This window comes from Ornithodoros turicata, chromosome 2, assembly GCF_037126465.1.
Source record: "Ornithodoros turicata isolate Travis chromosome 2, ASM3712646v1, whole genome shotgun sequence".
NCBI lineage: Eukaryota > Metazoa > Arthropoda > Arachnida > Ixodida > Argasidae > Ornithodoros > Ornithodoros turicata.
This window is the reverse complement of record NC_088202.1, coordinates 96,079,666-96,191,261: the sequence shown is the minus strand read 5'-3', so window position 1 is coordinate 96,191,261 and position 111,596 is coordinate 96,079,666. Positions and strand designations below refer to the sequence as shown.

General features: G+C 45.4%; 1 protein-coding gene and 1 non-coding gene across 3 annotated transcripts; both read left to right on the top strand.

Moving 5' to 3' along the window:
• Nucleotides 1-16,114: 16,114 nt before the first annotated feature.
• On the top strand, nucleotides 16,115-102,004 carry LOC135383859 (alpha-(1,6)-fucosyltransferase-like). Of its 2 annotated transcripts, none has more exons than XM_064613164.1 (7): nucleotides 16,115-16,278; nucleotides 36,760-36,819; nucleotides 63,899-64,012; nucleotides 64,396-65,003; nucleotides 75,854-76,043; nucleotides 76,448-76,612; nucleotides 101,484-102,004. In XM_064613164.1, exons 2-7 carry the CDS (start codon nucleotides 36,779-36,781, stop codon nucleotides 101,992-101,994), a joined length of 1,629 nt encoding a protein of 542 aa, XP_064469234.1. In that variant the 5' UTR covers nucleotides 16,115-16,278; nucleotides 36,760-36,778; the 3' UTR covers nucleotides 101,995-102,004. The 2 variants fall into 2 exon arrangements, with proteins under 2 accessions (XP_064469234.1, XP_064469233.1); XM_064613163.1 differs by lacking the exon at nucleotides 16,115-16,278 and adding an exon at nucleotides 19,774-19,909.
• On the top strand, nucleotides 61,142-61,214 carry Trnat-ggu (transfer RNA threonine (anticodon GGU)). Its single transcript has one exon. It is a non-coding gene; the product is annotated as a tRNA-Thr (tRNA).
• Nucleotides 102,005-111,596: the final 9,592 nt, after the last annotated feature.

The window sequence follows — 111,596 nt, the reverse complement described above, 5'->3', positions numbered from 1 at the left end:
CTATTTCGACAATCAGCGAACATAACCTTCCTGGGCGGAGTTATCTGGTTCTATTATTAACTTTGAATTCCAGCGTGAAACCGTGTGCTATTGATACATTCGGGTTTGTCGGATTACTTTTTTCATCCTGACTTTAGCTGATTTTGAAATTAGAGTATTATTTGAAATTAAACTGTCTGAGGTGCCTTGCATGACCGAAACCAGAAGCTGCCGGTATTGAGAATCAGAAGAAAACATGTGACAGCGTTTAGGAAGCTTTGGATCCGGAATGCAACTTTGAATAGAGGATATTGTGTGCTGAGATGTGGTTAAAGGACCGCTGTGGCGTCGCTAAAGCGTCCGCCAGTACAATTATCTGAGGGGTTACGAATGTCCTGAAAACCGTAGTTCACAGAAAACAGACGCTAATTTATTTATCTGCGCTCTCTATTTCTCTGTTGGAAGGATCGGCATCAGAGCAAGTTTGTTGGAATCATAAAAGTTTAAATCCGATCGTCTTCTAGTCGCACAGCCAGGAAAAGGGCTGTCTATATAGGCTCACCACCATAAGTAGGTTCCCTACTTGATGACAGCACACAATACGAAATTTCAAAGCAGATCTTTTCTTGGATAATTGTGAAAAACGCAGCGAAATCCCTTCGTGTTTACTGCAAAATGTAGCGAAGGGAATATAACGATTGCTTGTACTGCTCCGATATTGACTAAGCAAAAGGTTGAAGAGGAATATTCTGACTACCTTTGTTCAGCGTTCTGCACCCGCGCATGCTGATACGTGCTTGAAAGACGGATTTTTTCAGATCCAACATTTGTAGCGGCTTTTCAACTGGTAGCGGCTTTTCGTATTAAATTCGTATTAAATCCGTACAAACTGTTTTCACACGCGAAAGGGAAACGAAATGATAAATTATAAAAGTGGAAGTGTCAATTGGTGCACAGTCGTCAAAAATTCCTCCTGCACCTGCTAACTTAAAGATGAACGACCCTTATCCACCTCGGATCATGCGGCATAAAGGCTGCCGTTTTCGAATTCCTGTGACCCGCCCTACCCCCTGGCAAAGGTTCGGAGCGTATTCCACCCGTGACGGTACATGGGTTCGGATGGTATTCACGCTGAGAAGCCGATCTCTCGTGTTTCAGCGTTGTAGAACGAAATTGTTTTCGAAACTGTTTTATTGTTCCCCACATCATTGCCGCCATAATTTTCAACGTAGAAAGCACTAGTGAGCAAGACATTTCTGGGACTAACTTGGAAGCAACTCTTGTTTAACGTTTTGTGGCATCGGAAGCGCACCATATGCTTGCTCACACTCAGCTTTTGTTTATTTTGCGCATGAACAAACTAAAATATGACGTTGTAACATGCATGCCTGTCTCCAACTGCAGTCTTCGTGTCATCATGTTCGATTTTTTTCGCCTTGCTTCAACGTTAGCTTCTCCATTTTAATATGTAATATCAGGACAGAAGAGCTGTTATCGAAGCCACAGTCTCAGTACACGCAGTGTGTTTTTCTGCCTGCACGATGCCCTTTATTACAACGGCCAAATGAGACGTGGGATCAAGAACGCATAATGAGGAACCGACCACAAGTACAAAGAAAAGAGTTCCCTTCCCATATAGACTGAGTAAAGACGAAAACAAAAAGAAACAGTATGCTTTGGATGAAGGTATGGCTGGACTCACTGCTCTTACGCCAGCACTATTGTCAGCCACTTCTGTAATGGGCTTCCCCAATATCACTGTGGCTGGAGTGTGCGTAAAACTGAGCTGGTTCCGCTCAGCCGAGGTCATGTGAACGGAAACACCCAGTGCGTGTTAGACGTAACAAATGTTAAGCTCACAAAGACAATTAAATGCACGGTGACCTGGCAGTCGTTCTGTTTTTATACGTGCAGTCGTGGTGCGAATTCTTCCTACTTTGTACAAGGAAGAGAAATGTACGAGTCACTGCAAAACGTATTACGCAGTACGTAACTATTGAAGGCGGTACCTAATACGCTCAGACTAAAATGGACCTCGTACAAACTACAGTTTAGTACGTGCGCAGGTTCTAATGCACATCTCTTATAATTTATTCTCGAATTTTGCGGCATGTCGATGAGGATCCGCTTTTTGGAAACCTAAATGGTGAACTTCCTTTAAAGGAGTACAGAGGGCCATCCACAAAAATTCCAGATTAAGACGTCTGATGAAAGTGTGTGTGTCATTATACCGAATAGCGCGAAAGGTTTTGATGCGTGCAATTTGTTTCCCAGAAAAAAACTCACATAAACATGGCTCCGCGCGTTTACCCTTAACTCGCCACTCCAGGTATAACGAGGATGAGGAGGTATGATGCCACGTCACCGATGACGTTATAAGGAGAACTCGTTCTGGCTCGCCGGTCAGTGGGGGTCAGCGCCTTGTTCCTTTTGCCGCCGTAAACCAGTTTTGCCAGTTCTCCAGGAGAATTGGGGATAGAAGGAGCGGCCGAATCATTACCGAGCCAGAAGAAAGGCTTTTTCAGAACCCCGAACAGCCGAGTAGCAGACGACAGCGGAGTAGCAGACAACATTTGTCTAGGCCAATCAGCGAGCGTTCTCTTTATAGCGTCAGCGCGAGGTTCCAGGCAGATCACAGGCTAGTACTGTACAGGCTAGTACTACACAGTTGCGCACGGTCGCTTTTTGCCGCGTATTTTAAATTCAATTTCTGCGATAATTATGACTCTGTGGTGTAAATTACTTCGCATGGTGCATCTTACGATAAGCCGTTTCGATACAGAACCAAAAAGCGTGAAAACTGAGAAATTTCTCTCAGCTAAGCAAGAAAGAAACGAGGACGTGCGATCGTTCGCAAATCGCGTGCGTTTGCTGGGGAAGGGCACGTTGTGTGATCTTACAGGAGGGACAGAAAAAGCAGAACTTGCAAAAGAACTCCTCTATGACCAAGTGCTGTCTGTATTTTTGAGCGGTATGCGCGATCCTGTTAGGAGATTTGTCTTAACCCGTGAACCAAAAAATATGAAGGACGCAGTCGATGCCGCTGTAAAAGAGGAACGGAATGAAAAGCTAGTGTCAGAACGTGATGTCGTTCGCGCAATTTCGACCGACTGCTTAGGAGAGGTTGACGATATGAAGCGAAGGCTCGACCGTCTTGAAGCTCTGTTAGAACAAAGCATCCGGCTGTCGGAAGAACGCATCACAGCAAACGCACCCAGACGCGCAGACCGCCCTCGCGTGGAGTGTTACAATTGCGGGAGGCTCGAGCATTACGCTAGAGAGTGCCGCGCTCCGCGTTCCACATCGAGGCGAAACAACAGCAGCGAAGGTGGCAACCGCACAAAACCCGCAAATGCTGAGCTGGACCAGGGAAACTAGAGATTCCCTCCTCTGTAAAAGTCACGGAGGAGGGGACAGAACTTCTCGTTGTTAGGTTTTGTGGAGAGACCAGTCCCATCGTTCAATGCAAAATTGATGAAAATGAGAAAGAAAAACAGTACAATTTTCTTATCGACACCCGATCCAAAGTTAGCCTCATTAAGGAGAACGTCTTAGAAGATCTGTGTCCGAATTGGACCGAGCTCTTTGAGATTGCGGGTGGTAAGCATACGCAGCTAGTAGGTATAACAAGTAGCCCGTTGCCCACCAGAGGGAAATATAAAATACCGCTTAAACTAGGAGACTCGAGGTTTGGAACATCCGTGTTTCGTTATTACGGAGGACGTGACGTTGTCGGTCGCCGGTATTATTGGGCAAGACATGATCTTGGCCCATGATATAGACATTCTGTCAAGTAAAGGGGTTGTCGTAATAAACAATAAGTCCGTCCCCGTGGTAAACTCGAAAAATTCGGTGTCCGAACACCGTAACATGTCGAGAGAAAAACAGCCCCCGAGGCATGCAACAGCAGTGCGCCTCGTCGACGAGTGCAAGATTCCGCCGGCGTCTGAGGTGGTTGTGACTGGCAGGCTAGACAGTTCTGGGCAACCCGGTGAGATGGGCGTTGTTGAAGGACGAATAGAAGTTAACGGACTCGCTAGCGCGAATTTACTAGTCCGCGTTGGTAGCGAAGGCAAAGTTCCGGTCAGGACAGCTAACTATAGTTTAGCTGAAGTCCGACTGCCGAAGAATAAAATTGTTGCTTCCTTTGCCGATGCTGAATACGCCGACCGCACAGAGATTCTGAGCTGTAATCAGGCAGATGCGCTCAGCACGACAGACTTTATCGAGGAATTCGAGCTCAGTCACATTTGTCCGGAGGAGCGCCCGAAGGTAGCCGAGTTAATTAACAACTACAGTACCACGTTCGCTTTCGACAGACTCGATCTTGGCCGCTGTGATGTAATCAAACACCGTGTACCTACGATGGATGCCCACCCCGTGTACCGCAGAGCGTATCGTGTCCCTTATTCCAAACGCGAAGAGCTTGACAAGCAAGTAGACGAGCTCGTTGAAAAGGGAATAGTGGAACATTCCACTTCACCCTGGGGAGCGCCGGCCCTGTTGGTAGAAAAGCACGACGGATCCTTCCGTATAGTCGTCGACTACCGGGTCCTTAACAAAGTAACGCGCACTGACCCATACCCGCTACCTAACATCCAAGAGATGCTCTCAACGCTCGGCGCCGCGAAGTATTTCACAGTGGTCAACATGGCCTCTGGGTACTGGCAAAGTGAAATGGACCCGAACGACAAAGAAAAAACGGCTTTCAATACGCCGTCTGGTCATTTTCAGTGGTGCAGGATGCCCATGGGACTAAAAAACAATGCTGCAGTCTGGCAGAGAACCGCGGATGTTATTTTAGCAGGCCTACTCGGCAAGTCGTGTCATGTTTACTTAGATGACATCATTATATTTAGTAGCAGCTTCGAACAGCACCTTGAGGACATCGAACGGGTACTCAAACGCTTGAAAGCGGCTGGCTTAAAGCTTAAACCATCGAAATGTCAGTTCCTGAAATCCGAGGTGAAATATCTGGGTCATATTGTTTCTGCCGAAGGGGTCCGGCCCGACCCAGGAAAGGTCGCCTGCATAAAGAGCTTCCCGGTACCAAAAACCATCAAAGAGGTTAGACAGTTCCTCGGGTTGGTGGGATACTACAGGCGTCACATGGAGAATTTTGCGCAGGCAGCCAAAGCATTAACTCAGCTCACCTCCAAAAAGGTATTCTTTCGTTGGAGTAAGGAAGCCGATGAGTCCTTCCAGAGTTTGAAAGAGAACCTGACTAAGTCACCCGTCTTACGTTTTCCCGACTTTTCGAGACCATTTATTTTGACGTCGGACGCGTCTAAGATCGCGCTCGGAGCCATCCTATCGCAGGATTTTGATGGGCAAGAGCACCCTGTGGCATTTGCAAGCCGGCAGCTGGACAAGGCGGAGTCCAACTATGCCGCGACCGTGTCGGAATGCCTCGCGGTAGTCTGGGCAGTCAGACATTTTCGCTGCTACCTATACGGGAGGCCATTCACAATTATCACGGATTGCCAAGCGCTTAAATGGCTCATGAACGCGAGAGACCCAAATTCTCGGTTGTCTCGCTGGAACCTCTTGCTCCAAGAGCATGATTTCGAGACAGTGCATAGAGCGGGTGTAAAGAATCAGAATGCAGACGCTCTGAGTCGGGCAGCGGTACGTGAGTCAGAAGTTTTCTCCCCTTCCCGTGAGGAGGCTAGGTACAGGGAAGAACAGCGACGAGATACCGAGCTGAAGCCCATAATCGAAGCTTGCGAAAAACAGTCATCTCGGACATCTGGCAACTGGACGACGTGGGCCTGCTGCGGTACAAGCATAATGGTGAAACAGAGCGAATAAGAAGCAACGACAGAATAGTGGTACCGCGTGCCCTCGTCAGGGAGATAGTAACTCTATACCATGATACTCCATATTCAGGACATGTCGGGGCAAGGAAGACTAGGATAAGGATAAGCAAAGGCTATTTCTGGAAGGGCATGCGTAAGAGCATCCTGAGTTATTGCGCGGCGTGCGAGTCGTGCATGGTCCGAAAATCCCGAAAAAATCGTAGGCCAGCGCCGATGCAGATCTTTCAGGAAGTTGGGGCAGCCCTTCGAGCGCACCGGCATGGATATTGTCGGACCATTGCCAGTAACAACATCCGGGAACCGGTACATATTGGTCTTTGTGGATCATCTCACGAAATATGCGGAGGCATACCCGATGGCCGACCAGAAAGCGGACACAGTCGCGAGGATATTCACCGAGCGCATCGTACTGAGACACAGCGTTCCCAAACAGTTACTTACGGACCAAGGAACAAACTTCACATCTTATGTAATGAAAGAGGTGTATCGTCTGTTAGGCATAAAGAAACTGCAAACAACGGCTTGCCACCCTCAATCTAGCGGTGCAGTTGAGAGACTTAACCAAACAATAGTGCAAATGCTCTCTCATTTCGTGGCGCGAGATCAGAGAGATTGGGACCTCTGGCTCCCATACGCCGTGTTTGCCTATAATACAGCGGAGCATGAGAGCTCAGGTGAGAAGCCGTTTTTCCTTTTGTACGGCCGTGACCCCGTTCTTCCGGACGTCATGCACGAGTCTCCCTCGGTGAACTACGGAACACTAGAGAGTTACCGCGCGGAACTAGTACAGTGCCTTGCGATAGCTCACGACATTGCTAAAACTCAACTTAAGTCGGCTTCGGAAGTCCGGAAGAAAAAGCACGACGCTAAATCTGAAGAGGTAGCCCACGAACTGGGAGATAAAGTATACGCGCAGAATATCACAGTAACATACGGCATGGCGAAAAAGCTCTCGCCGAAGTGGAAGGGGCCTTTCCGCGTCATAGAGAAATTATCCGACGTGACCGTGCGCATTAAAGACATGCAAAAAGGGAATGAAAAGACTATCCATGTCAGCCTCCTAAAGGGGGCAGGAGAGCTCAATGATACCGCTTTAGATACTGCGGAGAACTTCCCTAGCAGCTCACCTACCAACCGCGTCATCGACGACACACAGGCGAGTCACACCGTTCATCAGTATAATGCAGACAGCAATGTCAATGATCTTTTGCTGGCCGAAGTGGCCGCCAACCAGCCTGCTCTGTCCCTCTCGGGGCACGTCCCGTCCGCGTCCTCTCTTGCACACGCTGCGATGCCGCAACATTCCTACAACCTCAGAAGCAGGGGCTCAATGTTGAAGTAACTAATGCCAAGCAGGGCTACGGTCTTTCCTCACATCAAACAAAAAGGGAAAAATCATGCGCGGGCTAAATTCGCGCAGCCGCTGCGCACTCGTCTTTGTTTACTGTGTTCAACCTCGACTTACCTGAGCCATATTTCCCATTGTTAAAATAGTTAACGGCAGTTGTTCGCCGCAAAACCTCAAGCGCTATGGAGTGTGGACCCAAAGCTCTGCAGGGAGCAAACTGTGTATTGTCATGTGAATAGCTGTATGTCAGGCTATACATTGACGCTATTGTGTGACGTCGAGAATTTTTATGTGCATAGAAAATTCTCCTTCTGGTGGGGGCGAATGGGCGGATGTGACGGTCAGATAAGTATATTTCGGACTCACCATTTTTTTTGAGTGCGCGGGAACTCAAGAACGTGCCGGGCTATTTTGGGGAAGCTTCCCTCTCCTACACCTCTGGATGAAAGCAAGAGTGAAGGCCGCTTTCCCGGAGTCCTGAAGGTCATAGGCGAAAGTGGACCATGAACGAGGTCACCGACGGCTACATAAGCCGACTCCCAACAAAGGACTGAAAAGAGAGGAATTTGGCCAGTCAGTCTGTCAGGCTCGGCGCCGGAAGACTGCTACTGTCCGCTACTGCTACTGTCCACTACTGCTTCTGTCGTGATCGGCTCGTCGTTCCCCAAGGCGTCTACGGGATTCGAGACTTCAACGTTCCACTGGTGCACCGTCGACTCTATCACTGTTAGAAGAAAATGTATATAAAAGGTATAAAAAAGGTAAAAATAAGGTCTAGAGTACGACATTTATACCTCATCACCATTGTCTATACCCTGTTTAAACCATGTGTAAGGTATAGATCACTGATTCTATACCTTCCACGGCAGCTGAGGGTATAAAAAAGTACTTCTATTTTACGTTTATACCTTCAGCGTTTTGTATACCTTATCTCCCGCAACATCCTGGATCACATTAATTTGGGACGGCGACTATATCATCTCAGTTAAATAATAAGTTAATTTAAAAACATAGTCAGTAATACAGTAGAATTCTAATTGTATTGGGTAGTGACATCTGGAAGCCAATTATTTGATCCCAAAATAAATAAATTTACACACCCTCACTTCTTAAGTTGCTTCCCGCGCGAAGGATGGTCTCCACAATGTGTAGCCGCGGTGTGTTGTATATGGGAACCGGAAAAAATGTTCCCGGAAAAAATGTCCCCGGAAAAAATGTTCCCGGAAGAAATGCCCCCTGGAAAAAATGTTCCCCGGAAAAAATGTCCCCTCGAGAAACATCCACTTTTGCTACGCGTGGAATTTTTGCGAAATCCCCGGTTGCGATATTGCAGGTCTTGAAGTCCTCGGGCTAAAAATAAATACTAAAATTCCTAACCACTTACTAAGTGTTTTTACTTGGAAAGCTTGACCTACTTTCACTTACGATTTCTAGTAGCGAATACAGTGCAATCAATTGTCACGTTCGTTGATACAATGTGCACACTTGGCTGGGATATTCTTATTTTGTTTCTTTCTTCTTATACTGAGAGGTATATACTGCGTGACGTCGTACTGACTGATGTGCAATCAGAACGCCGGGATTTTGAGACTAGATTTTAGGCCTGATGACACAGCTATCCTTTCAGGTTTGAGGGAATTAACGTCTCCCTAGTATTTTCTCCATCAACATCAACATAAGAGCGGGACGTACTTTTTTCTGTACCAGCTCGCGTGGAGTAGTGGTTTGGATGATCGCCTTTCACGTCGAGACTGGGAGGTGACACGGGTTCGAATCCTGTCACCAGGTGTGCCCTCTGAGGTTTTCCCTGGGTTTTCCGTCGGACTTTCCTGACGAATATCGGCACACTTAGCCCTGAAGTCTGCCCAGGACGCATACTAACCCCATGTCATCCTCCCTCCTGCTGTCCTCTGTCCACGCCTGTACACCGCGTACAGCAACAGTTGCTTCGCGGCGCTAACACGGAAAAACATTTTCTCTGCTAATTAGCACAAATGTGAAGTGTCACACAAAGTAGTACGCCGTCCAGTTTCAACAAATCAGCAGAGAATATGTCATTTGGAATGGGCAGGAGCATGTCAAGTTCTGTTTTAGGAGAGCGCAGATCGACGTGCATGGTGACGTGTAAAAAGGAAAATAGAATGCGGGGGGACAACAAGATTGACAAGCAAAAATGTATTTCAATATGTCTAGCGGTGTCACATCTCCGGAGCCCCATGACTGTACAGGCCGCTTTGTTGCAAGATACAACGAAGTAAATTCACCAAAACTGACCAACAGCCACTCCCTAGGCAAAGAAATGCTATGTGTGAGTAGTCATTTTAAAATGAAATTTAATACGAATAAATTAAGCGACTCGTTGCACAACCGTAATTAGATACGTATGCAACATATATTGGAATACAAACATGTACGGTATATGTATGCTTAAGTATAGCGCTTACTCATTTTTCCCTACATGTGCCGGGGGGGGGGGGTATATGTTTATTCACACAAAAAGGAGATGCCGGCCTTACACGTGCAGCTTCGGGACTATTCAAATATATTCGCTTTAGTAGAAGCATCAATTCGATTTGGAACTAGAACATTGAATTCCATATTTGATTTGGAAATGGAATAGGATATACGATTACTCGCTTTGGTGCTGAAAAATCCAAACGTTCACACTGTCCTAGTAAAAAACAACGTCCGAAGTCAACCAGTCCACGCGTACCAAAAATGGATTTTCCTCAGGGGACATTTTTTCCGGGGACATTTCTTCCAGGGAACATTTTTTCCGGGAACAATTTTTCCGGATGCATTTCTTCCGGGGACATTTTTTCCGGGGACATTTCTTCCTGGACCCGTTGTATATGTATCTGTTCTCCAGCAAATCCCAACTGCTCCTGGAAATATTTTTCCTGATATTTGTTGGTGTTGCTTCTTGGTTTCCAATTTAATGCAAGTTGTTGCTTAATTCCTTTCCTCTCCAATTCACATCCATGCTTTGTGAGTTCGTGCGCGAGTGTCTCCAGGTATTTTCTTTTTTGTTATCGTTCCTTTGGTCCTGTTTTTTTTTTCTTTTTTTCGATATTTGTGGAAAGCTGCGCTGGGAAGCCGCCACTCGGATATGACGCTGAAACAAATCGAATATTACCGTTTTCTTCAATTGTACCACAAAGCCCTTAAAATATACCCTCTAAAAGGTATATGTTTATACCCTGAGGTGCAAATAATATGCCTTCAGGGAGGTATAAAGATAGTATACCTTGAGGAAGGTATAGCGTTTATACCTCAAAAGGTACACGCCCTGGGACAAGCCGTTTATACCCCAAAAGGTATAAATTTTTCTAACAGTGTACGACAGCTTCTGCACGGGTACTCCGGCCCAACCTGCCATCCCGCCTCAGATCTCAAAAGAAGACTACAAGACGGTGAGCTTCCCCGAGCGGCGTGTTCTCACTCCATAGACTGTCGCGTGTGTAGCCTTATTGTCCCATCCAATTTGTATATACCGTCTGTAAATAGCCAGGGTCATTAAACCCTTATTTATTTGTGGTTTTGTGGTCCGGAGTCTTCCTTTGCCTTGTGCTAGGTCCCGCCATTCTCTATATTGTGCTCCGTCAACCCCGTTATCCGGTGACGTCACATCACCACGGCTGTAAAGAACATTGCAAGATGGACAAATCCTGAGTGTAGATTAGGTGTTCTCTGGTCAGTCTTTGTGGCGGAGGAGGAGGAGGAGTGTCGTTTTGGGAGGAACCCGAGAGGTCTGCCTGCCTGATTAAGCGGCATGTTTCTCGGGAAGGGAAAGGTGGTGGAGAGGAGGAGAGGAAAGGGTGAAGTGGAATCCGCTCGGGGGGAGGATAGCTGCGTCCATGGGCCGACTTCAGGGGAACTGTGCCGGCATACGCCTATTACACATCTGAGGGAAACCCAGGAAAAACCCCAGACGGCACAGCCGGCCCGCGGATTCGAACCGCGGACCTCCCAGTCTCCAAGCGCACGCGTTACCGCTGCGCCACCGGAGCTGGTGTCTTTGTGGCGATTAGATAGCGCCGCGCATTACGGCGACAGAGGGCAGCCGTGCTCCGGGGGGCGTGTGCCTGTAACAGGAGATAAAAGTGGGGACGGGCTGGGAAAGAGTCAGTTGGTTTGCTGGATGCAAGCCGAAGTTCTGCTTCTGTCGAAGGTACAATAAACCATGTTGTTTGTTTGAACCTGCTGTGCTGCTTGTTCCTCTGTGTGCGGAACGGACGGGCTGACGCCCCGCACTCTTAAAAATGAACTTCACCGCATAGCACGCTCCTAGCCAACCATCATCTCGAATGACAACGTTTTCTCCCCCTGAATTGTTGGAAACGGGAGGCGTACGCCATTTTTGTGACAGTTATGAACTGCATAAGTGTCACAAAAAAGGCGTACGCCTCCCGTTTTCAGCAAATTAGGGGAAAGAAAGCTGTCATTCGAGATGATGGTTGGCTAGGAGCGTGCTATGCGGTGAAGTTCGTTTTTAAGAGTGCGGGGTTGTAGGAACTTAGGCTTCCACATCTTAGAGCCAAAATGAGGTCATACCTCACTAATCACTGATAGGGGTTGCAACACCATCATCACACGTAAACGTAAGAGGAGCCTCTTCGTACCAATGTGTATTTTATAACAAAGATGGGAATAGAACTGTATAACATAGGCACCGTGAATACCGACACTCCTGTAGCTCTAATGTCACAGCCTTCACGGCTACCAATGGGATTGGTTGTAGGTCTGATGTCTTTGGCCTCTGTTTGAGGGTTTTTATCTCGCGAAGTGTTACACGTAACAAAAGTAATTAATTTTTTATCAGTATTATGGTGGGGAAAGCATGCACCCATGATGTAACAAACCACACCGTGAAAGCGTCCCAACTCCTTTAATCTCTTCGTGACACTTCATATAGTTCAAATGGCTAAAGAACCTGGAGTACCGTTCACCGTGTGCACAGAGAACTCGTGTTTGTTTCCCATCCCTACGGTTCTGCAGAAGCCACCGATGAGGTGCCGAAAACCAAAAATACTAGGTATGAGACTGCTTGTACACGTTCAGTGCAGCCGTTCTGTTGTCAACTTGCACTTAATGCTTTGCAGAGTTGACAGTGTCTTAGTGACTTATTCACTGTATCTTTTTGCTGAGCTTGTGTAGCCTCTTGCTTCTGGTCAGGGTCTCATGAACAGCCACCGCACACAGAGATTGAGCACAGCTCCAGTAAGCTCCTGGACGTAGCCTAACATGAAAATTCGCATTATTAGATTGCCTAAAACAGACAGAACCGGCCTGCACACTAAAGGAACAATGCAATTTCATATTTCAGTAGTTTTCCCGCACGCATTCCTCATGTGTAGGTACAACATGTGGCACACGGATAAGGTAGAAGTGGTGCTCCGATATCTTAGATACATGACCGAGAAACAGCATTGAGGCAAGGAAACATGTAGTGCACACAATGACGGGATGTACTTCAGGAGAGGAGGTACATCCACTATCCCCTCCAATTTTTCGAATGTTTCAGTCCCTGTAAGTGAGGAATGCAGGACAATTGCTTAGTAATCCCTGCAAATCCCACACGTAACATGAAAACGGTTAGGAGCAACTGAGGTTTATTTGAACAAGAACTTTCGTGCAAGAGGCTGCACTTCTTCAGGTTACACAACTAACTGCGACGCAAGTATATATAACCAAAGAAACAGATACAATAAAACAGGTTTCCAGAACCAAGTAAATAGAACAACCAGACAGTTGGTAATCCCTGCTAGTTTGAGATATTGTAAATCACCTTCATGGAGACAAAGCTGCTCCCCAATGTCTCGATGTGGATATCTTGCATGAAGACCTTGATTCTCATGAATATGTGAAGCAACACCATGATCCAAATAGCCATGATAATATCGTGAGCCACCCTACCAGGGACATCTTCCCATAATCATTGCTTGTGCATGCGCGCCAGTAGAGGTGGTTTACAATGCTGTGGCAGCATTTTTGTAGCCCCGGATGCTGCTTCACCAGTGCTGCTGCATATTTATTTATTTATATTATTTTATTTATTATTCCGAAAGCCAAGAGACCAGTAGGGGTCATTACATGGGAAATGATACAGCAAAACCTAACAACAGCCTTTGCACACTATTAGTTTAGAAGGAGAACGAACAAGAATAATAATAATAATAACAATAGTAATTCAAAGCAATAACGATGATACACTGGCCACAGTAGACTAGCAAGGAAATCTATGTGACAACAAGTTATTAATGAAACAAATAGGGAAGTAAATGTCTGAAGGTTACGGGATCTGCGATGTCAACAATGTTCTGTGGGAGTGAGTTCCACTCGGTTTCGGCAAGCGGCAGTCTGAAGGACTCGGTGCGAGAAATAGTATGTGATACTTCCTCACTGTGATCGGTGCGATGAGAAATATACCTGGCCCGAATGATGTATAGCTGACTCAGGGATGTAGTGTAGAAGAACTTATGGAATAGGCAGATCCGAAAATACTTCCTCCTTAACGTCAAAGTGGGAAGACTTAGACAAGTTTCATTAAGGACACGATTGAATGGAATAGTCCGATAAGATGAAACGGACGCACCAGTTCTGGACTGACTCAACAAGTTTTTCCAAGTATGACTGATGGGGATCCCATATCGAGGCTGCGTACTCCAACTGAGGTCGGACCAGAGTGTTATATGCAATTATTTTAACATTTGTGGGCGCTTGTCTTATGTTGCGTCGAACGAAAGCAAGCGAGCAATTGGCCCTCTTACAGATGGCTAGGATATGATCGTTCCATGAAAGGTTAGATGAAAAGGTGAGGTCCAGGTATTTCCATGATGCGGAAGGGAAGAGAAAATGATTGGAGATAGAGTAGGTAACAGTTACAGGTTGTGGGGAACCGGTGAAACAAACAAATACGCACTTCGTGTTCTAGTTTCGACGAAACTGGATGAGGACCAGCAAAATGATGAAGGATTTACAGTCGCCACTATATTTCGTGACTTTGAAACGCCGCTGGATAAGAACACGCTGACGTTCCTCACTCATCCTGAGGGTGTCACTGTGGTACAGAAATGACATCCTGGGAATATCCTCACCGGATCCTCAATTTGTTAGAAAAGTGTTAGAATGAGACTCTAGATATGATCCTAGGGACAATCATCTGGGGACAAAAATGGGATAGCCTCAGCAGCACTATAGGATCATGTTCTTCGGCATGTTGCTAGAGCGAATCTTCTTTCATTTCTCTCTTTTAGAAGTAAGCAGACGTTTACAGTGGAAACCAACTCTCTTTTTTGTAGTTTTTCAACCTCGGCCACGAACTTGTCATTTTCCGTACATCCTCTTCGATTGTTTTTCGATGGTCAAGAATGGGTGCCGCGGTATAAACAGCAAAAATAGAAAAGGTCCTGTGCCAATAAGTTTGAGGCAACCACTTTGAAAGTAATATGCGGCAGTAGCTGTTGTAAAAAGGACGAAGATCATCGGACATCGTTCACGCGCGCATCTACCATTCAGTCCTGTATCGTTCTATGGTCGGTCCATTAAATCCTGCACCTTTCAGACTCCGGTTTGCCATAGTTCTCAACATTTGGTGCCGAATCCTGGGAGAAGACTTTGCGAAGAAATATGGCAGCTGGACCGTGCTTTTTGAATGGACCGCGACAACTTCGGGAGCCTGTCCGAGACAGGGTCAGGATGCTCTGTTCAGAAATATCCGGACTGCTCAACAACGCTTCCTCGACAAGTCTCTTGGAATTCAAGCTAGCCCTTCTCATGCGTAACGCCAATGTTTTGCAAGGACTGGACAGGGAGATTTACGAAACCATCGACCTGAACGACCTCGAAAGCGACGTGGAGGCCTGCGAGGAGATCACATATCTGGTTATCCTCACTCTACTACGTGCTAACAGGTTCCTTGGGCGTCCAACGGATACTTCGATGTTCAGCACCTCGTTCGCTCCTAATCCTCCGAGCTATCCGTTTGCGAAATCTGGACAAGCGACTGCCGACAACAGAGAGGAACAACTTCCACAATCGAGCCTCGCGCCTCAGTCCACGAGCAACGAAGCGGATTTCGGGAATCGAAGCCGAGGAGTTTTTGAGCAGGCTAGTCCTGGAGAAGGGACCTCGGATTTGCTAGGATCGGTCGCACTCTCATCAGTTCACGTTTCCACGGTTCACCACCAATGTGAAGTCGCAGAAAACCATACGGTCGAACTTCCTGCAGCCACACCGAGTCACCGTCCTCACGGGGAACCCAAACAACGTCGTCTCGATATCTTTGCTGACGGCCCTTCGAGTGGCAAGGTGTGCCCCGAGGAAGGGTTAGAACACCAGACATGTGAAGACGACCTTCAGGTTTCATGCATCTACACGCAATGTTTTCGATGCTGCCTCTGGTTGGGAACGTGATGCTCAGAACTGCAGCCCTGGAGGACAGCAAGATTCAGAAATGACCAGACCCAGAGAAGTTTCAGGCTCAACAAGTCACATCTATGTGGTTCGTGATCTAATAACTATACCCGATGAACCCAATGCGGCGCTTCTTTGTGGCATCCCAAGCCACCTTTATCACCGGGACACAACTTTGAATACTGTCGAGTTCCCTGCAGATGAACCTTCGACTGGGAGGGTCGACGTAACGTCTGTCTCGGATGAAATCACAATGTCTGCCTATGTTCGTGCCAGCGCACATCATGTTGCCAGGCATAGCCTATCAACATCGCGCTTTATTTCGACACATCTTCACCGAAAGTTTAATGCGGCGACACCCGTCAACTTGGGCCCATGTAATTGCCACCGTTGTGAGAACTGGTCGCCAAGCATGTTTTCCTACCTCGAGGAATTCTCCTGGGACACCGGGCCTCCTTCGTAATCCTGCGTGTTTTGTTCTTTGTCTGTTTGTTTGTGTTTTGTTCCTGTGTGTTCCTTCGGCTATTCATTCGATCGCTTGTCATGCTTCGCATCATGTGCGGGCGGGGAGTGTGTTGTAAAAAGGACGAAGATCATCGGACATAGTTCACGCGCGCATCTACCATTCAGTCCTGTATCGTTCTACGGTCGGTCCATTAAATCCTGCACCTTTCAGACTCCGGTTTGCCATAGTTCTCAACAGTAGCCTCATATCAGGTAATAGGGCGGCTAAGCCACTAGGAGCTCATAGTGCCCGTTCACATCATTTATGGGTCTCCCGGAGGAAAGGGCGTTCGGGTTTTCTTTTTGCTGTTTTTTTTACTTCTGTTGTGCTTTCTTGATATGACCACCTTCCTTCAAGCAAGTGGAAATATTAAAATCACATTTACACTTGTCACTGGTGACTTGTAAGCAACTACGCCGCGACGGAGGTCCCTAAATCACCTCTCCACTTTGGCAACAGCGTTACGGTAGCCGCATGGTCCAAATTAAGAACAAAAAAAGGAAAACGAATGCGTTTGCAGAGGATAAGCTCACGCCAGTGATACTGGCTCAATTGCTACCTTGAGGGCATTACTGCCACATCAGAGGGCCAAATCTTAAAGAAATGGCGGCACTTTACGGTCCTGAGGATCGCCAGTGTTCTTGGGGTATCACCGTCAAACATACCGACCAAAGAACTTCAACTCATTATTATTACTTAAGATAATGATTGAGGTGTTTCATCGCCAGTGCCGATATTGCTCCCGGGAAATTGGTTGACGAGTCTCTCAGCGAGAACGGAAGTTCTACGTTGTCCAAAAAGTTAAGTATTTGCGCACCGACCATTTCACGCAACTGTCGTGCCGCAAGCCCTCGGCGGTAGCCGAGGTGAAGACTCATATATACAGTAATGGCCAGTAGTTAACTACATGTAGTTAAACTACTAGTTAAACTACCTGATTGCAGTTAAAAAGTAGTTATCAACTATTTGCAGAAATGTAGTGTGCAACTACTAGTTAAACTACTATTTCGAGCAGTTAACTACAGTAGTTAGGTTACTGCAGGCGCCAACTACTTCCGATTTTGCCGCAAGTTTTACGGCACAATTGTGCTTCCGACTTCTACCTTGAGCTACTTGTTTGGTGAGAACGGAGGTGCAGAGCAATTGTGCCGTGCACGTGTACTAAATCTTCACTTTTATCACTGCTTATGATTCATATTTAGGTGTCCAAGAACACTATAGTATGGGATTGATGTTGATGGACAACGTTAAGTAGTTGGAAATGTAGTTAAAATACATTGCAGTAGTTAAAGAAGTAGTTTTAACTACCTCCCCTGAAAAGTAGTAGAACCACTAGTTAAACTACTCCATGTGGAAGTAGTTAGTGGACATCACTGCATATATAGATATATACAACTTCTTCTCTGAGGATCTCTTTGGCGTTATTGTATCTGAAAATACTGGAAAAACTGCAGTACAAGTTCAGACAACATATTGTAACCACACGTGTTTATTTGGAGGTATAAAACGGACGCAGTATGTAGACTTCCACAATGAAGCTATGTGCGTAGTGATGTGCCAAAAGGACGAAAGGAATACGAGCATGATGTTACAAGTGGCTGGAGTCGGAGAAATACACCTATATTGTCTTCGCTAGCAAGCCAGTATTGCTAGCAAGCCAGTAGCTAACCGTATCACTCCAACAGACGCGAGTGGCTGCATCACCTGCCGCAATGTTAGATACGTACTTATTATGGGCACGGTTAGCTAAAATCGTATTTCAAGATAGACCACGTGCTGAACGTGTTTACTATTCGAAAGGAATAGTTTTGCAACGCCTGGGGATATGAGATGAGATAAACCACGAAATGCTGATTTTAGACAACCGTATCCCCTACAGTACATTACAAATATGGTGGTTGCTTCTGTGCAGTTTGCCTCCATTCTCTTCGTTCGCGCCCTAGAAATGTTCCACATTATTTCCACTTCGATAAGCAGCCGCGATAAGCCTTCGATAATCAGTCGCCACGCAAGCTGCGATTCCGCTCGAGAACGCATAGAACGGGCGGCGTCGTGTCACGTCGGACACTTCCAAGACTGCCAGTGGCGGCGCTGTCGCGACAGAACAGCGCGCCGCCTTTAGGTGTCGCAAGGTGCCTATAGCACCGTGGCAGACGCCGCGATAGTGTGTGGCAGAGATAAAGGGGATTGAGGACTGTAAGGTGTTATTACAACCGATCAGCAAATGTTGTTTCCAATCGGTGCCTTGACTGTTGCGTGACAGAAACCAGAAGTTGCCGACAGTGATGTCGCGGCAACGAATATGATCACGATAATATTCAGTCATAAATAGCTGATTGATAATCAGAAGAAAACATGTGGCAGCGTTTATTTAGATTTGCATCCGGAATGCCGCTTTAAATAGAGGACATTGTGTGCGGTGATTTCGTTGAGGACCGCTGTGCGCCGTAAAGCGTCCGCCAGAACAAATTATCTCAGAGATTACGAATGTCTCTGAAAACCGCCGTAGTCCACAGAAACGAAACGCTAATTGCTTTCTCGCTGCTCTCTATTTCTCTGTTGAAAGGATCGGAATATGAACAAGTGTGCTGCAATTATAAGTATTACATTTTTCGTGTTGCTATGTTTCTTTTCCCATACCGTGTTTAACAACAGGTTTAATCGCTCTTACCTCTGTTGGCAGAATGGCGTAAATGCAGGCTAGCTGGTGGATAAATTCCATGATAGGCAAGCCCGAGCGATGGGCAAGACACGTAAACAAACACAAACACGAAGGCTCAAAACCAGCAAGACGTTTAACTGATAACAACGAACTTCATGAACATGTAGACGGTGCGAGGAAAGACAGAGAGAGGGGAATAGGGAAATGAGGACAAAATGAGTCGAAGGAGGTCAAAGGAGGCGCTTGAAGGCCGTCTGTATGTATCCACCCGACCTTCAAGCGCCTCCTTTGACCTCCTTCAACTCATTTTGTCCTCAATTCCCTATTCCCCTCTCTCTGTCTTTCCTCGCACCGTCTACATGTTCATGAGTTCAAAATGAGTTGAAGGAGGTCAAATGAGGCGCTTGAAGGCCGTCTGTATGTATCCACCCGGCCTTCAAGCGCCTCCTTTGACCTCCTTCAGCTCATTTTGTCCTCAATTCCCTATTCCCCTCTCTCTGTCTTCCCTCGCACCGTCTACATATTCATGAAGTTCGTTGTTATCAATTAAACGTCTTGCTGGTTTTGAGCCTTCGTGTTTGTGTTTGTTTACGTGTCTTGCCCATCGCTCAGGCTTGCCTATCATGGAATTTATCTCTGTTGTTTCGTTTTATTTCTGTTGACAGCCCGAAAGCCCTTGGGTTGTATGTCCTTGGATGTTCGAGTTCTTGCACTATTACGGATAGGTGGCGGTGCAGAGAAGTGTAAACTTTGACACCTCTTGGTTTTTGATTTAACTGTTTACAGTTCAGTGTACGTGGTGCCCTCCCCCATTATTCCTTTCCTTACCAGTGGTTTTTATTTTATTTATCCGTAGGTAGATTCCCTACTGGATGACAAAACACGCATACAAAATTTGAAAATCAGATTTGTTTCCGATAATTGTGAAAAACGCAGCGAAATTCGTTCGTCTTCACCGTAAAATGTAGCGAAGGCAATGTAGCGCTTGCTTGTACAACCGCAGAGGGATGAAGAGGAAGCTACTGACTACTTATATTCAGCGTACTGCACCCGCACATGCTGGCACGTGCTTCATTTCAAACATTTCTAGCGTAGCATAACCAGCATTTATTCGAATAATAGATCCGTTGTGGTCATTTGCTTCAGGAAGCTGTGCTTGAGTCTGCCTATTGAATCGTGAGGTAAGGCAAATTACCTCACTTTGATGGCACCTGCATTGCCCTAAGGATGATAAGGAGGGTGTTTGGTAAACAGCCGTATCAAATCGGAAATGTTGTCTATGAATTAACGTACGTACCGTGCGACTGAATAACGCTTGAAGCGTTTCATCAGGTAAACGTACACTGTAAAAAGAAAAAGAAAAAAGAACCCGTAATTACTAATTTTACTCAAAAGTGACTGCTGACTCTGTTGCCAGCATATGTACCGTCAAGTAGTTATTGCAAAAAATTTCCCTTGGAGTGCACACTGCACATCTCCCTTAAGCGAAACCAATGACACTTCCGTTAAAGGGATACTAAACTGCGAAAGCCCAGTTCGGAACTGTGGTGGTTGCACTCCAAACGGATTTTTGCAGCATATTGGTTACGGCATATATGCCGGTAACAGAGTTAGCAATTCACTTGTACAGTAAAATTACGGAAAGTTTTCTTACAGTGTGAAATACTATGCATGTTTTGTGATGCGAGGCTGTTTGCAATGTGTCGCCAGTTAGAGCTGCCTCAAACAATTTTTCCGCTATGTCATTTTCACATGCAAAGGGCAAACGAAGGGATACATAATAAAGTTGAAGGTGTCAATGGGTACACAGTCTTCAGAAATTTATCTGACGCCTGCTAGCCTGCACTTGCAGATGAACCGCCCTTACCCACCACGGATGTTGCGGCAAAAAGGCTTGCATCCCTCTTTAGGTAGCTTACGATTTCTTCTCTATTGTACTACCCTTTTCAAGATCCTGTGATCCGCCTTACTTCCTTCGGAAAGGTTCGTGCCGTAATCCACCCGTGACGGTATGTTGCTTCGGATGGCATTCCACGCTGATAAGCAGAATCTTCGCATTTAAGCGTAGTAGTAGGAAATTGTTTTCGAAACTGTTTTATTGTGCCCCACGCCATTGCCGCCATAATTTGCACAGTAGAAAGCACAAAGTAAGCATGGGATTTCTGGAACTAACGTGGAAGTGACTCCCGTTTAAAGTGACAGTCTCACCCGGAAACGGGTCTATCAAATTGATACCATAATGTTCGGTATCGCTCATTGGTCTATTTGACCAATTTTCATGACTGGGAACTGCTTAGATATTAAATTAACGAATTTTAAAGATCAGAACCGCCTCCGCAGCCGCGGAGGCTCCAGCGCGACCGCCATCAACGGGACGTGTTTATCTAAGCGAACCAGAGGGCTGCGCTGGCTGGGAGCAGTCGACCGTGTTGTTATTGTCTCCAAGTTCGTCTGCTCAGCTTTCGACACTTGTGAATAATGGGAAATTCGCTGACATTTCTTTCACTGCTGGAAGCTCCGAAGTGATCATGTCAGGCGGTGCACGTTGTTACGGTCCTGGTTGTATGAAGGCGCCCACAGCTAACCCAGAGGTGTTTCACGAGAGGGACCGCGAAACGAAGCGAAAGTGGGAAGCTGCAATTTCCTGTGCAAACCCTGACCTACGAGAAAAAATTCGCGTCTGTTCTTCGCATTTTTTGGACGACGTCTACAGGTCCACTGACATCAAGCGAATGCGCGTAGGGATTCCAGTAAAAAACAAAGCGTTTCAGTTGACGCCGTGCCGATGTCCACTGAACAAAGGCAACTACTCAGCATACCATTGCACGAGGTAAGTGACATTTCTTTCGCAGCCTCAATGCGCTACAATGATTTGAAGATATGCTGCTACGACGACGCTTTCGCGGAATTCGTGTGTGCCAGCTAGGATGTACTGCCCGCTGTAAAACAATAAAATGAGCAGGGGCTCAGCCACACACCATGGGAGAAAGATAGATAGCTGTTCCAACCTGCGCACTCAGTAGTACTGCATGGCGCTTTTGCAGTTAAGATTTGCGTGAAATGTAAAATGTTGTATGCGCACACTTGGAACACACCAGCTGGTACAAATCGGTGCAGAATAAGTTGATTAATTTCAGCTGGGGGCATTTCATCTTATTTATCGAATAAAATCAGTTGATCAGATTAGACGTAACTTTTATCCACAATAAAAAGTGCTTCAAATTGAATGTATGTTTATAAGTCCCAAACGTCGCCACACCAGCATTGGACAGCTGTTTCGGCCTTATTGGGCCTTCATCAGCAATGCGTAGGTGGGCGACGTTTGAGCGAGTGGCGTCGGAAGGTCACGTGGAACGTGATGTCGTCTCGTCAGGGTGAGTGACTCACCTCTGAAAGCCCAGTGTGAAGCCAGTAAAGTATTAAATGAAGAAAAATAGCATACGCTCTTTGGCTGCACGTTGAACATATGCACGCACATATGCATGCTGCACGTTGAACATATTTTTCTTCAAATTGAATGGGGTTTCATGTATGGCACAAAGCATAAATAGTACCTTATTAGCATGAAATAATATTTCTTGTTTAGAACAATATTCGATTATCGCTGCCTAAAACAGTAGACTGCATAAGGCAACATCTCCGCTGTAGAATGTGACTCATCCAAATATTATTATAGTGTCATTTTATCATGAATTGATGCAACATTCCGATACATGAGAGAACTCATGTATGCATCTTCCATCTTTCATCATTACGATACAGTTACGCCTTGCAGGTACTCAGACCCACTTCCTGATGCCAAGTAGGGCAAGCCTCTAACCTTCTAGCACCCTCCCTCTAACATAGTGTCCGTCGTTCTTGGGGTATGCAGAGACGAGCACAGCTGAAAGTGTGCAACTGGCATTCTATGGCGATATCAGCTGTTCCACACCAGCACCTCGAGAAGTATGGTGAAGCATTATGTTGTAGAAGCATAATTATTTGGCGATACTACCGCTGATGTTTGAAGGGAATTGCCTCAGGACGAGAGCCGCTGATATTTCAAACAGAGACTGTTCTTCTTCTGGGCACCATCCTCATCATTGGCATGGTATTTAAAGGGCTACGTAACCGTTCAAATACTATGCCACTGATCCGGATTGTGCCTAAGAGAAATGCGGCTCTCGTCTTGAGGCAATTCCCTTTTCATACTTCTTTATACTGGTTCGCTGGATTTCTACCAGTCTACGTACTGCTGATGTTGTGTTATTTCGGAAAGGTGAAGCTCAGATCCTGAGGGTCAGTCGGGCTGCACCAAGGGACATTAATTTGCTTTTCTCATGCTATACATGTCACAACGCTGTGGCATGTATAGCATGGCAAAAGCGAATTAATCTCCCTTAGTGCAGCCCGACTGACCCTCAGGATCTGAGCTCCCCCCTTTCCGAAATAACAGGGAGCTCAGATTCTGAAAAGCAAGTTTAAATCCTGTGCTGGCAGATCTCATATCTGAATACACCTTTTCTAGTGAACGTAGATGTGTAGAAATCCAGCGAACCGGTAGAATGTAGGAAGGGAGTTTCCTCAGGACAGAAGCCGCCGATATTTCGAACAGAGACTGTTCTTCTTCTGGGCACCGTCCTCATCATTGGCATGGTATTTAAAGGGTTAGGTGTGACGTGTTTAAAGGTTCATGCGAATTGTGGGTCAACAGCCCGGAGGGAAGAAAGGTTCCGTACGGGCTTTTAGGGCCGGAGTGAATGGCTGCTTTGTTAGAGTGTGGAGGGGATTATGTGAACGTAGTGATCTAGGCTACAGACCGGTTACAGAAAAATGGAAGGTTCACGAACACGTGTTCGTGAACCTTCCATTTTTCTGTAACCGGTCTGTAGCCTAGATCACTACGTTCACATAATCCCCTCCACACTCTAACAAAGCAGCCATTCACTCCGGCCGTAAAAGCCCGTACGGAACCTGTCTTCCCTCCGGGCTGTTGACCCACAATTCGCATGAACCTTTAAACACGTCACACCTAACCCTTTAAATACCATGCCAATGATGAGGACGGTGCCCAGAAGAATAACAGTCTCTGTTCGAAATATCGGCGGCTTCTGTCCTGAGGCAACTCCCTTCCTACCTTTTCTAGTGAGGAGTACAAAAAACAGTTACACTCACAGCCTCGTCTCATCTCGTGTGCATGTGACGTAGGACATACTTTCCACAGTATGCCCATAAGCTATACAGATACTCATCTACATTTTGGATTAGATCCAGAAGAATGCTTGTACCTCATGCCTGAGTTGAGACATGTGCCGGTGGAGATAACGAGGTGTAATAGTAAAATTTGGAGATTTCCCACATAAGAATAAGATGCAATTGGCAATAGTGAAATAGATACAATTACATTATCTGGCGCAGCGGTTCAGCGTAACCTCTATGCATCCAACCATCCTATCTGCCATGCAGTAATATTTTGAGAGCTGACGAAATAGATTTTGTTTCCTTCTTAAGTCGAACAAGCCTATAGAACCCTTCTCGAATGTCCCATCTTGCGCCAACAGGAATACTCACGTCCTAATAATAACAAGAGGCACATGGCTGAAAGCAGCAACTGCCTGTAGTTGCGGCATCCAGAGCACATGGTCAAGCCAGCCCTGGGTAGAAAATAGGTCACTGGGAAGCACCCTCTTGTGCTCAGCCATTCTCTTTTAGGGCATGAATGTTGCAAAGGCGCTTCGCATGTTTGACATCATGGAAGTGTCTACCCTGACAAAATCACAGTATTTAAAGGCACAAAGCAGCATTTCTTATTTCTTTCTGTGAATGACATCAGTGCATTAATGGGGTACAACTTTGGACAGTACAAGTCTCCATGCTCGTAGCTGTTTCTATTCCCTACATGTAATTAAGACTTAAGCACACTGAGAGGCGAAGCTTTGATGCTGTCTTATGTGTCTTTTGTTGAGATGTTGTCATATTCTGCACAGGGCTTGTAATTCTAATTCTGCCATTATATTTGTTCTCAAGTCCTTCCATGCCCTTTAAATACCGTGGTAATGATGAGGACAGTGCACAGAAGAACAACAGTCAAAATATTGGTAGCTGTCCTCCACAGGCACTTTCCTTCACATTTCCTAACAAATTCGCTAGATTTTTTACCAGTTTACATTTATGGACAAAGATGTCCAAAGTGGCATCAGGGAGAAATTGTTTCATAAACTACTTGTTATTGCGGACATATTTTGTGTGGGTTAGTTGCTGTTTCATTTGCCTCTTACTTGTATTGCTGTTGCATATCAGGGATGCATTAGGTTACTCTCCCCTGTGCACATCTGATGCGCATGCACCTTGGACCTCCTGGCTAGGCTGCTAGCTCTTGATACATTAACTCATCCCACAAGCAAATGGGAAAACAGGGCTCTGCACCTGAATGCATCACTGTGAAGTTGAACATGATGGAGAACTCACAGGGAAAAGTACAACAAACACACACAGCGTTCAACTAGGATCTGGTTTATTTGGACAAACACCCCTAGTCCAAGTAAATCTGTTACTAGTTGAACACTCTCTGTGTTTGTTGTCCCTGTCCATTCTGCAATATGCTAAGTCCAAACAGACATGCTCTATTGTTGCACTGTAACGTTCTCAAGATAAAGCAAAATTTCAGTCATGCCTTGCTTATCCTTTTATTGTGCAGTTCAATGTACATCTACAACTCATTACAGAGCTGAAAAAAGACATGGACAGCAGGAATGAGACAGGTCTCAATGGGTACGGGGCCATTACATCCAACGAGCTGTTACATCCATCGTGTCGTTACATCCATCGATGGACGTAATGGCACGATGGACGTAACAGCTCGTTGGATGTAATAGCACGGTATGGATGTAACGACGCGTTGGACGTAACAGCATGATGGATGTAATGACACGATGGATGTAACAACACGATGGACGTAACGGCCAAAAAATCTGAGTCGCCATGGGGGCGATGGGAGGTAAGAAGGTCGACGGGAGGAGAAACCCGGATTAGGAATGACAGGAGTGAACAGGTAACCTGCCTGTGTTCAAGACGACTACAACCCGCAGGCGGTTGCTGTGTGTGTGTTTCCTTTCTTTCTTTTCTTTTCGTTTTCTTTTTATGGAAGGAATAGCAAGTCGGCCTATGACTGACTAACCTTTTCCCGCTTTTTTTTTCAATAAACATACGCTGGCATGGGACGCGCGGACGTCTGCATCCAAATTCGATGCGAAAACTTTATCAAATTGTGGCTTTCATTTTCACCTCATTCTTTCCCGGACGATCTTGAAACGTGTACCAGTACATACTAACCGCAGACAGTCTCAAAAAAAAAAGAAAGAAAAGAAACACGCACACACAATAAAGCTTTTACAAGCATAAGATGGCCCGTCACGACGGGAAGCTGCTCAAGCGCTAACTTGACCTGCCAGCCTCACGTCCACAACGTGTGGCAGACATTGAAAATAAAATACATCAAATGAATTAAGCATGAACGTGTCTTTAATGATCTTATCTGTGTGCTGCTCTCGCTATATAGTTGCGCAACGCTACCATTACCAAAGGTATAGCAGTGACTTAACAGCAAAAGATCACAGTTTCTTGAGCAGCGCGGCCATAATTGATAATAGCAAAGTGCATATTATATTTTAGTAGGTACATCAGGTACAAACAGCGCTTCATTCACGGACTGTAACATTATGTACATGACAAAACCCCAACATCTATCACGCGTTTCAGATACGTTGCGACGTCTTTATATTGAACGGGGGCACACAAAAAATAGTGGCGAAATAGTTCCATCTCTTCGGCATGCCGGGCGTTCCTCTCTCGGATTCGTGACGTTTGTGGCTTGGGCAGCGCTGCAGGGTCGCACAGCAGAAGCCACAGCTGGTACTTTGCGGCGTGCTGCACCTTCTGGAAAAATACAAAAAGTTCAGCGAGACTCGGGTGCTGGTTCGGGAGTTGGTCATGGAGTCCATTGTGCCATCCCTCAACCACATTCGCGGTGCGTGCTCCGGGGTTGCCAAAGTGGTCCTATACGTCACGGACGGGAACGTATGTCTGCCATAATTGTGGAAGTAGGATATGAAGTGCCGCAGCAGAGCGCTCAGAAGAGGTGATACTTGCTGAGGTGGATTGGAAATAAAATCGTCGCTGAACGGGAGACGGAAATGTTCGGGGAGGAAGGGCAGGTGCCTTACCGTCCTGAACCACTCTCGTACTTCTTCATTGTCCTGCAGACGGTTCTCAAGCAAAGGTAGTCCCGCTTTTCATTTATCGCCGTCGCATAATGAAAGGCGCAGGCACTTATTTTTATCGGCTGATTCACATGTACAGCGCTGAACACTATCACTGCTGCATTCATAGCTGCAACTTCGAAGTGAAACATCCAGTAACCTGAGCTCTGTAGTGTTCCCAAGTGGCTGAAACGGTGTAGGAGTGTGTCACGAATTGCACCATGGGTTTATTCATGGGCGGCTGTGTCACGTCGTCTGGTGAGAGCAAACACCACAGGGTGACACTCTCCTCGTATCGATACATGGAGGGTGTACAACGGGATTCATGAATTCTGGTGAGTTATGCTTAAAGTTTCCGTCCCAAAACACTTACTCGGCCGACAAAAGCGCTTCCAAGTCGCTATCTCCGCACCAGACGATCATTTCGCTGTCCGGTGTGGAGTCTCTGTGTCAGGGGAATTCTCCGTGGAATCGTCCAGGCAGCAACAATAACCCGTTTCTGGGTCAACCCGTGTTTTTTCCCGGATTCAGGTGACCAGGTGTGTGCACCTTCCCAACCCTATCTGGTATTCACACCACGTGATTCACACCCAGGACGCTATCTCATAGGTGAAGGAGATCATTGGCAATAAAGCGCTGAACCGCGACATTCGCACGGGGAGCACTCAGTTTCAAAGCAACTAAGTTTCCTAAGTTTCAAAAACAACTAAGGAATTAACGACCTCAAGACTTCCTGGCCACTGACGTAGGTGCGACAAAAAAGTACAGAACAGCGATGTTGGAATGAACCGCATTTGAGATGGTCGATGGAAGGCGCTGCGTAACAAGCACAGAACAGCGACGAAAACATTGACCGAGTATCCTGTGTCCGTGGATGTAATGGCTCGTTGGACGTACTGGCCCGATGGACGTGATGACTCGTTGGATGTACTGGATCGTTGGATGTAATGACCCGTGGATGTAGTGGCCAAAAATGGATGTAACGTCTCGTTGGATGTAACGGCACAATGGATGTAACAGCATGTTGGACGTAACGGCTCGTTTTTGGATGTGCCGGCGCGTTGGATGTAATGGCACGTTGGATGTAGTGGCACGGAATCGTCTCAATGCTATGCTACATGACATGAGTTACAACTGGACTGATCAGGAAGATTTACCAGCAGCTTGTTAGTTTACAACACGGGATTGCTGTGGAGCAAAAGGATGCAAAGAGCAGAAATTTATATGAAAGAAACCAGCATAAAATGGAATAAGTGTGCGAACACATGTACGCTCACATAATTTCCATGTCCTACGAATACAGGCAATCATCTTCAAGCAGCAAGAGACAGGGACACAAACATGCACAACAACACTATTTACTGGCTAGGCTACTCGCCCTTGATACAATAACCCATCCCACAAGCAAATGGGAACACAGGGCCCAGCACATGAATGCATCACTGTGAAGTTGAACATGATGGAGACTATAGCAACTGCGTGACAGAATACAACAAAGGCATTTCGTTTATTTGAAGAACAATTTAAGAACACATGCACGAGACCTGCACACTCTTCTGGAAAAACTGTGAGCAACTTCTTCTAGTAATGTTTTACTTAGTTGCTAGTAAAGCAGATTGTCTTGTTGAGCGTGTTCATGTCTCTGTCTCTTCCTGTTGGAGGGTGCTGGCTCAGTACAAACTACCCCACTTCGGAAGTTTGCTCCGAATACAGGCAAGTAGTAAAACTCATAGTGTTAACAATATACTGCACCAATATACCAATATGCAGTATATACCAATATACTGCATTGTAAAAATTGGTATAACCATAGTAAGGTAAGTTATCACATGTAAATGGAATATGTTATCCTTCTGAATATGTTAGTACCCTCATATGGGGATGGGACAAGCAACAGCACATCCAGGTAGCCCCAGATCCAGCTAGTGAACCTTATAGACACCTGTGAGAAAAAACAATCCTTAAATCTGCTGTGTCAACTAAAAAGGGTAAAAGCACAAAAATATACCTTGTGTTATGAAAAACAACCAAGCTAAACTATACACAGGAAATAAGCATGAAGCAACATATATACACAGTATGCCACCAAAGTGTGTTTGGTATGTGTGTGCGTGTGTCAGTGATGGGCAGAATTTAAATACAATGTAATTAAAATACAATTTAAAATATAAATACATGTATTTATATTTCGTATTTAAATACAGACTTGAAAAATGTATTTATAATTATATTTAAATACCAATTTTCAGGTATTTATTGTTGTAAATACTTTATAAATACTCTTAAATACAGAATATACTGACTCATATCTTAAAGTTGCCCTGCATTTGACCTTTCGGGAAGAAGCGCGAGTTTGGGGCGCAATTATGCCGGGTTTGCGCTAGCATGCGCATGCGACAAACCATTTCAGATGGCGAGTTTTTCACTGTTGTTGCGGACAACTGTCGTGACTACCCGATGACATTGTTCTACGAAGCATCTTCGTCAAATTTAATACAAGCATTTGTTCATCGGCATCTGTGGAGATGCTGTTCTCCTTTGAGAATCTGATTGTACGTCTGAACGGAAGATGCCTAAAAGAAGCAGTCTTCGAGAAATTTCTAATATTAAAATCGCCATGATAATCTAACAAATAAATGCTATTCTTTCTTGCTGATTTGTCCTTATGATCGTAATTATTTCTGTAATTCCAGATGACATCTTCCTCACAGTATTTATGGTAGTAGTTACGGTATTTAAATACCGTATTTATATTTTGTATTTAAATAGTCATGTCGAAAACTATTTATGAAGAGTATTGAAATACCCCTGTCAACAAACTATTTTGTATTTATATTTAAATACTCAAAAAATGTATTTGTGGCGTGTGTGTGTGTGTGTTCTGTTAGCACTCTTACCCGTTTTAATATCGTAGTCCTACATGCCCAACATCATGTTTCACGTAATATAATAAGCAGGGTGGGACTTGTTCAGATGAGATGCTATTCGGAATTCAGGCGATAAAAGGTGGGGTGCTAGTTCTGCAGAAACATATGCATTTCATGTGAAATACAGCGCAAAAGGAAGAGACAGACGCAATATTTGGTACGGAATTTCTAGTTTCCTTAACTTTTCGACGCCACTTTAACGCGGTATACTGGTATAACTGTACGATTACATCAGCGATGGCTGCGTGATTTCTAGCTATCTAGCATCGTTTGATAGTGATAACTAGTGCATGACCTACTACTATACTAGAGACCTGGACATCCGCAATGCTCCCAGCACCGGGGTAGTAGTTCTGGCAATCGCCGCTTGGCTATGGGATTTGGCGCTAGCTCGCACTATTCGTTACCACGTGACTTGTCGAAACCGCGGCGATGTATGGTAGGCTGTGTTGACAACGACGAAGCAGTACAAGAGAGATAATAGCGCGTGCTTAGCAACAGCCTGTGTATCCCTGCGTAGCAGACTAAAGGCGGTGGCAAGGGTGATTCCCTCTCCCCAATAATGCTATGTGGCGCTTGCAACGGTCACTAACGTAACTAACCCGTGACCCATCTCTCCCATAGGGGATCGCCAGCTGTCCAGGTCTCTAGTATAGAGTAGGTCGTGAACTAGTGCTCCTCAAAGAAATTGAAAAAAACACTTTACTGTACCTGTTGTCTGTTGGAGCAGGAAGTTGCAGCCGGTAGCATAGGTCGGGGGAAAAAGAGGATGCTCCGTAATGCACTAGAACAATGTGCTAGTGCAGAGCGTCGCTACCGGGCCCACTGCATGGCAACACAATACACCGTCCGGGTACTCTTGACTGCAAAACCCGCAGAGGCAGCTGTTGGGCTGTTGTTTTTGAAGTGGGCGTCTGTCGAGAAGCTGCTGGTAACTGACGAACGGCGTGATCGTCGCGACCAGTTTCGTCGCCGTATCTCTAGCATGCAGTGTCGTTGCAACGGATCCGTTGAATAAGGATCATTGTCCTTTAATGCTGCATCACTGCTGTCCTCGGGGAAATCTCTGGTCGACGACAGGTAACATTCGCTGGCGTCGGACAATTTGACATCCAAATGCCTTGCAGAGCTTGCAGATGACGGCGGATCAAAAGCTTCCCGGTCCAGATTCTGGAGGCCGCGCCCTGATTGGATTTTAGATAAATACATTCCCACGCTTTTTGAGAGACGGATTAGGGGAATACACACAACATCCGGAGTCTGCTCTTGTCATGTATTCCATCGAATAACAGCCGAACAACGCCACTACTTGATGTGGGGTTTTCGATGGCGTGTTCAGCAGTCCACAAGGAATAAAATGACACTAAAGTTTCAAAATCCCTCGAAACGGATGCGACTGTCACTTTAAGCGCATATGATCTAACGACAACGATTTTCTTGAACGCGCTAGGGAGACAACAACAAAAGGTTGAACGACACCAGATCCATTTTTGAACGTCATCTGAACATACTGCAAAGCGATGAAAGATATTTTCCCAACTGCTCCAGTTGTAACTTTTTGCACGTCTCGCAGTATTCGTAACATCCTCACCTCCTCGCGGTTAATGCGGTGTTAATAAAACACGCTGTCAAACATGTCAACCCGTGCACATCTATCTCTAGTAACGCTATTTCCTTTACATTCAAGATCCGACACTCTTTACAGTGCAATTCATTTAGTTTATTCTCTTTGATTATGTGCAAAAAATGCAACATCCAATATATTGGTGAAACATCAAATTCCATGCGAAAAAGATTTTATCGCCACAAATCCGGCATAGTCAATAATGCACCCCCCCCCCCCCGTCTGTATACATCTTAATGCATCGGGGCAAGATTTTCATAGTCATCTATCAATTGCACTGCTTGAATCCGGATATACAAATGACATAAAACGAAAAAATCTCGAAGCCTACCTGATCTGTAAGTTTTGCTCCCTTCAGCCACATGGGTTAAATATATATACTCTGTCTGCCCCATTACAGTTGTTCAACTTTTAATTATGTTGGCTTCTAGTGGGTCGTCCTGGGTTATCCAGTATGGACGTTGGGGGTAAATGGGCTTGGAGGCCGGGCCGGGCTTGGGTGGGGGGCGTCATGCAACGCTGCCAGCTAGGGACCGCCGAGCGACCTTGAGCCTTCCCCGAAACTCCCGACTAGAGGGAGCATCGGAAGGGTCACCTTGCGTTTTTCGGCTGTCCGCGCTGTGCACTTTCCCCTATTATGTGTCTGTGACACATGGCCCTTGGTTGTAGTTTTTGGTCTTGTCCGGTCTGCTTCGTTTTTTACTCGTTTTACTTATTGTCTTTTCAACTTCCTAGATAAGTCACTAGTCGCCTTTCACTAGATAAGTGTCTCGCAAAGTCGTACGATATGTTAACCCGTACGTTTCTATGCCGTGTGTAATGTGAAAAGTAGCTAGTGCATGATACACCATTATCAACGTCTGAACAGGAAAAAGTGTCCTAGTTGGACTAGAGCATATTCCAGAGCATATTTTTCTCCTCACATGGGCGATTTGACTATGCCAATATAAGTGTTCTAAAATGACGTAAAGAAACTTCGAAGAAAAAGATGTTCTGCAGATAATAGTAATATGAAGTAGCTTGCGTCTACCCGTTTTTGATGTGGGTGAAATATGACAAAAAATTGATTTTGAAGTATTTGGAACAAGGCGGTTAAAAGACAACCGGACGAAAATTTCAGCAGTGCGGCACTCATTTAATGAAACATATCGACAAGGAAACAAGAGAACAGGAAAAGAACAAGGAAAAAAACCTCTGTGGCACAAAGATGTTCGTGTCATCTGCATATAATACTGACCTGACTCTAGAACTATAGTGTGTCTTATGTGTACTTATAGTGTATTTATATGAAAAATAAGAATGACCTTAAAAAGGATCCGTGGGGTATACCAAAACTTGTTGAAAAATAAGTAGAGCTCGCTTACCTATGGCTACGTATTGTGCTCTACCACTTAAATAGCTTGGAAACCAATGGTGTACCATCGTACATTTCTAACGTCATGAGCAGCATATTGTACCGTCTAAAAGAGTTCCCATGGTTACTTAAAGGAGCATGGAAATCATTTGGAACATATAGTTTTTCACCGCTTGATATGAACATACTACCTTCATAAACTGTTACGGAAAATATTTCCTTCGAAAAGCGCGAATTTCCTGAGAAAATTAGTTTGGAAGAATGCGCTCCGCGGCGACAGTCTCCCCCAAGCCGAGTCTGGCGTGTGGTGACATCAGGCGTCCGAGCACTTCATTGGCTGCCGGAAGCGTCCGCTCCCCGCCAGAATCGTCTGCTAGCTCAGGCAAGGGGATGAAACTCGCGAGTTCCTTTGCGGACTAAAGTGAGGCGCTGCGAGCCTTTCGCGTCATCAAACGTCATGAAACGTCAAAATTTTTACGTCGAAGCACGAGTTCTCTACCGAGAGCATCCCATTGGCTCCTGCGGCCGCTCCTCTGGTATGCGAGCGCTCATTGGTCGGTTTGAAATTGTAACCTCTTCGTGGCGCGGGAAAGCCTGCACCGCCGTGTCTGGGGTGCCGGAGCAGGTCGCCGTAAAGTTTCGAAATATATGGTGCAGCAGGGACGCACGCAAAGCATCTTTGCCGGTGCCGCTTTAGATGGTTTTTAGTGCCCGTCGATACCGACTCTGCAAAAGTCGAATCCTCTTGGATACTTCTACAAGTAAATTCAGTGATAGATAAGTGGAAGGCAGGACTGCTTCGCTTGCTTGGCGCGACAACGATTCAAGAAGCATCTGTGCTTTTCCTCTCGATGGCAGGTAAGTCAGTTCCTATTCCATTCTGCCGCTTAGAGTAACATAGCATAGCACCGCACCTGTGGCATATACGCAACATTTCGGCCGGTAGAATTTTTAGTTTTCACGTTTTCTGATCCCTGTTCTGGCCTTTCTTGCTCAGGTGTATCAACTAGGTACTGCTCAACTCATATCTGCTTCAGAAAAGCATCTGCATGGATGCAATAGAATGGATATGCCACTCTGAGTGGTTGGAACATCATCTTTTGGTTTAGCAGCAGCACAGGTTCCTTTGTGACGGGTCAGCCTTGACATGTGCCACTACACAAGCAGCAAAGGAATATGGACATGTTTTCTGTCATGCTGGATTTGTGAATGTGTGTGCCTGTGCAGTGAATTTACTGATCTACTGTGAAATCTTCCACGTGAGACATATCAGCTAACAGTGAAGGCGAAGTTGCTTCGGCATATATTACTCGAACTTCAGAAACAATGTTCATGTGAAGTTTGTGTTTCGCGCAGATACAGAAGACTGCATATGTATGATTTGGAAATACCAATCCCGAAAAATAAAGCACCTTGTGCAACAGAAAGAGCCAACGCTTCCGCGTTTTATTTATTTCACTGGATGCGAACGAAAATGCAGAACCGCCACAGCGGGGAGAGAACAGAGGGGAAAGGGAAAAAGAACGCCTCGGTAGCGTCGCTTTACGTCACCCGTCACCCAGGGAGACAAAATAAAAGAAAGCAAAAAACTTCTCTACCGAGGCCCAACGATTGGCCCGACGTCAGAGGTCACGTGAGGTTTTCCCGACAATAGAAATATACTACACGTTCATTCCCCTGGCTCAGGGATCGTGGCAACTTACCGACTGAGACGCTGTTGCTATTTATTTGCGTTTGACATTCACTTGCGTTCTTACATGATTTGCCTCGTAAGTTTTGCATAAAACAAGACTGCGGGCAGTGTAAAAGGTGTAGCCAGGCCTCTGTGTTGCAGTGACGGCCCGGGTTGAGGTGGATCGTACGCGGTTGTGATTTCTGTTCCGATTGTGCTGAGGTGTCGTTCATTAGTGAACAGTATTGTGCCTGTGTGTGCAGCATATATATATGTGATACGACTAAATACGTTCCTGTCAGTTGGAGATTTATTTCATGTGCCAGTGTTGTATTCTGCGTATGGCCATTCAAAAAAGAAAATGGTTATTTGACCATGTATTTTGGGGTTTCCCACAGACCGCTAGCAGATGAACTTTACTAACTTTATTTTGGTATTCAAGTTGTAGTGTTTGTGGAGACGTTACGCTCCTGGTATCACTAACATATGGTAAGCGCAATGTTACACAGCTATGCGTTCATCGGTCCGCTCTTTCGCCTCAGAGATGCCAGTGTCCATGCGGTTCAGAGCCCATAGTGTTGACCACAACACGGAGAAGTCATGATGGTCGGCAACATCTTCAAGTGAAAACACTGGTCACTGCGCCGCGTCTTCCATGACTATGCATTTGTAAACAAGAAGAAGCACTATATTTCAATCCGAATGTTCGTTCACACTTAGCAGCATCACTTACCAGCCTCCGGTACATTCGTGTGGCGAAATCGAAGCTCGAGGAACTTAGCCTCCAACTCCACAAAACGTTTCGTCGAGAAGAGCAGACGTGTCGCCTAAAGAGTGTTCAATTCATCACCTGTCCTTCGCACGGCGTCCGATGAGCAACAACGCTTCCTTCCCGGTCGGCTTGCCAGCGCGCGCCGGAGAAATCGCAAAAAATAAAGAAAAAGACGGCGCGGTCACATGACGTCAGCGGCTGACAGCCGAGTGAGGGGGCATTTCTGCCGCGAGATTCAAAGCTCCCTCGCGCTCCAGGATTGCGCGCTACGCTCAAACTTTTTGTGCGAATATGTATCACAGGGCTCAGAATCATAATTTCTACTTCTCCCGTCATATTTTATTCCGATCATTTCCATGCTCCTTTAAAAGCTTAAAATCGACGATATGTTTGATTTCCTCTGCTATTGTAATCACGGTCATTGTAGTTGATTTTCGCTTCTGAAAACCGAATTGGGAATCAGTCAGTAACTGGTGTTGTATAAAAAATTTCTCGAGGCGGACAAAGATAACTTCAAAAAACCATTCGTTGTCGTCTTCGCATGACTTATTTCAACAAATAACCGGCGAAACAGCTGACGGCATGACCTCATCTCCGTGTCCTGAGCCGTCGACGAGGACTGTTCCGCTGAGTGGATGTTGGACACGAGTCTGAGGGCGGCGCTAGTGTTGAGCGCGTTTGGTCTAACGCTCGGGAACCGGAACCGAGCTCTACTAGCTCCGCGAACTCGGTTCTGCGTTGAGCGTCGTTGGTGCAACCGTAGGTCAGGTATTTCCTTTGTGAAACAGCCATTTCTGCTCGTCTTGCACTACGGTGCCGAATGGAGGTGAGAATGCGGTCTCGATTTGCCATCGGAGCATACCCAAAAGGAAAAAAAGAAAGAGAGAGAGAGAGAGGCGTAGGCCGTAGGCATTCATAGAAATTCATGGGAACTAGCATGCCTTTCGTGAATCGAAACGCTCTCATTCGTTCGAGCGCGTCGCTGGCACATTTTTATCTTTCCGAACAAGGAGAAGACTCTGCTCTATCACTCTGCGATAGATTAACAGACTATGATAAGCGCGGACGCGCGACCAAAAGCGGGCCGAGACAGCGCGCTCATTTCCTTGTTATTTTGGTTTCGTCAGTGATCATCCTCTCCCATTTCGGAGCCAATCAAGTCTTCCTTATATCCTGAAGAGAAAAATCGGACCTGAGGATTTAACGAACGCTTCTCTATTTTACCGCTTCGTCCCTAACAAATGCTTAAATTTTGTTAATGTGCACATTAACAAAATTTAAGCATGCATTCGGCGCATTGCTTTCATAGTATAAGGCCATGGAAAACATTGCATGTAATGAGATTTTTACTGCATATTTCGAAGAGTTTTAGTACACGCTTGCATGCACATTTCGAGGTGTTTAGCGTATATTTATCCGCTCTCTATATCCATCCCTATCTATAGGAGTAAAGAAAAACGAGACATGGTGAAACGAAGGCAAAGAAGGCACTTCACTACCAGGAGGTAAGCACGAAATATAATCAGTTACTTTCGCAAAATAGATTTCTCAATGCATTCTGGACTGGTCCTGGTAACACGTTACAGCAAATATATGACACATGACCTCAAACACGACCGCGCCCGTAATCGGCGCCCAAACCGTTTCAACGCGTTTGCAGTTTGTGAGCGCCTTTTTGGACGCCCCTCAAATCCGGTAATTATTAATGCGTTAGCATTACGAGCGTCAAATGGAAAAAGCTGTTTGTATGTGTGCGAGACGGTGAAGCTTCACCGAGGCAGAGGTGTAAGTGGAGATGCAAAGGGTATATTAGAGGGTAAATGTAGATGAAGATAAATGACATGAAATTGAAGTGGTTGAAGGTAATTTAGAGTAAGAGGTTAGAGTAATTAAAGGTAATGGATGTAAGATACATGAAATTAAGATAAATATTAAAATAAATTAAAGATTGCCCAAGGTAACCTCAGGTTACCGTAGTTAATTAAAGTAATCGAAGGCAAGTTGAGAGTAACTGAAGCGAATACACGTAACTAAAGGGAATTAAATGAAAATAAAGATTAAAGGGTAATTGACAGTAGTCGAGGCTAGTTAAAGGATTAATGGTTAATTAAATTGACTTACATACCGTAATGGACTTACAGCAGTAATTGAAAGTTGTCGAACCGGAAGTCAAGTATGCACCGGAAGTGGACCACCGGAAGTCAGGTTAGACCAGGTTAGACTCGAGTTGGACCGGAAGTGGGTACCGGGAGTCAAGTATAGACTGGGAGTGAAGTCCACTATAGACCGGAAAAGGCGCTAAATGCTAACTCATTTCTCTCGTATTTACCGCTAAATTGCCACCGACTTTTCTTTTTTTCATCCTATAATCTCGCAGTACAACGCGCAGTTTAGTACATAAGGTCTCCTACTGTTGACCACTTCCCAATATTTATTTATTTATTGGTATTTTTATGGTGCCCATGAACAGCAGTTGTCTAGGTGATGGTGCACCCCAAATTCAAACATAAACAACGACATAATAGAAACTAGTAAAGGTAATAGTGGCACATCTACAACATGGGAGATACTCAAGTGCAGAAATACAGAGTCTGAAACAGTGGTAAGTTAGCAGTCACAACACATTAAAGTCAAGAGAAAATCACACTAGAGTTGCAATTGTAGGGATAAAAGATTTAAAGTTCGCAAAAATGTCCAAATCGCACACACGAGAGATATTATTAAAATTAGCCATGACACGTGATAAAGGACAGCTACCACAATGCCTATTGACATGAAATCCGTGTGAAAATCTAAGCATCTTAGCTGGGGCGTTAAAAGGGACGAGGTAAATATGTGATGACCGCCTCGAGTCCAGACGGACTGAGCCGATGCAATGGACTTCAACTGAGGAGACATGGACTACCATGTTGCCGAAGAAGCACCGTATAGTTAACGCTGGCAAACTACGTTCATCTCTGTATCGGAGTGTTGGCGTGAGACTAAAAACGAAGTTTCTGTCTTGCTCGTGACCCTACAGACATGTTCCTGCTGAGCTCTGACGGTTAGGGTTAGCCTTGGAACACTCTAAGGATACATGGTGTCAGGAGTCATGAACGACGACCCCTAGCCTACCATCACTGAGCTTCCGCCGCCAGAAGATCTTAGCCTGTGAACAGAGTACGCCTAAAACTGGAAGCGCTTCAGACAACGCACTGAGCTGTATTTCACAGCGATTGAGACTAAGCCTGGGAGGTCCAAAGAACAGAAGGCAACGGTATTCCTTCATGTAGCGGATCAAATAGAGATACATATCTTCAACATGTTCAGACTCATAGATGAGGAGAAAAAGATTATGACACAATAATCTCGAAGTTCAAACATTACTGTTTGTCGAAGTGCAACGAGACTTATGGAAGATACGTATTTCGTACGTATCAACACTTAGAACGAGAGAACTTCGACCACTTCTTCAGAGACCAACAGTTAAAGTCAAGGACATGCAACTTCGGAGAATTGAATAGTTCCCTCCTGAGAGATCAGATTGTCTGTGGGACGAGAAATCGTAAATTAGGAGAAGCGCTCCTTTGGGAAAACGATTTGACACTTTGACATCTGAGCTAGCGGAACAGCATAGCAAAGTGTGGAACCGGCAATGAGGAGATGCAGTAAGCCCCAACCACAGAAGACAGCTTGTCGCTATCGTGCAAGGATGCATGAGCCGCAAAGGTGTCCTGCTTATGGGAAAGTTTGCAGCAACTGTGGCCGCAAAAATCATTTGGCTGTGGTCTGTAAAGCACAGAAGAAGAATGTGCAACAAGTTGACGAGCAGAGTGCGCCTTGAGACGACGATGGCGTTGATTTTAGTATTCTACAAGTACAAGGGTACAATATACAAACTCAGTGATAATCAATGAGTTGTAACCGCCCACACTGATGGCCGACAGCTTCAACTAAGAGTTGATACACGTTCTCAAGCTAATCTGATGCCCCTAGCCATGTACAAAAATATCCGTTTAAGTAGAAGGTTCTGATATTCTGCAGGTTAAGAAGACGACGTACCTGATTCTTCAACGCTGTACATCTACAGTGGAGACGTCGTACTGCATGTTGGAAAGGTGCGCATACCGCTAACTATGAGGGACCAAACGGAGAATGTTGACTTTTTCGTGATGAAAAAGTCCTGACTTCCTTACGGACCGAACTGTCGCTGTCCGTACGTCCCAAGGCCAACGCCCTCAGCATCCTGTTCACCAAGGAGTCCCCCAAGGAAGTATTCTCAGTCCGACACTCTTTAATGTGGTGATGGCGGGCCAACAATCAGTAATTCCTCGCAAAGTGTCGTTTTCCGTGTATGCAGACGACGTCGCCCTTTGGACAGTAGGAAAATCACGCCCAGCCATACAGCACCGCCTGCAGCTCGCTTTAAATAATGTACATACGTACCTCACGCACCTTGGGATGGACCTTTCACCCGAAGAGTGCGTCGAGCTCCCTTTCACGCGCAAAGCTATGACCAACTTCCCTCTTTGGGTTGGTGCCAAGAAGCTTGAGCCGGTACGCTTCCACCGCTTCCTTGGCGTGGTAATCGACTCGGACTTGCGCTGGGCTCGCCACATTAAACACCTGGAAACTAAAGTGCAGCAACATCTTTCTGGCTCACGATGGGGCTGTGATCAGCGCTCCCTGCTCTCAGAGTTCACGCGGCGTTGGTGAGGGCGACTGTGCTTTACAGCCTTCCTATTCTGCACAGGATATCAACAACATCATTAAATACCCTGTGGTCCCTGTTTGCTCGAAGCCTTCGTCGCTGCCTCGGAGTTCCAAGAATGGCTGAAACACGGCAAGTACTGGCTGAAGCTGGTGAACTCCCGGTTGAGGTTCTACGTAAACGTGAAACGATTCGGCACTTCCTACGTTTGCGTGCTCACATTCCCCGTCACCCGCTCCTCAGGAAAATTCGATACCGCCCTGAAAGCGACTTCTATCGAGTAGCGCAGAGGACACGCCCGACTCTCACTGGCTTCATAGCTAAGGACATCATACCTCCTGAAGCCCCCTGGTCTCTGCCGGTACCGCTGACTTTCGTAAGCCTTCCGAACCTTCTGGAAAGAAGAGATCAGGTCCCCCCTCAAGTCCTCCGAGCCCATTTTCATGCTCAGGTAGACGAGAAGTTTCCTACGTTTACGGCAGCATATGCAGATGCCGCATCCCGCAACAACAAGTCCGCCTCCGCCTTCGTCATACCATCCGAAGGCGTAGTGCAAGGACGACGCCTTTCACATCCAACCTCCTCGACAGCTTCGGAACTCTATGCCACCCTTTTATTTCTACAACACATCGCTCATTTTACCCCGCGGGAATGGGCAGTCTTCACAGACTCCAAATCTGCACTTCAAGCTATTGAAAATTCCGCCATACGAGGCCCATCCGCACCCCTAGTCACAGATGTGTTAATGGCTTACCACACTGTCTACGCAGCAGACCACTGGCTAGTTCTCCAGTGGGTTCCAGCTCATTGAGGTGTCGTGTGGAACGAGCAGGCCGACAGCGCCGAAGAAGCAGCACTCTCGTATCGGACACGGACCAGTATTGCTCTGCTGAGACGAGACCGCTGTTCCATTTTGCGACGCCTCGTAACATCCCTGGCTTCCCGCCAATGGACAACCGACATTCTCCCCCCATCTATGTTGAGCAGAGTTGATCCAACGCTCGCTTTCCGCATGCCACGAAACACCTCTCGTCAAGATGCTGCATTAATCCACCGAATGCGTCTCGACGTGGCCTTTACAGCTCAGTGGCGTTACCGCTTCAGACAAGTTGACTCTCCCACCTTCTGCCACTGTGGTGCTCTTGCGGTTCAGGAGCACATTCTTCTTCATTGCCCCCACTAACAACCTTCCCGAACCCCACTCTCCGAGTCTCTTAGTCAGCTGGACTGTCGCACTTTCTCCCTATCGAAATTGCTTGGTTCCTGGCCCAATCCAGCCCAGCAACGATCTGCGCTCAAAGCTCTTTTGACATTTCTGGACACCATCGGACTTCGATCGTTATTGTGAAGAGGCTCATTATTTTATTCCCAACATCACCACCAGCAATGGGGTAGAGTATCGCCTCTGGCGATGAACCTCCCCACTCTTCATCTCAAAATAAGGTTGTTGTTGTTGTTTCGTGATGAAGAGAGGAAGGACAATGCACGCACTCTTGAGAATGCAAGCAAGCGAACTGTTTGGCCTGGTGAAGCGAGTAGCCCAGGTTACGTAAATGGGTGGCTTACGAAAAGAGATTCTGTCTGAATGGCAGAACGTTTTTAAAGGACTGGGAGCGACGCAGAGGCGTTATCACATGGTGCTTAAGGAAGAATCCGAGCCTGTCGTCACTTTAGTGACACCTGAAGGACGGGCTACAGCGAATGGCAGAAAGTGGCATAATTCCCCCAGTGACAGAGCCGATAGATTAGGTGAGTCCTTTGATGATCTTCATCAAGTAGAATGGGAGCCTTCGTACTTGGATGAATCCAAAGTTGATCAACAAGCGCATCAAGCGTGAACATCTTCAGCTTCTATGGAGGGAAGAGCAGGCTTGTGCAGGCTTGGCAGGCAGGTTCTTCAGCAGGCTTGACGCCAACAGTGGATTTCATCAGATTGCTCTTGACGAGAAGACATCGAGGATCTGTATCTTTGCTATACCAAATGGACGGTACCGTTACCTCACACTGCCTTTCGGGCACAGTTCAGCTCCCGAAGTTTTTCAGCAGCAAACGTCTCACATCTTTGATGGATGCTCATTTGGGGATCTAGTCGTGCAGAACACGATAAGGAACTCAAAAACACATCGGAAGCAGCTGTGAGAGCCGGAATCACCCTCAACGCCGAGAAGTGCAAGTTCGGGCTCAAGAAGATAAGATTTTGGGTGATAAGATGAGCAGCAAAGGAATTGAACAAGATTGAACGAGATTAATGTTGATATCAACGTGATACTGACGATATCATCATGCAATTACGTAGTCTGTATATCGACCCCGGACGGCGCAGCTGTTTCCCTGGCTGCACCCTTAGAACTCCCATTTGGTCAGTTTGTCGTCCACAAGGCAATCACAGGCGCTAAGCTGTCAATTTCATCGGCAATATGGGGATATCTGGAAGTCTCATGTTCGTTCCCACTGTTATAAACCACGTGTTATAGCGAATTCAGCTGCTCGTGTCCGTGACACGTAGTGTAGTGTACCAGTCTGGGTTCAGCCCAGAAACGAACGAAGAACGAATCGAAGGACTAATGAAATTCGGCGCACGTTGGATTGAAGCGGCCGTGTGACGTGTACATACAAGCCAGTGCAACTGATTCTGCACGAAAACGACCAGCTAAATTCGCTATAGTCCTTCACCTCGGCGAAAGCCCGCGGCAGTGTTATCCGTGTTGTTCTCAGGTCGCGCCATGAGAAGGGAATTGTTCAACTCAGATATGTCCTCCTCTCCATGCCCAAATCTTTCCTCCTCACGTGATTCAACCACCACCCTTTAAACTTAGCTTCCTTCCGTAGTCCTCTGCTATCAGGCCAAGCCAGGTTTCAGCGGAGGTATTCCGGAATGCTGCTCACTGGATGGAAATGTTGAAACGTGTGCACAGCGCTCATTTAGGATTCAATTAATCGACAAATCGTCAAGAATATATATTACTCAGACCAAGGAAGTAACTGGAAGGTCCAGAACACGCTGAATTTATTTGTCCCTTCCAGCTTGTGCGAAAAGTGCCCTGCTTCGCTGGCCGAAAATGAAACACGAGGGAAGACATTGATATTGGCAGAATGTTAAGGTCACGCTCTTTCATTGTGTGTCACTAAAGTCCACCTAGACGCAAAATCCTCTCAGTAGGCAACTTTTTCGTAGCATGGTTTTCGCGATTCTGACGAACTTTGACCCCGCTTAAATCGACAACGGTTCAACATTGTCCAGTAAAACTCGGGAAAATATCTTTATTTGCAATAAGGAGTCCATGATAATTTTTGAAAGCAAAACTGAAGGGGGTCGAGCACGACCTTTGGGTGATTTGGCCTGGAATGATCCAGTTGCAATCTTGCACGCGTATGTGTGACCGTTGAGACAGGAAACAACCTGTAAAGAAACCGAAGTGAATATCACGCTGGTATTGTTCCAGCGCTAATGCTGGAATAGTACTCCATTTTGTAACTCACCTCCTCGCAATCGATACAGTCCCACGGTCACCTATAACAAAATAATACAATTAACCTCGCTTGTAATGCACATCGTCGCTTCACCGATGCAGCCGATCCTCTCCTGACGCCATTTGCAATGCGTCCACCGTCTTCAACAGAATGTACTTCGATTGTTAAACACGAGTAAAACGCAGGCGTCGAATGATGCATCACAGCTAGGTTGACTTACCTTAAGCAAACATTAGACGTGTACTTAAAAAGCAAGGTGTCATCCTTCTCAAAGGCGAGGTTGCAATGCAGACAGCGGCAAGAAACCGCGAAGCGGGAAGGAACGCACTGCAGGAGAATACGCTGTGCCATGTCACTCCTCACCGGCGGAGTGCGGAACAACGTAGTACGCTCCAACGAAGGCACGCATATTCAGCCGGCACACGCATTATTCAACAAGCACACGAGTACAAGGTTCAGGAGGCACACATATTAATCAGCGTGCACAAAGCCGTTTAATACCAGCGTGACGGCTTTGTACCTGCTGAAATTTGGCGATGAGGATCGCTGTGCTTGCTATTTGATAACCGTTACGGCTGCTTCCAGGCGATTACGGCTGTGTACCGGCTGCACTTTCTAAGGGAACCTTTTTAACTGGCACATGTCCGTCACAGGATTTAGAGTGTATGACCGCTGATAGCGATATCGTAGTTTTTCTGCACCACCTTATTGTTAAGATCCCACCTTTTACAGCCGGGAATTTGAAAAATAGCGTTGCTCTTTTGCTGTTGTCTACATAATTGCTTAATTGTAAGGAAAGAATTTGTATCACGCCAGCACGACGCGTGGAAAAAAAGTATCAAGTCTTCACATAATAGATGCACAACGAAATATAAATAATCCTTATAAAGTAGAATTAAACCTAGCTCACTGATAACAACACATTGAATAGTTTGTAGTGGTTCAACAGATAGCAGGATGGTGAAAAAAAAATACTACAAACTGCACCATGTGGAAGCTGCGTTTACGCCATATAACACCAAATTATCAGCGAGAAAACAACAAAATGCTAAAGCAGTACCACAAAATATTTACTACATTGTTTTACTACACTTTTGTGCACTGTACTTGATGGCCTATTTTATACTTTTCATATCAGTACCAAACTGTTGGCTAGCATTAGGTACGGATTTACAAACTCACAAACCTATTTTCGTTTCCTTATTTTCTCCTTGTAACTGCGAAATAATACCTAATAAGTGAAGCAATACTCGTCAACCACCACTGCCATTTTCTCTCGATTGAGAGCACTGCAAGTCTGGACTGTGGTGTAATAGATAACGCAGTGCACTCTGGCTTTCGGAGCGCTATCTTTTCTGCTTTAGTCAGCGTTGTTGGTTCGGGGCACGGGGCCCCTCAAGGCCCGGTGCAATCACACCAACAGCACGTGCCTAGAGTCAGCCCCTGCATGAGACAGATGCACTGTGAACACTCAGAAAGCACTTGTAGTAAAACATGCTGTCAAATTGCTTGCCAGAAGTTTGCAGAACGTGACTTAAACCAGCAAATTTCAGAAGCAGGGAAATAACCTGCAGGAAAAACATTCAGAGCACTTTTATGCTTTCACAAAATGTAAATGTCTCGATTTTCATAAATTCGGCTTTGAAGGTGACACATCTTACATTCATCGAGTCTGAAGAAAACGACACGTACGAGAAACACATAACTGGACGACAGAAAATTATGTTCGTGTGGTTTTACACATAATGAAGGAAATGTCACCACTCTCCAATGTACACCAGCTTGCTTGTGCCCTTCTATTTTGTTTAGCCTTCTTTGTTCCACAGGCAATAGTCTCTTATCGGAGCAACCACAGTTGTAATACTAGAGTGTCCACGTCAGGAACTGACACTTGGGATTAGTGATGTGTCGTTCGTGGACGAACCCTTCAAACTGAACTAGTCATTCGGGTGAACTGAACGAACTAGTTCAACAACAACCAAAACATTAGTTCCTCAATTCAGTTCATTGGGCCTCGACACCCACAACGCATACGCTTTGATACGCTTCCAAGTGTGACATCTGCGCCATCTAACGAACGTTTTGAAAAGCTAACAAAGCACATGCGCGCATGAAGAAGGGCGGGAGACCACGGCACCACGGCGCATACGCTGTGGCCTTGAGTGGCTGTGACGCTGCGCTGAAGTGGACTGTGTGAAGGAAGAGAACTGGATGAACTAAAGAACTAAACGACGTCGCGAGTCGTTTCGAAGGACTCGCAGAGCCTGCCGTTGCCTGTCAGAACTGCTGCTCGTCCACAGCGCATGCGCTTAAGAAAGAGCGCGGGCGGTGCGGCGAGGCAGAGCTTCAAGTGGACTTAGTGAAGGTGTGAAGGAAGAGAACTGGATGAACTAAAGAACTAGACGATGCCGCGGGACGTCTTGAAGCACTCGCAGGGTCTGCCGTTGGCCGTCAGAGAAGGTGCTAGTCCACAGCGCATGCGCTTAAGAAAAAGCGCGGGGAGGGAGAGCTTCGAGTGGACTGTGTGAAGGTGTGAAGGAAGAGAACTGGATCAACTAAAGAACTAAACGATGCCGCGGGTCGTTTGGAAGTACTCGCAGCGCCTGTCAGAACTGTTACTCGTCCACGGGGGAGGGAGAGCCAGCAGAGCGGCTTTGAACGCCGTATGGATTGAAGTACTCTGGGCAAGTGAACTATATGAACGGCGAACGCTGAACAAGAGTAAATCATTTAGAACTGATTGCGCTGAGATCGCTCTGAGCTCCTTCTCGCAATTGTGGACTGCTAGTGGCGCCGTTATGTTCTGACTTCTGGCTGACTGCTTGTGTGACTGGCACACCCTGGAGCGGGCATGCTATTTTTGCGGCAATACACTGCAAGCTTCCCAATTTTTCCTCCACAACGCTACGTTGTACTTTTCTTCAAGCTCTCTCATGCATTTGAATGAAATGAGTTGAAACTGTGGTTACTCTATCACACTTCTGTGTTCTCAAATTCGCAGCAAGCAGACGTAAGTGATCAGAAATACACGATTGTAACATTGAACGACGACGGCACCTTGCATATTGATCTGTGCATTACTTTTCTCGTTAAAAATATACGTAGAAAATTAAAGCAAAATAAAAAAGCGACCTAAAAGATTACGTTTGCTATGTTGATGTTCTCGAACCTTTGGAAAACTGAATTGCAAGATCATTTTGTTGTATCTCTCTTGGTCGAGACACTTTAAAGTTTGGGACTATATTACTTGATTGTGTTTAATTGCGAACAGGTGAACGAATGAACTATTCTTTTAGGCAGTTCAGTGGAGTGAACTGAACTAAATGAATTAGTTCACAAAAATGAACTGACTTGCCCATCACTACTTGGGATCTTGAATACGCCTTATTCATAAGTACTGCCATCTCGTGGCGGCGGCTGGCGGCGGCGCCATGTTTGAGTATTCGGGCGGTCGTGCTATGTCGATTTCCTGGAACGGGACCAGCTGGCAGGCGAGCAGGGAGAATGCACAGCCAAGGGAGGCTCACGAAGATAACGTTATACTAACGTTTCTTTAGGACAACTTTGTTGTCGTCTTCTCCAACGAGCAAACAGCATCCCATAAGCACGCTCGGCGTAGCTGCAACTCCGTGATTGAATCTCAAGTCGAATTGCGCACTTTTAGGACTCTGTCGCTTTTGTACATATGAATACTCAAATACTTGCCCGAAGTTTACAGCAGAGTGTTCTGATGCGGTGTGTTACGCAGTCACGTAGCGGGTCCCTAAATGCGCCTTTGTGCAACATGGGGTGGCGATGGATGATCTTACTACAGGACTCTCTGCTTAGCTGCTGGTCCTGTTCAGTAACTGAATAAAAAAGAATTTGAGCACCTGTGGCTAGACACATTTTGTGTACCTTCAGTAAAATATCAGATATACTTTCGTACTCGCGGATATAGCTGTTTGGTACCAGAAACCCAACAAAAGGTGAACGGATACATACTTTCTGAGATGGAAGTCATGTGAGGCTGGCTGTTCTCACAAAGAAAGAGGCAGAGCCCCTTTCTTGGAGACACAGAAAACCAGACTTTCTGTGATGATTTGGCGATTTCCTCGCATGTCATGCCGTTTTCTTTGTGATGGAATGGCAACGGCATACCAGAAGGAGCACATTGCCTTTGCTCTGAAATCTGATGTGTCGTACTTGGTTATCTGCTTGGTACACAGTTCTTTTTTAAGAGCAATTATAGCAACAATGTCCCAAACGGACATGCAAGGTATATTTAAACAGCTAGCGTAACTCCCATAGGCCCCTGTGTCTTCAGAATGACGTCATGATAGAGACGGTCAGCGCCATCCATCCGTTGCGCGGACTACTACGATTGCCGAAAGAAGTGACAGGGCGCTGACAAGCTGGTGCATGATGAGAGAGGCGGTACCCGAGATGGGGAGGGAGAGAGACGACACAACAAGAATTCTCGAACACAGCAAAAATTTTTATTTACCAAAGCTCTATATATTCAAAAACCTCCGGAGAGGAGGAAGAGGAAGGAGGGAAGGCTTGCTTACGCAGTTGCCACGTGTACTAATCTCACAGGTCTCCTGTGAGATTAGTACACGTGGCAACTGCGTAAGCAAGCATTGAGGATCTGGAGCACATTCTTCTTCATTGCCCTCACTACGAACCTTCCCGAACCACACTCTCCGAGTCTCTTCGTCAGCTGGACTCTCGCCCTTTCTCCCTACCGAAATTGCTTGGTCCCTGGCCCAATCCAGCCCAGCAACGCTCTGCGCTCAAAGCTCTTCTGACATTTCTGGACACCATCGGACTTCGATCGTTATTGTAAAGGGGCTCGTTATTTTATTCCCCCCATTCCACCAAGCGCTGGGGTAGAGTATCGCCTGTTGCGATGAAACTCCCCACTCTCCAAGGCCGAAAATAAAGTTGTTGTTGTTCGGGCAGCACGCTTCCACTGGAAATTCAGCACTCCTGCACATAAATGAAGTCCTCTGTAGCTCGCGTTTAGTGTAGACCTATTTCTGAAAGAAACTGCCGTCCCCTGACACGCCAAACAACCTCAATCTTAGCATGTTCCGACCGTGAACGTGTCACGTGTCTTTTATTTATTTTAGAGGCAATAATAGCGAACTGAGGATTTACCTTCTCTGTATTCGGGCTAATATTGCCCTTTTAGGTGCACAGTGGCACGAGAAGTAATGGGGAGTTGCCGGTCAACATCCCGGGATGTCGCGTTGTTGGCGATAGGCGATGTGGCGAAAATCGAAACCACAGGCAGCTATACTCAAACATGGCGCGTAAACGTAGTCTCCGTCTCCGCACATAGATGGCGCGCACTTATGCATAAGGCGTATTAGGGCACTCTGAGAGCTGCAAACTTTAACACAGTGCACAATGTACCAGACAATGGAGATGTTAACAAGCGATCAGGTACACCTGGTTTGTCTATTCAAACCTATCTAATTTGTTCTTGCTGAGAAGCATCAACTAATTAAGTATAATTACCTCCCAAACAATAATGCAGGAATTACCTTAGCAGGGAAGTTCAAAGGAACACAGAAGGCCATATAAAATATTTTCAGTTTGAGCCACCTGTTGAGAGTTGGTGCACTACTTTTCTCATAGCAGAAAGAGTCTGGATGTATGCAAAGTTCTTCCCCCCAAAATTGTCCCCAAACACTACCACGTGCCTCTCCCTTTGCTCGACTTGTGGAGTTCAACAAGAAGGGTGATGAACACGTTATTGATGACAGCCTATTGTTGGGGTAATATAGTTTGCTGGTCAGTCAATGTCAGGGCCTTCCTTTTTATCTTGAGGGCTCCTTTTGTAGCCAGTAAACCGGTTACCTCGGAATAATTCAGGCTTGAACATCTGTGTAGCAGATTATGTTCCTCTAAACCAGGGGTCTCAAACACATGATGTGTGCCACATGTAGCCTGCAATGACCTGTTCGATGGCCCGTTTACCCTTGAGCACCAAACAGAAGAAAGCTACTCTCTCAGAAAAATTAATGAGGAACTTGGAATATAACGAGATTTTCAAGGACTCTATTTGACAGTCTCTGTTCGAAATATCGGCTGCTTCTGTCCTGAGGCAACTCCTTTCCTACATCTCTACCGGTTCGCTGGATTTCTACCCATCTACTATTTGAACTTGCGTGACATAGTGGTGCCACTGTCCATGTTAGCAGAACATACTCATGTGAGCGTTTCCTGTGGCTCATGAACCTCAACAACGGACACAGCAACCTGGTCTTCGCATGCACTTTGGTAAACCAACAGTGTAACTAATGTGAGGGGTAAGATGGGGTTATCTAAATTATCATACTAAGTCAAATAATGACATTCTAAAAGCGATAAAACCCCAAGCACATTACTGTTCTGTCTCTATCTTCTTAGTGTCATTATTTAAAAAAGCGATAAAAACCGGGCTGTTTGGTGGTACATTCTAAAAGCGATCAAAACCCCAGTGCAGGGGACACGGACAGACGAAACACAGACGACAGTGCTTCGTCTGTGTTTCGTCTGTCTGTGTCCCCTGCACTGGGGTTTTATTGCTTTTAGAATATACCACCAAACAGCCCGCTTTTTATCGCTTTTTAAATAATGACACTAAGAAGGTAGAGAGGGAACAGTAATTTTCTTGGCCAGGGTTCAGGAACCCGCGTAGAAGATTTGTGCGAGCACCGGCTACGACGTAGAGATCCAGTTGAGCCTGTCTCAATTGTAATGTCTGGTTTGTTGTCTCTCCGTAGGCGATGGAATGTATCCTCAGTCAATGTGGAAAACAATGCGCTAGAATCCACCTCGAACATGCAAGGACATCTATTTACCATCACCTGTATGAGCCTGCTTGCTTTGTCAAGTTCAGTGAGAACAGGTCACCCCATGAATCTGCTTCAGCGGCAGCAATGCAGTTTGTTCGCTGACTTTGTGGTGCTTGCCGTGATGTCACTGTATCCCCTAGTTTGTCACCATGTTTCTTTTTCCTAGCCTCAGTTGTCTCGCGACGGAAACACCCAATTATTATTATTATTATTATTATTATTATCTTTTTCCTAGCCATGCTGGCTTTTTCGATATGCCCTAACTTTGTACAGAAATGGCAGGTCGACTCCCTGAATCGACAGCCCTGTGCGTTGTGCTCTTCGTTACAACGATAACACTTCATCGTATGTCTCGTCCCATTATGTTTTGTTTTCTTGTGCGTCGCACGTGTGTGGAAAGCCTTGCTATCTACTCTGTTGCGCCACAGTATTCCATCGCCTCTGCTATTCCAAATGCTTTCAGGAAGGTGATGTTCCGCTCTGAGAGTAGCCGCTGTTGTAGATGCCAGTCCCTCAGTCCACGAATGAACCGGTCTCGCAGCATTATTTCAAAAGGAAGACTCGTTGACGTCACTGCAGTAGAGACGAGTTCTGCTGTAGCTGATCTAGCCTATGCTTCTGTCCCGGTCGTGCCTGACACCTGTGCCGTCCTAGACGTTGTTGTGCCAGCCGTTGCCAGTGCGTGAAAATTTCAGAGAAAAATCTTTAGCACGTGCCCTCAGTGCAACAACATACTCGGAGATACTCCATTGTGAAAACTACTCTCGTTTGTGGAACCGCAATCTTCCGAGAAGCTTGGAAGGACCCGTTTCAAAATGATTGGCAGCCCTGAATGAGTTTAACGACAGGAAACTATCCAACCGTAGGAAAACTACCCAAGAAATTGCCCGGAACAGAGAACGACAGAAAAGCGTACGTGCGCGCACACACACACAACACATGCACAACCTGTACAACACCAGCACGGACAATTGAAGACTGACGTATGGCTGTGAAGCGAAGCCGAGAACACACACAGAAACACAACAAACAGAACGGCAGACGAAAGGCGAAACGCAACCGACACGACGTCATAGCCGAACTACATTTGTGCGGCGCACATGAGCAGGCTTTTACGAAGGAATACCCTGGTCTCTAGTGTGCTCCGCCGGAGGAGCGAAGCGACGCGCGCAAGTGGCTGTGTCTGAATCACCCAGTAAAGCGCTTCCGCCTGCGCCTCGCAGAGGGCGCTACAGTCTCACGTTGGAATGTCTCCGGCGGCCCCAGTCATAGAAATCTTGTGGAGAGAGGCTAGAAGGAAAGGCGGAGAGGAGGATCGGAGGAGAGCAAAGAACTTGAACGGGGCTCTTCCATATCTAAATGTTTGCGCTCGGAGGTAGCCGTATTTAAAGGGACTCTGACCAGAAGTTCCACAATCTTTCGTTTGCATCTATTACAAAGGTAGAATATGTCTACAAGCCACACGCGAAATATTTTGGCTGTGCGCGGCGGCAAAGTTTGCCAAACGGGGAGCTGATAACCGGCTTTTGCTTTTCCTCCTCAACTCGCGCAATCGGCGCCGAAATCTAGCCTCTTTGTAGTGAACATCCTCCAATTTCCGTGCGCGTGACGAAAGCACGAGGTCCATGTTTCATTGGGCGCCCGTACCGGAAGTTCTGTTGTTAGTGTATTTGTGAGAGCGGCCGCATCCGTCCGGAAAGCGATCTTCAATATGGACGTCGAAGCAAGAAATGCGGAGACTTCGAGCCCGGAACTTTTTTCTGACCTTTCTGCGATCGAGAAGGGAATTCTGCGTGCTGAACAGCTCGGCAGCCTTGCTTACGGAACGTCGCCGATGCCGCGAATGCGAGACGAAGTTAGAGCTCTACGAACATCGGTCACAGATGAAGCAAAGAGCATCAGTCACCTGTCTTCAACAGACAGTTAAGCGATCAGCTTTTTAACGCACACTGTGATCGAACATGTAAACGTTCTCTGAAATTTCGTGTCCTGATATTTAATGCGCACTTGCTGTTTATGGTGCCGGTGCGGCTAATGCCGAAGGAGATCGAATGCTTGTGCTGCAAGGAGCTCGAAAACACTGCCGAATGACTGCAGTATGAGTGCATTACGACCCACGAAGATTTCCAACTTCTATGCTCCAATATGACTGTCCTGAAGGTGGCATATTTTGAACTCCGTGGTCAGCGCGAACCTATGAGCGACTATATTCACAAGTAAGTCGCATGTGTCCTTGTCGAACGATGTTAAAATTTGGGCGCTCAACACTGGTTTGGTCCTGCATTAAAGTCGCTAAAAACTCCAGTACAGGGCGCAGCACATAAAAATACTATACAGTACACAACTCTGAACTGGAGAAAAGCAATATAGGCAGTTTTGTAATTGTCAGTGTGCTGTGTCCTGAGTCACCTTTTTATGTATTGCCCTGTGCATAGGGTTTCAGCGTAGGTTTTTAGCGATATCGAGTGTTCTTGATTCATAAAAAGAAGGAGGGGGAGGAAAATAAAAGCTGACACATCTAAAATTCGAAGAAACCCTGGTGCTTTCACGGGGCTACTCACTGCTCAGCCCTGGATCAGATCCCGATGGAAAACAGCTTTTCTGGGCCTCAGTGATAGATTCCCTTGATTGCCCCGACTGTGAGGCACAACTCATTGGCTTGGTGGCAAGTGGGCTTGCGTCTCATACTGCGGTTTCGAATTAAGGGAGCAAAGAACATCTCTCTAGGTCTTAAGAAGGTTATCAACATTACCTGTCAAGGCACAGCATTTCATATCACTTTCAGTAAGTACAACATTCCTCATAGCAGTTACCATTCGTGTTGGGAAAGCATGCTGAAATTAGCTCAGGCAGCGCATCCAGAACTGTGAGTCAAGTTCATAGAGGACACCTGGTGTGAGGGGCAGCAACAGTGCCTAGTGAAGACTCTCCAAGAATTTTGCCCAGGTTTGGGGGTTACACCTTTTAATATTTTTGATGGAAAGCATGGTGTGTGAAACACTGACCTCTGGTGGATGAATTATTATTTATAACCAGGTACCCTTGTTCTAGTAATCTAGAAAATCCTTAGCCTTAGCTCTCTTGCAGGAAATTGCTAATGAGTTTGAGTGTCTTTTCTGGAAACAGGTTGTAACTGCCTTTCTATCCACCCGTCTTAGTTGCCCTGCAAAAGCAAATATGTAATGCTGTACACCATATCTAATACTAGCACACTAATTGCTTTGAGTGTTCTAATGCTTCTGAAATGGAGCTACCTGGTGCATATGCTGTGTCATGTCGGCAAGGACATAAATCAGATTGCCTTTATTTTTGAAATATGCCCTTCATTGCTTTATGTGACTGCAAGAATGGTATCGCCTAAACAATAGGCAATAAGAATGATTTCTGCAATGTATTGAGCTTTGTAAAACAAAAAGTTTATTTGAAAAGAAATTCCAAAAACCTCATACTGTAACGTCCTTTACTGCAAACACCGCTCAGCACAACGATTAAAAACAGAGCGTAAACGTTTTCCCGCCTATCCGGGTGGCATCATCAGTACAACAGAGGCCAAAGACGAGCACATCGGCCTATCTAAGACGGCATGATACGCATCCGATAGGGGGCCACGGCTTGTATTACAGGCTGAAGCATCACGCATGATAAAGCAGGACTCTAAGAACTTTCAGGGCCCCATCGCTAGTCATGTGCAAAGGTTACTGCAATATCAAAATTAAGTATATGTCCCTTAGGCCAGCAAAGGTAGACTAATTCAGTCCCGGTTAGTAAAGCTAAGCATTAGTAGCCATGGCAACGCCCCTTGTGTGCTCTTCTAGTCTTGTCCCACGTCTTTTGTCTATCTCGCCAATGTAGGTTGCATCACATTCTATGCACTCAATTTGATATGCACAGTCAATATGCCTGATGGGCACAGTGCCCTCCAAATGGCGTATGAAACACGTTGGGTGAAAGGAATGCGCACCACCGATTTGACTCCTTTGATGTTGTTTTTGATTGTTCTCTGTTGTAGGGATGATGCCACCTGGATAGGCGACGAAACGTTTACTCTCTTTGTTCTTAATTGTTGTGTTAAGCCGGTGTTCTCAGTAAAGGATTTTACATTATGAACTTTGTTTGAATGATGATTAGTGGCGAGCTTCATACCCTGGGCCACTAATCTATCAATTGCTTATGGTGGTGGGACGAAATGGAATAACGAGCCTTGTAAACAATTTACTTGGCAATATATTTATTTATCTCTCATAGGTTGAAGAACCCAGTGTGGTGTTACATAACGGAGGGGCATGTATTCATACAAGACCGATCACCAAAAGGCCTTGCTTTTGACTAGATTAAAATGTGAAGCGATTGTAACATACAAGTGGTGCATGGTGGCGATTTGATAGGTTCTCCTCACGAGTTGTTGCCACGGTCGCGGTTAGTTGAGAAACTGCACATCCAGTTAATGGTAGCAGGATCCAATTTTAATTAGGCTAGTTTGGCCAACACGCGAGCATAAAGTACACTGTCAAAAGCTCTTACAAAATAAAAAAAAATACTGCATCTACGTGGACCCAGTAATCAAGAGCTCAAAATTGTGTGAACGAATTCCACTACGTTAGTTTTGCCTGAATACTCTTTTCTAAAACCGTGCTAGAATTTAAAAACAGAAATTGATAGACTCAACATGGTTGACAACGTGCTAGTATATGATGTGCTCCATTAGTTTACAGGGAACCCTAAAAGATGGAGCGGGTTAGTAGATAGAAGGAGCATAGTTGTCACCTCTTCTGAAGACAGGAATTAGCTTGAGACCTATGTCCTCGACTCAGACACATACAAAGCACCTTTCACACAGATTAACGCATCTTCGTTTCTGCTCTTTCACCTTCAAATGTTCATCGCTGTTGAGTGGTCTGTCATTCTTGTAATGCAGATTGGAATTGAAATACATGTGCATAAAGGATGCTCTGAAAGAAAAGTGTTTGGTTTTAGTCCTCTTAATGTTTCCGAAAACAAACTTCACAGTGACTATTCTGAAATGAGCAATTCCAGAATGAAAGCAAAAAATATATCTCGCCATATCATTGTATCCAACTGAGACCTGGCACTTGAATTGAATAATGGCAGTTGAAAATGATGATGATGATGAGTTTGTGGATACCTAGCAGATAATAAGGAAGATAGGTCCGTGCTGTGCACCTGCCAGGTGACAACTGGCCGGCGCGTTTATTGCGTCGTCGTCATCATGATGGCGTCCACAGAGGGCGCTACAATTCAATTTAATGGCGCATAAGCAACTCGGGCTATAGTGCGCCAAAAACCATGGTAAAACTGACTAGTTAAAAATCAGACTATTATACTAAAATATTATACTTGGTTGATTGGTACATTGAGATATAGACGAAAACATGATATGATAAAAATAAGCAGTTGAAGAAAAGGCAGGAACAATTTTTTGCAGTGTGTGACTGACGGATAGTAAGCGTAAAAAAACGTGAAATTTTTTACCCCTATTTTAAGCGGTGTTCGATGGCGGTTATTCTATGGGCTGTTTGGCTACCCTTGTCATACCGTTTACTGCACCTAAAAATACCACATAGTATGCGTCAAACCTGAGCACCGTAGACGTCACGTAACCTCGCGGTCCTTGTACAGGCAACGGCTGCAATTCTGAAATGACCCGCAATGCGGTTTTCCGGCGGCTGTTCTGGAAAAGGGTATGTAGTTCCCGATTGCCAAAAGCATCAGAAAGAAGTTTCCAGAGCAGTAGACGGAAAATCGGATTGCCTGTCAATTTTGCATTGCAGCTATTGCCTGCCCAAGGGACGCTGACATCACGCGGCGCCTAGGGTTCCCAGATATGATGCGTACTGTGCGGCATTGTGGCGGTGCAATTCTCTATGCAAAGACGGCATACCATGCGAAATTGTTTCATAGGAAAAAAAAGAACAGCTGCTATAACAGGATCTCGATGATACGAATCTCACAGGGCATGAAAAAACAGTTCGTATCATCCGAGACGCGTCAGCAGTACCACATGGGTGCACGAAGCATGTACACGGACGGAAGCCCGTTCACTTTTATATGCTATCGCTTAACAGACATCCATGGTATAAGCATAGCTTGTTGCTCATCCAAAAGACTTGGCAATTGACAGTACGCCACAATAGCTTGGCCCACTGCACTGCAAATTCGTATGACACAGACAAACGCATCCATCACGTGAATAACAGATATAAAAGGCACATTCTTGCGCAAGGCAAGCAATAAAAGAGTTCTCGCGACAGTCAAAAGAAAAATAAGAAGCACGAGTGCATCACTTGAACCGGGTTCATCGTCTCGCAATATCCCGCGTACGCATCTATCTCATTTAAATCAGAACATCTGAATAGATGGAAGTATTTCCCACAGCGTTAGTAGCACGCATCTAAACCGTAATGCAACAAAAATTCGCCAAATAATTCCACTTTATTGCGGGAAAGAGCCCAGAATAATAGATACATGCATGTGTTTATAGAATATTGCACCTATGGCCTGAAAATGATGTGGCACAAGGCGCACGTGACCAAACATTTAAAAAATGGGAACAGCATACTAGCCATAAACCAACAGACAACACCTGCAATATTTTAGAGAATTATGAAATGACATTTGTGCATCTTCACAACACTTCAACACAACAAAATATAAATTGTAGACTAGCTATGTGAGCTAGTAATTGGATGAAATTACGTTTATAATGGAAAAACACTTAATGAGCGTTATATCACAGGATAAGGCATCGAGGTAGACAGAATATCAGACATATTCAAAAAGAAATCCATAGCAGACAGGTCATAAACTAATTATCTACAGGGCGATTCCACGCCGGATCAGGCAGGGTGGTCCGGTCGACCTCCTCAATTTTTTTTCTTTCAAACATATGTTAAAGCCTTGTCCCTAGCAGGCATATTGGCGCTGAAAGTAGTTGAAAATAATTGGTGGTTATTTTTTAATGAATTATCATTCAGATGTGAGCTTCCTACGCAGCTTGACACCACGCATGTTCATAACCATTTCATATATTCAGCTTATTACTTTTCCTTTCTTCTTTTTTTTTCACGTATTGTCTGGGGTGGGTAGCATTGCATCCTAATTTGTGAAGATCCTAAAATTTGCCTTTCAGGAGACGAAAAATCGCAAATTTACCTCATTTGTAAAATATGGCACGTTTTGGGAACCTCATAACTCCTCCCCCAGTTGTGATACCGAAAGTAATCTACATCATTGTGTTCGTCTCGAAATGCCCTTTCTTCGCATATCGATTACGTCGTATTGTGTATTGGGGCAACGCTCCCAATAGGCCTTTTGTGAGGGATATCTACGGAAAATGCGTAAATTCGACACCGCGCATCCCGTATATTCCTACTCGTAACATCGTTCATTTTGCTCGCAAGCGTTCATCATGGCTATTCTTAGTTGTCGTACCCCAGACTAAATGGCAATAGTTTAGGTTGAGACATGAATAGTGAACGGTATAGTAGCAGCTTAATTCGAAAAGAAAACGTATTCAATGTGAACGCAGCGTGTCTCTCGTGTTTGTCCTCGTTCCTGTTTCGATGCATCGAAGGATCATGTATCAACCTGCCCATCTAGCAACGAACGTATTCAATGTGTGCGTCCCATGGCAACTGTTCGTTAAAGATGACACTCAATCATTTGATACATTTGACAATGTCAACAGGACTATTAAGATATACCATCTTTTTATTTAGACTAACACTCCTGTTTTTGGTCGAAATATGATTGCTTCAGTTTTACTACTATTAATGCGTGAAGAGTTTAAATTAACCCATTTTTCCAAGTTGCAAAGCATCTCGTTAGCAGTAGTGGCTATTACATCAATATCAGAGCCACTGGAAAACACGCTTGCATCGTCCGCATACGAAATAAATTCACAATTGACATCAGTGTTAATTATGTCATTTAGATATCGGGTATCAGATGCGGGTATCTCAATTGGAAAAGAATTTGCTAGACCGTGCGTGATGTGAGACCGTGAGACCCCAGAAGCCAGAGTGACCGTTAACGAAGCGAAAGAAAAGACGCTTTGCACACGGAACCATGCACGTGTTCTCAGAAGGCAGGTATAACAATTGAAAAACAATAAGCGTCAATATAGGCGTAAAGAGCTAATACTCCAACGCAGCTCCTCAGTTTATCCGTCAAGACGAAATCGTATGCGTCAGGATATAAGAGTAAATCATGTCCACCGTCCCATTTACGCATAAAACTCCGCCCTTTACGGGTATTAGGAATAAAACAGAGCTTGACGGATACGGCGTCTGCGATTTTGTCGAGCTGTGTCGAACGCTTAGTAAGGGTAAGATTGGACGTAAGCGTAAATTTATCCTTTTCGTTTCTGAGAGTGTGGTGGATATGTGAAACCAATATACACATACTTACATTTCAAACTTTCTTGAAAAAGGCAGTCCAAGTCTGTCGGATTTGTCAGACTCGATACAAAGCCAGTAAGCACAGTGTGGAATGACTGTTTCATCTTTCGAAAGCAGAGATGCAGCCACCACGACGCTTCGTCATCTCAATGCTTCAGAGCGGCATAGCCTAGTAAGAAGCCATCAGAAGGATCACATAAGGAATAACTGGGTTGAAAAAGCGGAAGGTTCTCTGCGATGCGTAAGAAAGCATATGCGTTACACAACAGCTACGAGAATGATTGGCTGCACTTGCATGGTTTTCAGTGCGTGGATTTGGAACTGAAAAATAAATGTGCTAACCTTGTTGAAACTACTTTTCCGTCAGGACCACACGAAAGCACACTTGGTTTCTTTAGATGAAGGTTTAGGTGACGGTATCACGAGGTCCCGATGCTCCTTTGAGATGCAGCCGATAGAATTTCGCTGAGGCGAGTGACTGCCGTAGCAGTTCGTTGCTTCGCAGCAGATCAAGAACAGTACACCGCAATGATAGGTGAAACGTTCAGAATATGGCGAACAACAACAACACCAACCCAATGACCGAAAAAAGCAGGATGAGCCGGAAGTCACACAAGTTCGCAGCTGGCAGGCTCATCGTCATACGGCATCCATTACAGCTGACCGGATACGGAAGCATATGGAACGCCGTGCACAGATTGAAAAGAAAATCGTAGGACCTATTGCAGGTGATAAATGTAGGGTATATTTTTCTTTTTGAGGCTCTGTAACAAAAACATGAACATAATGCCATTTCATGAAGGAAATTGACAGGTATTGCGTGACCACGTGATGCGTTTGAGCCAATTATGGGTGTTGGCAGTGGCTCTCGTGTTGACGTGATCTTGATGGTGGGCCGGTGTGGATACTCTATATAAACCTATGTTTTCACGGTTTGACACTAGGCGTGCTGCACTCGGGTGAAGTCGAATGTTTGAAATTCGAGTTTAGAGTGTAGCGGGCCGTGGACAATGATGAAGATGGCCACGCGCCTGGAGCACCTGCCTCAGTTCCACCGGCGCGGCCATGGAGATAGGCCACCGTCATCGCCTCTCCGTGGCATACCATCATCGCCGGTCGGGACTCATGTAGAGGAAGACCATCGTCCTCTACATGAGAAACCGTGGGGTTTTAGTGCATGAATTTTCGCATGGAGAGTCCTTGTTGGGCTGAAAGATGAAAGTCACTGAAAAGGTTAGCCAGCTGTAGAACTCGAACCCACATCTTCTGGATTACCAGTCCAGGGCTCTGCCAATTGAGCTAAGCTAACACGCCTCCCCAGCGACGTTCAGGGTGCGTCATCTGAAGGGAACAAACCAGCCACTCTTTCACACTCATCCTCCTTACACTCTTACATTTTTGTTCACTCATACACACATTCATACGACGGGATCGACGCAAGCGGCAAATGTTGAACATGAGAGAACTGATGTTCTGAGGCTGGAACAGCATAGAAGGGACAAATACAAACAAAGCCTCAAATTGCCTAAGAAATTGACGAAGTTAACGAACTAACGAAATTAACTCTCATGTTCAACATTTGCCGCTTGCGTCGATCCCGTCGTATGAATGTGTGTATAGGTACGTTCGATTATGCCTGCACTGCCTGAACCAGTTCCGGTGGTACAGCACTCGCCCGTTCGTTTCGCCAGTGCAGCCGAGCGCCCCTTGCACCGTCTCGTTCGTTTCAAATCAGTGCACGCCGAGTGTAGCCCTAGTGTAAGGAAACTCTGCAGTTCCGCAGGGGTCAGTTCAACGGTAGTGCAGAGTAATGGCGGCAATGGCAGCAGACGACACAAGGCAAATAATAGTTAATGTAAATTCTCGAACGTATCCCGAGAGAACCGGAAAAGACGTTTGAATGCGAAGTCGAAATAACGATTCGCTACAGTTTCGGTGTACATTGGTACACGGTTCCTGTTAGTTCGCAGAAGATTCAACGCTATCACGGTTACCAGGTCATCGAATTATTCGTCTCGCTGTCAGAATCCACAAGTTCCACGGCTGTTTGCACAATTGTTGAACAGTTCATTGTGTTCGAAATTAAAAGGCAGGAATGCACATGTGATTGAAATGTCACACGCGTTCTTACAATCCCTAGCGGTGTTAAGACTCGCGGAGAGCAGAAGGCCTGCACTAGCGCTGCACTTCGATATTCGTTTCGCGGCGGCACTAGTGTTGCACCGTTGAACTGGAGCTGGCCTAGTGCTGCGCTAGTTCAGAACTAGCCCTGCACCGCCCGGAACGGGTTCAGGGAGTGCAGGCCTAATCGAACGTACCTTATGAGTGAGCAAAAATGTAAGAGTGTAAGGAGGATGAGTGTGAGAGAGTGGCTGGTTTGTTCCCTTCAGATGACGCACCCTGAAAGTTGCTGGGGAGGCGTGTTAGCTTAGCTCAATTGGTAGAGCCCTGGACCGGTAATCCAGAAGATGTGGGTTCGAATCCTACAGCTGACTAACCTTTTCAGTGACTTTCATCTTTCATCCTTAATTTCTTAGGCAATTTGAGGCTTTGTTTGTATTTGTCCCTTCTATGTTGTTCCAGCCTCAGAACATCAGTTCCCTCATGTTCCCTTGTTGGGCGTTTTATCGACTGCAAGTACGATAGAGCTCCCACAGTTTCTGGTCAGAGTCGCTTTAATCAGACGAGGAAACGTCGCGCATTTTTAGCCCGTGAAAACAGGCACAATTCCGAAAACTGTTGGCAACACTTGCTCCGCCGCTTCCGTTGGCTACGTCTGTTCTATCTGTGTCATGTCTGTCTTCGTGTCCGTTTTTTTTTTCTTCCTTCTTTCAAATCGTAGGGTTTCATGGATTAGGGCTATGTGTTACTGTTCGAGAATTTTTTTTTTTTCGTTATGTTTGGTGTATGCTTACCGGATTTTTTTCTTTTTTTCTTTTTGCATGCGCCGTGCAACAGTAGCTGTTCAAGATTTCTATGGTCCCGTCAGCTATCGCTCTAGGTGAAATAGCGCGAAGGATACGCGTTATTTATGCCATGGAGGATGGAGGATGTTATGTTATGGAGGATATGGCGGATATGTTATGGAGGATGTATCAGAGTGTGGGGTTGAGAATACAAAGTTACTGGCTCGCAGTGATGGCCAGTAGTTAACATGTCGTTAAACTACCAGATTGTAGTTAAAAAGTAGTTATCAACTACTTGCAGAAATGTAGTGGGAACTACTAGTTAAACTACTATTTTAAGCAGTCTTGGGTAGTAACTCAGTTACTTTTAACTTGTAACTGTAACTAGTTACTTTTGGGGTAACTAGTTACAGTAACTAGTTACATTTTCAAAGAAGTAGCTTTTAACTAACTAGTTACTATTTCTGTGAATGTAACTGGAAAATCTAACTAGTTACAGGAATAAATGTCGTTCCTTCTTTTTTTCTTTACCCTACCTTCACCTACTTCCCCCAACAGTGTCTTCCTTCCTTTTATCCGTAATCGGTACGTGCCCCGTGCCTTGGGCTCTTCACCAAGCAGGGTATTCCAGCTTTTGCGAACACAAATTAGTTGAAGTTAGTGACCCTCAACAGTCGGAGTGAGCCATATGTGAATAACGGTGTCACTGCCCTTGCACAGAATCCTGCCTCCTGTGGATATGGACAAGGAAATGATTATACACAAAGAGAAACTTTCCGGTCAGCTCACTTGCGTTCCGACCAGTGCAATGGCTAATCCTGCTCCGGTTGTTGCTATCATAAGCTTCCGTGGCAGCTCTATGAAGCAACCTTCGAGTTTTTATCATGGAAGGACGAGAATAATTTAATTGCAAAGTGCAAGTTATGGAATAAGATGTACTCTGCAAACAGGACGTCAACTTCAAACCTGAAAAAGCATCTGGAGGCGAGTTCCTTGTGTTACAGGACGGTTACTGGCGCCACTAGAGCGCGGTGGCTGTTGCAGAGTGCTGCGTAGGGGAGCAAGAGAAGGAGAACGAGGGGAGACGGGGGTGGCAGCGGGCGGATCATATATAGTACTTGCTCGTATGTGCTCTTATGATTAAATCCAGTTATACTTTTTAGGTTGTCTTGAATATACTGCCTAACTCACGATTTAACACTTGTTCTTCTGTATGTCTCTGTATGTATTTTTTTTTCTCGCCTGTGATACCAGGGTGAGCACAGTGTTTGTCTGGGCTTTGAAGCAACGTGTTGAAGTCCTGCACGTGGCTTTTTAGAAAGACGTGAGACGCTATTTTGCAGATGTGATCGAGGTAACAGGGGCCCTTTTTTGTCCCATCTGTAACTTTCGCGAGCATTGACTTCCAATTTGCTCATTTCTGCTCCGCGGCTAATAAAATATGGCCTCACCATTATGATGCTGTGTCATTGCCCTGTGTTTCCATGTGCACTACTCGTGGTTGACCGTTTCGGCTGGCCCAAACAAAAGACAAAATTTAAACCCGGCATTAATTTTTTGATGTCGTCAACTTATACCCATAGGGTGGGGTAAGTTGATGAAAATATGTAGCTTGTCATTTTTGGCTCGTACGAAATAAATATCTCGTTTAGCACCACAGCAATTTGTGGATCACTTCTCAAAGGTTTTGGGGATTCAGTTAACGAATTATATACCAGCGGCATGGCTGAGTGGGTTAAGGCGTCCGCTCGTTGGTTGTAGTTAAGGTTGTGCTGAAGACTGGGAGGTGGTAGGTTCGAACCCTACCGCTGGCTGTGCTGTCCGAGGTTTTCCCTGGGTTTTCCGAAGACTTCCCAGACGAATGTCGGCACAATTTCCCCTGAAGATCATAGGAGGACTAGAAAGCTGTACAATTAAGCATTGTTAGATACACTGCATACTTGCCTTTTCTCACACGTTTCTTACGTTATGATCGACACCTCACGTTACAGAATAGGAGTAATCACATACATAAATAATGGATAGAATTGAAGCCTTTTTTTTTTCAGCCAGTTTTTCCACGGTTTTGGTGTGGGTGAGCTGCATAACGATGCTATTATTCCTCACACATAGGCGAATGTATTTGTAAGTTGTCAGGGCCATTCGTGACATGAACACTTTGCATAGCGCCATCGCGCAATTAACTTCCTAGTTGAATATTTAACATTGACTGGAGGCGACCTGCAGGCAAATCCGGTGTTTCGTCGGATACTTTCAGTCGTATATATGCATAGGTTCCTATGGCCTGCTCTCCTGCTGATTTCGGCGGTTATTGCAACATGGCAGTGGAAAAGTCGACCGAAGCATGTTACAGCACTCACTCCTACGGACCTGCCGCGCCAGAAAACGTATGTAGACCAGATGTGTATGGATCATTTGCAACATAGACCAAATGTATATAAACCATTTCCCAACCGAACCGCCGCTTTGGTGAGCACGGTATTTTCTTCATTGTCCGCTGTTTCGCCAAGTTTCAAGGTGCAAGGCTCTCTGTCTTTTCCTTCCAATTTAACTTTCATTTTCCCAAAAGAAGAGAAACTGGAATAGAAAAGGGACGTGGTTCATCGGTGCACAACAAAAGTTTCGTCAAACTAAGTAATGCCCCCTGTATTCATGTCGAGCACCTGCAGTCAGGTAGTGAATGCTGCTCCAGTAGCTTCGATATAATTTACAAATCTGTGGAATTCTGCAGTTAGAAATACAATTCGCTAAATCGCGTCTTTTGCTGCAGGACAGCATTACGCCAGAAAGCCAGCAAGGCCGACGAGAGCTACTTCCTATCTGCTGCGGAATTCACGCCAACAGTCACGGTGAGGTTCATGGGATTTCGAGATGCCGTCGCAACGTATGGACACGTCGAGCAAAGCCTCTTGGAACTCAACCGCTTCCTGGCTGTTCAACTAAGAGGGACAGTGAGTAGCGCTCCTAAAGCTCTTGCGCGTCGCCTAAGAACCCTTTCCGTGACGACGCGAGAACGGGTTCGATTTCTTCATGAAGAGGTGAAGTCTTTAGCGAACCAGGCAGGCATTATCAAGAAGAAAGATGAAGCATTATTGGAGCTGAAGAACAAGGTCAGCAGGCTTATCGAAGTGAATCAGCAGCAGGACAACTGTTCGAGAGTCTTGTCGTGCCGTCTGTCCAGCCGACATGGGTTCTCTTCAGGAATCCACGATGTGCTCTGGTGTCTTGTCAGAGGTGTTTTGCTGAAGCGTCCAGTGGTGGTAGATTCTCAGCCGTGGAGGTATGACCCGTATGGTTGGAGTCGAATCTTTCTTCCACTGACCGACAAGTGTCCTGAGAAGCCTGACCGTTCATCAACTTGGCCAGGAGGCACCCACTGTAAGCATATGCACTCCCCCCTCCCCCCCTTGCAAGTCTATCGATCTCTGAACCCTACAGATTGAGAACCTGTATCGATACAGGACAAAAGCTAGCTGACCTTGCTTGCTATTCGTTTTATTCCATATGACATTTTCCTGTTAGTTCAATTACCTAATTTGTATCTACTTGCCGTATCGATCCGCTTTACTGGCTCCTGACCGTTCATCAACTTGGCCAGGATACAAACACGGTAAGCAAATGCATTCCAAGCAAACCATGACAGAACCCTCCCCCCTCCAACACACACACACACACACATGAATCCTTCAGATTTCGAACCTGTACCTAGAGCAGACAAAATCTAGCGGACCTTTGTTAGGATTTGTTTTATTGAATCTAATTTCGATATGACATTTTCCTGTTATTTAGCTTACCTAATTTGTGTCGACTTACCCTGTCGTTCAAAGTCGTCTGCGTTGCACTGCTTACAACTCGCCAATTTATTCGTCGGTGTAAGCTTTTCCTTTTTATGAAATCACCTTTGACCCTGGTTGTACCTGTAGTGATGTGTGCACATGGGTCAGAGTTTAGGCGGATGTCATCTTTGTACAGTTGCAGCTTGCGCCTGGTTTATAGCTAGGCAGACTCTCCGATTGATCCGAAAAAATCCGAGAAACAAACCGCGGTAACATTTAAAGCTATTTGGACTTATCTGAAAAACACTGCTTTTGCGCGTTCCAGTAACCGAAAGCTCAGCAAGAAATGTCGTGCATTGATGACTGGTTCACGGGATTTGTTTCCTATTGTGTCGAGACTGATTCATATCGATCTCGGGTTAGCATCCCACGAGACTAGGATGGGTCGTTCTCTGGATCCAAATCCACTGTGCAGCACTCTTTCAGTTAATGCCCGAAGCATCCGTGTAGTGCGGGTTAATTCCATCTTTGCATAGAGGCACCCCGACATTACAATCACTGAGTAGGACACCTTATCTGCTAGACATGAGGTCATTTCTGCAGTTTCCCTCTACTGGAACTGCCACGAAGTTATGGCGCACAACGACAAGCTTCTTTCGATGCAGCTTCTCTAGGTGAACTATAGCTTCTCGTTGCTTTTGTGAGTACGTCAAAATTAACGACGAACAATCCTGAATTCTATGAAAATATTGAACAACGAACGACACCCTCTAAATATGCGAAAGAGAGCACGAAATCCAGTTATCCCATTCATAGCTTTCAGCGCTTGCGCAATAAGCAGTGCTTGTCGTGAAACCTGCGGTACTGATCTGAAATAAGGAACATCTTATACGTGTAGAAGCTTCCGCTTGATTGCAATTACCGGATATCGAGGGAAACATGCACGTATTTACACCAAGAGAGCGAGTGTCTCAAGTTTTGTCAATACCGTTAGGATTTCTGTTCAACAAACCGTATTCACGTAAGGATATGGTGCATCGTTGTAGTGGGTCAACTAAACAAACAAGGACAGACACAATACAAGCCTCGCAACGCCCACGTGCCTTTCGTTCAACTGCCATCATGCACTTGAATGCTTGATGCAGTAAACAATATACTGCGTATGCATTAATCACGCCAGCCCTTATAGATCAGGTTATTGTTGAGGTGAGCGCGGATAACATTGATAATATACACATCCGCACTGCACCCGCTCACGTAATACCCGCTACCGCGCTAGTTGAAATGGGTGTACCGCAAGCGCGCGGGTATTGAGTATATGCGCACATTTGCAGTCGTTGTATTTTCTGGAAAATTTTGCATGACGAAAATATTATCTTTCAAACAGTTTCACTTTTCAGCATGCAAATCACTTAGGAACATTGTGCCATCCACAATTGTGCAATCAAACGAAGTTAAAGTCACAACAACGGAAGGGACACACTTCGACACCATTTTTGATTATTTGCGCCAATTGTGGATCCACCTCGGGGACGTCGACAGTGATATTAACGATTCTTTGCGCATAAAATACGGATGTTGTGGCGTACCGCGGCCGGCGGTGCTCGGGTTTATCCGTACCTTCTCGGCGCGGATTTCGAGACGTTATATCTGCATCAGCAAAACACGATGTAGAACGGATCCCGCGGATCCGCATATGACGCACCCGCGCACACCTCTCGTTATTCGAGCATGCGATCCCGTAACATCGAGGTTCCGTGCGACTGCAGAATGAAATCCCAGCACCCACTTTATGAACTGTAAGCACAGTGTCTGCCAGGTAAACCCTCTTTTATAGGCTGCGGCCGGTTTCGTGTGATAGCTTCTGCAAGTAATACTTGTGTAGCTGTTCCTCGCGGTAAAACACGAGACTGGGAAAGAAGGACATAGACGACATGTTCTCGAACATGTTCCCGAACACAGCTGAACATTTAATGGCAGGTCTTTCTTTCCCTGTCTCGGGTTTTAGCCTTTGGAATACCTTCCGGCTCGCCTGTGTCCAAGCCCTTTTATCGTTACCTTTTCCTCCACTCGTAAGTGAAACTTTCCGTTTAACCGAAAATGTGTGATTTTTTTTATGTGCTGCAGCCCATGGTACCGTGACTCATATTATGTGAGTCTATGTTGGTGTCAGACATCCGGGTACTCCAAACACGAGTTTGAGATTTGGGAAAGAGATATGCAACATGCACGTCGACAAAACTTTTCAGTGTTGTGAAGTGACCTTGTGGCCCGTGCCGTTTGCACGAAATGCTTGAGAATATACTGTTGAACTCTGTTATTTCGCGCCCCAAAAATGTGGGAGTTGGGCACAGGAAATATATTCGCGACCTCTAATATTCGCGAAGGCCTCTCAACACGCGAGATCGCCTATTATATACCCCATCCGTTGACAACGCGGGTCTTTGACCTCCATTTGTTGGAAGCTTGTCGATGCGCCGCAGAATAAGACGGTATCGTGGGTGCCTAATTCAATGTACATATGTTTATAATATACGCTTCGTATCTTCTCACGTTGTAAATATAATGTAAAGAAATACCAGGGGTCTAGCACAATATTTTCCTTGTGTCTATTTATTTCCGAAAAATTCGCTTGCCCCTTGAATTCGCGAAAATGTCAGTTCGCGAATTTCGCGAAACTTAAGGGGGCTCGAAATAATAGGGTTTTACAGTATCTTAGGCTGAGGACACTCACGTGACGAACTTAGCTCACGCGACAAGTCTTTCGGACTGGTTTGCACGATAGGCCAGGGAGGAGATTCGTACGTGAAAATTATCTGGGGAGGAAAGCTCCTCCATGACCCAATTTTCTCAGCTACGATGACGTCACCGGACATGACGTTGCGGGCTCCACGTTTGGTCCATGAGATTTCGTCCAATTGGAGCAGGCGTGAATGATACCGGGGTGGTACGAAGCGAGGCGGGAATTTCTCTCCACGTGGTGTCCGACAGCTGATCGCCGCTTTCCAGCCCCCCCCCCCCCCCCCCCAGCCGCATGAATACCGACGTAGAAAAAGTGAAGGGGCCAAACTGGACCGAGGAGGCAACCTTGTAACTGACACACGAGGTAGATGTGCGCAAGGATATTACCAACCAGACATTTAGCAAGGATGTGATGACGAAGACAAAATGAAAGGCACGGGAAGACACGACGGATAGTGTTACTTAACTACCGGTTCCCGTATCCCCACCGGTCACACCAAGAAGTCAAGAAGCGGTGGGACACGCACGAGAATGGCGGAGAAAGTTCTCAGACATGCGGCAAAATATGAGGAAGACCGGTAAGTGCACAAACAGCAAGGCGGGATGCATTCCCTCCTCAGTTCCACTGGCAGTAATCTTTATAATTCTCTATGTTACCCTGCTTTATTAGTGATTGGTAGGCGATTTTTACCAGAGGTTAACACAGGCAGTTAATTTGTTGTTGATCCCTCACTGATCTTAAGCGTATTCTACACTATAGCTACAATGTCAACTGCTGTATACAACAAACCTCTAGTAGAACGTCGAATTGGGCCTGTTGGTTGGATATCATGAAATTAAAAGCGGTGAAACTGGTTTAGCGATTTTAAATTCGTGAAACTTACTCTGCTGAAATTGCTGCTCTCTGTGTATTGACTTATTTTTGAGGTGAGGAAGGCCAAGCAGTGGGGATACCATGCGTTATGTCGGCAGGCTTGGATGTCATAGGGGCCGAGTCGATAAGCGTAACTGACATTGTTAGAGGCATCGACTCTGGTGAGGCGCCCAATCAGCTGCTGTAAGTTACATGACTGCTTAGCTGACAGCTGTTATATTTATCTACTAAGGGTAGCTACTGTGACTACATCAGTGTGAAATACATGATAGAAATAGTAGAATATGGATTTTGGGGAGTAGAATGAGTGGCATCCTTAAATACAGCATTATACGCAGTGTATACGATGTTCCAACATCATGGCCACGCAGTCCACCGAAGTCCATGGCAGTCGAGAAGAAGCGGCTCCCTGCCTTCCTCTACCAGAGCCTGTAGATTCTTGGGCAGAGTCCCACGCCTCCCGTTATGAAGCACCGCTACAGACAACCCCTGCACACCCCCTGCAATGCAACAGTGCGATGACCCTGCAAAGACGAAGTCCAACAAGAAGCGGAAGGGTATGACGTCCGATCAGTATGAGGAAGGATTTAAAAACGGAGTTGACTTTACGAATTTCATCTATCTCCGAAGGAATATGGTTTATGGACCAGGGACCCTAACCATGCTTCAAGCCCACAAAACATTACATTCACGGATTCAATTTCTTAAAGACCTCATAAGCAAGCGGGATTCAATCCTAGTTCCATGAAATCAGCATGGTTAGGGTTCCTTGATTTTTGTACAGGTTTATGTAAACGCTTTTTGTTGTAAAATTTCTTTGTACAATTCTTTGTAAAAATTTTGCGTGTGTGCCATTTTTAGTTACGTATGCAAAATTTCATGCGGTAAATACATTGTGTTCCTCAGAAGCTGCATTGTTCAGCTATACGACATTTCGAAACTTCGTTACTCCACCTCTGCCTGATAATTATGTTCTGTGCACGCCTGTATAGGACAGTGCCTTGTGTCATATCCTGTATTTAATTGCCAGTAAATTTGTCTTCCGCGAGGGACGTGTGTCGAGATTTCAGCACACGTTAGAGAACCCTCAAATCGGCAAAATTAATCGACACACCCGACCACTGTGGCGCCGCTCATGATCACAGTTCTCTCGCGACGTAATGCCCCGAATTATTATTATTATTTCAGCGTTAAAATCATAGGCATTTTTTTTTAACGCGGAGCCCCAGCGTCGCAAGGTGCCGCGTATTAATGTGACGCTTCTTAGGCGTCGAAATGATGGTACTTTTTTAACGCAGTGTGCTTCGTCGGTTGACCATGTTCACTTCACGCGGCTCCCCGCCAGGGTGTGTTGCAGGGGGCAGGACGCCAATACATCCCTATTACGATATCATGAGCGACGATTAGACGCCATAATGTGCTCAGATATCACGGCAAGTCAAGAACATGTAACAGTGACAACAATAAAACAGAAGTGGCGTAACAGGGAAGTACTGAAGTGGTTTCTTCCACATAGTAAACCTGATTACGCCATGTGAAATATAGCTACTCTATAGTTACCACACTGTGCAACCGTTCGGTCCCCTAGCGTATAGAATACAAAGTGTCAATTCTACTACGTTGCATCTTGTGCACCCCTAGAAATTTGAATATGTTCCTACGGATTATTCAGTGTGACAGAATACGAGTAAGGCAAAGCATATGCACCAGGTGATATATTAAAAAGGACATTGAACATTTATTTGTGCTGCGTGGGCTTGCATTTATAGATGTATCCCTTTCCCGTTTACAAATATCACAGTTACATACCACAGCTCTGTCTCTTTCATGTCTACACTGCTTCCTTAAATTCACTCAGAGGGCGGAATACATCGTGTCAATAACCTTCCTTGCCTTCCCGGTCGTCCAACCTCTTCAAATGGTGTGGCTTGCAGGAGGATTGTTCGAGAAATCCAAGCAACTGTCCATATGACGACGGGTACGAGAGGTTTAAACTGTAGTAGACAGCTAAACACAAATAAGCGCAGCTTCAATGTAGAGCCCTGCACCATCCGCGGATGGAAGCGGATATCCGCAAGATACTTGCGGATTCGGATGAAAATTTAGCACTTTCTGTGGTGTGCGGATCGGATCCGGATGGCTCAAGGTCGGATGCGGATCGGATGCGGATGCGAAGGCAGCGGATCGGATGCGGATATACCACGTACTGTAATTTTTCCACCAGCAATTTATTTGTATTGCGCGCCGACAGCGAGCGCATGCTCGGGTTCACCTTTGACCATGGACGACCAAGACAGGAGAGGAGGCATTCTGGCGTCTGGGAACCACGCGAACACCAGCGACGTAGCGTTCCACGCGTTCCAGATGTCTCTCCATATCGCGTTTGTTGAAAGGTTTACCTCTGCTTGTCGTTGTGAGTCCTTCCGTGATAGCATGGAGGCATCCGAGGTCCATCTCGGCAGTGACTTGTTTTGGAACCTGTGCAAAATATAAGACTCGTGTAGAAAGTACAATGTTTGATAGTCAGAGGTGCTAATATTTTGCTGTTGTATATCTCGTTTTTATGTCATAATATGTACGCAGGAATGCTATTAAAGCTTTAATGATTTGCAACCCTCGCTGTTATACATTTGGTACAAGCAGTGGACATTGCCTTCGAAACTGAACCAAAGAGCCACATCTTACCAAACGCAGAAGAAAGATTCCTGGACCGAATAAATCTCCGATGTACTACAGGGTTGATTTTGGGTTGCAGCACAAAGCCATGTTCCAAAACGAATCTCTGCCTCAATTTCCAGCTGTAATGTTCACAACACATCTCATACCAGCATTTTATATAGAATTATCTTCCCTACTTACAACATTTTTGTTCAAAATGTATAGGCAGGCAGGCAGACAACTGTAGTATCCTTCCGTTTCTTGAAAATCGTCCACACAATGGGTATACATATCTCATTACTAAAAAGTATTCACAGATCTATTAGCGCTGTAGGGAGGAGTAGCAGTCGGGTAAGGGTCCCGGATGCTTGTGTTGTGTTATCTGTCTTTTTGATGTCCCATGATACCCCGGCGGCTTTCCCGGACTAAAATAACCGGTTCATCTAACATCAGTGCATGACCTGTAACTATTGCGTGTTCACAAAGTTTCGATTATTTGCCTTTCTTTAGAGTTTGTTTTCACAGGTGTCGTAGACGGGCTAGGCCAAAAACATTGTTGGTGCCTTACTTTCCAAAAGCTCTAAACCAAGGACTCAAGGTATCTCGTAAGACTCACCTTAAGCTCTTTCAATACGTTCATTCACGCGGACGTGTCCCGTGCATTCACAGATTACTTCCTTGCAGGCGCCTCGAAAGACTCCCCGTTGTTTCCCGGCCACTTGAACATCAAATTATTTTTTGTTGCTATGCAGCACACCGCACAAAATATACTTTACTTACCTAAACATCCGCAGGGCTGGGGTATACCGGGAAGGCGTTTCACGGTTTGAAAATGGAAATGGAATGGCTGGAACGCGAGCGAGAGCGGCCAGACCGAGACTGTTTGCGTGTCTGTTGCTCCGCTTTGCCGTCACCAGAGAGACGGCTAACTTGACTGCGTTGCTCTAGGAGTCTTAAATGGCTTCTCTTCGGCGTCGCACGCCGATGTCTCGAAGCATCACACATGCTTCCTTCCTTCGCCCCATGTTAACGGCCTAGTCATAAGGCTGTGACGACTAGATCAGAATCTAGTCCGTCTTTCAAATACAGAGACGCTTACACAAGGCGTCACACACGTTTTAGGCTTCTCCAAATTGAGAGTGTAGTGACTATACAAACTAGCAACAGTTTTTTTGTTCTCCAAAACATCCGTCTGTTGGTTTGCTTTACAGACTTGCTTACCTTAGGTGAAATGCTGGCTCACAATCATGTCGCATATGTACACGCCATCTTGCCGTCCTCGTGGAGTATCTGCCTCAACTCCTGTGGGTCTGATGGTACCTCTGGATCGCATTTGATACTGATGTTCAGTTCACATACTCATCTGCACAGCAACATCGTAACCAATTATGCCTACCGCTCGACGATGTACCGCGAAGTTTTGTGGGCTGCGTTGTACCGTTCTTGTAAGCCACTGTTGGGGTCTCGAAACACCGTCATCAGCCATGGCCTCCAAGCATGTCCCCTGTCACAGAGCAGCATCCCTCATACGGTGCCATTGTTCAGCCTTTCCTCAATATGGCTCGAGCGAAGGATCCTGGAGCAGTGGACACTACCAGACCACTGATTGACAACATTGATCATGTACGAATTGGCATCCACTATCACCTGAACATTTAGAGAGTGGAAGTCTTTTCGGTTGATATAGTTTTCCTCATGCTGTATAGGGGCTTAGATACGAACATGGGTACCATCGAATTCAAACAACTCAGGGAAAAGACGTGCTGACGCAAGGAATGGAGCCTGGTTAGCATATCTGACAGGATATCGTCTTCAAAGCTCTTTTGACATTTTTGGACACCATATGACTTCCATCCTTATTGTGAAGGGGCCACAACATCACCAGCAACGGAGTAGAGTATCGCCCCTGGCGATGAAACTCCCCATTCATAAGGTTTGATTCCTGGCGTCAGCACCTCTTTTCCCTGAGTAGTTTGAGTGCGTTACTCTCTGTGCGGTTGAGCCATACGTGTCTGTGTCCCATCTAATTGTGGTCAGCCACGGCCAAATCTCGATGTTTATGGGTGCCGTCGACAGGTCCCAAACTTGCAGGAAAACCACCTTTTCTCAGGAATGTCTCCTTTGCACGTACAGCTTCATGGCCAGTGGACGCCCCAGAACCCACCGTAGTTGTAACTACCCTCAAGCGGGTGCTTTTCGCTAAACCGCCATATTCTCGTGTTCACACGTCATACGCAACGTCATTTTGAAGACATGTGACTTTGTTTACATGTCGTTTCAGCGCTTGCAGACATATTCTCGTTGGTATAAAGTCAAGAGACGGACGTATGTGGCCAGCGTAAACTATACGTGCTTCTTCCGCGACCATGGTACACCACTTCTCCTTAGTTTGAGTACATCACACGGGCTCAGTGTGTCTTCACGCTGGGTCATCGCCACATCTTTGGAAGTGGTCAACAGTACCAGCCCTCATGTATGAAAGTGCGCGCTTTACTGCGAGATTACCGGATAAATGTAGTTACCGGGATCGAGAAACTTCCGAAACAGCGCACAGAAAGCGCAAACGCGTTGTGTGCAAACGGTTTGGCCGCCGATCACGGGCGCGTCTTTGAGACCACGTGTGTGGTGCCGTTTGCTGTGACGTGTGATCATGACCTGTCCAGAATGCATTGCGTTCACGCAGAACGGTTTCATCTTTCGTCTATGGAGCAATACAATACACTAGGTGCCACACCTCTGGGGGAACCTGCAAGAGGGTTGTTTGTCTGGACTCTTCCAGACCAAATAATCTATGTGAGCTCTACAGGTACAAACTTACATTTCTAAGCTTTGACAAGGCTTGGACTACAGTGGTTATAAAACGTGTCCAGCTTACAACAAATGCTACAAGTTCGCGTATATGTACTGCTTGCGACACGCTTTTCTGAAATCAGCACCCTGTGGTTTGTTCCATCTCGAACCTCCTGGTGTTGCAAGATCATTTATTTTGAGTGATAAACACGTGCAGCATATGGTATTTCTTTAAATACAATATTGGAACAACATTTCTGAGGGCAGTCAAGGAAATATGGGCTGCAGATCTCATGACTGGCGATTCCAGACAACCGTGTAGCAAGCGGTACGGATTTTTCTTTTTTCTTGCGATCAACCTTTATCGTTTCACGAGTTCACGGTTCACTTTGCTTTGTGCACGTAATTTCAGACTTCGCACGTAAGTTCCTACCTGTTTACAGCGTTAAACTGTCACCATTTGCTTGCGTAAACCTAGTTCATTACATCAGAAGTTTACCTACCTGATGTATTTATGGCGGTGCCTGATCAGCGCAGGAACAAACACACGCACAATACGGCTTGCTGTTGAGACGTGTACATGAATGATGTCCTCGCAAGTGACGAGAAAGCTGCCGCTCGCGACAAAGTGAACGGCCACGAGCGCTTGTATCTCTACAGGCACGGCACAGCTACGTTTTGTCTTTCGAGTCATGTCGTCGCGCACCAAGTTCACGATGAACAGCACTCCATTTCGGTGAAACCAGAGTCGCTCAAACATCTCATCACTGTCATACATATCGATAAGGTTCCGACGATCAGAGAGAGAAAGAGCCTGCCTTCCAAGAGTTCGTTACATCACAGAGTGCAATCGGTGCCGCCGAACGACCTCCATCAATGCGCGGCACAAGAACAAAGGGGGAAAGGCTGCTCAAAGGGCTGGAGGTAGCTCGCTGTATCCCTCAAGCATTCTGAGTTTACTCTACGAGTTCCGTCACCGATTTCTCCTCCGGTGCGATTCGTACAGCCCAGTGAGAGGTCATATGGGGCGCGTGAGGAAAATCTTCACTGTGACTTTCCTCATAGCGCTTCGTGCAAACGTTCATAGAGGACACTGTTTTCTTAATCCCAAGCATTTACAACGCACTCTGCGCTTGATATGAGTTTCCTGAGGACACGTTGCTTTTCAATCACAGAACGAGGAGGATGTCCCTTAAAAAGGGAAAATAGCGCCACCACAAAGAGAGGATTTTTTCACCATATTGTGTTCCGTCACTCTTGTCTGCGTTTTAACTGCTGCTTTGCGATTGTGATGGATGTTCACCAACCAAAACATTTCAATCTGTGCACATAATTATCACATGTGGAAGCTGTCAAACATTTCGTTTTTCGTTTTTTTCCTCTTTCAGACACAAAGGATCGCGGATCAATTCTGGATATTCCTGACGATATAGCGACAGAATTGGTCGGGCTTCACACTGACCCTTACGCTTGGTGGTTTGGGCAGTTCGTGGCATACATCATGAGACCTTCGGTGTCCTTATTTGACAACCTACGCGAAACGAAGAGAAACATCACCTTCAGGTCTCCTATTGTGGGGTGAGTGGTCGACATTCCAGATGATGTTTGCTGGCAAGCTTGGTTTGATTAGGTTGGTTGGCATTATTCTCAGAACGCTGACACTATAGATTAGCCTAATGTTTTGTGTTAATAATATAGGGTCCGTAGTTAACTCGCACTGTGCCCTCTTTTCTCAGTTTATTCCTGACGGTGAACCCACATTGTTTTGGGGTCACATGTACTTATGAATGTCATTGTATGCTGCAGCACACGATGATTTACCAAGCCATACTCTTCAGTCTAACAGACTAGTTAGGAAAGTAGTCAACCGTTCAAGTTAGGGAAGGCTTGTAGATAATCCGTTGGCTCATGTTGAGTAAAGTGTATTGCCAACTATTCTGGAAAGCGAATAATATTGCAACAATTGTTCAATCTCATTTCAGCTTACACATCCGACGCACTGATAAACGCGGCGAGGCGGCCCGACACGAAATAAAAGAATACATGGAACACGCCGATGAGTATTTCGCCAATATCGCGGGGCCAGTACCAAGGCGCATATATGTGGCAACCGAAGATCCTTCGGTTTTCCCGGAACTACGGAAAAAGTATGTCTTTTCTGCTTTTTAGAAAGTGGACAACTGTAAAGTTTTGCACTTTAGTGCAAAGTGTAGGCTGTAAAGTTGCTTTTTCCTCATAGGGTGTAGGGTAAGCAATCTCGACAACTGCCGCCTAGAGTATACAAGAGCGCTTCTCCTGGACATTGACAGGACAGAGTTACAACCTAGTGTTCCACTACGATTTGATTGATGGCATGTGCGACCTTGTGTATAAACCACTAATTCCATGCACAAGATAGCGACCTGTAAAATTAGCAGTATCCCTGCTCATGCAACAAGCAGTAATGCAATAGAAATCATTGATCTTCTAAGGAAACGCGGAAATCATTTTAAACTGCACGTAATGGTTTGCAGGTATGGATGAAATGTAGGACCAGAACTGCAATGAGTAATGATGTAATACTGCAGGTGATAACGTGTAGTGGTGTTTAGCATGAAGAAACACTTTCTTGGCCGCACCACGAGTACCTAAGTAGCACATATAGTAGTAGTATCCAGCCATCGCACACTTCAACCACTTCTTTCTAATCTAATAGAAGCCAATTGAAATCAAATTCTAAGCCAGCACAATCCAGTTCTAAGCCATCTGATTGGTCGACCGTAGCTCCGCCCCTTTATGCTCATCACCTGGCTTGGCTCCGCCCCCTCACGCTGATTGGTCCACGCCAAGCCTACTGATTGATGATTGGCTGGCTTGGCTCCCCACCTTTATGCTAATGAGCTGGCATGGCTCCGCCACCTCATGCTGATTATCCCATGCTATGCCCTCTGATCATGGCTCTGCCGTCCCTTATGAGAATTAGCTGGCTTTCACCCCACTGATTGGTCCACGCCAAGCCCACTGATCGTGGCTCCGCCCCTTATGCTAATTGGCTGGCATGGCTCCGCCCATTGATTGGTCAATTCTAAATCAATTGATCCAGGTTGATTCTCCACATTTTCTAGACTTCTGAGGCATCTGATTGGTCAATTCTAACTCCTCCCCCACCAATTCTAAGCCTACTGATTGGCATCGCCCATTTCACGCTGATTGGCTGGTTCCTTCACGCTGCCAAACCACATCCACACGGGGCCAGATGGCGCGCTCAGCAGCGGCTCCACTGCTGCTCTACACTCTTAAAAATGAACTTCACTGCATAGCACGCTCCTATCCAACCACCATCTGGAATGATATCGTTACCTGCCCAGATTTGTTGAAAACGGGAGGCGTACGCCTTTTTTGTGACACTTATGCTGTTCATAATTGTCACAAAAAAGGCGTACGCCTCCCGTTTTCAACAAATCAGGGCAGATGACGATATCATTCGATATGATGGTTGGCCAAGAGCGTGCTATGCGGTGAAGTTCATTTTTAAGAGTGTACCTCAGATAGCTCTACACCATCAGATAGACACGAGGAATATATTTCAACGTTTATTGAGTACATGTTTGAGAAAACTCATGGTAGCCTTGGAGAGATTGATTCCCTTGATACTGGGTGTGGTTCTTCGGAAGTGTCGGATCATGTAAACGTCTCTAGGACAGCGGCTGAGAAGAATTTCATGCTTGATCAATTGACACTTCCACGTGCATTGGATATCTTTGTAGTTATCGCTCCCGTCCAGCTATTGAAGGCACACGCGCAGCGATCGCGTATCGTTCCTGTCCAGGCTCATGCCGGACCACATGCCATTCTCTGATGGCTAAACTATCACCTCGGCGTTTGTGTGCATAGGTGTGCTTATCCTTCTCTAGCTGGATGCTCGCAGTACTGCTGCCAGCATCCAGCGCCAGCGTGCACGAGACGAGCGAGAAGAGAACGAGGTAAGGAACGCCCGATGAAATCCCACTATCTAGGTCATCCACTGCAGCTATCATACTTGCAGCATCCATACGGGTAGCAGTCGACGACATTGTAGAGGTATCATTATCGTCGTACGCCATCAGACTTCTTTTCACATTTTTGATGGTGTAAGTGCACTGTTTCTTTCCCACTATTGACACCTCTTCATGTGATATGCTAGGGTGGTTTAACAGGGTATCGGGGTACGTATCATGGAAAAGGTGTTTGTGTACAATGCTCTAATTTAGTTCTTTAGCTCCCTCCCTTTAGCTCCCTTTAGCTCTTGCAATTTGTTTTCCCCTGGATAATTTGATGGAGTACCTTTTGGCTTTCAAGCATATTACATCCTCAATGGGTGTGCTATCAGTTTCACTTTTAAAGGCGCCAAGCCTGCCGCGATTCCCCCTGATAATTCTCGACGCGCCCGGTGAACTCTTGAATCACGTCCATCAAAGTATTAGCAATAGCTCCGTCGCTATGGACTTCACGAACAATCGCCATAAAGTGGGTGATGTGCGCGATTATGAGCCCCCGAATTTTCTGTATCATCAAAACAGTGGAACAAATGCAAAACCTAAAGGGCATTGTCTGCATTCTCAATATAGGGACCATATCGTGAAAATATATCATTAAATACTGTCACAAATCCTCTACTCCCTGATTGTGAACAGATGCCAGTAGCACGAACCTTTTGACGATACCACGAAATGCACTGTCAATCTGGAAGAAGGGCAGGAAGTATATATCCAGGGTGTGATCGTACACAGTGTAGGACGCGCACCTTCCAGAGAATCGTCTTTCGATACCTCTTCATCCTGATCGATATCGTGAGGGTCAAGAAAGCAGAATACACATCCAGGCACTGGAAAAAGACGAAACCATAAAAAAACACGCAACAAGGAGGCGGGTGTGAATAAATTACTTTTGAAGCAAGTTGTGGATGCGCTCTCGAAACGACTATGAGGACTGTTCCCCCTCTCAAGCGCTACCATGGCTTATAAATTGATAATCTCACCGCATGCCCCAACATGTGCAATGACGTGGGGCGATCTGTTTCATATCAGAGCTCATTTGTTTATGCATACTTCCATACTTTGGAGGTTGTAAATCATGTTTCCCAAGAAATGAGGTCATCGAGCTTTTGAGGATGATGCAACAACATGTTGCAGGGGGAGCCATCTGTTTTATATCAAAGCTCGCTTGTTTCCGCATAACGTGTTTTCCGAGAAATGGAGTCATCGAGCTTTCCTTTGAGGTCGCCGCCATGCGTATTAAAATACATATAAATATATAAACCAATCGCAGCTATACATCACAGCTACCATGCGCGCACGCCACCAGTTTTATATCACTGGCTAAAAAAACTGTTTATATGTGATTGGAACTTTGCGTAAATAAAACCTGACCCAACTAGCCTACCATGGTGCACCACCTCTGTGCACAATCTAAAAATAGGTACAGTCAACCTCCAAGGGTGCTTTATATAAAAGTTGCGATATACACAACTCATTTGAATTCCGTGCCCGCAAAGAAGCAACTTGTTCATGAGCTCTGTTATATCTGACGGTCGACTCCGGGTTGATTCTTCAAGTGCACAACGAGGAAGGTATGTCTTACTATTGTCTTCAAGATGAGGAAAGTTAGGTAATAGTTCCCATTTTCAGTTCATGCGGGTGTGTAGGAAGTTGCACTGAGAAGTCTTCAAGTAAAATATGACATCTATTTTCGAGAAGCTGGATAACTAAAGAAATCTGGTGATGGCGACAATGAGAAAATGAGCATTGTCTCAAAGAATGCTCGACGTGGTGGACTTACACAAGGTGGACACCATGTATGGGGAGGCAGTATATGTGGAACTCCTGATGGAAAAAGACAAGCGCGTAAAGGTGTACCTACCCTGTCGTGTTAAGCGATTAACAGATTAAGATTTGGAAGAAATGCGTGAATTACCGGACCTGAAACTGGAGAAGGAGAGATTCAGGTATCGTAAAAGAGTCGCATCGCCTGACATCGTCTTTACTCACACGAAGAAAAAGTGACGCATCCCAACGAGACCCGTAACCATCGAAAGTGTGCGTGCATCATCCCATATGTAATCATCAGCACAATAAAAAAAACATGAACTTCTTTTTAAGAGAAAAATACTGTGTTGTGTGATGGATTGATTCGTAGAGATGGATTAGGAAGCTATACCGGGTCTTTCAGTGAAATCCCCGGGCTAAATAATTCGCCAACGGGTGCACCAATCGACTAACTTTCTTTTTTAGAAGTATCTGTCCGATACCACCTATAAGCAGCACACCGTGTGAATGAGTGTGAGGCGCTCATTATTTAAATAAAAATTAACATGAGTTTCGTAAAAAAAAACACATAAATGGGTACTACCCCTTTTGGTACCTTCAGTGGACACCTTTCCGAGAAAAATCTGCCACCGAAGCCGGTCATTTGTTGCTGTAATTAATTTGTTTCGGTTTACATATTTTGTCGTGGCTGGTCGCGGCGAAGCGCAAAAGGACGTGATTCATTGGTGGATAAGGGAGTGGAAGAGCGTACTGTTGCGCGTCACTGCGACCAGCCATGACAAAAATATGTATACCGAAACCAATCAATTACTGCAACAAATGGCCTGCTTCCGTGGCAGGTTTTTCTCTAAAAGGTGTCTACTGAAGGTCCCAAAAGGCGCAGTACCCATTTTAATGCCGACAGCGCCCTGCTTTAGATGTTATGTTTTTTTACGAAACTCATTTGAATTTTTATTTAAATAATGAGCGCCTCCCACTCATTCATATGGTGCACAGCTTGTAGGTGGTATCCGAGAGATACTTGTAATAACGGAAAGTTCGTCGATTAGTGCACCCGTTCGCGAATTATTTAGCCCGGGGATTTAACTGAAGCACCCAGTATAGATAGGACGATATGATCGGGAGCTATATAAAAGGATTCTATCGGGTATTCATCGCCTAAGCGAGTATAGTTTGTGGACAGCTCTATAGAAGAAAGGATACCATGCTTTTTTTAAGCAACAACCAACTTTTCTAGAATATTTATTGATTTTAGGTCATTAGCGGCGAGATTATTGGAAAACAGGAATACAGAGCTCTTCAATAATTCCCCTTTCGCCAACAATGTCGCCAACATGATACAACACTACACGCCATACATTGGAAAATACAGGCTCTGAATACAGACATCATTATATTCATAGACGGTGAGACGTTTCAGCTTAGGTTCGATGGGCGGCAAACCGTAGGAATCAAAGTACATCCGTTTATTCTTCATTTTCGTGTAGAGCATCCAGTGCTCCCCCGCCTTGCTGTCGTCGATCGGTGCTGACCACGATTATTCCTGGTCTATCCAGCGCAGGCAGACGGTCGTCTCGCATATACGCCACGGTAGAGTGTCGGAGTCCAGTCTCTGTATTTTAAGTCTCTCGATGTCTCGCTCGAACATCGCGCGAATCCACGGTCACGCTCCTGTTCTTATCGGTAGACATGATTCACATTTTCGGACAGTATCAGTACGGTCCTGGGTTCGGTCAAGGCGCGTCGAAACCTGAGTTGCAGACGAACGTTTCCACGCCTGATTGGTGACAGGTGGACGGAGGATTGATCAGGACTCAGGTCGTAGTATAGTAGGAACTGCTTTCCTACGTAGTGATCGTATTCGTAGGAGACGTGCTTCTTGCACAGTTTCTCCAAGAGGTTGAATTAGCCTCGGTGATTCAGGTTGTTGTTGAAGCCAAACCTGTCGACTCGCCGCGTCCTGCTAACGGTCAGCGTCGCCGATTCAATGTCGTACTTCATAAGTCGGTACGGGTCGCCATTGAGTGTTTGATAAAAAATCTGCCTAATCTCAGCTCCGGATATCAGTAGCTTCGGCTGCAGGAAAATGTCCGAGTTGATCTTGGAAACAGGACGATGGTCTTGCCACCCCTTGTGACTTTCTATTTCTCGGGCGGTCCACGAGCGCAAATGTTGTTTTCCGATTGACGTGGTTGTTCGTGCGTGTAGAGACCCGCTTTATGCACGGTATTTTGCTCCATCGTGCTGACGTGAAGCAAAATATCCAGATACCTTCTATAGGTATACAAAAATTTTTATTCGGAAGTAGTATTCAGTCCTGTCGTAGGAGATCCCTGTCCACTCAGGAACCTGGACCCCTGGACCCTGCCCTGAGTCCTGCGCGTATTTTTTCCCGCGCGGCGCGTGGTTATCCGCGCGCTTATAACATGCATAGACATGCAAAGAAGGGTCATGCACAAAAAATACAAGTTGAAATATATTTATTTATGCCAATTGTATTGCCAATCAAGTTGAAATATATTTATTGAAGTCAATAGTGCTGGGAATTGTGCCACTTGTAATCCCAATAGTGCTGCCAATCAGGTGAAGGAGAAAAACCCAGCCGTAAAACCTTCACGACCTGTAAAAGAAGAAATAAAAACACACGACAGTACATGTAAAGAATATACATAATTTATTTGCTATTAATATTTCAAGTCATCAGATTCTGAAAGAAAACATAATATCAACATTCATCACATTGCTTACCAATTCTTCACTTAGGGAGCCCCGCACCAACGACCTGAAAGATAACTTATTATTATATGAAACTACATTCGCATTCAATAATACGTACAATACTGCGGCCACACTGGATAATTTGAAAAAGATACATTCTATTATCAACAATCATACTCCCATTACAGCAACAATAATCCGAAAAGGAATCTAATTTAATATCATATTCTACTTTCAATAATACATACACTTCTCCTGGGTTGACCCCAATAACCTGAAACAGAATCTAGTTTAATATCATATTGTATTTTCAATAATACATACAGCATTGAGGCCACACCAGATAATCTGAAAAATATACATTTTAATATCAACAACCATACTTGAATCCATGGAAGACCATGGGACATGAACAACAGGAACGACACGAACACAAGAGGAAATAAAATCTATAACACAACATTTAATCATAGAAGATATTCTTAATCACTACGATTACAATCAAAATTACAAGTTTTATTATAAAAAGTCCAATATTCCTATACGTGACCACCACAGTGGAGCTTTAATTACAAGTTCTGATAGATGTATGTAATTAATTGTGAACAGCAAAGACCCTGGAAAACCTTGGGACACGAACGACAAGAACGACACGAACACAAGTGGAAATAAAATCTATAACACCACATTTAATCAAAGAAGCTATTCTTAATCAAAACAACAGAGGAGGAGAATAAGTTATGATTTTAACTATCATAAAATCATCCTCGTGACATAATATAATCAAACACTATATAATTTTCATTCTAACAGGCACTACAAACCTTACTATGTTTTATGAATCCAACACAGGAAATAGATATGATAAAAATGAACTTCACCACATAGCACCATCCTAGCCAACAACCAGCTCTAATAATACCTGCACTGATTTGTTGAAGACGGGAGGCATACGCTTGTTTCGTGACAGTTATGAACATTTCGAGCACAATAGGGAAGATAAGTCGATTATTCCAAGAATACGTGACTTTTAATTAATCGATTTCTTATTAAGTGAATAGCATAGACAAAGAAATAATGAGAAACATTACAATCAACAGCAAGCATTAATAGAGAGCCACACCTGCACACCCTAGCCATCACGTAAATAACAGATACATGCAATCGCGAAACAATCTATCAAAACAAAAACATGACGAATTTAATACAGACTTAATGCTGAAGAACACAGGAACACTCTAAGCGGCGCCAGGTAAACATCAATAGAGGAAAATAATCTATCATTGAACCATCATAAAATCATCTTCGTGACTTAATCTAATTGAGCACTATACAATTTTCATTCTAACGAACGATACAAACCTTACTTTGAGAGAGGCATCCGACTCATGGGTTCAGTACGATATGTGAAGATCTCGGTTTTTCTTCAAAGCCCGGAGACATACTATCTCTCTGTCTATACGGCCAAAGCACTGTGCATGCTTTATCACTCAAAGGGTTGGGGGCTATATTCCTTCCTCCAGCAAACAGGGCGCTCTCCAGGTCAGATAAGATAGTACAAAGGCGATATATTTTATTGTGCAGCGCAAATAGATGCCGATATTATTCGTGGGGATCACTATCTTTCCTTTCCTTGAAACGAAAGTCTTTCGTCAAAGTGGATGACATAGTCGGCTAAGTTTGTACAGAGGTGATATTTTTTATTGAACATGTAGAGAAAGTCAAAATTATTAAATGATAGCAACAATACTCAATCAATCAAAAACGAGGAACAAATTTAATTACATCATTTTTTGTAATATCTTGCAACAGAAAGTTCTATATAGATGAACCACGCAGAAAAAATCAAATGTGAAGTGCAACTCAGAGATATGATGCATTCCCATCTTAGATATTATTTTTACCTATGTCAATCGAGTGAACAATTGAAACAAATACAAGACAATAATTATTTCAGGTAGTAACTTCACCACTCATAGAATATCAGTCGAGTGAATACTTGAAACAAAGTCAACACAATAATTAATTCAGACAAATCATTTCTAAGCAAGCAGCATGAATACAGAATCATTGAAAGCACACGTTTTTCTTGCTCATCATATCGTTTTGTAAATCAATTTCCATAATTCTCACGACAGGTGGATATTATAGCATTCTAAACTAGATAATAAAAATTTTAATCAATACAATGAGCATAGATATGCTTTTAATTAATTGTAGACGCGCACTTCAAAACAGAAGAGACAATTGCTCTACATTGAAGAGATGGACAGATTTTGTACTCACTACCATAAGTCATGGGAAGATGGGATAAAAAACTGCTTCGAAAAGGAAGAGCCGCGAAAGGATTCCATTATCGCTGCATTTCAATATGTCCTAGACATGGTCGTATTCGGAGATATGGTACAAACTACAGAATTGAAGGTGGAAGAATTTATATGCTGAATCTACAATACTTATAAAAATATCTGCACGTCAAAGTCGGAAGGGCCACTGGGATTGATGGCGGGAGTTTTTGAGGTTTGCTAACGAAGAATTGAAATACACTAGACCAGATGTAATTGTAATCATTACAACGGCAATGCATTCATCAAGAAAGCAGTCAGATCAAATTATCATATACAAGCGGTATATATCGCACCATTCATTACGGATTTGTTGAAATTACACCTAACTATTGAGATGGAAAATACGTAGAAATCGTATCACATGATATGTTCCACTACCACGGCAACACAATTATTTTCTTCTATCAGTTCTTGCAACGACGTCGAGTGAGCTCAAGTTCAATATTGTTGTACAAGGTCAGATGTATCATCACTTATTGAAACTCAACGAACATATCAACTGTGGTGGACCATCGGACGATTTTCATCTAATACTGGCTTGTACGCCATTCAAGAACCTACATACAAAGAAAGGAAACATCAATAAGAGATTGTGCAAGTTCGTCGCAACAAAGTGCAAGTTACTGAAGCGATACAAATAGGGCGACAACGTATCGATTGCATTGATCAACGCTGGATTCAAGCGACCGATAATAAGAAATCATTATATAATGCATTCCGAATTCATCAATCAAGACAGCAAACGAAAACTTCAGAATTTGGAATAGGACAATTGTAATTTATCGAAATACGCAAGTGTAAATTGAAATAATAAATGAAATCTTTGTCATCAATATAATGAATTCTATGCATCGCAACGAAAACAGCTTCGTTCGAAAACAACAAAACAGAAACGAAAACGAAAAAACATATCGTACTGAACCCATGAGTCGGATGCCTCTGTCAAAGTAAGGTTTGTATCGTTCGTTAGAATGAAAATTGTATAGTGCTCAATTAGATTAAGTCACGAAGATGATTTTATGATGGTTCAATGATAGATTATTTTCCTCTATTGATGTTTACGTGGCGCCGCTTAGAGTGTTCCTGTGTTCTTCAGCATTAAGTCTGTATTAAATTCGTCATGTTTCTTGTTTTGATCGATTGTTTCACTATGGCATGTATCTGTTATTTACGTGATGGCTAGGAGCTGCAGGTGTGGCTCTCTATTAATGCTTGCTGTTGATTGTAATGTTTCTCATTATTTCCTTATGTCTATGCTATTCACTTAATAAGAAATCGATTAATTAAAAGTCGCGTATTCTTGGAATAATCGACTTATCTTCCCTATTGTGCTCGAAATGTTCATAACTGTCACAAAACAAGCGTACGCCTCCCGTCTTCAACAAATCAGTGCAGATATTATTAGAGCTGGTTGTTGGCTAGGATCGTGCTATGTGATGAAGTTCATTTTTATCATATCTATTTTCTGTGTTGTATTCATAAGGTTTGTAGTGCCTGTTAGAATGAAAATTATATAGTGTTCGATTATATTATGTCACGAGGATGATTTTATGATAGTTAAAATGATAAATTATTCTCCTTCTCTGTTGTTTTGATTAAGAATAGCTTCTTTGATTAAATGTGGTGTTATAGATTCTATTTCCACTTGGTGTTCGTGTCCCAAGGTCTTCCGGGGTCTTTGCTGTTCACAATTAATTACATACATCTATCAGAACTTGTAATTAAAGCTCCACTGTGGTGGTCACGTATAGGAATATTGCACTTTTTATAATAAAACTTGTAATTTTGATTGTAATCGTACTGATTAAGAATATCTTCTTTGATTAAATGTTGTGTTATAGATTTTGCGTGATAGATCTTGTGTTTGTGTTGTTCTTGTCGTTCATGCCCCATGGTCTTCCATGGATTCAAGTATGGTTGTTGATATTAAAATGTATATTTTTCAGATTATCCGGTGTAGCCTCAATACTGTATGTATTATTGAAAATAGAATATGATATTAAACTAGATTCTCTTTCAGATTATTGGGGCCCACCCAGGAGAAGTGTATGTATTATTGAAAGTAGAATATGATATTAAATTAGATTCCTTTTCGGATTATTGTTGCTATAATGGGAGTATGATTGTTGATAATAAAATGTATCTTTTTCAACTTATCCAGTGTGGCCGCAGTATTGTACGTATTATTGAATGCGAATGTAGTTTCATATAATAATAAGTTATCTTTCAGGTCGTTGGTGCAGGGCTCCCTAAGTGAACAATTAGTAAGCAATGTGATGAATGTTGATATTATGTTTTCTTTCAGAATCTGATTACTTGAAATATTAATAGCAAATAAATTATGCATATTCTTTACATGTACTGTCTTGTGTTTTTATTTCTTCTGTTACAGGTCGTGAATCTTTTTCGGCTGGGTTTTTCTCCTTCACCTGACTGGCAGCAGTATTGGCATTACAAGTAGCACAATTCCCAGCACTATTGACTTGATTTCAATTTGATTGGCATTATAGTTGGCATTAATAAATATATTTCAACTTGTACTTTTTGTGTATGACCCTTCTTTGCATGTCTATGCATCTTATAAGCGCGCGGATAACGCTCCACACACGGGCCGCGCGGGAAAAAAATACGCGCAGGACTCAGGGCAGGGTCCAGGGGTCCTGGTTCCTGAGTGGACAGGGATCTCCTACGACAGGACTGAATACTACTTTCGTAATCATGGTCTGATTCAAGAAAATTACTACGTTCTTGGAAAGCGAGCTGGCGAACACATTGACGGGGTAGACCTCGTCGTACGTCGTCCTATCGCACGTCTGTGTTCCGGGTAGCAAACCATCGTCACGTACGATGTGTACTTTCGTCGCTATGTACGCGGAGTTCAAATCGAGATAGTTTATGCCCCAAATTCCAGGGTTGGAACTTTATGACGGAGGATATGTTAGTGACCAGGCAGAATACCACGTATTCCCCCTTCTATACAGGGTGTCACACGTAACGTGTCAAAAAATTTTATTTAAAAATCTACACGTCGGGAAATTATGGAATCCACGGTATTCGCCTTCAGAGAGTTTTTGCCATCGTGTGAGAACACCTTCATGAATTTTTCGCCATGGGAATATTAATTTTCCGAATTACAGTACGGAAATTGCCTAGTAAACCTTTTTTTTTTTTTTTTTTCACAGATTCTGGAAGCACGGGTCAGGTTTAGCCCACCACGGAAGGATTCATTTCGTGGTACAAAAGTACGGAGCGGAAAAAATTGGGAAAATATCCCATTTCGGCCGCGCAAATTGCCGCTCGCCTTTCGCATGCCGTCGGAGCGCTCCGGGAAGCGACGCATAAAAAAACAGGCTGCCCGCCCCTTTAATTCCCCTCTCAACGCCCTCATGTTTTCAGCGACAGGTTACTTCGTGAATGCATTTATCTTCTTTTGTTGCTCTACTCTTCACTTTTTTTATCGTTTCCCAAGCAGCACAATGTACTGAAAGTCGAGTGCAATGTGAGTGGACAGTATGTGCCTTATCAGTGTTCTTTAGGTTCACGAGTCTGTTCAAGGCATGTTGCATATTGCATGTTGCAAGGCATGTTGCAAGGCCCTCCACCTACCCGTCCATCCCTATCGCACTCGACTTTCAGTACATTGTGCTGCTTGGGTTGCTTTAGTGATACGGCTCGCCAACCTGCACGATATGAAGGGCCGATAGCTTTTCGACGACTGTCGGCACCCGTAAGAATGAACAATTTGACAGAAGTCAGAACGTGAATTATGAAAACATTATTTCACAATTAACGTGGGCTTGCTAAAGGGGCTAGGCTTGTAGAAGTGTGAATAAAGTGACACGTAAGTGGGTGTAATGTTTCCAAAAGCACTCACAGTTGGGAACGTTCCACAAAGCTGCTTTTACTTATATGAGAATAGTGAGGCGGGGCCGTCACGAAGCTTCATGACGAAATGATACACTACGATGTCACATAAATTATGCAATGAGTAATGAAGATGTGCGATGTTACAAAACGCTCAAAGAGGTCTCCCTCCACACCAATGCACATCTGACATCTTCTTGTAACGGCTCTGGCCGCGCTCAGAACATCTGCTCGCGCGAGACTCTCGCAGGCCGATTTTATTTTTCGCTGTAGGTCGGTAGGCGACTGAGGTTCAGTACGATAAACAATATCCTTTAGGCGTCCCCAAAAATAAAAATCTAAGGGCGTCAGGTTAGGAGACTGCGCGGGCCACTGCACAGGTCCTAAGCGTCCTATCCATTTTCCAGGATAGTGGCTATCCAGAAACTAATAATAATTATAATAATTTATAATAATTGGGTGTTTACGTCGCGAGACAACTGAGATCATGAGCGACGCCACAGCGGTCGGTCTGTGGATTGCTTTTGCCCACCTGAGGGTTCTTTAACGTGCGATGAAAGCTCATCACACGGCACCCCGCATTTAACGTCCCTCGCGGAAGACGGCGTGTCTAAGCAACTTGTACCCTGCCACCAAGTTGCTGGCGTCCTCGGCCGGGTTCGAACCCGCGGTCTCGGGATCAGAAGGCGAACACGCTACCGACTGAGCCACCGAGGCCGGTATATCCAGAAACTGTCGCGCCTTGTGGAAAGTATGAGCCGACGCGCCGTCCTGCTGAAAATACATCGACTGCCTTGTTTCCAGAGGCAATTCTTCAATGAAAGGAACTACACCGTCAAGAACATTGCTGACGTAGCGCATTCCGTTCAAGTTTTGGTTGTAAAATAGCGGCCCAATTATCGTTCCATCGAAAATCCCTGCCCACACACTAAATGACCACTGGTATCGGTCTCTTGTTGATCTCACCCAGTGCGGGTTACTGTTGCTCCACATGTGCGCATTATGCGTATTCACCTCGGCATTTCTCATGAAATGGGCCTCGTCAGACTACAATACCTTGTCAGCGAAGTTGGGGGAGTTACGCTCCATGTTGAGGAAATAGTTCCAAAACTCAAGTCGTTTTGAGAAAACGGGAGGCGAAAGACACTGGGGCAGGCTGACATGGTAGGCCCCGTACTTCTCCACACGAAGTATTCTCCAGGCCCCTGCTCTCGACTTCCTGCTTTCCGTGCGAGGTGCCGAACGCTAATCTGGGGGTCGCTGGCGACATTTGCTAGAGCGCGCTAGGCAGAGCCACTGCCGGGAGACGTTATGGGATGGGCCCGCTTCCTCTTGCCAGAGGAAAATTGTCCGCTTGAGGCCGAGCGCTGGTACACGCGGCTTATGGTCCTGGAGGACGGGATGTTGTCAGAAGAAAACATTTCCGCGTACTTTTGCGGTGCCTCTTCAAAATTCATCCCAGAAGCTCCCAAAGCCAATATCATATTGGTTTTTTCTGTGTTGGTGAAAACAGAGCTTGCCATGTTGCAAGAGTTTTGAAATGACATGGGACGAGAACACAGAGGTCAGCGAGTCGTATCACTAAAGCAAACGATAAAAAAAAGCGAAGAGTAGAACAAGAAAAGAAGATAAACGCAATCACCAAATTAACCTGTCGCAGAAAACATGAGGGCGTTGAGAGGAGAGTTAAAGGGGCGGGGCGACTATTTTTTATGCGTCGCTTCCCGGAGCGCTCTGACGGGGTGCGAAAGGCGAGCGGCAATTTGCGCGGCCCGAAACGGGATATTTTCCCAATTTTGTTCCGCTCCTTACTTTTGTACGACGAAATGAATTTTTCCGTGGTGGGCTACCCCTGCTTCTCAAATCTGCCGAAAAAATGTTAGATTGACTCGGCAATCCGGACTTTAATTCGGAAAATTAAATTTCTCATGGCGAAAAATTAATAAAAGTGTTCTCACAGGCCGGCAAAATACTATCTGAAGGTCAATACCGTTGACCCCGTAACCTTCCAACTTGTAGATTTTTAAATATAATTTTTTGACACGTTACATGAGACACCCTGTATATGCCATTACGTTCCCGGCCCAGAAAATAACTGTGTTTCAAACTTATCCAACAGAGGAGTGTTGGGATATATGACGTTAATCGTGTCCATCTCGCAACTAAATTGTTGCCGTGCAACGGGCGGGATTTATGCTGTCTAAGGCGTCCGGTTTTCTCCGCTTGCTTCGCCGGGCTCCTCCGAGGTCTCAGAGAACTTCTTGGTCCGTATCTTTCGCCTATCTTTTAAGTGCTCTTCGTAAAGAACCTCCTGCCGACAAATTTTTGGCCACATGTTTAGCTGCTGCGACAGACGTCTTTTTTATGTACGGCAATACGCGTTCAAAGAATGGAATAGCGAAACGCCCGGAGCTGACAAAAGAAATAGCCTCCCCTCTGGTAGAGGCGTAACTTGTATACCGCCTGGACACGAAATCCATACATTGGTACCGCTTTAGTTAGACGCCCGCATCATTTTCGGTAAACGCGGTTTTCGCACCGATACCCAGTAAATACGCAAAGTAATCAGATAATGTAAGTGACACGTTTTCTCGCAAACTCAGCGAATACCTCCTCGCCCACGCATCGTTCGCGAGGGAAGCATCGGGTTGCAGACGCTCATCGACGATGCTCACGGGAGCTTCGGGTGTTTAGTAGTAATTTAGTGGAAGTGAAATGCGCCGCGTTTCCGTCTCGCGAGTGTTTATGTGGATGTAGTACGTCTTGATTATGGGATTACACATGATGTGCTTTCGGGATCCATCAACGCATATGTGCTTCACCTGAATGAGGTCCAGGAACTCGGTTGACAAGTTGAAATTCGCTGGGACAGAGAGCGAGTAAGTGTTGTCTTCGTATTCCACCCTTGATTCTGTATCATTCGTCGCTCTGAAGAATTCGTTGAATGTATTGGTAATTAGCGGTCGGGGTTTCAAAATTAGATCGTTATTGATCGGTATCACGCGGATAATAACGCTCGCATGATAACGGCTCTTTCCGCTGCAAGCGGTATCACGTTTGGAACCAGGCGTACTCTGCCACCCTCCAGAGTTTCTCCATCGATTTTGACGGTTCCAAAAGCGAGATGCAGCAGTCTGTCGATTAATTTCACCAAAGCGCATGCGCGATGTTAGCTTAAACATGTAGTGATCTTCATCGTGAATCCACTCTATTCCATATTCGAGGAATATTTTATTCAATATCGTGTTCGTACCTTCGAGCGTGAGCTGTTTTGCTTGCCTATTGATAACGTGCATGCCTCCGTTGATATCGTTATATGGTCATCCGGCGCTTAGTTCACGTTCAGGAAGGTGTTGGGAATGGAAAGTCCCTCGAGACAACGTACGAATCATCCAGGTGTAGGGGCTTACCTAATGCGATTGTGAAGTCATTCAGCAATGTTGGACAGGTGCGGGTTTATGCTGACGTTCGAGAGCCGATAGACGTAAAATTCGTTTCCTGACATCGCTGGCGGGAACCCAAGAATCGAGATCTTTGGAGTAGCGGAACCAGCGAAAGAAGTAGTGCCAATACCCTGTTCATTTTCTTCCTTCTAATCACTGCGGATATGAGTCGCTTATCGTATGAGGAAAGAGGGTGGACAGGCTGCAATTCCTGCTCATACCCAAGTTGCACGCCAATATTGGACCCATATGGGCTGCCAAGATTACCAATATTGGTCAAGTATGGGCTGTTATTATGGGACCAATATGGGTAGTGCAAACAGGCTTCAATATTAGCAAGCCCATTTTGCCCATATTGCGCCAATATTTCCGTGATAACGCCAATGAGGAGTCCGTGTAATAATGAAGCATTATCTAGTATAATGTCCGCCACTGATATTACTTCTCTTTTCTGTTTGCTTTTTCATTTCTGCATATTTTTTAATTGATCCACATTACATAGCGTTACAAAAACAACAAAGCATCGCCCTAAAAACGTAGAACAAGTGCTTCTTGAACGACCCAGGCAGTCCCACAGAACAGCCAATGCCAAAAATCCCTCGGAAGCCTTCATTGCAATTGCAATATTGCATCAACCAAAAATTTCCAACCCGCTCTTAGAGTACAAAGGAGCGAAACACTTTCGTGACGGTGATGGATATACGCCTCAGCAACTCACACTGCATGCAGTAACTTGGAAGCACCTAGCGTTACAGAACAGACATCCCTTCCTTTCAAATATTGTGTTTTTTACTTGACCTGCCAAATTCCATTGTCATTATAGGAACCAGCAACATTTTAGCCCGAATGAAACGTCTGATCCAAGCGTCGCGCATGCGCATTAGTTGTAGGACGCGTGATTTCGCTCAAACAACCACGCTTTCAGCCGGTTCGACCGAGTGGCATTGCCATCGCGAAGCAAGATGGCGGCTGTTTGCAGGACGGGAATTAGACCTGTGCGGCCGATGCCACTTTGACCGGTGGCGGCATAGAGCCGGTTTTGCCACCGGCGGCGGCGCGACGACGTTAACACGTAAGCCGTCCACAAGCGTACGCAAGCGCTGGTGGCCTGCGAGCAGTAGCGTATCTAGAGCTACCTGCGCCCACGGCAACATGGTTAACGTGATGTCCTTGGGGATGCGTTTTCGTGTGGTCCGCACTAAGTTTCACACTACAACCTCTCTAATGGCGGGTGCTTTAGATCATTTATGAATGTGCCAGGTTGAGTGCCCGACGTGGCACATTCACGCCCGAACACATAATCGCGCCCCTGTTCACCTGGCGCCCATGGCACCTGTCCACACCTGCCACACCCTAGATACGCCACTGCCTGCGAGGTGCATACTGTCTAGACTACAGTCGAACCCACATCCTAAAAAGGTTCCATTTTTTATTTGAAAAAAGAGAAAAAAAAGTCTAACCGTAAAAAATGTATCACAAACTATCGATCTGCTGCGATCACATTTTGACTAGAACAAGCCGTGAAATCCTGTAATCTGTGTACAGTAACATGATTGCACAAGGGAATTTTTACCGAGGGCATAGTTGTCATGCACAAAAATACCCGGCCAGCGGGGGGAGGAGTGCCAACGCCCACCTTGCCCCCCTTCGGGGTGCCCATGGGGATCAACCTAACACTATCTTGAATGAATGAAAACAACAATAATGACAGTATAAGAGCCACAAAGCTCGAGCGTTTTCTCCACGTCTCCTTTTACCAATGTTTGGCATTCGTTCAGCAGCGGTGAGAGGATTTTCATGTACCAACATACTCACTTATGGAGGCTTACCTCCATCCTACTCTTTTGAGTTGGTGAGGCACTCCTCGCAAGAGATAAGAGTCAATCTTCCGCTTCTTGTCACCAACTTGCAAAACTAAGGTGCCAAAGTGACGCCACACCGCGCTCGTTTTAAATAGAGGACAACGACACGCGCTTCAAAAACGGAGATCCAGTCTCTGATGCCATGAGAGTTCAATACTCGCGAGGCCAAAACCAGCAGAGGTGCGCAAAACCACTTTGAGCTTCTCGCTCCGCAGCGGAACCGATCGGAACACGGAACGCGCGCGGGATATCAGCGCGACGGGGTGGCGCCAGCGCACAGGTCTACTCATGGGGAGAAATTCCGTGGAGGGTAGTGATGGGCAAGTCAGTTCATTTTTGTGAACTAATTCATTTAGTTCAGTTCACTCCACTGAACTGCCTAAAAGAATAGTTCATTCGTTCACCTGTTCGCAATGAAACACAATCAGTTAATATAGTCCCAAACTTTAAAGTGTCTCGACCAAGAGAGATATAACAAAGTGATCTTGCAATTCAGTTTTCCAAAGGTTCGAGAACATCAACATAGCAAACGTAATCTTTTAGGTCGCTTTTTTATTTTGCTTTAATTTTCTACGTATATTTTTAACGAGAAAAGTAATGCACAGATCAATATGCAAGGTGCCGTCGTCGTTCAATGTTACAATCGTGTATTTCTGATCACTTACGTCTGCTTGCTGCGAATTTGAGAACACAGAAGTGTGATAGAGTAACCGCAGTTTCAACTCATTTCATTCAAATGCATGAGAGAGCTTGAAGAAAAGTACAACGTAGCGTTGTGGAGGAAAAATTGGGAAGCTTGCAGTGTATTGCCGCAAAAATAGCATGCCCGCTCCAGGGTGTGCCCGTCACACAAGCAGTCAGCCAGAAGTCAGAACATAACGGCGCCACTAGCAGTCCACAATTGCCAGAAGGAGCTCAGAGCGATCTCAGCGCAATCAGTTCTAAATGATTTACTCTTGTTCAGCGTTCGCCGTTCATATAGTTCACTTGCCCAGAGTACTTCAATCCATACGGCGTTCAAAGCCGCTCTGCTGGCTCTCCCTCCCCCGTGGACGAGTAACAGTTCTGACAGGCGCTGCGAGTACTTCCAAACGACCCGCGGCATCGTTTAGTTCTTTAGTTGATCCAGTTCTCTTCCTTCACACCTTCACACAGTCCACTCGAAGCTCTCCCTCCCCGCGCTTTTTCTTAAGCGCATGCGCTGTGGACTAGCACCTTCTCTGACGGCCAACGGCAGACCCTGCGAGTGCTTCAAGACGTCCCGCGACATCGTTTAGTTCTTTAGTTCATCCAGTTCTCTTCCTTCACACCTTCACTAAGTCCACTTGAAGCTCTGCCTCGCCGCACCGCCCGCGCTCTTCATTAAGCGCATGCGCTGTGGACGAGCAGCAGTTCTGACAGGCAACGGCAGGCTCTGCGAGTCCTTCAAAACGACTCGCGACGTCGTTTAGTTCTTTAGTTCATCCAGTTCTCTTCCTTCACACAGTCCACTTCAGCGCAGCGTCACAGCCACTCAAGGCCACAGCGTATGCGCCGTGGTGCCGTGGTCAGTCCTCCTCAGGTAACCGAGGATGCGGCTGTAGAGTATGTACCACTGCGCCAATCTACAACGTTGCAAGCTCATTGGCCCAGACTGCGTGCGCGCCGATTGGTCGACAACGTTTTGAAATCGCATTTTCTACGCGCGCATGTGTGTGCAGCGTCCCGGCGGCCGTTGTTTCAGCAGTTTCAGTATAATTTCGAAATAGCTCGCATCGGTCGGCACGGCGTCCGTCCTCTTGTGTTCCGTGTTTCGGTGATGTCAATCGGCAGACCAGTTTGTGATTCTACGCGTGTTGTGCTGTTCCTGGACACTGCTATTATCCCACATACAGTCTATCAACTACGGAACTGGAATGCTTCGTGGGCTGGTGCGGTTGGAGCGTGAAGAACGCGTTCGGGCGCCGTCGGATTTTGAGGCCTGACAACGATTACGTGCCACACAAGCGCCTTTTCCGCTCTGCAAACAACGAAAGAAGATGCTCATCATAAAATCGGCTGCAAGGCGTCCTCTTGTGTTTCGTGTTTCGGTGATGTCAATCGGCAGAACAGTTTGTAGAAGTGCTCGGTGGTTTATTCATGCGTCGATGTGATTCAACGTGTGTTGTGCTGTTCCTGGAGACGACTATTATTCCACGAACAGTCTATCAACTCCAGAACTGGAATGCTTCGTGAGTGTAAAGAACAAGCGCGGGCCCCGTCAGATTTCAAGAGCTGTGTTCGTTTTGCTTCAAGTTCGAACTTAGTTACAGTGTGTCAGCAACGGAGTGGACTTTCTATTCACAGTGCACCCATGTATCAGGTCTTTGAATCAGTGCTTTGTGTCAAATAAATATTTCTTTTAGCCAAAAGAAGCTTCAGTTATTTTGAATATCGGGTAACGTCGGTAGGCGTGAAATCCGGTAGAAGTCGATGGTAGCCAGAACCGGTCGAAAGGTCAGCCAAAGTTAAGGCTCCTGATTGGCCGACTGGCATTGCATAATTTCTACAACGTTGCACTCTCATTGGTCGTGTGCCCAGTGTTGTGTGAATTATCTCAAACTATGGGCTCTATGGGGAGCTGTTGGAGCCTGCCGTGGTCTCCCGCCCTTCTTCATGCGCGCATGTGCTTTGTTAGCTTTTCAAAACGTTCGTTAGATGGCGCAGATGTCACACTTGGAAGCGTATCAAAGTGTATGCGTTGTGGGTGTCGAGGTCCAATGAACTGAATTGAGGAACTAATGTTTTGGTTGTTGTTGAACTAGTTCGTTCAGTTCACCCGAATGACTAGTTCAGTTTGAAGGGTTCGTCCACGAACGACACATCACTAGTGGAGGGCGCACAGAATCTTTCGGCGGGAGACGGGTGCACGAGAAGACGTGACGTTGCTCACGTGCACCCAAGAAACTTTGACGCCGCTCCTGTCGCCCTCGTGCCTCCGCCAAGATCTCACCTGAAAAAGTCGCTCGTGCGGATACCCGGTCACTGTGTCAGTCTCGATTTCGTTGTGCCGTTCAAACTTGTGTCACAGTCAGTGGTGAAACAGCCTATAAGAGTGACTGTTTCATATGACAAAGGCCTTGTAAATGTGATTGTTCCTCCTTAGACGAACTAGAAGGAATGCATGAGCGTCCAGTAACCTCATGTCCTGAGGTAACTCTCTTTTAGAGATTTGGAAGTAAAGGAAAAATAGGGGCCGTGTTTGTCTCCAAAAGAAAGTGGGACATAGGAAAATTACTGATACAAGGCACTCGTGAGATTTTCGTCGGTCGTACTTACGACCTCTCAAACAGAAGTGCACCTTGTAGTATATCATAATACATGTAATAGTTCAATTTTGCGTGCTATAATACAGAACAAATACTTTTGGAAAATGAGCATTACAATACACAATACTAATACTCAAAGTATTACAGGAATGGTATTGTAATCAGGGTGTCGAACCGCAAAAAAATACGCGTTCTGTTCGGGTTCGCGTTGCTTGAATTTCGATCCGGTTCAGTTCCGGTTTGGCCGTGCCAAATATCTAACCGGTTTGTGAACCGGTTCAACGCTTCCGTTTTTATCTCCCATAAAACTGATTTTATCAGGAAATGCGAGACTAATACGTTACTGCTGTGGTCTGCATTGATGTTTATAGATGCCAGTTATTCCCTTTAGCGTGAGAAAGCCGAAATGGATGAACACTTGCAAATAGCGTCCACACTGATATGAAGCGGTGTAGTCCTGCTACTGTCTGTTCCCAAAATCGCTTTTTTGTTTCACACGCACAGTGCCAGCAAGATACACTTCAAGGGAGCCAAATAAGATGGACAGCGTTTTACATTGACGACGGTACTGAAACCGTACTGAAACATATCGTAACATAGCAAGTCTGCCAGCCTTGCTCTGTTAGAGCTGACAACAGTGTGCCAGTTGATCCACAACACAAAGGCAATGTGTCACAACACAATTGCACTACCAGTGAGCAGGACTACATTTATTTTCCAAACCACCATCTGTCATACAGGCGCCGTTCTGCGTGTGCTCCTCCTCCACTTACTCATGCTTCTGACTTGTTTAATTTTCACTGCTCACATGTAAAGGGAAATGTTGAGCGCTTGCTTGATCACATATTTGTCTTATAGAGCTACACAAATGGCCCACTCCATTCCTGTTTCATTCGGTAGACCATGGCAGGCCACTCACCTTTCCCCCCCGTTTAGTCGTGACGCTGCCCGCACTTTGCGTGGCCAACTACGGCAAGGGGTACTCGACACCACCACCACCACCACCACTCACCTTTCAGAACATACAGCAGTTGCTAGTATAGAGGACGGCCGCGTCGTTTGCTCAGAAACCCAGGGATTGATAAGCGTCCGCGTGGCGCCTCCTCTCTCAGGAGCAGACAACGCAGCACGTGCAGGGGGCGCTAGCAGCTGGGCGATTGCACGCGAAATGATCCAGCGGACCTGCTCGTCCCTCACAAAACTATCGCGAATTTTTACGAATTTGTTTAGCAGTCCCTAATAGTGCAAAACGACATACCACAAAACATTTCTTCCCAAATCTCAATGTGGCGGGTGCTAGACACGAGCAAAGTTCGGAGCGCTGGCGAAAACCGTGCCTGGCGTGAACAGCAGCTGCGGCTCATAGAAAGCACCTAGAACTGGGCGGTTTTCTTTTGATGAATAGATGAAACCATGCATAGATGAAATATAGATAGTATGTGGATAGTAATATGGATAGATGAAACCATGCTCTACACTGCGTTCAAATCCCGGTTGTCGTGTTGTAATCGGTGCTGGTATACAAAGGCCGGAAATTACGTAATTTTCCTCCTACTTTGCGATTTTTTGTGGAAAATCAAACCATTAAATTTTCATGATTATTTTTTCCTGGCAAGGCGTCATGGAATACTTCAACAGGAAAAAATCGCAAGACACGTAACTTTTGTAGTCATTGCAGGAAAAATAAAGGAAGTATGCGATTTTTCCAAAATTCGCTACAATCGAGCGTAAAACACGAATTGAAGATGTCGGAAGAGAAGTCTGAAACCAACGCTATTTTATAGAACGAGCCTTCCTCTACAACATATCAAAAAATGTCTAGGGTGTTTTTTCGTATATAAGAGAAAATAATTTTTTTGTAGTAGAGGGTACTACGGCCACACTGACCCACGTTGCATATGTATCCGGTGGGGTGCTATATTTGTTTCTTGGGCTCCTGTTTTAATTCTTTCTATTTCCAATTTTTCTCTGGTCTCGTTGGGTTTTAATGAGCAAGCAATACGCTGTGGCACAGACTTCTGCAGGGTAACCGAAATATTTTCTTCTGTAGCATAACGCGCGTATTGCAATCCTGGGTGGTTAAGTTTATGTCATTGCTTCCGGCGTGCACGATGCCGGCGACGGAGATTGGGGATTAGCGGTGACCGGCAGGTCTATGTAATACTTTTTGTCGTGTGAGCTTTTTGACATCCGCATCCTACCCGAAAAATTCGCGTCTCCCAGGGCACCTAGCAATAGTTAGGTTTCTCGATATATGAGGCCGATTTTCCAGGAAATAAACGTTATTTCCCGTCAGCACAAAACGGCACACACACAAAAAAAAAAAGGCTAACAAAAACATCTGACACCAAACTTCATCCACACGGTCTCTTTCATTCTGGCAGTGAAAACCCCGGAGCGGCATAGCTTTTGTAGCGAGGACAGCTCCTGAGCGTCCATGGTGCTACCAAAGGATACACGACAGCAAGTACAAATTAGCTGCCATGGAAGAGTACACGGTACCAAGAACAACAACACATTTTGCAACAAACGGGATAAGTAGACTAGAGTAGCTTGATGAGCTTGTTGGTACATGACATGAGAACAAGGAAGAGTCGAAACAGGGACTAATACACAAGAAGACAAACAGAGGCTCCACTATCAACAAGTTTTTACTGTACAGGGCAGGCACATTTATACCCAATGGTAGGAAGGGGAAAGGTCATAAACGGGACACACGTGGCGCCATAAAAAACACGAGGAACAGCCGGATCTAACTACTCACTTCCACCTTTCAGTCTGCATTCCAGGAAACCGAACTCTTCCCTTGTTAGCGATATTGACGGCTCACTGACGCATTTATCAGACCCGTACTTCATTATCAAAAAGGCCTCGAAAATTTCCCTTTCATTCTTGGAGTTGAATCGCCCTCTAATCTTTGTTCTCGGAAACTCCGGAAGGGATGTATCAGGAAAAAGCAGGTCAGGCCTTAGTAGCAAATTTTAAGGTATCCAAGGAAGCAGGGGCTAGAGAAACCGTTATACAAAGATGCAAGGACCTAACGTTGTTTTCTCTAGCAAAAAGAATTGGGAAAATAAAGAAGGATGTTTTGGAGGTGTTTTTCACTGCTCAGATCCATAAGCATTTTGTTCCGTTCAGACCTATGGTTTCTGAAAGAGGAACTTGGCAGAAGGAGCTAGGTGCGTACATTCAGAAAGGCCTGCGCAGTTTACAGATTGTGGATCCCTTTAGAGTACGTGACTCCATGGAAGTTGTGAAATTTTTGAAGGCAAATGAAGGGGTCACCTTCAAATTGATGTCGCTTGATGTAAATGACTTATATTACTCCCTTCCTACTGAATGTTTGAAGTACTGTGTAAAGCTTTGCATTGAACAGAGTGGTGTTGTTTGCTTTCAAAATGAGTGTGGCGTTAGTGTTGATGACTTTGTAGAGTTACTCATGCTGTATCTAAAGTCGTTAACGGTCTCTTTTGGCGAGCAGATTTATACTCAGAAATCTGGGGTGTGTATTGGGTCCAGCATTGCTCCGCTTTTGTCAGATATTTTTTGGGGGCAGTTTGATGTTAGCATCTATGAATCTAAACAATGACCCATCGTATAGTGGCTTGGTTTAAACGATATATATCTTGAAAATATGTATTTGCTGATCTTAGAAACCAATCGCCCATGTCATATTGCTCAAGTTGAATACAAGCGCTAAACATTTTTAACAGATTCCCAAGATACGTCATCCTGGGCGACGAGAAGGCATCCCAAGATGCCAGCAGTAAAACAACACGTTATTCACCATCTGCTCTGCGGGCAGTCGTGAAAGACATTTTCCTTCTTTCCCAGTGTGACTTAGTCGTATGTACTTTGTCATCTGGAGTGTGTCGTGTTGCCTACGAACTCATGCAAGCGCGACGTACCGACGCCACATCTCATATAGTATCGTTAGACGTCGACTACTTCTATGCATTCGTTCGATTCCCGCCCAGGCGTATCATCTACCCACACCGAGAGACCGCGCCCAAGGAATTGCGACTGCGAGAAGGCGACTGCGTCCAACGAGTGGGTGATATGTCAGTCAGTTACGAAGCACGAAATAAGAAATTTTGGGACGGCTACTCTGTTGGTGGTCGCCAAGGAACAAAACTTACGGGACTCTTTCCATTGTTCAAGAGCGTACCACAAGTGCGTGTTTTACCCAATGTTAACAGAAACGAATCTCTTCAAAGAAGCTGAGTCTGAAGCATGAGTGTGTAAAGCGTGAATTACTATAGTTCTAACGGATCCAAATGGTGCTGTAACGTATTGTGAAGAATACTGCGAAAAAACTCCTTAATTTGGATAATTCCACTGAGGTATCCCACAAAAAGTTTCCTACACTGCAGCAGGGTCCCCCCCAGCCTCGCAAGCAATAAATAAGGGAACATTTCCTTGAATCTGAGGGCGAGACGAGGGATAGCCGACAACAAGTTGACACGAAGACTCACGGAGGCTTGTGAGTTCCGTGTCAGCTCCCACACAACCAATGGGTGGCCAAGTCGTTAGACGCACGTGACCCCTGGCTGTCACGAAAAGAGTTCAGAAGGTCCAGTAGAACAGGACCAGATATTCAAATATACAGAGTGTCCCAAAAACGTGTCATTGAATTCTAATACAAAATTTCAAATTTCCGAGTTCAGTTGACAAACATTTACATAATTAAGCTCAATTTACATGACATGCACACCAGGAGGTGGCAAAAACCTAATGAGAACAAGTGCCGTTGACCGCATGATTCTATGTGGCGTAGTTTTTTAATTAAAATTCAATGACATTTTTCTGGGACACCCTGTATGTGTTATGGGAGAGCAGATGTTGCAAGGATCTTGGGGACCACCACGATATTTTCCCTCTTTTCTTAGCCCCGAAGTCTTCGTACTGCATAATCTGCTCTCGCTCTGCTGCAGTGCCTCTGCACGTCTGCATACGGAGGCACCTGCACAGCTCAATTTCCAATCATGTGTACGACAGGCAACAAGGCGAGCTGTAAAATTTTAATTAACGAAAACAAAGAAACAAGCACAGGAGCCCACTTCTCTTTGGGATTTCATCAGAGAGCTCCAGAAGAGGACAGGACCTCTCGGAGAACGAGATCATCTTCTGTTGCTCATGCGAAGATTGTTACGCAAGGTGAAGGCGTCAGTCTTGTTGCATGATATTCGAAGGCACCTGCACTGTTGAAATTCCAGCCTGCCAAACAAAAAAGAAACTTATGACCGGTCCATTGGTGGGTCCGACGTAAACGCGTTAGGCATTAAAACTTGAAAACCCTCTGGGAATTCCCCTTCACAACGCTACACAACCCTTAAACGACCCTTCACACGACCCTACACAATGCTGACGCAAGACAGCATGCGCAGCCAAACGAGTCTTTCGGACTTCCTCCGATACAGCTTGGCGTCGCCGTCACGCAGCCTCAGCCTTCTTTTGCCGCCACTCCCTCGCACAGCTTTCATAACCCACGTCGGGCGGACGCAGACACGTCTGAACCTGTGGACCACCCACCACAGCTGCACTGCCGACATGCCGTCCGGCGTCACGTCGCTTGTCGTGCTCTCCACGCACCCTGTGCTTAACTCCTTCCCTCTCCAGTCACCACGTATGCGCGCCACGCCTACAAACAGGCCATGCCGCGATTCTTTCGTAGCGAGGACTCTAACGCTAATGCGTTAAAATCCGTGAACATCGTTCGTGGTAACGAAACAATACGCATTCACAGCAGTTTCTAGGAACGGCAGCGGCTAACAGTAAAGCATTTAACATTATACTGATCACTCGTCCGTCACGTGTCGATGCCTTCCAAGTAATGCATTCGGTGCCTTCCAAGCAAGGAATAACTCACTCAGGCTAGGTAAAGTCTAAACTCGTTATTATGACACTCGTTAATACGACATCCTCACTTTGTGACCGGTTTTCTACGGAACCGTTTTTTCCCCATAGAAGCACCATGTAACTCACCCTCGTTATTATGACAACTCGTTAATCCGACTGCGACCGAAATTTTGAGGACGGACCAAGGAGAACACGTGTATTCTGGCTTCGTTATTATGACCGCCGACTGTCGACCTCGTCGACCATGAACAAAGTTTCGAGAACGAGCAGCGGAAAAACCCGGTGTTCTGTCCCAATTGTGGCCACCGACTGTTGACCCTGCGGATTTTGTGATCCACCAAGAATATCAGTGGCCCCGTGTGACGCATGTGTGGACAATGCCGTACAAAGCACACCCCCGTCTTCAGAATTCGTTAGTGAGTCATAGTCTTGCACCGAAAGCAGCGCTTAAAAGGCTAGGACGTTTCCTCCCTTGACCTTTGCGTTTATCAGGTTTATGGTGCATACGGGCAACGCGATGATCATGGCTGGAAACAAGGACATTCAAAATGTGCATGCTATTTGTAACGCATGCTATTTGTGGAGAGCTTGCTTAGTGGAGAGCTTGCAAATTGAAAGTGCCACGAAACAGACAGTTCTGACGGATTTCTTTCGCAAATAAATTGTAAATCAGCAACTGAATCGTCTTCATTTTAGTACAGCATATAGCAGTAGATCCACACAGGTGCATGTGTGTGTGTGGGGGGGGGGGTCGTTTTTTCCGTATGTTTCTTGTTAATATGACAATTTCGCTTTATGACCAAAATCGGCGGGAACGGACTTGGTCATATTAACAAGTTTAGACTGTATATGCACACATCAGTATTTAAGAAACACGACCTGCAAACCCCGCAAGCCCAGTTAATTCACGTACCATCACATATCAAAACCCGATGGAACCCGATATCGAAGCCGTGTGTAGCCACCGTATTTCGGCCAAGTACGAGGCTATACAATTCTGCTTTAGCAGACCGTGTTTACGGAACTGACTCTACTGTTGTTCAATTTTATTTTTTCCAGTGCCAGCAGAAAACTAACTAAATCAGAGAAACAAAGGCTTGCAAATCAGTGGCCACAAAACGAACCACACTGGACGTCGACTTCGAACGTCGACAGCTCAATATTTCTTTAGCATGGTACATATTACTAGGGTACTAAACGTACATTGATGCACATTTTACGCGCTCGGTAGAATTAATTATACACCGATAATGAATGGAACGGGTGCTACGAATTATGTGTTGCATCAAAGCACCCGTTCATAATTGCAGCTAGTGCATCTCGCAACTTGCACGTGCTTCCTGTATGAAGCTTTAATGTAGAGCGAGCACTTCCTTACACTGTTGCAAACAAAATGAGCGGCGTATGATGTCGACGGGGTCCCTTAACAGGTCTGCTAATATGTTACATCAGCTTTCCCTTCCCTGTCCTCCACTCCTTCCTGCTGTCCTCTATCCATCTGTACGCGTCTGCACGTCGCTCATAGCCACAGTTGCTTCGCGGCTATAACAGGGAAGAAAAGAAATACATCAAGTTCCGGTTTTCAGCTGGTTTCATGCGTTAGCATTAGGAGTGCCAAAATGAAAAAAAAAAGCTATATGTATGTATGTGTGTATGTCCGTCCGTCCGTGTATGAGATGGTGAAACCTCACGGAGGTAGAGGTATTCGCGACTCCAGCGAAGCCGTAGCCACCTGGCGGCGATTTAGAAAAGCTGCGAGTGCAGGTTCGAGATCGCGTCGGGGCGGGAAAGTAATACAGCGGTGCACGTTTCTCTTGCTTACGGACAGAATGCCGGCAACAAAGAATGTACGGAATCGAAAACAGGAATGTTGCAGTACGAATTTCTTCTCAGCATGTTGGAAATGCGCCACGCTTTCTTTTCATCATTTCCTAATCAAGAAGAACGTAACGAAATTCTCATATGTGTTTACCCATCGCACGACTTTCATGATCGACTGTGTAGCCGCGGTTTCGTCTTAATATTAATCTTCAGAATACAGAAGAATGAACCGGCATTTCTTTGTCTTGCTGACATGTATGCATTTTCGAACTTCATGCAAAGTAAACAATATCACTGTACTAAGGCAGCGTAGACAAGCACCGACTATGGGTGTTCTCTGCGAGAGAAAGCTTCTGTCTGGTGTCGCACACGTATCAACGGATGACTCGCAAAGATAAAAGTATCATCCAAGTTGTACGTGAATACCAAGAGCAGTGCAGAAAAAGAATATTACTTCACTGTGCCAGAGCATGTTTGCAACACTCAGATTTACGCCGCGCATCATATGGCATGGTAAATAATTGCACATGTATGGTGTTAAGTGAAGACAGTGTCAGATATACCCGTGTGTGCATTGGGTTTTCAAAATATATGTATCGTTCACGTATGCCTTTGACATGCAGTCACAGAGTTCTGGAAACGTCACGTCATATGAGCATATTTTGTCATCACCAAACGAAAGAAAGGCGTGTTCTCTTGAGTTCTTGCAAATGTCCATGTGTACGTTAACTTGTTCATCACAATTTTTTTATGATTACTTGTGCCTCAAAGTTAGGACAAGACTATATCTAATTCCTAGAGACGCTACACTTCCAACGGAGCTGTTGTTCATTTGCAGCACTCGCATACTACGGGACTATCGGAGGAGAAGCTCAAAAAATAGCATTACCTTGCAGACTAATAATCCACGTTCCAAAACGCATGCTAAGCCACTCTTCATGAGTAGCTAATCCCTCTTCGCCTTCTTAGATTCTAAAATGTCTCCTTCGTTCGCTTGACTCGATCACGTTTGTAAACAAACTCCGACGACGGACACTGTTTCGCGTACTTCAATAAGTAGAATGGCACAGTATGAGACCGACCAGAAGACAAAATGAATTCCTTTCTCATGAAGCACGTCAATTGACGCATATGAAAAACTGAAACAGACTAACATAATTCGGTCGACACCGCAGTCCCTACGCTCGCTTTGCTCGGGAGACCTGCACTCGTCCGTCATCTTGGAATTTCAGGGCGCCACCTATAGTTCACTGGAGTCGCGAATAAGTGGACATGTAGAAGGGATATAAGAGCGTAAATGCAAATGGAAGTAAATGATATGACATTAAAGTACACGAAGGTAATTAAGAGTAAGAAGTAAGAGTAATTCAAGATAATTAGAGGTAATTGAAGGCAATTAAAGAAATAAAGTTGAGTTTAAAGGTAATCAATGCAAGGTATAAGTAATTAAGAGAAAGATTAAATGAAATTAAAGGTTACCAGAGGTAATGAACTGTAATTAAAGGTAATTAACGTCTATTAATGGGGAATTGAGAGCAATTAAATCAAGTAAATGTAATTAAAGGAATAAATTAAATTCAAGATTACCTCAGTTAACCTGCGGTAACCTTCGGTAATTAAAGAGTAATCACAGGGTAACTGAAAGTAATTGAGGCTTATGGGGGGGGGAAATGTTAATTCATGGACTTACACATAGTAATCGAAAGTGTCGAACCGGAAGTCAAGTATAGACTGGATGTGGACAACCGGAAGTCAGGTTAGAACGGAAATGGAGAACCGGAAGTCGAGCTGGGCCGGAAGTGGATACCGGAAGCCAAGTATAGAGTGGAAAGGCGCTTAAAAGAGGAGTTTAGAGGCACACAGTTTTTTTCTCTTTTCGATCGATATGGAACGTTGGACGCACGAAAACCGTTTTCCGATAATTAGTACAACCGAACTTGTGACGCCTACAACAGCCCCCGAGTCTGCGCGCGCGAAACACTCTCCTTCGCCTTCACTTTAGACACGCGATGAGTGCCGAGACGCGCGTCACTATGTGATGTGCGTGGTAGGGGCGCAGCTCTGATCTGGGGTCACATGATCGAGGTGGCGTCGGCCACCATCGGTGGGCAACACAACACCGCTGAGGCCGGAGCGTCTGCTTACTGCCTGCTACCGATTCATAGACGTTTGACGCTCTTACGTTACCTGATGTTCGAAATGAAGGATGCGAAGGCCGTCAACGACCTCGACGTTTTGGGACCACTGACACTATAGGAAGAACGAGTAGTGCAACGCGAATCTCACTGTGCGTTGTACAGCGACACCGCAGTTCTCCCCGAGGGTGTCTACTTCAGAAATGTCTTCGGTGACGCCACCGGGACGTGACAACTATTCTGGATATCGGACTGTAAGGGGATGCGTTCGCTAAATGCGGCTCCTGCATCACGATGCCGACCGAGAGAGGGAATATCTGCTGCTGTTCCATCGATGACGTACGACAAAAACGCTCGTCGGTGATTGGCAATCGCTCTCGCTGAAGTACAGACTGCATATTCGAAGGTTTGTATCAGGTTTGGTATTCTAACGTTGAATTAAAGCGAACGTCTCGCTTCTTCCTGGCACATTCGGCGGAACATTGGGCAAGCGACAGCCAGGCGTTGTCTTTCTCATTCACGCAACCCTGAACTCCGCGATAGTGAGCTATACGGCCACACACTTCGCTGGTGTTGGTACACGATATATGGAATAGACTTCGCCGTGACGTGGAATCAGCGAATACGTCGGAGAGACGCCCTACAGCAAACGCCTCGGAAGTAATCTCGCTTAGAACGGCGCACTGACACGTATACGTCGCCCCCCAGTCCCCAGTTGTATACGTACAGCGAAGGATTGCACAGAAGCCACGCGCGCACGCATCTTGTGATCGCAGTGCTATTTTGTCGGGCTGCATATAGGCTTTGTTTTTCAGAAAACGTGATATAAATCATATTATGAACACCAGTCAACAAGAAACAGCTCGCAATGTTCGTAGCAGGCGGTTTTTCTACCTACGAATGAGGGAGGCTCTTCACCACAAACGTCACACTAGAGGGGGTGTGCTCTGTAGTTGGGGCGCTCCGATGTGTCACCGCGGCAGCGATGTCGCAAATGAATTAGCCGCGGTGAAACTACTTTGGGCGGAAATATTTTGTGGGAATGCTTTCACAGTTTTTGGCCATGTTGGGCACCACTTTTATGCTCCTTTAGTGCTAACGCATTTCTCTCACATTTACCGCTAAGTGGCCACTGAATTTTTTCACGCCCATTTTTTGAAAAATTAAGCACCGTCACCCGAACACCGACACATGACATGTCATGTAGGTCTGTAGCGGAAGCAGAAGCATATTTCGGGAGGGGTTCTACGGCAATTTCAAACCAGGAAGAGGATTTCACCATCGCTCTCCAACGCACAACCAAAGGTAGGATACAAAGGTGGGGGGGAGGGGGGGAATTACTGTGGTGCACTATCGCCATTTTTTTCATTTAAATACTTTGATTCGTGGGTACTGAAATTTCCCTGACGAAATATATGTCCGCTTTACTGATGTCGTTTTCGATTGCAATCTGTAAAACTTTAAAAGGACTATTCCATTTCCCGCGCCCCTTTTCTATTTTTTTATTTTTATTTCTTGCTGGAAGCGACTCTCCCTGTAGAGAAACTAACATGCTAGATTTTTTTTTTCTCGGCGAAATTGCTCTATTCTGTAAAAAGCGCGTGGTTGAAGTTTCTCATTCACATTCCTCCTCTCTCTCGCCTATTGTTCCATGCGTCGACCAACTACACGCAGGCATTTTACTCGTTACGTCACCGTTTTTGCGCAATGCCCGCTCTTGACGGCGGTCGCTCTCGCAGCAAAGGCAACCAAGGTCGTGGCCGTTCCCTTCCTGTCTCATCGCCGGCGTTTTGCGTTTCTTTGTGAGCAGGTAGTACACCATAACAGAGCCGTCGCGAGGCGAGTTTGCGCCCAGGGCAGAGTAAACGTGAAGCGCCCCCCCCCCCCCCTCTCACTACCTTGAGAAGCTTTGTAAGCAAAGAAAAGAAAATGCTTACTTGCACTGCCGAATTCTCCTAATTCCCGCTTTATACTGTCCAGCCAACCTGCCAGGGCCTGCCTTTTCCTCTCGCCCCCCCCCCCCCCCCGCCCCGACCCATCGCTACGGCTCGGCACCATAATAACTGCTCTTGGCGTGTGAAGTGCTGCCGTGGCGCTGGCAAGCGTTACACGCGTGTTGTGCTTCATGTCCGAATGCAACAGCCTTTTGCTCGGAAGACGATGACAGCAAGCAATGCAAGCTCCTCCCTCTACGTCAATCAATGAGGTGATGCCGTGCCTCTTCACCGAGTCGACCGAGCTACGCCGGGATTCATTGCAACACTGTGACTTGCGGGCATACCGATGGAAATTGTCTGGTAGTTACCTGGAGTTGCAAATGGTGTGTTTACGTGTTGGCATTTGAACAACAAAGCAAGCGCAAATAACAGCGTATGAGGCATTTGCCCATGTTGTTTTCTTTGTGCTGGCCGCTGCCCTATTGAGAAAAGCATCAGAATCATTCTGGTGTTTTTAGTGGCTTTGATTTGGGTCATTTCTGGTGTTTTCTTCTCTGATGTTGATGATCAGTGTTTTTTGGTGCTCCTAGTGTCTTTTCTCTGATGTTCCACACCAGTATCCCTGATGCGTGTGCTCTGGTGTTGCACACCAGGATCCCTAGTGTTTTCTGATGCTCCACTATTGAAGATTACGATGTATCATGCATTCGATCGCGTGATGTGGTTGGTTCCTCAGCCCCCTCATGAGGCCTGCAAAACCTGCACATAGTTGAGAAGGTCAAAGAAAAAAACACCCAGGAGAGCACAAGCACGGCACAAATACAGAGCGAACACTGTGTTTGTGCTGTCTTTTTTTCCCCTCTCCCTAAACGTTCTTAACTATGCACAGCTTTTCGTACTTCGTCAGGGTGCTGAGGAAGCATCTCACGGGATCGAATGCATGAAACAGCATAATGTTCAACAGTGGAGCATCAGAAAACACCACGCAGGGATTATGGTTTGTAACATGCATACAAGAATGTGCAACATTCAACCAACACGCTCTGGTCGTATTGCATGCCGCTGCTTGGGTGCTCATTAGATATGAAAGGTTTGTAACTCATCTAACCAGTTAGCAATACAACAAAATATCAAAGGTTAGTTTCTATTGCAAAAGTGTCCGGGCTGTTAACAGGCTGTTCATTGTTTGTCATATAGAACACAAACAAAACTGCCTATATTATGGCTACCATTGATGGTACACATGTAGGTAAAGCATGCACGCCACAACACAAAAGTACGAAAAACGTGCAATGTTATTTCTTCTGCAAGTGTCAATACACCGTATACCAGTTATAATTTAGAAAAACATACTCGATAGGCTCTTAGGGCAGATTTACCGTTTCCTCTTCTTGTAGTTCATATCCAATGAATCATCACGGTCCACGTGAAGCCGGACGAAACGCACCTTCAAAGACGTCACACCGACGACCAGTCGTCACATCTGTCCTAAATACATCGCTTGCGTTTACTTCCGCTTGTGCACAGGTTGGAAAGCAAAATAACGCACATAATACAGGACTTCAGAAACACATATTCAAAGGTCCTCACATCTGTGCGTGGTTTTAATGTTGAAAACCAGGACGGCACGCTACCTCGACCAAGCTCGACGAGTTCAAAATAGGCACTAATTCTGATGGCGCTATGGCTGCCTCATGTGACAATGAGAGCGTAAAGTTTCGTTTTAAAACTCTAGTGAAAGCTGAGAAAACGTCTCAGTTTCGACACTTGAGAGAATTGTTTGTGAAGTGAATTATTATTCATTTGGAAAAAGAAGTTGCGCTAACGACCTCGTGATAATCGGTAATTACGATTTTCGCGGTAACACCGCGCAGTGCACGTACTCTGGCGCCTGTAGGTGTGATGTCTGTGAGCCACATCAGATCGCTCTAACGGTCACATCAATGCACTTCGTCAGTCTGGTGCGCACACCAAACATACTAGAAGGCCAGTATATGCGAGTATATTCTGCACATCAGGGGATCCCGACAACTCCAGAATCGCCCTGGTGTCGCAGCAAATAATTTTGATGTGC

What these genes read in the sequence shown, in the direction of transcription:
- LOC135383859 (XM_064613164.1), top strand. Translation starts at nt 36,779, where the DNA reads ATGGTGAAACGAAGGCAAAGAAGGCACTTCACTACCAGGAG. An exon ending in TTGGCCAGGAGGCACCCACT is followed by an intron (nt 65,004 to 75,853) that starts GTAAGCATATGC and finishes TTCCTCTTTCAG; the next exon opens with ACACAAAGGATCGCGGATCA. An exon ending in TTCCCGGAACTACGGAAAAA is followed by an intron (nt 76,613 to 101,483) that starts GTATGTCTTTTC and finishes CATTTTTAACAG; the next exon opens with ATTCCCAAGATACGTCATCC.